Here is a 144,179-nt window from a genome sequence, read left to right as displayed (position 1 = left end):
TCTGTCCCTTCTGTCTGAGCTGGCAGTGTTTTTCCTGTGATGCAACATTCTCAAAAAGTTCATTGGTCTCTTGTGTATGTCAAGGCAACCCACACCTTTAGACAAAGGGCTCTTCACAGGTCCTTCCTGCAAAACCCCATCTCTCTCCCTGGCTTCTGCTGAGATGGCTGAGTGGATCCATGAGTCACCTATCTAATCTCTTCAGTAACAGGGTGTCCAGGTGCATCCTTGGCCCTCTCTCCCAAGCACACTTTCCAACAGTGAATTTCCTCATCTTTTCATCCTTTGTATCTGGATTGGCTTGGAACCTTTCAAATCATGAAGTGCTGGTCCCTTTTTGCCTGGCAGTTTCTTCCTCAATTTATTTCCTCATGCATTTTACTATAAGCAGAAAGGAGCTTTGCTTGGAAATCTCCTCAGCTAAACATCCAAGTTCATCACTTGTGAGTTCTGTTTTCAACGAACAAAAGACACAATTCAGCCAAGTTTTCTGCCCCTTTATAACAAAGATTACCTTCTCCAATTTCCAGTAATATGTTCCTCATTTCCTTTTAAGGCCTCACCAGAAGCACCTTTAACATTCATATTTCTGCTAAGGTTCTGTTTAGCAAGAACAGCATATTCATGATGAGAAATCTTCTCTGCATGCTTCTCACTTCTGAGTTCTCACCTGAATCACCTTTAACATCCATATTTCTACCTTCTCATGAAAGACAATCTAGGCCTTTCCTATTGCCAACCTCAAAACTCTTCCAGCCGTTCATTACTCAATTCTGAAGCCACCCCAACATTTTTAGGTATCTGTTATAGTGGCACCCCAATTCCCAGTACCAGAATCTGCATCAGTTTCCTGGAGCTGCCATAAGAAATTATCACAAGCTTGGTGGCTTAAAACAACAGAAATGTATTCTCTCCACAGTTTTGGATGCCAGAAGTCAAAACTCAAGGCTTTGGCAGGGTTAAGGCAGGGACAGTCCCTCTGGAAGCTCTGAGATAATCATCTGTTCCATCCTCTCTCCTAGTTTCTGGTGGTTGCCAGCAGGCCTTGGTGTTTCTTGGCTTGTAGATGCATCGCTCCAATCTCTGCCTCCATCTTCACCTGGCATTCTCCCTTGTGTCTCGGTGCGTGTCCCCTTCTGCTTCTTATAAGGACAGTCTCATTTGATTTAGAGCCCACACTAATCTAATGGGATCTCATCTGGATCCTTACCTTAATTACATCTGCAAAGACCCTGTTGCCAAATAAGGTCACATTCTGAGGTTCTGGGAGGGCATGAATTTTGGGGGGATACTACTCAACCCACTAGTTAATTATACTTCAAGAAAACTAGTACTAAAAACAAACAGAACTTGTCCCGAGCTTGCCCATAAAAGATAATATTAAGGCATTTTTCTCCCGCTGAAATTTTCTGAGTGAGCTCATCGAGCCTGTTGTGGCCTATTTTAAAGTCACGTTATCCACTCAGTGATTGAAACTAATCCTTCTTTTCTGTCAAGTAAATTAGAATTTTTGTCCCCTTATGCTCCCAGTATTGAATTTTCTTTTTGATTTGGCTGACTTCTAAAGTAACTTCACAATTTGTTTTGGTACTTTGAACATATAGATGCTGTTTTATACATCAGGGCTTATGGTTCCTGAGGGGTTTCTATGATTTTCCCAGGAATCTTAGCAGGAAGTTTCGTTCATATTTTACACCATATTTCCTGTTGTTTCCTAGACTCCAGCTCATTTGACCAGTCTGTTCCACTTTCATTGATGTATCCACTCTGATTTCTCCTCTGTCAGTCTCTCTGTGGAGACAGGATGACTGGTCACTGCTTCTCACTTTCACAGTGCTGGTGTGACTGGACCGCTCACCACAGCAGACTTTGGCTCTTCCTGCCTGTTTCTCCTCAGATTCGTCAGTTACGAAAATGTTCACCTTATGGTAGACTTTATTATGGAGTCTAACATAACAGGTGTAGCCTCAATAAAGGTGTTTAAACGAAAACTCTTCATGAAATAAGCAGCTGAATGGTTTTTAAAAATACTTTCAATATCATAGGTTGCATCTTACATTATTGCTACCTGACTGTTACCAATGTTAACATTGTTGTGGTGGTTGTTCTCTGATACAAGGTCAGTTTCAAGAGACTTTTTATGATGAAGAGTATATAAGCAACTTTGGGGACCAAGTTCTTTCACTCTCTCTTTAAAGTTATTTTATTTTATTTTTCATTTTTCCTTTTTTCTCCTCAAAGCCCCCTGGTACATAGTTGCATATCTTTAGTTGTGGGTCCTTCTAGTTGTGGCATGTGGGAGGCTGCCTCAGCATGGCCCAATGAGCAGTGCCATGTCCACGCTCAGGATCCGAACCAGAGAAACCCCAGGCCGCCAAAGTGGAGCGCATGAACTTAACCACTCAGCCACGGGGCCGGCCCCTTTCACTCTCTCTTTTAGCATTTTATCTGGCCATGTACATACACATAGCAAAATGTGGTCACAGATGTTATATAACGCACCGATCTGCTTCCAAATTCAGAGTTCTGTTCTTTTACTCCATAATAGGACTATTACCGTCTCGTCCAGAGCCAAGAGTTACCTGATAATATACATTACTATCAATGCAGCATCTACGTGGAAATCCCTGAAGATGAAGGTTTGAATAAAGTATCCTAATCCCATGAAAGCAGTATCGACGATGTCTGATTCATGAACAAAGAATGTGTGCAGTCGATTTTGATGGCAGTTGGGAGAAGACATGAAACAGAATGCAATTGATGGAGCAGCAAATGAAATAAAATATAGTAATGTAATATAACTACTAGTAGGATCCCGATCTATAATATTTGTAGATCAAATATATACATATATAGAATTATTTTAAAAAGTGAGTGGTTTTCGTTAAGTTTTGTTTTTGAGCTGGTAGAGGAGCTGTTAGGAAGACTCCTGTGATTCTGTCATGGAGGCGCCATCCCCACCATGGGGGGGGCCCACCTTCGTCTTTTCATGTGAGAGAAAAAATAAACCTCTCATAAAAAACACCTTAATTGTTTTGAGTCTACTGTTTCTTACAGTTGAATGCAGTTTTTAATTAATTCACTCTCATTCTTGCTTCCCTTCCAAGAATAATTCTTAAACTTAAATAATAGGTACTGAAAATCCCACTGTAATTTTGCTGTTATTCTTTATATAGATAAAACCAGTCAACATTACATTGTATAATTGTATGGCGATAAAATGCAATTTTATTTAAAGTAGTCATATGAAGTCACATATTGTATATTCTCATATAAAACATCAATAAAACAAGTTCCATGTAATTAAAAGTAAAAAATATACATAAAAAATTAATAATCATTGGGGGTGGAATAAATGGATAAACTGGGTTTTTTCTTAGTTTAAATAAATTGAATAAAAAAGGAAAGGGGAAAATTGCCTTAAAATTGTTTATTCCTGTAACTTTTAAATAGCTTTAGTTGTGCTAAATTAGAATATTTAAAAAACTTGGAAGTGTCTTGATTAAAGTGCTTTTTGTGTGATTGTAAATAAGTATCCATTTGCTTGTGATTTCCACATATTGGCAGGTGTGAATTCATTAAATGCAAAAACGCTACTGAATGGGCGCTGTCTGAAACGTTCAAGGAGGAGCCACAGTTCCCATGAAAAAGGACTTCCCCAAGCAATAGGCTTCATTTTGACCCTTCAAAGGACAATCACTGTGTTGGGTTTTTTCCCATTATGTGCAGTGATATAATTTCAGTTGGAAAGAAATTTTGCAATAATGGTGATGATATTCTTGAATATGCATGACTGAAACAGCAACACAGTGTGGAAATATGTTTCACAATTGAAAGACTACGCTGTTTGCTTTTTTTCTCTGTATTGTCACAGCATGGAGCAGAAGGACATTTTAGCGTGTTTGGCCAAATTCTTTACAGTGGAACCATGAATGAAATTCTTTTTAGAATAGTCAGATCACTTAAAATATGGACACATACCACAGCTTGCAGAAAGAATGTGCATCAGCTTGAACAACTGTACCAATTAGTGTAAGTGAAGGAGCACGGGGCAAAACTGTAGAGGATGAAAGCTCAGATTTCTTTTTTCTGCCTTTCTCAACCCCCCCAAATAGACTTTAATGCACAAAAAACCTTTCTGTGGATAAAGGGGACTACCACATAATGACAAAAGGTTCAGTTCACCAGGAGATCCAACAATGAACATGCATGCATCTAATATTGTCTCAAAATACGTAAGGCAAAAATGAACAGAACTATAGGACAAATAAGGATACCTAAAAAAATGGGGGTGCAGGGGGTAAACCCCAAATTCTGACAAGTCTAATTGAAATACAGCGGGAAAGAATTGCTCTCAGAAAAGAAAAGGTTTTGAAAGCCAAAAAGGAAAACTTATAAAAGGATGCAGAGAAGGTGGCACAGTAGAGGTGTAAGGCCAAGGGATGACAAGGAAGAATAGAAGAGTATTAGCAAGGGACACCTCTACCGAGAAGAGGATGGACTTTAGGACGTGCACAGTGCAAACATCTTTAAGGGACTGCAGGGAATTGATCCAGGATAGAGAGAGTGTCATGCAGGCTGTCTTACCTAAATGCGCTCAGTAAAGGTCAAGATCCAAATCCAGGGCAGGAGAGGCAGTCCTTCCCAAGAGAATGCCGCCAGCAGGAGGAAACTCAGCAACACACGCTCTCTGAGTGATTCAAACAAAAGAGCTGGAATTAGTTGACTAGGATTATGCAGGACAAAGAACAGACAGAGTTAAGTGAAGAGGCTTATGACCCTTAGAATTATAAGAATGAGGACGAGCAAAATTCTATCTTGGGAATTAAGACTTTCTGAAAGAAGGGAAACATGAAAGTGTACAAATATGTAAAGAAAAATAAAACACACAGCTGGAAAAAGATAAAATACACAGAAAATACAATGGTAAACTGAGTGAAGTAAGAACAATGACAATTTGAGTATTTATAAGAAATCGATGGTCAGTATTTGTGGAAATTTAGTTGGCATCAAATTCTTAAGAAATTCTGAAAATGTTAGGGGAAAAAACTCCCTAAAAAACTTATTTCATTCAAAAAACATTTATTAAGGTTCTACTGTATATGTCTAACTTAGTTTTGAGTACACACCAATGAGTAAGACTGCCTCTCTAAGACGCAAGTCAGATATGTCAACACTTCAAGACAAGAAAATATTTCACACTCTGTGGAAAAAACAAATTATGCCAGTGAGGAGAGGTAAGGTGATGCTGTGATATGAGAACTCCAAAAATCTTAGCAGTTAAACAGCAAAAGTTATTTCTTATTCACATCCTTTGTCAAATGCAGCTTGGCAAGGGTAGGGAGGGAAGACTTCATTCAACTAACAAAAAAAAAGAATTGATGTCTAGTGATTTTTTTATGTTATCTGTCACTGAGAAGGTGGTATTTGTCTAAAAATAATTCTCTGAGAGCTGTGTCCTCCGCTGTATGAAGCCCTGTAACATTCGATAGCAATAAAGAAAAGCGTATGCCTCAACATGAAATTGGCTTGAATATTGAAATGAAGGGAGCACAGCTGAAGTTTTAAACTGAAAGTGAACACCTTCTACCTACGAGAGGAGGGTGGGCACGACGGACATTTACTATAATTAGAATCTCGGTATTAGAAATATGTCAGGTAATGATCTTTCAAACAAAGTTACAGAAACCGAACTTGAATGTGCTAAAACAAACAAACAAAAAGAGATTGTTTTCTCTTTTCTCTGCTTCCCTCTGCGAGTGTGCCTTATCCTTATCCCTCTGGGTGGGGTGGCTCTCTTGTTCCTTCAGTGAAGGTGGCCTCCTAGGTTCATGTGTTCTGTTCGGGAGATGAAGCAGAGGGGAGTGGGGACGTGAGGCATTTGAGCCCCATTTCGAATTCCTAGGGAAGAACTGTGGTCATCCCCCCTTGTGTCAGACGCTCATCCCTGGGGATGTGTCTGCTCAGAAGGTGGCACCTTCCGTGGAGAGCAGGTGGATGGAAGGGGCTGCAGAGAGTGAACAGGAAACTCACAGATGAACCGGAGGTGGGGGGGGGGGGGGCGGGGAAGTTCCTCCCCAAACGAAGACACTGAGCAGATGGGACAATAAATGTCTAGGAAAAACAAAAAACAAAACACCAAGACAGTACCACCCCCGGAAGAGAGGGTGAGTTACGTGTATGTGTCCTTCCAGAGTTAGTCTGCAGGCCGGTTCCTTGGAAGGCTCCTTGCAACAGGCCTGTGGGCCGAGAGCAGCAGTTACAGAATGTCGTTAGATCCAGGGTCTCCTCTTCTCTCCCAGAAGAGCTTTAGACCTAAGCTCCCCAGTGCTTCTGACGTGAGCAGGAAGTGGACACCTCTCCATATCCATCTCCTCCTCTTGCTCCTAAATGCGCACATTGGCTGGAATTTTGCCTATCGCCACTGTGTAGTGTATGTTCTTGTTGCTTTAACTTTCTTAATTTTTTACATTTGGAGTATATTTTCTTGTCTCTTAAAATCATAGATGATCCCAGAGTTTATCTAAGTAAAACAGAAAGAAGATTTTCAGCAACTGGAGATTTTCTTGTCTGCATCCAACACCGTCATGGCTTATTCCGAAATCTGAGGGAAACGATGATTTCCAGCCTTTGTCTAAAAGCAACTAAGTAACTGCAATGAAACAGAATTCTAGCTATTTAGCATTACTTCTCTTGTTAAAATTGTTCTCAAAAATTTAGTTTTATTAGCGTTTTCTTACTGCTTTACTCCACTCTAGCAGAGAATTACCCACGAACAATGAAAAGAAGCAAGCAGAAAGCTTGGAAGAGGCACTTGGGAGTACATGAAGAAAAGCAAAATATTTGCATTATTGGAGGAGTTTTTCCCATTTTGGTTTTCACATTCACTATTTAAAGTATGCTTCTTACAGATAGAAGGGCAGCAAAATGCAATCGTTTTTAACAGCAAATTTGAAAACATTAAGTGTTAATCAAATTTGAGGCTCTCAAAGTTTATAATTAGCCTGTAAAATTCATTCTGCTACTGGGTTTCCAATTTTTATTCTCTTTTCCTGGTTGTATCCCTAATTATAGACTGTAAGCTAAAGGATTTTTTAACATATATATTACATGAGAGCATTATAAAAGAAAACAACCAAAGTTTTAAAAGTATAAAATAGCTTCCTAAGATTCAGTTGCTGCCAATACCGGTAAGTAATTTGGTTTCGCTGTGAAGTGAAAACTTCTAATAGAAATGACTGATCTTTTACCTTCTGGATTAGAATTTAGGGAGAATAACTTCAAATATTGATAAGGTCCAGCTAAAACATGGGCATAATTCCATCTATAGATGATTTCATATCTTTATATTCATTTTTTATCTAAATGGTACAAGAATATGGAAAAAAAGGAAGAGTTAGTGTTCTATTTTTGAGTATACATACAAGATTGGTCTCAGGATAATAATCTTGCATAGTAGTTAAGAAATTGAAATGATGACAAAGAAGAATCAGAAATCAAGCGAACAGCAATACTAATGGCTGCCATTCATTGATTAGCTCCCATAGATCAAGTTCAAACTCCGCTTCTTACAGCAACCCTGAAAGTTACTGTTTCACTTTATTTATATACAAATACTAATGTATATCAGTAAATCTGGTTTATTATATATATTTGTATAGTAAAGCCATACAGATTTGCCTTTTATGGGAGTTTCATATAAATGGGATTTAACGATCTGTGCTTTTTAAAAAATTACTTAGCACAGTATATTTGAGGTTCATCTATGTTGTAGCATGGATGGACATTTGGATTATTTCTATTTTTTGGCTACTATAAATCGTGCTACTACAAACTCTCATGTACAAGTCTTTGTACACACATATTTTCATTTCTCTTGGGTAGATACTTAAGAAAGTAATTAGTGGATCAAATAATAAATTTATGTTTTAATTTTCAAATAAGTGACAGACTACTTTGCACAGTGGTTGTATCATTTTGTATTCCCATGAGCAATAAACGAGGGTTCCAATTTTTCCACATCTTCTCCAGCACTTGTCATTGGCCATCTTTTTTATTACAATCATCCTAGTGATTGTGAAGTGGCACCTCATAGTGATTTTGATTTGCTTTTGTCTGATGGCTAATAATATTGAGAATCATGCCATCTGCTTATTGGCCATGTCTACATATATCATCTTTGACAAAACGTCTACTTGAAATTTTTGCTTATTTTTTATTGCATTTTTGTCTTCTGGTAATTGAGTTGTAAGCTTTTAAAACATATTTTAGATACAAATAATTTATCATATATATGCTCTGAAAATTTTTTATCCCAAGCTATGGCTTGTTTTTTCATTTATTAATGGTGTCTTTTGAAGTTCAAAATATTTGAATTTTGATGAAGACCAATTTATCTTTATTTACTCACTTGTGCTTTTGGTGTTGCATCTAAGACTTTGCCTTACCCAAGGTCACTATTTCACTTCATTTTGACTAAAGAGGAGATTGAGACTTGGAGAGGCCAAGGAGACACCAGCATTTGGTGGTGTCAGTATTCTAGATTTTGGCCATTCCAATAAGTGTGTAGTGGCATCTCATAGTTGTTTTAATTTGCATTTCTCTGATGACATTATGATGTTGAGTATCTTTTCTTCTATTTATTTGCCATCTGTCTATATTTTTTGGTAAGGTGTCTTTTCAGGTATTTCCCCCATTTTTTGATTAGGTTGTTCATTTTCTTATTGTTGAATTTTAGGAGTTCTTTGTATATTTTGCATAAAAATTCTTTATCAGATATATTTTTTGCAAATATTTTCTGCAAGTATGTGGTTTGTCTTCTGTCTTTCACAAAGACATGTCTAAGACTATGTCTTTCACAAAGCAGAAGTTTTTAATCTTAATCAAGTCCAGCTTACCAATTCTTTCTTTCATGGATCATATCATATCCGGTTTTCCCAACATCATTTATTGAAGAGACAGCTAATCTTCAACAAAGGAGCCAAGAACATACAATGGAGAAAGGAAAGTCTCTTCAATAAGTGGTATCCAGAAAACTGGACAGCCACATGCAAAAGAACGAAAGTAGACCATTATCTTACACCACACACAAAAATTAACTCAAAAGGCATCATAGATATTAATGTAAAACACGAAATTATAAAACTCCTAGAAGAAAATATAGGTAGTACATTCTTTGACATTGGTCGTAGCAGCATCTTTGTGAATACCATGTCTACTCAGGCAAGAGAAACAAAAGGAAAAATAAACAAATGGGACTACATCAGACTAAATAGCTTCTGCCAAGCAAAGGAAACCATGAACAAAACGAAAAGACAACCCACCAACTGGGAGAAGATATTTGCAAATCATACATCCAACATGGGGTTAATTTCCAAAATACATAAAGAAGTCATGCAACTCAACAACAAAAAACAAACAACCCAATCAAAAAAAGGGCAGAGGGGGCTGGCCCCATGATTAAAGTTCTGCATGTTCCACTTCAGTGGCCTGGGTTTGCTGGTTCAGATCCTGGGTGCAGACCTACTCCATTCATCAGCCATGCTGTGGTGGCGTCTCACATACAAAATAGAGGAAGACTGGCACAGATGTTAGCTCAAGGCTAATATTCCTCAAGCGAAAAAAGAGGATTGGCAGTGGATGTTAGCTCAGGGCAAATCTTCCTCACCAAAAATTTTTTAAAATTTTAAAAAGACAGAGGATATGAACAGACATTCTTCCAAAGAAGGTGTATAGATGGCCAACAGGCACATGAAAAGATGTTCAACATCACTAATTATTATGGAAATGCAATCAAAACTACAATGAGATATCACCTTATACCTGTCAGAATGGGTATAATTACTAAGACAAAAAATAACAAACGTTGGAGAGGATGTGGAGAAGGGAACTTTCATACACTGCTGGTGGGAATGCAAAGTGGTACAGCCACTATGGAAAATAGTATGGAGATTTCTCAAAAAATTAAAAGAAGAAATATCATATGACCCAGCTATCCCACTACTGGTTATTTATCCAAAGAACATGAAATTAATAATACAAAGAGACTTATGCACCCCTACGTTCACTGCAGCACTATTCACAATAGCTAAGATGTGGAAGCAACCCAAGTGCCCATCAACTGATGAATGGATAAGGAAGATGTGGAACATACATATAATGGAATACTACTCAGCCATTAAAAAAGTCAAAATCATTCCATTTGCAACAATATGGATGGACCTCAAGGGTATTATGTTAAATGAAATAAGCCAGACAGAGAAAGATAAATACCGTATGATTTCAGTCATATGTGGAAGATAAACAAACACATGGATGGAGAACAGACTAGTGGTTACCAGAAGGGAAGGGGGTGGGGTGGGGGCAAAAGGTGGTAAAGGGGCACACATGTATGGTGACTAATAAAAACTAGACTACTGGTGGTGAGCACAATGCAGTCTATACAGAAACTGATACATAATAATGTACACCTCAAATTAAACAATGTTATAAATCATTATGACCTCAATAAAATAATTTTTTTAAAAAGCAAAACAGATATTTGGTTCTTTGAGATCGAAATGATATAATTGTGATATTGGCAGGAAAGATATGTAAGACATGCCTCTCAGTTGTAATATCTTTTTGGACAAGAACAGTTTCTTTGTCGAATTTTATTATACTGAGAATGCTAAATACATTAGTGAATTTCTTATACAATGACAACAGAAACATCTGGTAGTGTTTTTAATTCAAAAGGTTAAACATACACAAAATTATTTCATGTTACAATAGAGTATGAAACTCAAGGCATGTGGTAAAATTATTAATTATCAGATCATTTCTATGAACAATAAAGGGGAAAGTATTAGACTCCTAGTTTTGGAAATAGACACCTAAACATATTTCAAGCCAAGAAAAGTCAAAGGTAAAAACAAGAACTAATAATAATACATAATTAAGAAAAAAACATTTCTTTTTTGCTCTTTCTCTTCATTGTATCTACATGAGATGATGGATGCTAAATAAACATTGCAGTAATTATTTCACAATATATGTCAGTCAAATCATAAAAAATTATAATAATAAATGAATAAATGTTTTCCCATGTGCCAAAAAAAAAAAGTTTCAACAAACTAGTAAGAGAAGAGAATTTCCTCAACCTGAAACAGGAACTATGAAAAGCCCACAACAAATGTCACACTTACGCAGACTCTATGAAATATTGAATGATTTACCCCTAAAATCAAGAGCAAGGCAATGATGTCTGCTCTCACCACTTCTATTCAACACTGTATGGGAGATTCTAGCCAGTGCAACTAGGAAAGAAGAAATAAAAGGCATCCATATTGGAAAGGAAGAAGAAAAACAATATTCGCAGATAACATGATCCTGTATGTAAAAACCTAAGGAATCAAAAAAAAAAAGTAGAACTAATGAATGAGTTCAGTAAGGTCACCAGTTTCAAGATCAATATACAAAAATCAATTGCATTTTTAAATACCAGCAACAAGTAAACCAAAAATCAAATTAAGAAAACAATTCTTGGAAATTTAACAAAAGAAATACAAGAAGTGTACACAGGAAACTACAAAACACTGCTGAGAGAAAGATCTAAATAAATGGAAAGACAATTCATGTCCACAGATTAGAAGATTAAACATTATTAGATAGCTATTCTCTCCAAATCTATGTATAGATTCAATGGAATCCCTATTAAATGACAGGCTGTCTTTGTTGAAAAATTGACAAGTTGATAGTAAATTTTATAGTAAATTCGAAGGACCCAGAATAGACAAAACAATATTGAAAAAGAACAAACTTACATTTTCTGATTTCAGAACTTAATACAAAGCTACAGTAAATAAGATAACATGATACTGGTATGAGGACAGCCGTATAGATCAATAAAACAGAATTGAGAGTCCAGGTATAAATCCTTACACATATGGCCAATTTACTTTTGACAAAGGTGCCAAGGCAATTCAATGAAGAATGGATAGTCTTTTCAACAAATGGTGCTGGAACAATTGGATAGTCACATGAAAAAGATGCATTAACACCCTTATCTCACATAATACACAAAAATTACCTCAGTTTGGACCACAGAACTAAATGTACATGCTAAAGCTATAAAATTTATAGGACAAAATCTTCATAACCAAGGTTCAAGCAAAAAGTGCTTAAAGTATAATCGTAATAATATAACATCACCAAAAATATAATTCATAAGAGAAAAATATTGCTCAAGTAGACTTCATCAAAGTTTAAAACTTTTGTAATTCAAAAGACACCATAAAAAATGCAGAGACAAGCCACAGTCTGGGAGAAAATATTTGCAAGTCAGCTATCTGATAAGCACTTGTATCCAGAATATGTAAAGAACTCTGACAACTCAATAAGAAGAAGACAATTACAATTTTTAAATGGGCAAAAGATTTTGTTAGCCATTTTATCAAAGAAGATATACAGATAGCCAAGAACTACATGAAAAGATTCTCAACATCTTTAGCCATTAGGAAAATGAAAATTTAAACCACAGTGAGACACCACTTCATATCCACTAAAATGGTTATAATCAAAAAGATAATGAAACGTGTTGGAGAAGATGTAGAGAACTGGAATCCTCATACACTGCTGGTGAGAATGGTTCAGCCACTTTAGAAAAGAGCTTGCAGTTTCCTAAAAAATTAAGCATAAATGTATCATAGAGCCCAGCAATTCCACTCCTAGGTATCCATCGGGAGAAATGAAAACATGTCCACACGAGACTGCATGTAAATGCTCATAGCAGCATTATTCCTAACAGTCAAAAACTTGAAATAATCCAAATGTCCATCTGCTAGTGAATGGATAAACAAAAAACATGGTAAATCCACACAATAGACTACTACTAGGCAATAAAAAGGAAAAAAGTGATACATGCTATAAAATGGATGGACCTCAAAAACATGATAAATTTAAAAAGCCAGGGGCAAAAGACCATATATTGTATAATTCTACTTATATAAAAGTCCAGAAAAGGTAAATCTATACAGACAGTAAATAGATTCATGGTTGATTGGGGTTACGGATGGGGAGTAACCCCAAAAGGGCAAGAGGCATCTTTCTGTGGTGGTAAAACTATTCTAAAATTAAATTGTGGTGATGGTTGCACAACTCTATAAATGTACTAAAAATCATTGCATTATACTTAAGTGAATTCTATGGTATGTAAATTAATTCTCAATAAAGGTATTAAAAACAACTGCTGAATGACTGAATAATGAACAGAAAGGAGAAGAAGAAACCTAAATCCATATAATGTTAAATGTAAGTAGTACAAACATGCCAATTAAACTATAGAAATTTTCAGATTGGATAAAAATAATAACCAACTATACACTATCTACAGAAATCCATGGTAAATAACAAGATACACATAAATAAAGGTTAAAAGATGGAAAAATAAATACTATAGAAGCTCTAATTGAAAGAAAGCTAGAGTGGCTATATTAATATCAGAAAGCAGACTTAAGAACAAGGACCATTACCAGGAACAAAGAGCCACAGTACATAATGATAAAAGGGTTAATTCACAAAGGTAGCATCACAAGCCTAAAGGCATATGTAACTAACAACAGATGCTCAAAATACATAAAGCAAAAATTAGTATTACTAAAACTCAAATTCACAAGTATACTTGAAGGCTTAAACACTACTCTCTCAGTAATCAGTAGAACAAGTAAATAGAAAATCAGTAAGGATATAGAAGACCCGAACAACATTATCAATCAATTTGACCTAATTGACATTTATAGAGCACTCCAGCTAACCAAATTGTTTTAGAGTGCACATGAAAGATTCACCAAGATAGACCATATTTACAGGCCATAAAATAAACCTTAATGAATTTAAAAGAATTGAAATCATACAGAATATGTTCTAGGACCATAATGAAATAAAATAGAAATCAATAACAAAAAGATATCTGGGGAAATCCTAAAATAATTGGAAACTAAACAAGACACTACAAATAACCCATGCATCACAATGTAAGTCTCAAGGGAAATGAGAAAATATTTTTGAAGTGAATAAAATAAAAATACAACATATCAAAATTTGGGGATACTTATTAAGAAGAATGTTCTAAAATTAGTAGTGACCACTGTACAACACTGTGAATATACTGAAAACCAGTGAATTGTACACCTTAAAAAGGTAGATTTTATGATATGTGAATTATATTTCAATTTAAAACAGAAAAGAAAGAAGAAAGGTCTCAGACCAAATATCTAAGCTTCTACCTTAAACTAAAAACAGAAGAGTGAACTAAAGTCAAAGCAAAAGGAAGAAAATAACAAAGAGCAGAGTTTAATAAAATCATAAACAAAAATAATAGAGAAAATAAATGAAAACAAAAGCTGATTCTTTGAAATCATCAATAATATTGACAAACCTCTAGCTAGACTAACAAAGGAGGGGGAAGACACAAATTACCAATATCTGGAATGAAATAAGGGACACCACCACAGACCCTATAGATGTTACAAGGATAATGAGGAAACACTAGGAACAACTATATGCCAACTGTATTAGTTTTCTACTGCTGCTTAACAAATTACCACAAACATAGTGGTTTAAAACACATTTATTCTCTCTCACTTTCCGTGGGTTAAGAGTTCACGCATGACTTAGCAGGATGCTATGTTTAGGGTCTCATAAGGCTGCAGTCAAGGTGTCGGCTGGGCTGTGTTCTCATACGGGGGTTTAACTGGCGTGGTATGTGGAATAATGGTCCTCTGAAGATGCTGATGTCCTAATCCCCAGAACCTATGAATATATTACCTTACGTGGCAAAGAGACTTTGCAGATGTGATTAAAGATTAAAATGGGGAGATTATTCTGGATTATCTGGGTGAACTCAATGTAATCACCAAGGGTCCTTATAAGAGAAAGAGGCAGGCAGGTGAATCAGAGAAGGAGATGTGACAACAGAAGAAGTCACAGTGATATGATGTGAGAAAGATTTGACCAGCCATTGCTGGCTTTGAAGACAGAGGAAGGGGCCACCAGCCAAAGAATACAGGTGAACTCTAGAAGCTGGAAAAGGCAAGGAATGGATTCTTCCCCAGAACCTCCAGAAGGAATACAGCCCTGCTGACACCTTGATGTTTACCCCATAAGACTCATTTTGGACTCTGGTCTTCAAAACTATGAGATAATAAATTTGTGTTGTTTTAAGCCACTAAGTTTGTGGAAATCTGTTACAGCAGCAATAGGAAACTAATATCACTGAGGAAGAATATACTTCCAAGCTCACAGGATTCATCCTGTGGCTGTAAGAGTGAAGACCCTGGATTCTTGCTGACTATTCGTTGGAGGGCATCCTCAGCTCCTAGAGGCTCCCTTAAACTGATAAAGAATTTCTACAAAAAAAAACCCTACAGCTAACATACTTAATGTTGGAAAACTGAATGCTTTCCCCCCAAGATTGGATGTCTGCTCTCATCACTCCTATTCAGCATCATCCTGGAAATCCTAGCCAGTGCAAGAAACGAAAACAAAATAAAAAGCATACAGATTTGAAAATAATAAATAAAACTGGTTCTATTCACTGACAACATGATTGTCTACATGAAAAATCCCAAGGAATCTACAAAAAAAAAGCTCCCAGAACTAATACGTGAGTTTAGCAAGGTCACAGGATATAGGGGCACTACAAAAACCAACTGAATGTCTCTATAATAGCAATAAATAATCAGCAATGAAATTATGAATAATGCATTAAAAAACATGAAATAGGTATTAATATAACAAAATATGTGCAGGATGTATATACTGAAAACTACAAAATACCAGTAAAAGAAATCAGAGGATGAGATATACCATGTTCATGGATTATAAGATTCAATGTTGTTAAGATAACAATTTCCTCAAATTGATCTACCTATTTTACGCAATTCCAACTAAAATGTCAATAGCACTATGTGTACAAATTGACAAGCTGATTCAAAAATGTAACTGGAAAGGCAAAAGAAGAAGAATACCCAAAACCATTCTGAAAAAGAACAAAGTTGGAGGACTCATACTACTTGATTTAAAGACTTACTATAAAGCTACACTAATGAGAGTAACAAGGCAGCATGGGCGAAAGGATGGAGACGTGGATCAATGGAGCAGAATAAAGAGTCCAGAAACTGACCCACACAAAAACGGCCAATTGATTTTTGACAAAGGTGAAAAGGCAATTCCATGAAGAAAGTCTTTCCAACAAAGAGAGCCAAATAATTAGACATCCACATACAAAATAATGAATCTCAATCCATACCTCATATCTTTTGTAAAAATTAATTTCAAATGGATTACAGACCTAAGTGTAAACAATAAAACTATAAAACTGCTTTTCCTATAAAACATAGGACAAAATCTTTTGTGATCTTGAGTTAGGCAAAGACTAAGATAGGACACCAAGAGCATAAAAGATAAAATTGATAAACTAGATTTCATCAAATTAAAAACTCTGCTCTGCAAAAGACACTGTCAAGAGAATGAAAGGACAAGCTACCAATTGGGAGAAAATTTTTGTAAGCCACATAACTAAAAAGGGACTTGTATCCAGGATATATAAAGAACACTCAAATCTCAATGATAAGAAGACAACCCAATTTTTCAAAACGGGCAAAAGATTTGAACACACCCTTCACCAAAACTGTTAAATGAATGGCAAATAAGCACAGGAAAAGAAGTTCAACATCATTAGTCACTATAAAATTCCAATGAAAATCAATGAGACACCAATACATACTCATGATAATGGCTAAAAACAAAACAAAAAACTGATAATACCAAGTCCTGGAGAGGATGTGGAGCAACTGGAACACTCATACATTGCTGATGGGAATCCAAAATGATCCACCCATTTCAGAAAACACTTCACAAGTTCCTTATAAAGTCAAACACACACTTACCATGCCACCCAGCAATCATAAGCCTAGGAATTGACCCAAGTGAAATGAAAACTTATCACACAAAAACCTGTACATAAATGCTTCTAGTGACTTTATTTATAATCACCAGAAACTGGAAACAGCCCCAATGCCCCTCAAATGGCTGGGTGAAGCGTAAGGAACAGGGATGGAAGAAAGATAAGAACCACCAAGATGCAGGAAGGGCAGGGACCCACACAGCTCCGGGTGAGAGCAGCAGCAGCAGGTGGATCTTCTCTTCAGTACACTCACTAACCCGGGTCCAGCAATTCCCAAGCTCGTGCTGCTTGGTTCCGAGTTTCAAATTCCTTGGAAAGACTACGATTGCACCAATTTACGTAGGATGTCTACTTCTGGATCAACTGGTGGCAGCGAGGGGATGAGTCACCTACATCTGAGAAGGCCACTGAGACCTTGTCCCTGTGCGCTGGAGCCACTCACAGCAAAGGGGAATTGTGTGCTAGGTAGTTGCCCCGAGGGATGCGCATTGTAAGCAAAAAGGGGGCACTGGTTCTCTTCCACTGGAGGTCACCATCAGCATATATTCTGATCCCCAGGCCCCAGGTCTCTTTAATATCCCAACAGGTTTTTGTCTAAGGCCAAAGAGAAATTACCCTCATACTCATGTTTATATTTTAAATTCTTGTTTAAACTAATGACAAAAAGACCGTATGCACTCTCATTCAGTCCTTTATCTAAAAGATAATACTTCTAAATGCTTCAGGTGGCGTTTAACATGCTACCAGCCTGCTCAAAAACTTGCAGGGGCTCCCTCTTACCTACCATGTTAACATCTAACTCTTTAGAGTTCTTTATCAAATAGCCCCTCTCCGCCTTTCCCAGCTCCCTACTTATTAAGAATTTGTTGAATATACAACGATCTCTGATTTCTGGACACTAACATCGACATGGCGATCACACTTGTCAATCTTTTTGACAAGGACGTATGGGCATAATGGAATCGAATATCTGAACTCAGACCATCCCAGACTATTTGTGGCATATGTTTGCCATAATTAAAGTATATGCCAACAAAAAAAAAGTTTAACACACGGTCTCTACCTTGCAAGAGCAGTTCTCTGTGGCACAAGCTACTGTCCTGCAACCTTTGACCCTGTCCAGTCAGAGTCCTGGCCACCCCCAGACCTACCTTGTTCACTCCCACCCTGCTTTTGCTTTTGCTCATCCTTTGACCTTGAAAATCTTCCTTTGTGCATCATCGTTCTACTCTGTGACCACAACTTGAAGAGATAAAGGGAACCGTCTTCAGAAAGTTTGCACTTACTAACCTCTCCACACCCCGAACAATCCTTCTAACACGGTAAAAAGCTGTCTTCTGAACATGAGAAGAACTTCGCAGGTAATTTTAAAAGAATGAAGGAATCTGATAAATTTTTACACTGTTTCTAATTCTTGATCACCAGCAGGAGTTAACGATCATTACGTGGTTTCCTTGACCCCAGCCCCTCCCTGCATGGAGTAACGTTTCCTCCTCGGAGCTCCCCTCGCCCTTCTCTCCCCTCTTGAGCGCGACCCGCGTTCCGTCTTGCGCTCAGGTCCCTGTCAGCGCTGCTCCTCCGAGACCGCGGCCCCGTGAGGGACGGCGCCCTTACTCTTTGCAGCCCTCGAGCGCTCACACGACGCCCGTTTCTGCAGGAAGGACGGAATTAACCAGCAGAGACTTCTGTGGCGATATTACCGCAGCCGCCCCTTCCTTGTAAACCTGTCGAAAGGCCTAGAAGTAAAACACCGAAAACGTCCCGAGAACGCGATCTGTGAAACACACGTGACTCCAAAGGTCAGGCGCCCGGGCTGCACAGAGGGCCGTCCGCTCTTCTGTGCTCCTTCCACAAGACAGAGGACAGCGGTTCCGAGAAATCAGGGCTCACGTAAGCCCTGACAACACACTGAGAGCGTTTGGAGGGGCAGCCGGCGCTGCGTTTACAAAGGACGGCAATGTGCGGCACTCCTCTTCCCTCATACTCCCCCCTGGCAAGTTCCACGACGTCCAGGTTAAGGAAGGCGTCCTCGCCTCCGTCCTCCACGGCACCTAGCACGGGGCGGACCAAACACAAACGCTCCAATAGCGACGGCGCGGACCGTGTTCGCGGCACGGCGACGGGACGCACCAGCAAACGAAGCCACGTCAAACCGGGAGCGCAATTCCCGCACAGAAAGGGCTCTGGGCGCGTGGCGGCCCCGCAGCGCCTCCCCCGCGCGGGTCGCCGGCAGCTCTGCCGCCTCTCCCGTCCAGCCCTCCGCAGAGCCCGCAGCGCGGCGCCCGGCCCTGGCTGCTCGACGGCCGAGGGCAGCGGCCGAGCACAGGGCTCCCGTCCAGGGCCGCCTCGCCGCGGGAGCCGCGAGGCCACAGCCGCAGGGAGCAGCGCCAGCCGCGCCAGGCCAGCCCAGGCCTCTGCGAGGCGCGTCCGCACAGCCCGCGGGGGGCAGCGCGAAGGGCAGCGCCCGGACGCCCGCTCGGGGGCCGGGGCCGGCGCGGGCAACGGGCTCGGGCAGAGGCAGAGCCGGCCGCGGCCCCGCGGGGCTCAGGCCCCCTCCCCGGGCACGCCGAACCCCACGCGTCGCCCGCCGCCAGCCGGGCCCCTCAGCGCCTCACTCCCGCGCCGTCGCGCCTGCGGCGCCAGGGCCCCGCCTCGAGGCGCCACAGGGCGGGCGCGGGCGCATGCGCGGAGCCGCGCGGCGGGGCGGGACGGTGGGAGCGCGCCGCCTCAGCCCGCGGCTCCGCCCGCGCCACCGCCTCCCTCAGCCCAGCGTGCTGGCTCCGGAGCGGACCCGAGAAGCGCGGGGCCCGCGGGGTAGAGGCCGCCAGCCCCGGAGCGCGTCCCGCAGCCTGACGGGCCCGGTAAGCGGGGGCGGGGCGGCGGGGCCCCGGCGGGCACCCCGGGGGGCCGGCCTGCGGGCATTGGACAGCGCTCCGGGGGCTCTCAGGCGTGGGGTGGCGCAGCCCCCAGGGGTCGGTGTGCGAGCGGAGGGACCCCGAGGGTCCCCGCCTCTGACCCGGAGAGTCCCGGAGGCGGGAGCGGCCGGCCCCGGCAGACCCCGTGTGAGCGGACACTCTCGGGGCGCCCGCTCCCCGCGCTGGCGGAGGCCGAGCGGGCAGCGCCCGGTCCCTGGAGAGGCCGTCGGAGCCCCTCCGGGAAGCGGCGCGTCTCGGGGCGGGCTGGGTGGACAGCCGCTCGGGAGCAGAGGGCAGCCGCGGGCGCCTGCGTGGGGGAGACCGTGCCCTGGGGCCGCCGGGAGGGAAGCTCTGCCCGGAGGAGAGGACCCTGCCCTGGGGTCCGGCCGGGAGTAGCTTCCCAGCGCCCGGAGGACTTGCTTGGCCTTGACCTCTCTCGGGGCTCAGCGCGCCCTGACCGCGTCCCTCCAGCGTGGTCGAGAGGCGGCGGCCCTGTGGGCTGCTGCCCTTGTGCGTCGCCCCCTCTGTTGGGATGCTGATCCTCCGTGGTGGCCCGTTGGCCCCAAGCTGGGTTTCAGCGGAGGCAGGAGCTGGCGTGAGAGCCCAGCGCACGGGGAGGCCCATGAGGCCTCTGAGGGAGGGAAGGAGGCTGAGCCCGGGCCTGACCTTCCGGAGGACGGCGGCGAGAGCAGGCGGAGTAGTGACGGGCAGGTCCTGTCGGGAAAGTCCTCGGGAGCAGGGAAGGGTAGGTAGGGTGACTGCGCGCGGTGGGCCGGGTCCCGTGCCGGGGTGTGGAACATCTCATGCCATCCTCACAGCAGCCTCAGGACTTTATCCCCTTTTGAACATCAGGCTTGAGACTCTGAGAGGTTTAGCAGCCTGGAGCCATGAAATCTGTGTTTGGAAGATTTTTGGGGAAAAAGTGTCAAGGAGAGGCAGAAGCAAGAGTGTACGTTTGTTAATAAGTCGCACTGAGATCCCAAGCACAGGGCTTTGCAATAGTATGTGCTCAGGAAATGTGGTGATTAAATAGGTGGATGAGGACGGTTTAGGGACGAAACTGCTGCAGGAACTGATTTCCACTGAATCCCCCGATTTCGGAGTGTGGCTTCCTCCACTGGCAGTCCCACTGTGACGATGCCTCTGGGTGGCTCTGGACTTAACTGGGCCTGGGAGAGGCTTCTGGGTGTGCTCTCTGACAGGACGTGCTCTGGAGAACTAAAGGGACCCTTGAGAGGATGGGGTGTTCTGAGACAGAATCCGTGAGAAAGAGGAACGAGACAGGGTCACTGAGGAAGCATGACACACAGTGTCTTTGTGGCGGTCTGACTGTGTGCACCAGCAGACACTGGTCCACAGACACCACCCAGGACGCTTTTGCCCAGCAGTGCTTCTGAACGAGGAGGAGGAGAGCGGGAAAGGTGCGGAGCCAAGGAAGGCTTATTGGGACTCTGTTGTCTGGGGAGCACAAAGGTCTGTGCCTGACACAGTAATGCACCCTCATCTCGTCCCCTCGGCTGTGGTAACCCTTCATTCCACCCCATTCCCACGGGCACAAATTGGGGCCCAAGGATAGACTCTGGTTTCTTGTCCAAAAATGGAGTGGTGAGAGAGCTAAGCGATGGAATTCACCACAGAGCCATTCTGGGAGAGCTTCCCTGTTCCCCTGCCTCCCTTCCACACTGCCAAACCTAGTGACATCCTCCGTTAGTAGAAGTGGCTTCCTTGGGCTCCTGGGCTTACATGGAAGAGAGATCAGGCTGGTGAGAAAACACAAGAACCTGCTTTACCAATTGCTAGCTTTTCTTTTTAACTCCATGGTGGCCTGAAGCATGTGTGTGGCACCTCATGCACAGCTCAGTGGAGTAAATTCCGAGGTGTAAATGGGTTAAGCACCTCCCCATTACAGAGCTGTTTATAGTCCCCTTTCAGTTCAAACCCCTCTCATCAGCCTAACACACTAACCTAAACAGGGATATATATATATTTTTTTAAAGAAAATCAGAAGGAGCAAGGCTGCAACTATGATCTTTGCTCCAATTCAGAGATTTGTCATTGGGATTTTATGCCCAAACTGGTCTTTTCACTGAGGGCTCTTGGTATCACACCCACTGATAACCCTGGAAAAATTGCTGGATGGCTCTAGGTGCTCCCCAAATATTAGACCTTGGATATCACCTCCTTGATGTCCAGCATTGGGTAAACATTAAGATTACAAAAATCCCAAGAATATTAACTCTCCCCTAATCACAATATAAGTGCAAATCAAATCACTCAGGATGGATGTGAAGGATGTCACCAGGTGGCCTTAATCTCCTCAAAACAACAACAACACTCCCTCCAAAGGGAGATAAAAGGGCAGAGATGGCTCACCCAGTTTCACTAGAGTATACAAAAATGTGTGTGGGTTTTTCAGCCTTTAATCTTCCACGTCTTCTCTGACCACGTTCCTAGGGTTTTCTTCCCCCTGCTTTTGCCGTGTTTTTGACAGTGGTTCTTTTTCCTGGAGCATGAATGGTAGGACCTTCCCTGGCCCATTTCCCACACTCCCTGTATTTTTTTCCAGTACACCTGTTCCTAAGAGGATCATATTTATACAAATAGTTTCCTTTCTCTTTAGCTACAGAATCTATTATCTTCCAGCCCCCCATGCTCTTTTCCAGCAGAGCTCTTGGTTTCTGCTATCTTCATTTCCCAAAGTGACTTACTCTTTTCTCATGGGGATATCATTATCCACTCCACCCCTCAATCTTAATGACCAACTTCTGACACGACTTGCTTACCAGCTTTGGACCAAGAAACCAAGACATCAGTGTACGGCTGGAGACGTGGTTATTTTTTCCATTATAACATCCCCCTCAATCCTTCCTCCCTTTTCAGCAGTCGCCTCAGGGACCCACATACGTTTACTAAGTGCTGCCTACTTGCCAGGTGCTGTGCTAGGTAAATATAAGGGCCCTTGCCCTTGAGGAGTTCACATAGAATCAGTCTGCATTTGTCTAATCATTTACTATAAAGAGTTAGAAAAGAAAGGGGAAAATTACAGCTTTACAGAGTATCTACAGGGATCAGTGTAGAGTGTGCCTCTTCCCAGGCATCACTGAAACGCAACTGCTGTCCTGTGCTGCTTCGGGCAGCCACATTCTCAGTCCCCCTGCCGTTGCCCTGCCAAAATTGCTTTTGCCCATATGCTTCGAGTGAACTGGCCACACTCCTGGCTTCCTATGATAGGGATGACAGTACCTTGTATTTGGATATCACGTGACAGTGTAGAAAGTCCTTTTACATAGGTGATCTCTATTTAGTTTTGAGAAATGTTTCATCTTACTGGGGTCTTCTCACTAAAACAACAGCGTGTAGGTTGGCTTGGCACTCTCACCACTGCAGCCCAGATTAGCTTCCGGTCAGGGAACCACACCTCTTGTCTGTAGGTTGTCATACTTGGGAGGCTGTGTGTTATTGTGATGCTGAAAGCTATGCCGCTGGGATTTCCGATGCCAGCAGGGTCACTCACTGTGGGCAGGTTTCAGCAGAGCTTCCAGATTAAGACAGACTAGAAAGAAGGACTGGGTCAGCCGCCTCCAAAAGACTTGGCCATGAAAACCCTGTGAATAGCAGCAGAGCATTGTCTGATGTAGCGGAAGGTGAGAGGATGGTGCACAAATCCAGGCAGGGTTCCGCTCTGCTGTCCACAGGGTTGCTAGGAGTCAGAATCCTCTGGAGGGCACTAAACAGAATCAGGTTTACGGGTCTCCCGGGGGAAAGCCCCGGGGATTCACTACAGTCACCACCTCCCAGCTCTTAGGCTGTGGAGGGGCGTTTCCTGTTGGTCCAAAGGCCAAGCAGTGTACTTGCTGGTCAGCCCTGGGACTTCTCAGGGCTGTCCTGCTACCTGGCCTCAGAAAATCCAATTCTCTGGGGGTGTTTTTCCCCCCTGAAATCCAAATACATATTCCCTTCTAAACAAATATTTTTAGCATCCATCTCACACTGATTCCTTGGGCTGATTCTTATGTGAAAACAGGTTTCCCTGCCTGTTTCTACCCAGCACCCAGCTGGCTTCATACTCTCTAAGCCACGACGGAGTCCCCAGAAGGCTCCATGCCTTGGCATGTGCTTTTACCTCTGCCTGGATACCCTTTTTATTTTCTTATCCACTGGGGTAACTCTCACTCATATTTCAAAATTTAGCTCAAGCAACACCTTTTTTTTTTAATCCTACACTTATGCCCCCTACGCATACACATACACTGCATTCTCACAGGCTGAGTGAGGTTCCGTTTGTTCATTCTACCAGCAGTTATTCAGTGCCTGATTTGTGCCTTTACACAGTAGCCTGCGTTCGGCAAATATTTGTAGAATCAACAAACAAGTCAAGTCGAGACGGTTACAGTATAATAGCTGCATCAAATGGGACTGAATCGGTGCTTCCGGGGCCCAGAGCAGAGAACAGGGGAGCCTCTCCATCTTGCTGAAAAGCTCTGCTTGCTCAGTGCGATCACACCTGCTGATCACTGATGGTGTGATGTTCCTTAACTGTCGCTCTGCTTCTGTGGGAAGTCGGCGCTGTAGCTTTTCATGAAGACTCATCCCAGGGCCTCTGAGGCTAAAGATCAGACCATAGTTTTGTCCTCATGTAGATTTGAGCTTCGTGAGCTTCCAGTAAATGTTAAACAACAGCAGCACCTTCCTCACGCCTCAGTCTCTTGAGCTGACTCCAGGAAGACGGTTTTCCTCAGTCTTTAGTAGCCCTTCTGCTCCTTAGAAACCCCAGAAGAGCTCTGTGCAGTTGGGGTGACTATGTCTTTCTGGGCTGACAGAAGCCGGTGCTGCTGTGCTGGATAAATGGGAGAATGGAGGAAGACAGGGAGGCACCAGGTAGACCCCTTCAGGGTCTGTAGACATAAAAGCGAAAAGGAGTCTGTAGGCTACGGCCAGACAGCGGAACTGACGGGGAACAGGCTCCACGAGCACTGCGGTGCAGAACTGGAGTCCTGAAGGACACCCAGGCCCTGGAGAACAGCTACACCATTTCCGGCTTGAATTTCTCAAAGACCAGCAGAGGGTAAGGAGTCTCTTTTTGAGGGTTTTTGTTTCAAGTCTCGAGATGGATGTTGATGGGCGCAGTGAGCTTAGGGTCTATGCTGTGCATTCTGCATTTTTTACACCCTGGTTCTGCTGGTTTTCCATACCCTTGTGGCCGGTCACCTTCATTAGGTATGTGGCTTCCCCTGAGGCTCTCAGACAGTCTTTCAGGCAGGTGCCTCATGGAGCCAATTGTCAACCACCTTGAAATTTTTCACCCTTATGTGCAGATGCTGCTTGTGCTAAATCTCTCCAGCCCAAACCCAGGAGGGAGGAGACATATTTTCAAGCTTCCTACACATGCCCTTGGGGCAGCCGCCCTCCTGTGGGCCAGGCCGCAGTGCCCCGGGACATATTGAAAAGGCACGGGACAAGGAGGGGACGTTGACTTTGGTAATGTTAGTCTCTCTTATCCTTGTGGTTGTGGAAACTGGCTAAATTCCAGAATTCTGTAGCTCTCCCCTATGGTCACAGAAATCACCCATAACCGCTGTGTGCTTACCTGTTCTCGCCCCTGCTGGCCCTGAATTACCACTCAGGGTCCACCTCAGGGAAGCAGAGTAGATGTGATGAGATGAGCTGGTGACTGTGTAGTTTCTAGAAATGAGTTCTGAAGATTTGGTCTGATCAGTCCCTGGCCAACTTTGAGGAAGAAAGAGTACTGAAACCACGGTCTCAAAAACCTTTTATGTTGCCCTGTCACTCTGCAACGTTCATTCAACAAAGGTTGATAGAACACATACTCTGTGGGAGGCAGTGGGAACCATCTAGATTTTTCTCCCTCTTGATCTCAGTGAAATGCTGGGATTCCTTTTTCCACCTGCCCAACCCACTCTCTGGTGGTTTTCCTCTGTCCCCCAACTCAGAGGTTTTCTTTGCCTTGTTCCTGCCTAGGGAAGCCCTCATAACCTCTAAGCAATCACTTTCAGTTGCTTTGGAACCTTTTAGAAACAGCTGCCATTCCCATATCAAGAATCAGATGAAAGCAAGTAAATGTACTTTACCTTTAGCATGCCGAATGAGGAGACTCCTGCCTATTAGGAGGGGTGCCCCGTGCTCGTCTCAGCTGTGAATCTTTATAGAGAGCTTGGGAAGAGGTTCCCTAGCTGCCTTCCCACTTCCTTATTTCTCCAGCAACTGCTGCTGTGGAGCAACCCCCCCCCCCCCTACTCCCACAGCTTTGCCCTTATAATAATCGCTCTGCGTTGTGAGCATGTTCTCTGCAGAGGATGGGTGTGTCTTGCACACACACATTCCAAGCTGCCCACATATGTCGTTCTGCCTGACAAACACATCTAGACAGGCTTCTCTTACCCGAAGAAAGATTCAGGTTGTCATCTTTTCATTTCCTCCAGATCATATAGTCACACGGCCCTATTCTACCTGCTTGTCCCTCTGTTATTCACCACCACCTGCTCCTGCCCTCTGAGGTTTTTTTCCAAGTTTTCCCTAGATGCCGCAAATTCTCTGACAGTCACATCATTCTTGGGACAATGTATTTTTATCCCTCCTTCATCCTTGTTAGGGAGGGAGAAAACCCCAATTCCACCCACCAGCCAAAGTAGTAGTCATTAGGTATCATTTGTGGGATCTTTGCATCTTGATTTCCTTTTAACTCACTCTTCTTCCTGGGAATTCTCCCAGCACAGGAGAGGCCAGGTTTTTCTCACCAGGCACTTGTTTTTAACCCATCGCTAAGCACTACCACCTGTTTCTCTAGAAATTAGAGCTGGTTTTGTTAATTTCTCAAACACCCCAGGTGCACATTATGAATATTTCAGCACACTTGCTTTTAATCAAGGTGTCTTTTGCATCCAGGTTTGATCCTCTCCATTAACCATTAAGGGTTTTAGCCTCACTCTTGAATCGACCACCATGGGGCCCTGTGAGCTCAGAGGAACCTGGTGGAAACCCTCATCCAAACAGCTTGCGTCTTTTCAGTTCTCAAAAAGGAATTTGTACTCACACTACTCCCATAATTCCCATATTTCCCCTTCTTTCCTTTCCCCTCCCCTCTGGAAGTGCTCCCAAAAATGTCAAAAGCTGTGCAGCAAAGACAACTCACTGAGCAGGGAGCTGCTCATCAAGGTAGAGTAGAGGCTGGAGGTCTGGAACGAGAGGAGGGGTGAGACAGGAAAGGGGAATAGGCAGGATATAGTTTTGTTTCTGATTAAGTGTCTTCGAAAATTTCCCATCTTGTCTAGATTAACAGGAAGTGGGATCTGTTTGACCCCAGGGCAGGTGGGGGCAGTTTGAGGGAGAGGAGGGCCTGGTAATGGGACATAGTGGTGGTAGCTGGGCTGTTCTAGGAAGGGTTGCTGAGCTGGCAGAATCAGGAGGGGTCTGGCTTCCATGCTGGTCCATCCTGCGGGCACTTAGCTTCCTCCAGGCTGTTGGGGTGGGTAGGGGTTCTTTTCCTCCCTAAAGCAGTCCAGCCTGTCCCCAGGAATCCAGGCCCCTGTTGCTCCTCCCATCTTCACTGCATCTCCAAGAGGAGGGTACCCTCCCTGCCCCAGGGATGGGCACTGCAGGGGAATCCCACAGGCCAGGTGGACAAACGGGCTGCCTAGCCTTGGTCCACATGACGGGACCAGGGACAGATATGGGTGCATTCTGCAATTTCCTACTCTGCCCCTGTAGCAGTCTCTGCTAATCAGTCACAGTCGGGATTCTCACTGGGATGTCTAGTTGGCAATGACATCATGCCCCACATGGCTTATAAGAGTCTGGGGAATGGATGGATTCTGAGTGGATCCTTCCTGAATGGAAGTCAGAAGCTTCATGTAGAAGAGGAAACAAAGTGTTACCAGCCTGTGCCCTGGTCATCCCCTACCCTGTCAGAGATGGCACTGGGGCTTCCACTTCCTGAGTCCATGAAGCAAGTGCTGTTCAGGGGAACATCCTGAGGGGTACCTTGGGGAGGTGAAGCCTTGGCATGGCCTCAGGCCCAGCCAGCGGGGCAGAGACTCCAGTGGGGCTGGGACAGCAGGAGCCACTCACCTCAGCTCCCAAGACACCCCATCCCTCTCCATCCATGGCTCAGCCAGACAGGGGCCTAGACACTCATTGAGATCCCAGAGGACAGGACTCTGGTTAGTGGTGGGGCTGGGGTGGGGTGAAGGCAGCTGGGACAGGGCCTCCAGCTGGAGGGGGGAGCGGCCTCTCTTCTGTGGGCCTCTGAGCAAGTCACTACCCCACTATGGGCCTCAGTCTCCTCATCTGGAAAATGAAGGATGATGATTCTGTGATGCAGGCCTCACAGGGTGGTATGAGGTACAAGGGAGGAAAGGAATGTGCTGGAGGTGTGAGGGGAGAACAATAATGATAGTAATATGGCATGGAGTCCTCAGGAGGCCCTGTGAGGTAGGTGGTATTCTCACACTTTCTGGACGAGGAAATAGGCTCAGGGAGGCCAGGCTGCAGGCCCAAGACCACACCCTGGTGGGTGTGGAAGCTGGGACTGTTCTAGAATCAGAGCACACTGAAGGATGGAGTAGTTGTTAGCAACTGACTCGGATCAGGTGTCCAGGGTCTGGGTTAGGGGTCTTGGGGGAAATGGGGTGATGGGAGTATGGCCTCACTGACCCTGTTCTTGACCCTGGCAGGAGGGGCCTTCCAAGTTTGCCATCCTGGAGATGCTCCCCCAGAGAGCCCACAAGAAGTGGCAGCAGAAGAAGGTGAGTGTGCCTGTGGGGGAGCGGCTCCAGGGTCAAAGGAGAGGGGGCTCCCCCCTCTCAGCTGGAGATCTCCAAACCGACAGAGGAGGGCCCTTCCTCCTCCAGCCCTGCCTCCTTGTTCCACGGTGCCTGAAATCTTCCATTAGAAGTGACCAGGAGGAGGGCCTGGAAGAGCTGGGTGCAGGATGGATTTGGGGGTGGGGAGAGGCCAGAGACCACATGCCCTGTGATTTGCCAAAAGCAGGCCCTGGGAGGTGATTAGGAGGAGTCTGGTGTTCTTAGAGGGTGAGGGGAGCGGGAATTGAGGGGAGGCTGCTCCACTTGGGAATCCTGGGGTGGGCTGGGAGGTCGAGGGTGAGGAGTTTTCAGGGCAGGGTGCATGGGGGCACCTGAGAGTGGGAGCTCGTTACCGCTCCCACCCTGATGGCACAGGGTGTTGTTCCTTTCCTTGGCACATTCCTTACTGACCTAGTGATGCTGGACCCTGTGATGCAGGATTATCTGGAGGTGGGTGAGCTAGGGCAGAGCAGCGGGGAGCAGGATCCTGAAGCTTGGGAGGAGAGCTCCCGCACTGAACCCTGAGCTCTCAGCACTTGGCAAACCTGTCCTGAGAGCCTCTCAGCCACCACTGTGCGTGAACCGAGGCTGTGCATAAGACACCCGTCCCAGTCCCCAGGCTGGCAAAGCAGCAGAGCCACCTGACTGCAAAGCTGCAGAAGGTTTTGTGGGAGCTGGAGTCAGCCTCTCCCCCAGATGGTACCCATGGAGAGGAGACAGACTTTGGCTTCCTCCAAGTCTGGCAGCACATAAGTGGCCGAGCAGTCTCTTCCTGCTTGAGGCCTGTCTCCCTGTCTGTCATCAGAGAGAGCTGGGCTAGAAGATCCCTGAGCCTCAGCATCCATGTCCCACCAACCTGGAGCCCAGAGCCTGGCCTAGGTCCAAGCCCGTTTTCTGTGTGTGCTGCCCCCTCGAGGGCGCTAGTGGTAGTGCAACATGAGAATGTGAGGATGGGGGCTAGTATGGGCTAGGGGGCTCTTTCTGAAGGACTTTGGCTGTCTGGCTCTCAGAATCAGATCCACCTCCAGAAGAGGAATAAGGTGAGTAGCTGTGGCACTCATTGCAGGGGAGGGGAGAGGAGTGGAAATCAGAAACCTGGGCAGGATGCTCCCTGCCCCATCCCCTACATCTCACATTTATTGGGAGAGTTTGATAACAGAGAAGTGGGAAATCCACTGAATTGGTGGGGAGGGAAAGGGGCTGGCATCAAGGACAATTTCCGGAGGAGGGGCTGTTTACACCCATCTCTGAGAACAGGTTGGACCAGGATGGAGTTGGAGAGGAGGAGGGTTCCCATGTGACCAAAGACCCAGGACGGAGCGCTTCCTCGCTCCTCACCCCCAACAAGGCCCCTGCAGCATCCCCCACCAAGGCCCTGTCTGCATTCTGTCCTTCCCTCTGGCCCCAGGAATACAAAGTAATGAGAGATTCTGCTGCTCCAGGTGGCTGCAGATCATTACAACAGAGCCTGAGGAGCGATTTAGGGCCTGGTTCCAGGACATGCAGCAGCTCAGCGAGAATGGGAGGTGAGGCCAGGCCGAACTTGGGTGAGGACACTTACAGACCCTGCCCTTGTGGCCAACTCTCCCTGGTGGCCGGCTCCACAGAGTCTGCGGCCATGGCCCTGGCCAGTCCCTGACCTTGTTGCATGGCGACTTCTGGTGCACCTGGACTCCAGCTGCTGGGCAGGCCCTGGGAGGGACACCTGAGGTATGGCTCCTGGTAGGCTCACAGGCGCCACTCTGTCCTGTAGCTACAGCCTGTCCTGCCAGCTGGAGCCATGGCTAGCTGGAGTCCTAGTTGGCCAGCAGAACTCTGAAAGCCAAGAAGAACTGGCCATCATTGAGCTCAGGTGCAAGGAAGTGTCCAGGCTGGCAGTGGCTGAATCCTAAGGGCTCAGTAAAGCTTTGGGCTAAGCGTGGTCTTGGGGAGTCAGATCCCAGCTCCACTATTGACCAGTCCTGTGCCTAGGGTGAGTCACTTCAGCTTTCTGGGACTCAGTTTCTTCCTCTGTGAAATGAGTGATGCTAAATCATCGCTCGCTTGGCAGGGACAAATGGGGTGCTGTTGACTGACCGAGCACTGAGCACCAGGCCTGGAGCTCAGAGTGCAGTGGGGACAGGCTGGGGAGGGTGGGCTGTCCCTGTCTTCTGTCTAGCCACCAGGCCTCCACCACAGAGCCCAGTACCAGTTGCACGTCAGTCTTCTAAGACCAGCTCAAGTGCGACCTCTCCCTCAGAAGTAGGGGCACAGCTGGGGCACTCGGGGTACACTGGGCCAGCTCCTCCTGCTCCAAGGTGAAGGAGAACATCGTGAGCCCTTCCCTGGGGTCTCCTGAAGGCCAGGAGAAGAGGGGATGACCCTGCATCACCTTGCTGCTGCTCTTCACCAGCACCTGTTTATCTTTTGAGGAGAGCAGTGTTTATTTACTGTAAGTAGTAAATGCTAGACTTGAGTAGTATTATATTAAAATCCTGTTTCTTTTACAGCCTGAGAGTTGAGGTTTTGTTCTTTCCCTTCCTATGCTAATTTAAATGAGATACAGACTCTCACATTCCTCCTTGAACCAAGAAATCTTGCAGGGTCATCAGCTTATTGTATGTGGGAGAAGGGAGAAGGGTCAGCTCTCCTCCCTGGCTATGGAAGGAGACCCCCAGAACCCCATTCCTCAGAGGACATGTTCATTTCAGTATCGTTAACCTGGGCCAGGAGCAGAGACAGTTCCCCAGAACTCCTGGGATTTAGAGGATGAAGGTACTTTCACAGGCAGAGCAACCACCACTGACATTTGGGTGTCTTTAAAAATAACACTTGCCAGGCCCATTTCTGCCCCAGGACAGTGGCTACCTTTCTACACTGTGGAGGAAGAGGGAACATTTTCTGCTTCTCCTGTTGAGGTTTCTTTTGGCAAAATATTAGAAACTTACGGTTTTCTAGTTCAGTCTCTGGAACTGCATCAGCAGTGAGCGGGGAAAAAATCTAAGGAGAGCAAACATTCCATGTGGAGAGGACGAGGCCAGAGGAAGATAATTTGCAGATGGACTAAGGGCTGGCAGGACTTTCTGTCCTCAGTCCCCTCTAGGGGCTCCATGATCACTCTTCACCTAGATTTGAATCCTCCTGGGATCCTTGTCCATGACCTTCCATTTCCTTTTCCTGCTTGTTTCATGTCGGGGGAAAGATTTGTGATGTACCTTTTAAGGCTGAAGCTGGGCCTCTTTTCGTAAACGTTTATGCTACCTATGAACTAGGACTTCCAGCATCCCTGCACATCCTTATACAATTCTTTTAGAACAGAAATTCCCTAGAGGCCCCCAGCCTCTCTGTCAGTACATCGTGGCCACTCCTCCCTGGCTGGGACCTGATAGATCACAGGTGAGTTTTGATTTGTCAGAATATGGGTCCATATACTTGGCCGTGGAAAAACCCCCACACTCTGCTTTGGTGGCCATGGTGACTTCTGGGGCTGAATCTACTAATAGGTCTAGAAGCAAATAGGGCTGGTGAGTGTAGGTCCTGAGGAGAATCCACAGTAATTTGCAAGGCAACTACCTCAGGGAAGACCATTGCAGGCCCCTTTCTTCATGGAGCTGAGAGCACAGCAAGAGCTGTGCACATATAAATCAGATCACCACAATGTGTAACATTACAAATGACAATAACTGATATTTATTGAGATTAGGATATGTCAGGTACAAGCTTAGAAGTATTTATATGTATTAACTCATTTTGTCCTCAAAATAATTTTGGATGTTACAGGTATTACTCCCTATTTATATATAAGGGGGAAAGGAAGCACAGAAAGACAGTAATTTAGCTGATGTCACACAGCTAGACGGCGGTGGTGTAGGGATCCCAATGCTGAGTCCCAATTTTCTCAGTTTCTAAAAGCAGAATGACAAAGCTTAGTTGCAGCGATTAAGTTAAAAGAGAAGTATGGCAGACACACTTAGCAACCAACACGACTGGGTTTACAGGAGGTGCTCAGTAATGATTATTGAATTTCAGTGGCTCTGGGACTTGGGAGGTGGACAGGGACTTCCCTCACCCTGTTGGTGGGTCCTCCTGGCACTTGCACAGGCTTCGTGAGTGACTTTGAATGGTCAGACTTTGTACAGGTTCCAGGCTATCAGAGATCTTAGGCTTGGGTGTGAAGAATTTGGGTAAGTACTGGGCCTTCTGCACAACAGGAAATGTCCAGGCCTCCCAGCCTGGCCTCTGGGCCTCCTTGGAATGGTCTAAGCAGCCCCCAGCACCCTGCACTGCATACACCAGGGGGCTCCCCCTCCTCAAACATGCGTGGGCCTTTCTGGTTCCCACACCCTTGCTCTTGTCCCCCATCCGGAATGCCTGCCCATCCTGTCTCTGCCTCCTCAGATAGGCAGCTTTCCCAGGTGATGCCCCCTTGCTAGAGAGAATCTGTGCGTCTTCTTTGTGACCAAGACCCAGATCAGTTCGGATCTGTCCCTCATCCCAGTGGCCCTGGCAGGGAGAGCTCAGTGTGTGCCAGCTCTCCCTCCCAGATTGGAGGCTGGTATCATGGATTTCCTTCTCTCCCACCACCATGAGGAAGGCCTGGAAAGGAGGAAGCGACGAGGACCCTGTTGCATTAAGGCCATACTTTCTTCCAGAGAAAAACTGCATCAAACAGTTAAACTCTCCTGATAGAGAAATTTTCCCACCTTCTTCAGTGACACAAAGTTCCATCCTGTGGTCAAACTAAGTGCTTCTCACCATGGAAGTGTCCGAGGCTGCCTCCTAACAGTGGATAGTGGAAATCATTATTGGGCAAAGTTTGTATAAGAGTAATTCTCTTTAGTTCTTGATCTTTTTGCCAAGGGAGTGAATTAGACCTGACACTTCATTCTTTAGCCCAGCTGCCATCCTGGTCAGTGCTGTGTGCCACGTGCATGGACAGGGGCTGTGCATCGCATCACATTGCAGGGGACAGCTGCTGGGTAGCCTGGGCCTTCTCGCAGGGGCAGTGATCCTGGAATGGCCTTGTAGCAAAGTTGGAGGTCAGTGTCAGTGTTCTGAGCACGTCAACAGAATCTGGGTAAACTCCTGGGAACCATAACCTGCTGTTGATTTTCTGAGCGTGACCAGTCTGGGGTTGTTGATCAGGGTCTGCAGCAGGAGCCACCTCGTCCTGGACCTGGCTGAGACACGGGGACCTAGGATAGAATCAGAGCTGATGGATTAGGACGAGGGGCAGCTTGTCTCTGTCCTTCTGTGAGGCTGTAGGGAAAGCTGCCTGGTAGATGTGAGGTGTGGGAGAAGGAGCTGGACCAGGACTCCTGGGGACATGAGGGCGGGTGGAGGGATGTGCATTTGTCCCACAGAGCCTGGTTTCTGCAGTGGTGGGAGCAGTGGTGAACACAGTCCAGATCGGTGCTGACAAGACGTGGCTAACTCGTGGGCTTCCCAGCAGAAGGCAGAGCAGAGTAACAGGGGTGGCAGTAGACGGTATAGAGCCTTGAGGGGGCAGGAGTTGGAGGCAGGGAGAACTTGTGGTGGGCAAACTGAGTGCCATCTTGGAGGGCATGCGGCCTGTAGCCTGGGATATGGGTGGGGTCTCAAACAAATGAGGAAAGGAGGACCCAGCCAGCAGAACTAGAGCTCATTTCCCAGAAAAAGGAAGAGCCCAGTCAGAAGGACAAGGACACAAGGCCTCAGGGGCCCAGAGCCAGGCTGACTGGGGACTAAGCCTCCTGGTCTTCCAGGTAGAAGGTTTCCCCGGGCAGGGAGTGTGGAGGAAGGGGGGCGGGGAAGGGTAACCTGGGACATCTCAGGGATCCCAGAGAAGCCTCAGGGTGCTTGTTTCCTGGTGTCCAACCCCAGTGTAGGTTCAAACAGGAGACTTACATGCTGACTGGTTTAGGTACCAGTATTTGATGGCCCGCTGCAGCCTCCTCTCCCTGTGGCCTGTGATCAGGATGTGGCAAAAGCTGACGAGCACAGGGTTGGTATGATAATGATCCACATAGAGCATGCCGATCCACGCACTGTAGCCTGAAATCCAGAAGATGAGTCAGGCCAGGCAGGACTGCCCAGGCTGGCCCCATTGTGCTTTTTATAGCGTAACTGCAGCATCACTTTGTTCCTAAATGGTGCCTGTGTCTTTGCTGAGAATCTAAAAAATGAGGTAGGAAGAGCTGGAAGAGTTCTTAGAGATGACATCCTAATCCATCCCTTTATCGGGAACTTGAAGCTCAGCGGGGCTCGGAGCCTCTGGCTAATATGGAGAAGGCATTGGTCACATAAGGAACGGTGAGTGAGTGAGTGAATGGACACGGCCTAGAAATAGAACAAAAACCATTTTTGCTCCACAGAAATGCCTTTGATTTTGGAGTATTTCAACTGAACAGACCGTTTTCTTAACTAAAGAAATTTCCAACTAATACCAGTAATTCTGAGATGTGTTCTTTCTCAAAATTTTGAGAGCCATGCATTCGTAAATTACCTGCTAACTGGACAGAATTCCACTACCTCTCACTGCCCGCCATGGTACCTCAGAGGTCTGTCACATGTGAGGGGTTTAATAGCCTGACCTCCCTTCTGAATGAGTGTGTTTTTCCTACTCAGCTTTGTAGCCTCCATGGGAAGATAAGCTCTGAATGTAAGTGAAGAGTGTGAACTGTGGGCCTCTGACCCCTGCCCTCCAGGCAGCTTGTACAGAGCTAAAGACCAGCCCTCCCCAGATGCTTGGCCATCAGGGGCTGGCCACTCACCCATGTCTGCTCCCTCATAGCCACTCTGCATGATGGTCCTGTCGATGCGGGCGATGAGCCACGCGCCCAGGATGCAGCTGATGAGCAGCCTGGAGAGGCAGGCGCCCAGGCCCAGCAGCACGTTGTAGAAGAACAGAAAATAGTTGAAGTTGTGGAACGCTTTCCTGCAAACGGAAGCAGGCAGAGGGCAGCACCCTTTCAGTATGGGAAGGTGGCTAGGCAGGTGGGCTCAGGGCGTGCCCAGACCTGTGGTCAAATCCTACATCTCCTGTCTACTAGCTGCGTGACCCCGTGCTGTAAGCAGGAGCCGACTGTCCCCACCTCACAGCACTGGGGAGAAGACCAGCTCAGAAGCAGTGTAGTGGGCACTGAGCGCAGTGCAGGACAGACGTTAGCGGGGACTGTAAAGTTGCATGGAATCCTTGGGTTTTGGGGTTTCCTGTACAATAAGAAATCTCATGTTACTACAGCTGGTTTTGTGGCTATAGCAGAGGCTATAACAGTGGAAAAGCACTGTTGTGACAGTGACATGCCCCTAGGAGGGACTGCTCCAGTTCCTCCAGATGAAACTTCCCAAATGACCACCTGATCCCATGGTTTCCTGTTGCCTATGGGATAAAGCCCAAGCTTTGCATACTGAATTTCTGGGCCCTCTCTGAGAGGGGCTTTCTGTCATTGTCACTTTGTGCTTCCTCCCTGAGGCTCACCACCTGAGGCCATTGCACAGCCACCATATTGGATTCTCACTCTGCTCCCAACATGTCCTGCCTTTCATGGCTTCCTGCCTGTATCCATGCAGCGGGAGCTGCCAGCCATGCCCTCTCCTCATCTCTACCTGTAGGAATCCTGCCAACCTACTCAGCTCAGCTCAGCTCAGTTGTCCACCAGCAGCTGAGTTAATACTCCTGCCTCTCCTCCATTACTCGCGTTTCTCTAGTATCCTCCCACACCCTCTGGAGTCTGCTCTCCCTATGGCTCTGTGTCTGTCAGCTCTAGTGGACTGTGAGGAGCTAACAGGCAGGTCACATGGGGATATCTCTTTATCGTCAGTGCCCATGTGTTTGCTCCATGAGTGATGAACTGGAAAGGATTACCATGGGCCAGGCACTGTTGTTCTAAGTTCATATCTTAACATTTCATCCTCTGAACACCTCTTGGGGTATGCCCAGTTATCTGTAAAATGAGGAAGATGAGGTTCACAGATGTTTAGTAAGGTCACCCGAGGTCACACAGCTCATAAAGGGTGGAGCCAGGATTTGAACCAGGCAGTTTGGCCCCAGAGCCCACTCCTGAACCACTGCCCCTCACCCCCTCAGAGAGTGCAGAGTCCGCCCAGGAACCTGCCACGGGTGGAGAGGAAGGAACGAGAGACTGCCGAAGCCAAAGCCCTACAGTGCCCGTTCCCTTCTCTGCCCGCACCTGTTGTTGAGAGCCAAGGGCTTCTGCGTGTCGGCTGTGCCCATCTTTGGTTGCAGGAAGAACCTGGTGGCGATCCATACCTGCAGCATCATGAGACCCAGGACGGTGGATATGGTGAGGCTGAAACACAGGGCGAGACCATCCTGAGGTGGCCTTGTCAGCTCTTCCCAAGCCGTTCTCGAATGCCGAGTGATACAGAGGGGACAGGTGCTGACGGCCCGCCACACTAACAGTAGCACAAGCTTTGTGCTTTCTGCTTACAGAGCATTCTCACACTCATTGTGCAGATGAGAAAATTGAGGCTCACAAAGGGGAGATGACTTTCCTGAAGCTGCAGAGTCAGGTCTTCTGGCTCTAGAGCACAACTCCAGGGTTTAATTGATGTCCTTTTGTCCAGAGTGCGGGCAGCTGGGATGAGTGGTTTAAAAGCATGGGACTCCATGAAAGGGGCTTTTAGAAGAGCTCATGAAGGCCATGAGAGAGTGGACAGGGCAGGCTCTGCCCCAGGCTCATAGGGGGCTCTAAAGGAGGAGGGAACCAAGGAGCTCAGAGCAGGGAGGTCCCCAGACAGTACCACATCCCGTGTGTGCATCCTCTGAGCATCAGTGTGGGGTAGGGCTTAAGTGAGGCTTTGATGTCGATTGCCCAGCTCCAGTGCTGTCTCTTCCCCCTCCTTGGACAAACTGCTTAGCCTCTCTGTGCCTGTTTCCTCGTCTGACAAAAGGGGGCTAATGTAAGCCCTAACCCTAAAGGGTTCTTAAGAGAAAAGATGCATAGTAAATTCTCAATAATGGCAGCATTCACCTTCCTATTCCATATGGGTAGCCTGAGGCTCAGAGAAGCAACTTACCCAAATTCAGAGCTGATCTAAAACCAAAGCTCAGATTCCTTCTTTCCTTCCACTATACTGTCCTCTCTCTCACTTCGCCTCCCTGAACCTCAATCTTCCCAGCTATAAAATGGACATACATATATCTTCCCACACACAATTGTGAGGACCCTGCTGGACAGTGAGAGTGGAACCATCCTGTAGGCTCTAAGGCTCCCGTTCTGTGAGTTGCTATGATGGCTCATCCCTGCATCAGAGCTGAGAGCATGGTGTCACAGGTTGGTGAGAGCCCAGAGGGAAGGGGCATTTTGGAGAGGGGCTGCGACAGCCCACCAGCCCCAGGCCCTGGGTAATGACAGAAATCCCCAACACTTACGTCCCGATGCCCAGTCCTCGGAGCATCTCCAGGCCCTGGTTGTGGATGATGGGCAACACTAGGCCATACATGATTGCCAGGCCACACAGGCTCTGCACCACGTGGATGATGAGGTAGCCTGTAGGCCAAGGGAGCCCACAGTCACTCAAGGCCCCTCATGATCCAGTCCTGCATGTCCCTCCTTGCAGTCCCCCTCTATCCTCCTCTCACCGAAGCCCTGGCACTTATGATTATGCTGCTTCTCCTGCCTGGCATGACTTCCCTTTTCTTCCTGCTTGTCACCTGCTCATCCTGCCAGGTGCAGTTCAAATGTCAACTCCACTAGAAAGCATTTGTGCCCTACCCTGGGCGTGAACTGTCACTTCCCCCTCTGGGTCACCACCACCCTTAGTGTATACGCCCTGTGGGCTCAGGACAGATGGTGATGATGATCTATATGAGTGTTGCTTCTCCCTCCTTCCTGCAGGTCCCTCGAGGAAGGGCTAGGGCTGCTTCTGCCTCACCTCTCTCCTCCCTGCCCACACCAGGAGTCTACAGGTGCCCGCGGAATGTGGGTTGACCGAATGGGTCACGTAATGGCACTTACCCCACAGAATGTAGGCTATTTGCCAGCCAGAATACCTTGCAATGGCCACCTGAGATTTAAAAGAAAGGGTGGTCTCTCAGAGGGGAGAGAACCTTGATTGCCTCTGACACATGCATCCAGCATCCCTGTCTCATTTGAGGTTCCCCGGCCAACCCACTGAGGCAGGTGTTGTGATCATCCTCGTTTTACAGATGAGGAAAGCGAGGGCCGGATGGGCACAGTGACTCATCCCAAGTCAGTCAGCAGGAGAGCGTACTAGAATGGAGGACTCTGGACTCCAGTCCAGGGCTCTTCCTCCCCCAGCTCCTGCCCCCATCTGAGAGGCAGAAGAGCAGGTTTTGGCAAATTGCTTAGTCTCAGCAGAGAGAGGCCTCTGCAGTCTTACCACACTCTCCGACGAGGAAGGATGGTGGAACTTCAAAGGCAGAAAGTGTTTATCTCCTGCCCACAACCTCCTCATGTGCTTTCTAGAGAAAGAGTGGGAAATTAGTAATGTCCATAACTACGGCTCTTTATGCACCTAGAGCTCAATAGATATAAACCAGAAGGCTTGTGGAAGGAGATGGCAGGCAGCTCAGCCCCCCTGTATTGACCACAGCTCATGGGACGGTTCTGATTAGCCTGAAAACCTTTAATATATTTTCTAAAAATACCATACACTTTCCTGGTCTTAATGGAGGCTGAATGTGATAGTTGACACTGTGTGAGTCTTTGATCTTCTTCATTTCACTCTATTATTTTTTCTACCATGAATATGTATTACTTAACTAATAATAATTAAAACAGAAAGCCATTTTTAGCGCTAGACCCACCTTATAACAACATAAAGGGAAAGGAAAAGGGCCACAACCCCTCACAACCCCACACCCCAAGAAATCCCGTGCGCTGGTCTGGCCCTTTGCATAAAGATTAGGTCGGCATAGTTATGATCACAGTCCACATCCACAGCTGTGTCCTGCTTTTTCTTAACCTCTGGTCTCCAGCGTTTCCCAAGTTGTTTTGCAATTTCGTGACCACTGAATTGAGAAGACTTAGTATGAAATAAAGGATGTAAATATCTCATTAATAGTTTGTATTTTATTACATGTTGAAATGATGGTGTCTGGCTTATGTTGGGTAAATTATTAAATAATTTTCACCACCCCTTTTACCTTTTTAATAGTGTCTACTAGAAAACTAAAATTGCATCTGTGGCTTTCGTTGTGTTTCTGTTTGGCAGCACTGGAGCAGAGTGCGCTACCAGGAACACGAACACACACAGATATATTTGACTAGAAAATTCCTGGAAGGAAACTCAGAAAATGAATGCCAATGTTTAGCTCCGGGGCAAAAAACTTGGGTCTGAATAGCAGGAAGACTTAGTTCACGCTACATATTTTTTGTAACATTAAAAAAAAGAGCCCGGGGGCCGGCCCAGTGGTGCAGCAAAGTTCGCACGTTCCACTTCTCGGCAGCCCAGGGTTCGCCAGTTCAGATCCCAGGTGTGGACATGGCACCACTTGGCAAAAGCCATGCTGTGGTGGGGCTCCCACGTATAAAGTAGAGGAAGATGGGCATGGATGTTAGCTCAGGGCCAGTCTTCCTCAGCAAAAAGAGGAGGATTGGCAGTAGTTAGCTCAGGGATAAACTTCCTCAAAAAAAAAAAAAAAAAAAACAGCCCATAAGTAGGTTGGAATAATGCTAAGGAAAATAAAAATACTGCCACAGTGGTAGTGCTTCCCACTTTGTAGGGTGCTTTCCCATCCAATATTTCCTTTGCCCCATGGTCCTGGAAAGGAGACAGGGCAAGGATCATCACTCCTGGGTGACAGGTGTGGGGACGAGGGGCCAGCCTGGACAGGAAAGAGGCCTCCCCAGCACAGGTGCCCTCTCTTCCCTGTGCTGCCTCCACCCACGTCCATGCAGCCAGCTCTGCACAGTAGTTGTCCCTGGTTGTGGTCAAATGCCTCAGTGAAAATCTCCCAGCCATTTGCAGCCTAATGAAGGAGCAGACATCCCTACGTCAGATCGGGCAGGGAGAGCAGCAGAGTGCGATCCACCCACCGGGTCCAGGGAGAAGAAAGCAGAGAGAGGGAGCAAGCCAGAGTGGGGATGGAGAAGTGGGCCCTCTTCGTGCCAGGAGAGTCTTCTCTTGGATGCCATCTGCAAGAGACCCCACCCTTTGAGCAGCCAGATGGGGAGCATGTGAAGGCAGGATGCTCTGGAGCAGTGGGAATTGGCCCTGGGCTTCCTGTGAGTGAGTATGAGTTACAGACTGAGCCAGAAAGACAAAGGGGCAGAGACATAGGCAGAGGCAGAGAGACAGAGACAAGGGAGCAGTAGATACCTAAAATTCATCTGCTATCTGCATGCAAATGCTGGCTACAGATTGAAGACCATCGCCTCCTCCTGCGCTGCTGTTCTTGAACCTGCTACACCTGGGCCCCTGGACCCAGTGTCCTGTGAGGTCCCCTTGAGCCAGATTCACCTGCCGGGAGCCCAGTGTGATTGGTTCTGAAGAGCAGGGTAGGTCTGACATCCAATAGAGATGCCAGAGTGGACAAGAAATGACGGACTCTGGGGTCAGAAGACATGATTGGCTGCTAATTGCTTGGGTAAGTTATTTTGTTGAGTCTCAGATGTAAAAAGGGAGTTGAAAGTACCCCTCAGGGTTATCGTGACAATCTAGAGACGATTCTAGCACAACGTCTAGATGATAGTAGAAGCTCAAATCAATAGTTTTCTTTTTCTTACTACCAATAGATGTGGTTGTCCCTGGATCTTGCATAAACTCCTGGTTCCAGGGCTGCCACTGCTGCACTGCTCAGGAATTCTTAGGGAAGTCTGTCAGATGCTTTCCTGGCGGAAGACACAAATGACTCCCAGAGCCCTCTTACCTGTAACAGGCCAAAATGTGGAACAGATAGCTCACACACGTAAGGAAGGCAGGCAAAATGGTCACCACCCAGACTCCTAAAATAGAAAAAGCGGTATGAGAGGCCTCAGAAGATGAACCAGAAACAATATTCTCTGCAGAAACTCACATCAGACAGGTCTGGGCAAAATACATTATGCTTCCTTTAACATGTTCCTTGTGTAAATAAAGGTTTGCTTATATTTCTGTTTCATTTTAGGCACACAAACCCTTGATATACTTTATTTCCTATACAATCCTCTCCTTCGGTATGAATATTTTCAATCTACAGTGAGTAATGGGAAGAGAAAATTATGGAGTATACACATCACAGGTCGCCTCCATCCTTGTCAAGCCATTAATAGTTGAACTTGTAGCTGCCACTTTTCGGGTGGTGGTGACCCACACCCAGTTAACCATTAACCACGTGCAAGGATAACTGGAATCGAGAGGGCTGGAGTATCCATTCACCCATCTTCCAGCAAGTTTTGAATACTACATATCTAATTTGCTTTCAAAGGGATTCTGTGTATTTCTGAGAGAGTGATGGAGAAACAAGGAAGGGCGATGATTTGTGGGTGTAAAAGCTTCCATACGAGCTGGTTCTCAATAGGTGCAGAGAAAGCTTTGAAAGAACCCAACACCTCTTTATAATTAAAAGCACTCTATAAACTATAAATAGAAGGCAACTTCTTCAACCTGATAAAAAGCATCTGCAAAAATCCCACAGCAAATCATACTTAAGGGCAAAAGAGTGTTTTCCCCCTAAGTTCAGGAATAAGAAAATCAATATCCATTCTTGCCACTTCTACCCAGCGTTGTACTGGAGGGTCTAGCCAGGGCAATCAGGCAAGAAAATGCATCCTGACTGCAAAGAAAGAAAGAAAGCCATCACTATATATATATATATATATATGACTATATATATATATGACTATATATATATATGACTATATATATATATGACTATATATATATGACTATATATATATGAATATATAGAAAATCATAGGGAATAAATTTTTAGAAAATTAATGAGTTCAGCAAGCTTGCAGAACACAAGACCAATATATAAAAATCACTTGTATTTCTGCACACTAGCAATGAATGATCTGAAAATGAAGTAAGAAAACATTGCATTTGCAATAGTATCAAAAAGAATAAAATACTTCAGAATAAATTTAGCAAAAGAAGTATACAACTTGTACACTGAAAACTACAAAAATTGCTGAAAGAAATTAATGAAGACTTAAATTAATGGAAAGACAACCCATTTTCTTATTGGATTTTCTCTGTTTACAGGGCAATACTCCTAATACAATTGATCTACAGATTCAACCCAATCCCTATGAAGTTCCAATGCCATTTTTGCATAAATTGATAAACTAATCCTAAAATTCATATTAAAATGAAGGGACTCAGAGTAGGCAACACATTCTTGAAAAAGAAGAACAAAATTACAGGACTCACATTTCTTGATTTCATTCTTACTACAAATCTACCCTAAGGAAGACAGTGTGGTACTGCCATAAGGATAGACAAATAGATCAATGGAATAAATTGTGAATCCAGAAGTAAGACCTCATTGTCAGTGTATTTTCAGCAATGATGACAAGACAATTGAATGGGGAAAGAATATGCTTTTCAACAAATGGTACTGGGGCAACTGATATTCATGTGCAAACATTGAAGTTAGACCCCTACCTCACACCATATACAAAAAGTAACTCAAAATGGATCATAGGCTTAAATGTAACAGCTAAAATTATAAAAATCTCAGAAGAAAATATGAGAGTAAATATTTGTGACCTTAGGTTAGGCCATGCTTGCTTAAATATGCACAAGTGATAAAAGAAAAATAGATATTTTGGACTTCATCAAAATTAAAGACATTTGTGTTTCAAAAGACACTATCAAAAAAGTGAAAAAGTGGGGCTGGCCCTGTGGAGTAGTGGTTAAGTTTGTGTGCTCAGCTTTGACAGCCCGGGGTTCATAGGTTTGGACCTAGTACTGCTTGTCAAACCACGCTGTGGTGGCATCCCACATAAAATAGAGGAAGATTGGCACAGATGTTAGCTCAGTGACAATCTTCCTCAAGCAAAAAGAGGAAGGTTGGCCACAGCTGTTAGCTCAGGACCAATCTTCCTCACAAAAACAAAAAAGTGAAAAAGTAACTCACAGAATGGGAGAAAATATTTGCAAATTATATCTCTCAAAGGAATTTGTGGATTGAATATATAAAGAACTCTTACAGCTCAATAATAAATCAACAAATAACTCAATTTTAAAATGGGCAAAGAATTTCAATAGACATTACTCGAGGAAGATGTACAAATGGCCAATAAGTACATGAGAAGATGCTCAACATCATTAGCCATCAGGGAAATGCAAATCAAAACCACAATGAGATGCCAGGTCACACTTACTAGATGGCTATAATGTTTAAAAAGGCAGATGTCGACAAGTGTTGGTGAAAATATGGAGAAATTGGACCCCTCATACATTGCTGGTAGAAATACACAGTGATGCATCTGCTTTTGAAAACAGTCTGGCAATTCCCTGAAAGGTCAAACATAGTTACCTTATGATCCAGAATTCCACTCCTAGGTATATACCCAAGATATATGAAAACATGAAAAACTTGTAGATGAATTTTCGTAGCAGTATTGCTCATAAAAGCCAAAAAGTTGAAACAATCAACTGATGAGTGGATAAATACAATGTGGTATATTCATACAACAGAATAAAATTCATCAATAAAAAAGAATGAACGTCGGACACATGCTATGACATAGATGAACCTTGCAAACATTTTGCTATGTGAAAGAAACCAAGCAGAACAGACTACATATTGTATGATTCCATTTATATAAAATGTCCAGAATAGGCAAATCCGTGAAGCCAGAAATTAATGGTTATCTAGGGCTGGGAGAGTGAAGGATAAATGAGGAGTCATTGCACATGGTTGTGATTTCTTTCTAGGGTGATGAAAATGTTCTAGATTTGATTGTGGTGATAGCTGCACAGCCTTGAGAATGTAATAAAACCCAATGAATAGTACACTTTAAATGGGTGAATTGTATGGTATGTGAATTATGTTTTCATAAAGGTGTTTCAAAAAGAAGGAAAAAGATGCTGATTTCCATTCCTTTCAAGTTTCAGTTGTGTCTTTGTCTCAGCATCACCAGGATAATTGCTTTATCCCAAACCTCAACCAACACAAAGGATGCTGGTAGACAGCCATGAATCTCCTGCCTGGGGATGCAAGGGAGACATCCTTAGAAGGGAAGGATGGGAGGAGTCTGGCCACAGAAGAGTGAGTGAGGACTTGCTCCAGCAAGCAGCAAGAACATGACTGCACACCTTTAATTTAATGCCTTCATCTTCCCCAGGGGGAAGCATCTTCAGCATAAAAGTCTTTCTTGGCAAAAGGGTAGCTTTTTAAAGCTGGAAGAGATCGACATAGGGTGAAAATTTTATGTTTTGATCCTCAAAGGGCTGAAACATATGAGAAATATATCAAAGAGGGAATAAAACATGAGTGAATATGGTGATATATTCACTACAATTCAAGACCAAGAAATCCAGACCAAGAAACTGAGGTTTGTGTTAAACTTGCCCAGAACAGGGATGGAAATGTGAATTTTAAAAGTATGACTTGGAATAGTGGTATTGAAATCGTAGAATATGCTTGCTGAGTATTATACTCAAGGACTCATCAGGCTGAACATAAATCTACATTAAAGATGAATAAAAATGCTTAATGGCAACAAAGTATGGTAACACAGGAGAAGCAGTACCTGCCTGTGTGCATGTAAAAGGTATTCCATGTCACATATATGTAAGAGAATTTTCCTCACATCCTTCATAGAAGATCTATTCCCCTCTGGTTTTGATGTTCTACTAGCTTATGAATCTTAAGTAAAAATACCATTTGCATCACTTGTTTCATGGCTTAAGGAACATTTGGTAATTCACAGCCATCAAATATTAGACCTCAAAGGCTTTTGGAAACCATCTAGCACCCCTATCCAAACCCCGTTTTAAATATGAGGAAACTGAGGCCAAGAGAGGGGACCTGACTTGTCCAATGACACAGAGTGAGTTTATCCTGACATCTTGTCCAGGGTCCTTTTTCATCAGGGAATAGTGAAGAACTCTCCCTCCTCCATGGGCAAGGGACATATAAGTAGAATATGTCATCTTCAAAGAAAGGTGAAGTGGCTGCTATGGATGGGATGTTTGTGTCCCCCTGATGTTCATATGTTGAAACCCTAATCCCCAACGTGGTGGTGCTTGGAGATGGGGCCTTCGGGAGGTAATTAGGTCATGAGGATGGAGCCCTCATGAGGGGATTAGTGCCTTATAGGAAGAGACACGAGAGAGCTTGCTTCCTCTCCTTGTTCTCCAGCATGTGAGGATACGAAGAGAAGATGGTCAAAGCAGGAAGCAGGCCCTCTCCACACACCAGATCTGCCGGCACCTGGATCCTGAACTCTGAGAAATACATGTTTGTTCTTTACACCACTCAGCCTATGGTAATTTGTTACAGCAGCCTTAACTTAAAATTTGAAAGACATAAATAAACTTTTCACATAATCTTAAAGAAAACTCAAGAATTGGTGTTTTATTTTTTTCCAAAGTGAAAGATATATGATGATTTTAGTTGTTCCCACTGGCATTGAAACAAAATAAGCTATTTAGGTGAGAAAATTCTCAGGGCTTATTCAATTCAGCCCCAAATGGGTTTTAACAACATGGCCTGTGTCCTGACCCCACTCACCTTCTGGTCAACGCAGGCAGGCATTTGTCAGTCGTAACACATTTTTCTCCCAGACCAGTCACCTCATGCAGGTAATATCAATACTAGCAGCAATAATCATACAGGTGTGCACCTGCCAGCAGTTACAAGTCCCTCTGTTTCCCACACAGGTGGCAGGAACAAAGGTGGCGGGATGGTTTTACCTTTGGTGACGTTCATCAGCTCTTTCACCTGCAGGATGACTGGGGTCAGGGTCCCCGTCTGGTTCACGGAGGTGATGTAACTCTCCAACTCTCCCTCAAACAGGTCTAGCTCATCTCTCACATACACGAACACGCAGAACTCAATGGCAGTGAACTGGGGACACAGAGTAAATGTTTCAAGGTCTCACCTGAGTCCAGCTCAGTACATGAATAACATGGGTCTCTCTGGTTTTAAGGCCAAAGCTCACTGAAGTTCGAAACTCATCTTGAAAGAGACTTCAGATTGGCTATACCGAGATGAACGGGATTGTGACTTCTTTGGAGACAGGAGTTACCCCACGCTCTGTTCTTCACCCTATAGCATACAAGGTCAGGCCCCACAAGGGCTCAAGGACTTTTCAAACATTAATGAAATCAGAGTGAAATGAATGGCTGACTTTGAATAAGGGGTGACCTTGGGGACAGTTCCAGCCATCTCTCTCACGGCTCCCCTTCTTGCATCTTGGTGGTAACCAAGTTGGAGAAGGTTCTGCTTCCTGTACACATATCATGCTTGCTCACTCCCACCATCCTGTCACCATGCCATCATGCCTCCTATCATCATGCCACTGCTTCTAGAGTTGCTGCTGCCATTTTACTTCACCAACTGAATCTTGTTTATGTCTGAGTGTGGAGCTCAAATGCTATCATCTTCAGGCGGCTTCTCAATCTGGAATAATCACTAAACTTCTGGAGCACTTTCACTTTTCCTTTTTCTCTCTTTAGGTGGCAGGTACTTTATACCATATCTGAGCTCCTTCTCTTAGACCATGGGCTCTTCCCAGGCCAGGACTCTCTCTTCCAGGTCTTGGCATAGTGCTTGCCACAGAGTAGAGAACCAATAAAAATTTAAGGGGCTGGCCTGGAGGCACAGCAGTTAAGTTCGCATGTTCCTCTTCAGCGGCCCAGAGTTCACCAGTTCAGATTCTGGGTGTGGACATGGCACCGCTTGGCAAGCCGTGCTGTGGCAGGTGTCCCACATATAAAGTAGAGGAAGATGGGCACGGATGTTAGCTCAGGGCCAGTGTTCCTCAGCAAAAAGAGGAGGATTGGCAGCAGATGTTAGCTCAGGACTAATCTTCCTCCAAAAGAAAAAATTTAAGAAAACACAAGAACTCCAAGTGAGTCGCTTAGTGTTGCAAAGAACTCTAGTTGTCCATTAAAATCCATTCTCCCTTCTTTGGGCACAAAGCTGGACCACATTTCCCAGCCTCCCTTGAGTTAGATGTGGCCACCTGACAGGTTCTTGCCAATGGACGAGGAGTGAGTGGGAGGAATGTGTGCTGCTTCCACATGGCCTTTGAAAACCTCCCACATGCATTTCTCCACGCACTTTCCCCTTCTGCTGACTGGTTGCAGATGGTGAGGGTTCTCAGGGATAATGAAGGCACATGATGGAAGAATCTGGGTTATGGAATAACACGGAGAACTGCTGCTTCCCAAACCTGAACACCACTCAACATTGCTATGTGGGCAAAAATATATATAGTGTTAAGTCATTGAAATTTGGGCGTTTATGTGGTACTCCAGGATAACCTAACTAATACATTCACTTAAAACTTAATCACCGGATTAATTTATACAAACATCATCCTAGAACATTTAAAACGAGCAGATTACAATTTGGCCTTGCTATTTTTATCCCTCCATTTTGACTCAATCATTTTAGCTCAGATAACTTGGACCACATGAAATGTTTTGATTCTGTGCTTAATAAAATAATCAAGTCAGAATTATGCCAACATTTAAAATATCTTGTTGAGAAAGCACACTTAAATAAGAGCAAAATGAAATAAAGCATTTTAACTTTTGAGCCATTTTTTTAAATATAGTACAGTAAACCAATTCTAATTTATCCACTTTTATTTTTAATTCAGTGAAATTATTCATCAGGATCAATTATTTTATATTTAAATGAAGTGATTCTTGTTCACAGCATAGTTTGCTGACTACGGATTCTGCTATTGTAAGTCTTCTTTAGGTATCATTATTTCTACCAAGTCAACTTTCTGGGGCCAAATTTTGCATATCAAAATGTTTTCAAATATATTTCTCTCCCATCAATTTTTAGTCAGTGATAAATTTTACCATGAGCAGGTTTAACCGTTATCAGTTTGATTTTCTGTGGATTACTTTTCTTATTAAAGATTTTATTTTTTAAGAGGGGTTTAGATTCAAAGCAAAACTCAGAGGAAGGTACAGAGACATTCCATAGTCCTAATTGCCCCCACACTTGTATAGCATCCTGCATTATCAACATCCCCCACTAGAGAGGTACATATGTTGCAATTAATCCACCTATAATGAAACATCATTATCACCCGAAGTCCATTACTCACCATCAGGGTTCACTCTTGGTGTTGTACATTCTATGGATTTGGGCAAACATCTAATGACATGTATTCACTATAATAGTATCATACAAAGTATTTCCACTGCCCTAAAAATCCTCTGTGCTCCGCCTCTTCATCCCTCCCTCTCCCTAACCCTTGGCAACCACTGATCTTTTACTATTTCCATAATTTTGCCTTTTTCAAAATGTCATGTAGTTGGAATCATATCATATGTAGCCTTTTCAGATTCGCATTTTTCACTTAGTAATATGCATTTAAGTTTCCTCCATGTCTTTTCATGACTTGATAGGTCATTTCTTTTTAGCACTGAATTGTATTACATTGTCTGGATGTACCACAATTTATTTATCCATTCACCTACTGAAGGTCACTTCCACATTTTGGCAGTTATGTATAAAGCTGCTATAAACATCTATATGTAGGTTTTTATGTGGACAGAAATTTTCAATGCATTTTGGTAAATACCAAAAGGGATGATTGTTGGATCATATGGTAAGAATATGTTTAGTTTTGTAAGAACCCACCAAACTGTCCAAATGCATTCCATTTGGCTGTACCATTTTGTACCTCCACCAGCAATGAATGAGAGTTCTTGTTGCTCCACAACCTTGTCAGCATTTGGTGTTGTCAGTGTTCTGAATTTTGGCCTTTCTAATAGATATGTAGTAGTATCTCATTGTTGTTTTAATTTGCACTTCCCTGATGAAATATGCTGTAGAGCATCTTTTAATATGCTTATTTGCCATCTGTATATCTTCTTTTTGAAGTATCTATTAAGGTCTATGGTCCATTTTTCAATCAGGTTGTTTGTTTCCTTATTGTTGAATTTTAAGATTTCTTTGTATATTTTGAGTAGCAGTCTTTATTAGATGTTTCTTTTGCAAATATTTTCTCCCAAGGTGTGGCTTGTCTTTTCGTTCCCCTGACAGTGTCTTTCACAGGCAGAAATTTTTTATTTTAATGAAGCCCAGCTTGTCGATTCTTTCTTTCATGTATTGTGTCTTTTGTGTCGTATCTAAAAAGTCATTACCAAACCCAAGGTCATCTAGATTTTCTCTTATGGTATCTTCCAGGAGTTTTATAGTTTTTCATTTGACATTTAGGTCTGTGATCGATTTTAAGTTAATATTTATAAAAGGTTCAAGGTCTGTGTCTAGATTCATTTTTTTTTTGAATGTGGATGTATAGTTCCAGCACCATTTGTTAAAAAGAAAATCTTTGCTCCACTGTATTGCCTTTGCTCCTTTGTCAAAACTAAATTGATTATGTTTATGTTGGTGTATTTCTTGGCTCACTGTTCTGTTCCATGGACTCATTTGTCAATTTTTTTGTCAACACGACACTGTCTTGATTAGTGTAGCTTTATAGTAAATCTTGAAATCAAGTAGTGTCAGTCCTGCAATTTCTCCTTCCCCTTTAATATTGTGTTGGCTATTATGAATCTTTTGCCTCTCTATACAAACGTTAGAACCAGTTTGCCAATATCCACAAAATAACTTCCTGGGATTTTGATTGGAATTGCACTGTATCCAAATATAGATCAATCCCAATATATGTAATCAAGTTGGGAAGAACTGATATCTTGACAATATTGACTCTTCCTATCCATGAATATAGTATATCTCTCCATTTATTTAGTGCTTCTTTGATTTCTTTCAGTAGAGTTTTGTAGTTTTCTTCACATATATCTTGTACATATTTTGTTAGATTTACACCTAATTATTTCTTTTGGGGTAGTGCTAATGTAAATGGTATTGTGTTTTTAATTCCAAATTCCACTTGTTCATTGCTGATATACAGAAAACCAATTGACTTTTGTATGTTAACCTTGTACCCTACAAACTTGCTATAATTGCTTATTAGTTCCAGGAGTTTCTTTTGTTGATTTTTTTTATTTTCTACATACACAATCATGTCATCTGTGAACAAAGACATTTTTACTTCCCAATCAGCATACCTTTTATTTCCTTTCCTTGTCTTATTTCATTAGCTAGGATTTCCAGTAACTGTTGAAAAAGAGTGGTGAGAGGGAGCATCTTTGCCTTATTCCTGGTGTTAGTGGCAAAGATTCTTATTTCTTACTATAAAGTATGATGTTAGCTGCATATTTTTATCAGATTGAGGAAGTTCTCCTTTATTTCTAGGTTACCGAAAATTTTTATGATAAATTGGTGTTGGATTTTGTTAAATGTTCTTTCTGCATCTATTGATATAATCTTGTGATTTCTCTTCTTTAGCCCATTGCTGTGGTTAATTACATTAACTGATTTTTTTTAATATTGTGCCAGCTTTGCATATTGGGGATAAATCCCACTTGGCTGTGGTGTATAATTCTTTTTATACATTGTTGGATTTGATTTGCTAATATTTTGTTTAGGACTTTTGCATCTATGCTCATGAGAGATACTGGGATGTAATTTCCTTTTCTTGTAATGTCTTTGTCTGGTTTTGGTATTAGGATGATGCTGGCCTCATAGAATGAGTTAGGAAATATTCTCTCTGCACTTATCTCCTGAAAGAGATTGTAGATAATTAGTACAATTTCTTCCATAAATGTTTCATAGAACTCACTAGTGAACCCATCTGGGCCTGGTGCTTTCTGTTTTAAGGTCATTACTTACTAATTTATTTAATAGATAGGCCCATTCAGATTGTCTAGTTCTTCTTGTGTGATTTGTGGCAGATTGTGTCTTTCAAGGAATTGGTCTATTTCATCTAGGTCATCAAATTTGTGGGCACAGAGATGTTAATATTATTCCTTTATTATTCTTTTAATGCTCATGGAATCTGTAGTGATGTTCCCTCCTTCTTTTCTGACATGAGTAATTTGTGTCCCCTCTCCTTTTTTCTTACTTATTCTGGCAAAAGCTTATTGACTTTATTGATTCTTTTTAAAGAACCAGCTTGTGGTTTCATTGATTTTCCCTATTGATTTCCTCTTTTAAATTTCATAGGTTTCTGCTCTAATTTTTATTATATCTATTTTTCTGGTTGCTTTGCATTTAAATTGCTGTTCTCTTTTTAGTTTCCTAAAGGTTTCCTAAGGTGGAAGCTTAGATGATTGATTTCACATATTTCTCCATTTCTAATACATAAATTCAATGCTGTAAATTTCCCTCTAAGCACTGCTTTTGCTGCCTCCCACAAATTTGATAAGATGTTTTCAATTTCATTTATTTTTAATTTTTCTTGAGATTTTTCCTTTGACCTACATTTTACTTAAAAGTGTGTTGTTTAATTTCCACTATTTTGGGATTCTCCAGTTATCTTTTTGTTATTGATTTCTAGTTTAATTCCATTGTGGTCTGAGAGGAGACAATGGATGATTTCTATTCTTTTAAATTTGTTAAGGGGTGTTTTATGGTCTAGGATGTGGTCTATCTTGGTGAATTTTCCTTGTAATCTTGAGAAGAATGTGTATTCTGCTGTTGTTGATGAAGTAGTCTATAGATGTCCAAAATATCCAATTGATTGATGGTATCGATTACAGTTCAGATTTTCCTACCTCAGCACTAGTTTCGATGGGGTTTCTACTCCATTCTGTTGTGACTCTCTATATCCACCTGTCTCTCCAATTTTAGGGGAAATGGTTTGTCCCATGACCTCATTTCTCTGACAGATCTAGGAAGAGTTGTTGATTTTTCAGCTCAGAGTTTTACCTGTTGTTAGGATGGAGTGGTGTCTTGAAAGCTCTTTATGTGTGTAATTGGCAACTGGAAGTCTCCATAAATAATTCAATTATATTTATTAGTTACCTTTGCCACATGAGTTAAAGTGTACTTGGAGTCAAAGAATTGTACTTCTTTGATTTACATGGATGCAATTTTGACCCAGCTTTTTAAGGACAATGCCTGCCCTAGCCCCACCCCATTTGTAAAACAGAAAAGGATTTACTCAGATCTACTTACAAGGTACAGGCAGATAAAAGCCAACACAGTGGTTCCAATCATTCGGCTTGGGAAATGAAAGCAGGGGTCCCACTCATATATCCTGGTTTGGAACCAAGACTTTTTTTTCTCCCTGTGAATGAATAAACGCCAAGAAAAAACAGGTAAACAAACACCTGATTTTTCTGAAAATAACCTCTTCTCCTCCTCTTCATCTTACAGTTTAGTGAAGAGAAAGAACACTGGGAGATTCCACAGTTTTCCTTCTCCCCTTATTCTTAAGGACAGAGACTCAGGTTTATTCAGTACAGCAATTTACCAAACTAAAAGGCTGTAGTTCCTGACCTCTCTTACAGCTAAGAGTGACCAAGACTAAGAAGTACAGGCCAATTAGCTGTGACCAGAGGTGTGGTGTGAGACTTCGGGGAGGGTGCTTAGATGGAAGTGACACAGCTGCAAGGGACACCATTGCCGGTCCTTTTCTCCTGCCTGTCCTCTGAAATGCAGACATGGTGGCTGGTCCAGGCTGGAGCCCCAGCATCTATCCATCTGTGACCATGGACTGCCTTCATAAATGGAGACCAATAAGATACTGGAGCAGAAAGACAGATGATTGGTAAACTGCCATGGGGAGCAGTCCAGGGTCAGTACACACTGCTCACCTCCGGAATTCTTTTACATGAGAAAGAAATAAATCTCTCTCTTGTTTGTGCCACTATTTTACATTTTCTGCTATGTGTAGCCAAATGTAGTTCTAACCAAAGCACGCGCTTTGGCACTGTGTGACCTTGGACTAGACACGTCCCTTCTCTGGGGCACATCCCCTTGCACATAGTGCCAGTGGCAGGGGTGGGGTGACCTGTATGATCACTGAAGACCAGGTGCCTTTGCCTGGCCATGAGCTATGTCCTCTTTTACTGGTAATGACATATGGGTTTTTCTCTGGGAATCTACTTCTCCCCACCAGCAGTCCTGTGGTTCAGTGAGGCTGAACCACTTCCTGGTTCCAGTGGTGAACATGTGACCCACGCTTAACAATCAGTTTTCTCCAATCACCCAGCCACAGGAATTGGTTCTGGGATGGCATGTAGTCCAATTTGATCCAGTGAAACACACTCATGGGACTTTTGTTTGAATTCTTAGAAAGGAAAATTTCTCTTTCCTGTGAGCTTAAACCAGGAGGGTATAAATTGAGATTGTGGGGGACACCACGGGAAGGAAGCCCCACTAACTACGAGGCTAGCACAGATAAAAGCAGAGCCGAGAAGAGGTGAGGCCAAGAGATCTAGTTCTGATGATGGCAATTAAGCCCCTGGATCCACCTGTGTCCGAAACTGACTACATCTACACTTTTAGGTTCTGTAAGGCCCTAAATTTCCTTTTCCTCTTTCATCCAGTTTGAGCTGAGTTTCTGTTATGAGCAAACAAGCGCCCTTCTCGTCATCCCAGGGTCTCTCCCGCCGTCAGGGCCCATCAGTATTGCCGCACACACTGAGGGGCGAATGGACCATCCGTGGCTTACTGCCTGGGGGACTTTCTCAGGAGCTTCTTGACATGCTTTGCCTGGTGAACTTCCAGGAAAGGCTTTTCTTCCTGTGAGAAAAGAGAGAGGTTTATGCTTCGGCTCACAAATTCTTGTTAGGGTTTTGGTCTCTTTGAGGGGCTTTTACCACAGAGGGCAGGAATTTGGGTAACACTGAGCCACTCCCAGACATCTGTCATTTCTTCAAGAGAGGGGCAGGGCCCAGCCTCCTGTTTAGCAAGCACTTGCTTTCATGAAACGCCAGGGGTCTGGCCTTCCATGACTCTTCTGCTTACTGACCGCACCAGCCATTGTTCTGTGAAGTCTTTTTCCCTTTGAGATTTGGTGATTTCCCATCATAGTTCAAAACATTCTTTTAGGAATGAAACACCCCAAATCCCACTGTTTTTACCTCTTATGAATAGGAGTTTCTTTTGCTCATTTCTTATTTTGCAGTATTTAAAGAAATAAATGTCAATGGTATGTTTTGAAATGTTTTATCCAAGTGTAATAAGCTTTCTAGTCATCTATTTTGCTATGTATATTAAATATGTAAATTTTATATGCTATGAGATGAAATCTTACACGTCGCCAATATGTAAGAGGGAAGTTTATAGCAGTAAATACCTACATTAGAAAAAAGAAAGATCTCAAATAAACAACCTAACTTTATACCTGACGGAATTAGCAAAAGAACACTGAGTGTTGAGAGAGCCTCAACAGCCACTGTCTGGGTTCCTATTCTGGCTCTACTACAGACTAGCAGGGTGACCCTGGGCAATGCAACTCACCTCTCTGGGTCCAAGTTTCCTAATGCTGAATGGAAGATGTAATAATAGCAGCTACTTCACAGCACTGTTGTGAAGACCACAACTGTCAGGACACACACAGTGCTTGTATGTAGTACTCACCGTCGGGAGCTCCCAGCCCAGGTAGACCCTCAGAGACTTGACAAACATGTGTAGGAAGCGGCCCAGCAGGAAGGCCAGGCACAGCAGTGACGGCCAGTAGAACATGATGGTCTCGTACCTCCCCACAAACTGCAACAGAAGCAGACCATGGGCGTGGGCTCTAGGCAGGGTAGGGCCAGAACCCTGGTGAAGCTGTGGACAAGAATCTGCCTGCCCCAGCCTACTCTCACCAAGGCCCGGAGCTTGGATCTCCCAGAGCGTGGATCCCTGCCCCCAGCCCCCCATCACTGAAGGAGCAGTGGGCTTGAGTCTGGCAGCCCTGGATTTGAGTCTCAGCACACCCATTTTATTTTATACAAAGGGCTTCCATGGCTTTTTTTCTCATTAGGCATTAAATACTTCTTTTGGAAAATACACATGAGAGACAGAGGGAGGCTGAAAGAGTGAGAGAAAGGTGAGGCAGGAGAAGAAAGGGGAAAAAGGGAGAGAGAAATAGAGGGAGAATCAGAGATAAAAGAAAGGAGAGAGGAAGTAAGGAGGGAGAGAGGAAGGGAGGAAAGGAAGGGCCTGTAACTGCCATCATGTTGAGAGCAGCACAAGCTCCCACATGTAACAGGTCTCTCAAGATGATGCTCATAGTTTTTCTGTGTTTTCAGTTTCATTTTGAAGAAAAAAAGTTTTTTCACTATTTTAAGGCTAATAACATTGTGGTTTATCTTTCACAATTTACTAGTTGGTTTCATGTTTTATTATGTTTCCAAAGTATTTCCCCCCATGGGAAATCAGGGTTTGATGTTGGGATGTCAGGGTGCAGGATGGAGACATGCTGAGAATTGGGGGGCTCATGTCTTCCTTTCATCCTCCTCTCCAACATATACTTATAGACATAACCACTGTCAATACTTCAGTGTCTTTCATCTTTACCTATATCCATATTCATATGTTATAAACTGAGATTGTACCAAATATATTGGTCTGTAGATAACATAATCATTTCCCCACATGGTTAAAAATTATTTGCAAATATCACTTTTAATGCTCCATAATAATGCATTATTTAGATGAATCACACTCTACTTAAACTTCCTTCTAATATATGACACTTTAGATTCTTTCCAATGTCTCTTTTTATAAATAGTTTCCTTGAAAACATGAGGCCAAATCTTTATTATTTCCTTAGTCTGGATTCTGGTTCCCTGATTTTTAACTGGTAAGTCATGTTAGCCCCTGAGCCTCTCTTTCTTCTCAGTGAACGAGGGATGGCACTGACACACTTTCTTCAATGTGTCTTGAGGACTCAACAGTTAACTTTTGGGACTGAGCCTAGAACAATGCCTAGCACACAGCAGTTCTTAGTGTTAGTGATTCTGAACATAGAAGTAAGACCCTGCCCTCTCCCCCAATTAACCATGAATATTTCAAAAGAGCCTCTGGAAGACTGAAGCTTTCTGAGACTCTGAAGAAAATCCCTGTGGTGTGGAATCCTGGGCGCTGTGAGCAGTGTGAAGGAGGGCATCTTTCTGGGCAGATGTCTGCCAAAACGCTCTCCATCCCAGTGCAGAGGTGCGGAGGGAAGGCCCGCCTCTCAGCTGCATTTTCAACCCGGCTCCCCACACTCTTCCTCACCCGCTTTGATGTTCCTCAGTTACCACAGGGTGGGAGAGGCTCCAGCAAGGCTCCGCGGGCTCCTGGCGCAGGCAGCCTCCCTGCTCTCCCAGCTGCCTGGTAACCTTTCTAGGCGCAGTGTGACACCATCTTTCTCCTTTCTCCTTTTCCTGGGGTACTGGGCTAAATAGATGAACTAGTTTCCCCCAGTTCTGAGAAGAACAATGCATGGCAAAGCTGTAAAGGGTTCATCTAGTCCGAGTCTCCAGAGAAACTAAGGCTACATGGAGGAGTAGAAAGAAATGAGCTTGGGAGTCAGCCAAACCTGCTTTCAACTCCCAAATCTGCTGCTTCTGAAGAGTTACTTAACATACTTGGGCCTCAGTTTCCTCACCTATAAATAGGTTTGCTGAGAGCTTCTCCACAGTGAGGGGCTGCTGTGAGCATCAAATGAGAGAACATCCATCTGTGAATGAGCACCTTGATAAACATAAGATGCTGTACAGTGGAAGCAGCATGAATAGCTCCAACTCTCCTTTTGTACACATGGGGAAGCTGAGGCCCAGAGAGTGGTAGAGGCTTGTGCAAGGTGACACAGCAAGTTGGCCATGGTGATAGGACTGAATACCCTAAACATAGCTCAACGAGGACTCACCTGCCCGTGGGGACACTGTGTGATGTGATGGACAGTGACGGCAAACCTGCACGACAGAAACAGGACTTGGGGCACTGGGGTCCCTCCCGGCACAGTCCTTGTGAAAGCAGCCCAGATCCCATCAGCCTGGAGCTACCTCCCATCCCCATCCTCCTTGGGAGGGATGGTTCCCAGGCCTGCGCATACATCCCACCCACATCAGGCACCCTGCTTGTGCCAAAGTAGGTGCACACTGAATTCATTTAACATGCCCTCACTTAGGATACAATCCCAGAATCCACACGGCAGAGCGGACAGACCCTGAGAGATCTCTCCTCCCCCACAACCCATCACTCGGATGGAGAGACTGAAGCCCAGGGAGGGGAAGGGACTTGTCCAGAGTCACACCCAGAGCCAGGACCAAGACCCAGGTCTCCTGACTCTGGGGCCGAGGCTCTTTCTGCCTGGACATGGCCTTGTGTGAAAACACTGCCCTGAGGAATGGGCCTCAAGGCTTGACCCCCGCTGGACACACTTTCCTGGCCATGTTCAAGCTTGGGTCACACTCTCAAGGTGCCCAAACTGGTGAACGATTCCCACCTCCCTTTCCTCTCCTGGTCAGAATGTCTGTCAGAGGCTGATAAGATGATACTACTCCACATCTAACCCTGAATACCCTCTTTTATTTTTAAAAAGCGAACCACTTACAAACTTTGGAAATGTAGCCATTGGTGTGTCAGGTGCTTGTGAGCCCCGTGCAGTGGCCCACACGCTGGGCCTGGGACCCTGCCCCACAGAAAATGCTGTGGGAGAAGCCGGCCCAGTGAGGGGAATGTGGACAGGGAAATGAGCCTTGGGGCTGGAGAGCAGAATTGTTGGTGGGATTATGCAGTCAGCAAATATGCCCTGGGGCCAGCTCTGTGCTGGGTCTGGTGCCAGCACTGAGGGCAGAGCTCAACAGGAGGATCAGCCCTCCCACCTGTGGGGACGATGATCCACCAAGGATGAGCAAGTATCCGTCACTGGGCACATGGGGGAAGATGATCCACACAGGGAGCAGCAACATACAGACAAAGAGGCCAGAATGCATCATCTACGAGGGCCTGTCTTATTTTCCAGTTTATCCCCTGGCTTATAGTGGGTATGGCATAGCACGTTTACTGAATGAATACTGAATGAGTACACGGATGGATGAAGGAATGTAAGAGTTCCGTATGACCTGTATGTGTGCTACAGACTGTTAGAGAGAGACAGGGAGAGGCCAGACTGCGGTGGCCCTGAACGCCAAGCTGAGGCACTCACAGTTTCTCCTGGGCTCCCAGGGAAGCCATGGTAGCACAGAGAAGAAGCATCTAAATGGGACTCTTCCTTCCCCCAAAAGACCCCAGCAGTTTACAGAAATGAATTTTTCTATGTTCCTGACTTCTGGGTATATTCTAATCATGAGTAGCTTCCTGTGAACCTGACAGAATGCTGGCCTGACCTTCTGAAGCCTCAAGTGCATCCCAAGGAGGGACCGCAGTGGGACCTTGTACCAGTCACTCTGCCCACCTACCCTGGGCCTCAGTTCTAGGCAAAAGTACCCTCAAAGAAGAGCTCTCAGGTCACCCGCAGCCCTTTGTCCAGAGTTCAGCCATGGCCAAGGAGTCACAGGAGGGCAGGCAGGATGAGTCCATCTTACCAGATCAGAGAGTAGCTGAAGCCGAGGATGGAGCTGACCAGCTGGAACTCCGAAGAAAGGCAGGCAAAGAAGGGGAAGTGGGACAGGCCGACTTCGATGCCTCCGATCAGAAGCACAAAGGCTGGGAGAGAGAGGGCTGGAGATGCTGTGAGGTCCTCTTCTCACGGGCTCTGGGGAGTCCCAGGGAAGCTATGGGGCTTCATGCTGACTCGTAGTCATGAACCTTAGGACCCACTCAAGGAGATGAGTGGATGAGTCCCAGTTTAGCACAAGGAGGAACGCAGGAATGTCTTTGATGTAAAAGACCCTGCCCAGTACCTCCTCCATGCCAGCACTGGCTAACTACTGAGATGAAGAAGCCTTGGTCCTTACACTTGATTGGCTCACAGCATGATGGGTGGAGACAGACCACAAAAACCAGCAAACAAATGAACAAACAGAAATCCATGAGTGTGAAGCCCTGCACATGCACCACAGCAACACAAAGAGCGGCTATGTGCTGTGTGCAAGACCTCTTGTAAACTATCGTGTACCTTATACATAAGGCAATGATAATAATTCCACCACTGATGAGCACTGAGATGGCCAAGCAGCATCCAGGAAAATCTAATCATGCAAGGTGACCTTTACTAAGTGTCTGCTTTGAGCTGGGTTCCGGGCCAGGCACTAAGGACACAGGGGAAATGAACAAGGTTCTCACTTTGAGATGCTTACAGTCCCATAGAGAAGTTCGGGAGGAAAGTAAGTGTGTGATATGTACTGTATGAGAGGCATATTCAACCGGCTGTGGGGACAAGAGGAAGCCACTGACCTCACCTGGGGTCTGGGTATCAGGGAAGTCTTCCTGGAGGTGGGGACATTTAGCAAGGCCATGAAACATAAGCAGGAGTTTGTAAGATGGAGATAAGGAGGGAAAGAAGGACATTCCTCACTCAAAGGATGGGAGATGGCTGGCTGGGGCTGGTCAGTATTGCTGTGAATCTGAGTGGTGAAAGACTGGCAGGAAAGGACAATATAAAAGGAATAATTGCTGTAAAGATAGAAGTTTCAGCAGCATAACTTTTTAATTTACCTGTATTCCCCCTGCCATGGAAGCAGAGAGACCAACTAACATGGCAAAACCAAAAACCCACAGACAACACCTACAACAAATGTAGGTGAGAAGACCCACTTGATATCAATATCTGAGTGAGAGGAAGCAGAAGGAAGGCAATAGGATGTGAAGGCCCAAGAACAGAAGAACCCAAAATTGCCAGCAGATGTGGGAAATCGAAGCTGAAATGACAGCTGAATCTGAGCAAGGTGCCGAAGGCCTTGATTCACAGGTGAGAATAACCAGACATTAGTGAGGTCAGAAATGTGGGCGTTGTCAGGGCCCATGAACTCACTGTATTAAATATCTAAGTACCCGCCCAGGATAGAGCCCCACATGAAGGTGGACTGCCCGCAGAAAGACTCCAGTGAGAAGGACAGAAGCATCAGGAGCTAGGAAATAGTGGCTACAGACAAAAGTGGAGGGAAGAAGCCAAGTTAGAAAGAATGAGGATGTACTGAGGGTACATATATTTAATCACTTTGTGAAAATAGAAGAGGGAACCCTGATGTAAGACACAATGTTCTGGCCCAGCCAGATACTCAACGTCATTAGACTTTAGGGAAATGCAAATCAAGACAACAATTACAGACTACTTCATACCTACTAAGATGGCTATAATAATTAACCAAAAAACAGAAAATAACAAGTGTTGGCCAGGATGTGGAGAAATTGGAAACTTTGCACATTGTAGATCAATGGAACAGAATACAGAGTCCAAAAATAGACCCAGACCAATGTAGCCAATTGATTTTTGACAAAAGTGCAAAAGCAATTTAGGGCAAAGGACAGGTTTTTGTGACAAATAGTGCTGGAATAAATGGATATCCAAAAGCAAAAAAAAAAAAGAACTTAAATCCACACCTCACATGATATGCAAAAACATTAACTCAAAATGTATCATAGACTTAAGTGGAAAACATCCTAAGACTATAAAACTTCTAGAAAAAACATAGGAGAAAATCTAAGTAACTTTAGATCAGGCAAAGATTTCTTATATGACATCATAAGCATGATCCATAAAAGAAAAAAATGAATAAATTGGATTTCATCAAATTTTAAATGTCAGCTCTTCAAAATAAACCACTGATAGAATGAAAATACAAGCTACAGACTGGGAGAAACTATTTGCAATTCACACATCTGATAAAGGACTTATATCTAGATTATATAAAGAACTCTCAACACTCAATAAGAAGAAAACAAAGAAACCAATTTTTTAAAATAAGCAAATGATTTGAACAGACCAAAGAAGGCATAGGGATAGCAAATAAGCACATGAAAATATGCTCAGTATGGTTAGTCATTAAGATACCATAATAAGATACCACTACACACCTCTTAGTGTGGCCAAAATTAAAACGACTAACCATGTGTTGTCAAGGGTATAGAGAAACTAGAATTCTCATATGCTGATGGTGGTAATCTAAAATGGAACAATCACTTTGGAAAACAGTTTGACAGTTTCTTAAAAAGTATGACTTACTACATGACCTATATGATCTAGTCATTCCACTCATAGCTATTTACCCAAGAAAAACGGAAACACAATATATTCGAAGACTTGTAATGTTCATAGAAGCTTTATTTGTAATAGCCAAAAACTGGGAATAAATCAAATGCCAATCCACAAGTGAATGGATAAACACGCTGTGGTATCTCCATATAGTGGAATACTACTCAGCAATGAAAAGGGAATGAATTTCTGATACGTGCTAAACATGTATGAATATCAAAATAACTTTGCTATGTGAAAGAAATCAGTCCCTCATCTCCCCCCAGAATGAGTATATTCTGTATGATTCCATTTATATAATTGCCTTGGGATGATGGTAGTCACAAGACAGGGGTGGGAACGAGAGATTACAAATGGAATAAGTTAACTTCTGGGGTTCATCATCTTGATTGCGGTAATGATTTCATAGATGTCAACATTTGTCAAAACTTATCAAATTGTATACTTCTAAGAGGTATACAGTGGTATATTATATTGGTTTTAATTTGCATTTCCCTGAAAACTAATAAGATGTTGGTAGGCACTTGCTCATATAGGCTTGGAGTCCATGAGAAAGATAAGGACTGAACAGAGAGGTTTGGGAGTCATTGTATTAGGGATGTTTGAACCTGTAGATTAGAGTTGTTCCCTCAGGGAGAGCATGAAGCATGGGGAAAGAAGAGGCCTCAGACCAATGGCCAAAGAAGTAGGCATTGTTCTTTGAGGAGGTATCTGAGGGCTTATTGATAGCAAGAAGGTGGCCATGGCTCTGACTCAGGAGAGATTTTTGGGGTGGGTGATGGTGAACGTACTTTCTGAGTCTTTGTTCTACTATGTCTAAAGGACCTCTGAATCTAACTGGGAGCAAGTCCCCACAAACAAGCTTTGAGACTTGGTGGCTAGATATTGATCTTGGGCAAGTAACAGGCCAGGAAGAACATTGACAGTTCATAATGCTTATCGCCTCATCCCAGAGAACCCTGCCATGTAATATCTAAGCAAGAATTTCCCTGGCGAAATTCCCAGCAGGTGTGAGGCAGCCCTTGTACCTTGGGCCCACTGCGGGACCTGCAGGGGCTGGTAGCCTTCTGAGAACAAGAACATGACCTTATTGGCTGTGGCCCCAAAGGCCATTCCATAGGACCATCGGTTCCTAAAAGTACCCATGAAGTCCAGAGGTCTGTGAAGAAGATAAACAGTTTGTGAGGCTAGGAGGTGGCTCATTCTGACAGCTCATCTCCAAATTATCCAGCCTACCCTGAGGAGAGATTACTGGGTAGTAAACTATTCATTTCAACTGACATTTCCTGAGGCCCTCTCTGCCAATTCTGGGACTAGGCATGGATTCAGGGTAATGAAGTGAGAAAGACAAAATTCTTGCCCTTGGGGAGCTCCAAGTCTAGGAGGATTCAAGCAAGGACTCCAGTAGCTATGATGACAGGCAAAATGGGATGAGATTCATCTATGAGAGACCAAAACAAGTAGCATACCCCAGACAGGTTTGGGGGTGCCTGCCCTGAACCTGGCACAGCTTGTGAGAGTTGTTCTTGCCAAAATGCAGGTCTGGGTATCACTGGCTGTGCTGGTTCCATGCAATTGCCCCTGCTTGACCACAGCTGATTGGACTATGGGTGACTACCTGACTTAGGATTGGTCAATCAGATACTTGGTCTTGTATTTTGGACTTGTGACCCTGAGGACATGAGCCAGTTAGATTACGGTTCTGTTCTGGAAAGTCATGCCAGTCCCCCCAACCCTGGGCCCCCCATGGACAGCCCTGCCCCTCCCTGCCCCAACTCAACCAAAGCTCAGAAAGTTCAGAATTGGCTGGCAAGCCCTTGTAGCCTCAGCACCCAGGGCTGCCCAAATGTGCTCAAAACATCTCAAGGAGGCTCAGCTCACTATGGGAAAGGCCTTGCCATGCTCAGCACTGTGGCTACCTCAGGGAGCAGGAGGGAGAGAGTGCCCCATCACAGGATAACTGGAAGTTATTCTGGCCTTACAATTGGTGTTGGCCCCAAACACAGGGTACCCCAAACAGTAGTGATCAACCCTAGCTCAACTCACATGATGATTCCAAAGTGGTTCCCCAGCAGGTAGCAAGTGTCACCTCTCTGTCTATGCTGCTCTCGTCTTTGGAGAAAGGACAAGACTAAAATGATGAAAAGCTATAGGAAGAGAAGATGAAAGTGTCAGTGGGAATATTCATCCTCGGCGTGGCCTTGATGCCCTCTCTGAGAGAGTGTGTGGGTGAGGAGAGCACTCAGGATGCCCATGAATCCCCAAACGCCAAACTCAGGGAGCTGACTGCATGCGCCCTTAAGCTGCCAGAACGTTTTATACTGGGCTTTCCATGGTGTTGCCCTGCACAGACACGGGTTCAAATCTAGTCTCTCCCACACACTGGCTGGGAGGGAGACTTCACTTCTCTGAACCTAAGTTTTCTTATCTGTAAAAAGGGGATAATACCTGTCAGGTTGAAAATCCTTCTTTGCTTTTTTTCCTGTGGATTCAGTCATATTCTTACATACTTGGTACCCCTTGTCTCTCTCCCTTCACTAGAAACTTCTTGAGAATTGTCTACACTTGCCGTCTCCATTTCCTCACCTCTCACTTGTTCTTCAGCCCACTAACCTGGCTCTTTAACCCTCATCACTCCACAGAAACGGTTCTGGCCAACATCTCTAATAACCCTCTTGTTGCTCAGTCCAATGTAAACTTTAAGCCCAAATCTGGCTTGACCTCTCAGCTGCATTCCACAGGGTTGACAACTTTCTCCTCTTAGAAATACTCTCTGTTCCCTAGGCTTACATCAACCATGCTTTTCTGGTTTGTCTCCATTACTTCTCAGTCCCCTTTGCTGGATCATTCTTTACCCAACCACTAGATTTGGAGTTCAGTCCAAGGACCTCTCCTCTTATTCCCCACTCCTCTCTTCCTCAGCGATCTCATCCAGGTCTGTGCTGTCAATGGCCACCAATACACAGCAGACTCACAGACATGAATCTCCAGCCCAGACTGCCCCTGAGCTCCATAACTGTTCATCCAGCTACACAGTCAGCATTTCTTTTTGACGTGTTGAAAGCTTCTCAAATTTAGTATGTCTTAAACCAGACGCATGATTTTCCTCCCTGCCCTGTCCCTTCATTCATTCCAAACCTGGATCTCTTCTAATTTTCCTTAACTAGTGAATAGCAGATGGCACCATCCTTCAAGCTATGCAAGTTAGAAACCTGAGTCATCCACAACCTCTCCCTCTCCCTAACTTCTCTATACGACACATTACCAAGTCCTATTGTTTTTATCTCCCAAACATCTCCAGTTGACCACCATCATCTAGGATAAGCTAAAATCACCTCTCACCTGGACCCCTGCAACCATTCCTAATTGGTCTTCCTGCCCCTTCTCTTGCCCACCTCCGACCTATCTCCACATTGCAACCAGAGTGATCATTTCAAGACATAAATCTGACTACACCACTCTCATGCTGGAAACACTCCAAGTACTTCCCATTTTACTTTCAATAAAGCCCCACCAGGCTCTACTGGCCTGGCCCTGCCCATCTGCCCAGACAACTCCACCTCCATTCTCCATTCCAGACATGGCAGCCCTCTCGGTTCCTCATACTCTCCATTCTCCACCCCTACACAGAGCCTTTGCACATGCTCTCCCCTCTGCCTGAGATGCTCTTTACTATGTCTTCAACAGACCTCAGCACCATCACTGCTTCCTCAGAAAAGCCTTTTTTGACTCCCCTAAAAGCCAGTGTCCCTGACTCTTGAGCCCTTAAAAGCCTTCTTCTGCCTGTGTTCTTGGTGCATAATGTAAGAGAGCGAGATGAGGTTTAGAAGGAAACTCAGCTGATATCTCTCCCCTGACCTATTCAGGCCCCTTTGGGAGCCTGTGTAGGGGAGTAGCCCAGCTCCCCTTCCCTCCCCCCTCAGCCCTCCCCTGCCTTTACTTACTGATGGGATGAGGGAGTAATGGAGGAAGAGCTCCATGTCCACTGAGCTGGCACAGGTGCCATTTAGCTGCCTGGTCCTGAAAAGCAGACAAAAAACACATTCACATCATCGGTCACTGCTGCAGTCCTGGACCTTTCAGCCTTGAGCATCACTGTCAGGAGTTTGGCTTGTAGCCCATTAAGATCATCTGATCTTTTTAAATTTCACTTTCTCAGGGCCAGTGCTGCTCACCTGTGATGTGTCTCCCATAAGTGGATTAATCTTCCTTCATATTCCTTTCTCCAGCTTGATTATCTATCCAACTGCCCTGCTAACTGGCTCTACCTTCTTCCTGTCTTTAATGACACATCGAGGGCAGATTTAGATTCTGTGGGGCCCAAAGCCTATATAATTTGGATGTCTTTTTTAAATAAAACTACAAAAATAACTCACTTTTTCCTATTTCAGGGAAAATATATTACCATGCAAACAGTTAACTAAGGTGCATCCCGCCCTCCCAGAGCCACGGTCGTGTCCTGTGCAAGTGAGGGGCCTGGGACTTCAGCTTCAATAACTTCACAGGAAATCAGCCTTTAGACTTGGTTTTCCACAACCAGAGGTCAAGAAGCATCAGCCCACTTCTGATACACTGCTGGCTGTTGGGACAGGACAGGGGTTATCTGGACTACAGACTGGACTTTGTCCTCTCCAGGCTCCACAGTCTGCAGGACAGGGCTTCTAGGGTCTCATGTCTGAAACATGTGACAGCAATTTCATGGCTTCTCTTTGAAGAGGACCTCCTCCTTTCTGGGGCTCCCACCACACTTTGTCCTCACTGCTCTGGCTTCCACTACACCACCACAGCATGCTCTCACACACCTCCCGATCTTTGCTTACTCCTGATCTTTGCTTAGATGCAGCAGCCATCTAGCCTTCTCCTGGGCATCCCTCCCTGGCAAGCTCCAACTTTCAGAAGTCTCAGGGAAGAGCACTCCCCTGGGGAGCCCATGAACATGGCGTATTCCTCCATAATTCTTTAAGACCCCAGTACTTCACAGTTATGTCTAACCCTGGGGCTGAAACATCCTAGCAGTGGTGGGGGGAGGTAGGGGGACTCAAGCTGTCAGAAATGTGATGGAACGGTAAAAGTCAGATTTCTGCTTTTAGGAAGGTAAACTGAGCACATACATCAGTCTCCTCATCCCATACAAAACCCTCAAAATGATAAGAAAGATGTTATTTTTTAAAAAAGAAAGAAAACATAGCTATATTTGAAAGCAAGAAAGGAAGCTAATGCGGACAAAGAAACTACTAGAAGACCTGGAATGATGGAGAGCAATTGGAACTAGATCAAAGAGAAAAAGCATCAGCCAACATGGCTACAGACTGTGGGGCCACAGAAGAAATGCTCTACACCCACAGTGCGAAAGGCTGGAGCCAGATAGAGCTGCCAACAGACCACAGAACAGCAAACTGGAGTCCCACAGAGACCCAAGTGTTCTACCTCAGCTGTTTGGCCGGGGCAGTGAGGTTTATGTCTCCGGGAGTAGCATATATGGATCAAGGAGAGGCAAGTGGCACCCCAGGCCATAGGTGGCACCTGCAAGAAACCAGGAGATTTGGTTCCTGAGGTACCCCATCTAGCACTACATCCCATCTGCACCCTGCTGCGTGGAGAGCAGGCCTTCATGCGAGCCATGGGGGAGCTCCCCTCCTCTGCAAAGCAAGCATCCCAGTGCATGGAGAGCAGGCCTTTGTGTGAGCCATGGGGCAGCTATCCCCCGTCTGCAAAGAAAGCATCCCAGTGGAAAGCTCCATCACAATGACAAGCACACAATCAAGGGCCATCAAACATCTGAGGAAAGATCACACCACAAAAGGGAGCCCGAGACTCAACAGATAGAGGAACCTATTCCTGAGGAAATGAAGTTAATACAGAACTTCTCTGAGATAATTACCAAAGGAAATGCTCTACACAAAGGATAAATCTAGGAGGAAGTACGATGTGCAAGAAGCAGCAGTAAGCAAAGAAATTAGCAAAAGTTGCTGTGAATCCTGAGCACAGGATTTTAACTAGATATATTTAAGTTTATATACATTTTTAGAAAGATAAGGACTCAAAAAAGACCCTCTCTGAAAGAAATATTGAAGGAAATTCTCAAGTAATAGGAAAAATGAATCTAGGAGGACAAGGATTTAAAAGCAACAATAATCAGAGAAATTAGTAAAACATTGCTAAATATCTAGATAAGAAATTACTGTAAACCAAAATGCTTGAAATGCCGCTTAGGAGCTGAAATACCAGATGATATCCCACATGGGATGAGGGAGCAGTGGGAAGGAACAGGTGTGGACACAGAGAGAAGTAAAATGATGGCCAAGTTCTCAGCATGATTGGGAGGATGATGTAGAAACTTGTTCTCTCTTTCAGGGATTTACAGAAAAAATATAATTCTAAATAAGTATGTTAAAAATCCATAGTTAGCTACTAGAAGAATATAAACAGAATGTAAACCAGTATATTAAAAATATATATGAAAGAAAGACAAAACTCATGGTAACCACTAAACATATAATCAGAACAGAGACACAAATGATAAACAAAGAGAAAACTTAGAAAACTACCAAACCAAATTGGTAGTCCAAAATACACAGGACAAGAAACAAGGGAAAAGCAAAAGAACCAGAAAACAAGTGATGAAATGGCAGCATTAAGCCCTCATATATCAATAATCACTCTAAATGTAAATGGCTTGAATTCTCCAATCAAAAGACACAGAGAGAGGGCCAGCCCTGCAGCCAAGTTGTTGAGTTTGCGCACTCCACTTTGGCAGCCCAGGGTTTCACCTGTTTGGATCCTGGGTGCGGACATGACACCACTCATCAGACCATGCTGAGGAAGTGTCCCACATAGCACAACCAGAGGCACTAACAATTGGAATATACAGCTGTGTACTGAGGGGATTTAAGAAGAAGAAAAAAAAAAATGGAAGGTTGGCAACGGATGTTAGCTCAGGTGCCAATCTTTAAAAGAAAAAAAAAAAGACACAGAGTGGCCGGATGGATTAAAAAACAAGACCCAACAATATGCTGCCTCCAGGAAACACAACTCAGCTCTAAAAGCAAACACAGGCTCAGAGTGAAGAGATGGAAGATGATACTCCAAGCCAATGGAAAACAAAAGAAAGCAGGTATTGCCATACTTATATCAGACAAAGTAGACTTCAAGACAAAGAGGTAATGAGAGACAAAGAGGGGCAGTACATAAGGATAAAAAGGACACTCCACCAAGAAGACGTAACACTTATAAATATATATGCACCCAACACAGGAGCACCAAAGTACATAAAGCAACTATTAACAAACCTAAAAGGAGATATTAACAACAACACAATAATAGTAGGAGACCTTAACATCCCACTTACATCAATGAATAGATCATCCAGACAGAAAGCCAACAAGAAAACAGTGGAATTAAATGAAAAACTAGACCAGATGGATTTAATATATATATATATAGAACACTTGATCCAAAAACAGCAGAATAGACATTCTTCTCAAGTGCACATGGAACATTCTCAAGGATAGACCATATGTTGAGAAACAAGGCAAGCCTCAATAAATTTAAGAAGATTGAAATCATAACAAGCACCTTTTCTGACAATAATGCTATGAAACTAGAAATCAACTATAAGAAAAAAGCTGAGAAAGTGACAAATATGTGGAGACTAAACAACATGCTACTGAACAACCAATGGATCATTGAAGAAATTAATGGAGAGATCAAAAAATGTCTGGAGACAAATGAGAATGAAAATACACCATACCAACTCATATGTGATGCAGCAAAAGCAGTCCTAAGAGGGAAATTCACAGCAATACAGGCCCACCTTAACAAACAAGAAAAATCATGGGGCCAGACCTATGGCTGAGTGGTTAAGTTTGCATGCTCCACTTCAGTGGACCAGGGTTTTGCCGGTTAGGATCCTGGGCATGGACATGGCACCACTTATCAGGCCATGCTGAGGCGGAGTCCCACATAGCACAACCAGAAGGACCTACAACCAGAACATACAACTATGTACCGGGGCGATTTGGGGAGGAGAAGAAGAAGAAAAAAGATTGGCAACAGATGTTAGCTCAGGTGCCAATCTTTAAAAAAAAGGAAAGAAAGAAAAATCTCAAATAAGCAATCTTAAACTACACTTAACAGAATTAGAAAATGAAGAACAAACACAGTTCAAAGTCAGCAGAAGGAGGGAAACAATAAAAATTAGAGCAGAAATAAATGACATTGAAACCAAAAAAAACAGTAGAAAGGATCAATGAAACAAAGAGCTGGTTCTTTGAGAAGATAAACAAAATTGAAAAACCCTTAGCCAGACTCACTAAGAAAAAAAGAGAGAAGGCTCAAATAAACAAAATTCAAACTGAAAGAGGAGAAATTACAATGGATACCACAGAAATACAAAGGATTATAAGAGAATGCTATGAAAAACTATATGCCAACAAACAATCTAGAACAAATGGATAAATTCTTAGACTCAAACAACCTCCCAAAACTGAACCAAGAAGAAATAGAGAATCTGAATAGACCAATCACAAGTAAAGAGGTTGAAACAGTAATCAAAAACCCCCCCAAAAATAAAAGTCCAGGATCAGATGGTTTCTCTGGAGAATTCTACCAAACATGCAAAGAAGATTTAATACCTATCCTTCTCAAACTGTTTCAAAAAATTGAGGAAGACAGAACACTTCCTAACACATTCTATGAGGCCAATGTCACCTTGATACAAAAGCCAGACAAGGACAATACAAAGAAGCAAAATTAAAGGCCAATATCACTGAGGAACGTAGATGCAAAAATCCTTAACAAAATATTGGCAAACTGAATACAGCAACACATTAAAAAGATCATACACCATGATCAAGTGGGATTTATACCAGGGATGGTTGAACATCCACAAATCAATCAATGAGATACACCACATTAACAAGACAAGGAATAAAAATGACATGATCATCTCAGTAAATGCAGAGAAAGCATTTGACAAGATCCAACAACCAGTTATGATATAAATTCTCAATACAATGGGTATAGAAGGAAACTACCTCAACATAATAAAGGGCATACATGACAAACCCACAGCCAAAATCATACTCAATGGGGAAAAACTGAAAGCCATCCTGCTGAGAACAGGAACAAGACAAGTGTGCCCACTCTCACCTCTTTTATTCAACATAGTACAGGAGGTTTTGGCCACAGCAATTAGGGAAGAAAAAGAAATAAAAGGAGTCCAAATAGGCAATGAAGAAGTGAAACTCTCACTGTTTGCAGGTGACATGATTTTATATATATCCCTAAAGAATCTATCAGACAACTATTAGAAATAATCAACAACTACAGCAAAGTTACAGGGTACAAAATCAATTGACAAAAATCAGTTGCATTTCTGTACTCCAATAATGAACTAACAGAAAGAGAACTCAAGAATACAATCCCATTTACAATCACAACAAAAAGAATAAAATATCTAGGAATAAATTTAACCAAGGAGATGAAAGCCCTATACAATGAAAACTATAAGACATTATTGAAAGAAATCGATGATGACATAAAGAAATGGAAAGATATTCCATGCACATGGATTGCAAGAATAAATATAGTTAAAATGTCCATACTACGTAAAGCAATCTACAGATTCAATGCAATCCCAATCAGAATGCCAATGACTTTCTGCACAGAACTAGAAAAAAGAATCCTAAAATTCATATGGTGCAACAAAAGACCCCGAATAGTTAACGCAATACTGAGAAAAAAGAGCAAAGCTGGAGGCATCACAATCCCTGACACCAAAATATACTACAAAGCTATAGTAATCAAACAGCATGGTACTGGCACAAAAACAGGTGCACAGATCAGTGGAACAGAATTGAAAGTGCAGAAGTAAAACCACACGTCTACAGACAGCTAATCTTGACAAAGGAGCTAAGAACATACAAAGGAGAAGGGAAAGTGTCCTCAATAAATGGTGTTGGGAAAACTGGACAGCCACAGGCAAAAGAATGAAGGTAGACCATTATTTTACACCATACACAAAAATTAACTCAAAATGGATCAAAGACTTGAAGGTAAGACCTGAAATCATAAAACTTCTAGAAGAAATAGGCAGTACACTCTTTGACATCAGACGTAAAAGCATCTTTTCAAATACCATGTCTACTCAGACAAAGGAAACAAAGGAAAAAATAAACAAGTGGGACTATATTAGACTAAAGAGCTTATGCAAGGCAAAGGAAACCAGGATCAAAACAAAAAGACAACCCACCAACTGGGAGAAAATATTGGCAAATCATATATCTGACAAGGGGTTAATCTCCATAATACATAAAGAACTCACACAACTGAACAACAAAAAAAGAACAACCTGATCAAAAAACGGGTAGACAATATGAACAGATATTTTTCCAAAGAAGATATATAGGTGGCAAATAGGCACATGAGAAGATGTTGAACATCACTAATCATCAGGGAAATGCAAATCAAAACTACAATGAGATATCACCTTATGCTCATTAGAATGGCTATAATCACCAAGACAAAAAATAAATGTTGGAGAAGATGTGTAAAAAGGGAAGCATCATACACTGCTGGTGCAAATGCAAACTGGTGCAGCTACTATGGGAAACAGTATGGAGACTTCTCAAAAAATTAAAAATAGAAATATCATATGACCCAGCTATCCCACTACTGGGTATTTATCCAAAGAACATGAAATCAACAATACAAAGAGACTTATGCACCCCTATGTTGATTGCAGCCTTATACACAATAGCCAAGATGTGGAAGCAACCCAAGTGCCCATGGACTGATGATTGGATAATGAAGATGTGGTATATATATATACACAATGGAATACTACTCAGCAATAAATAAAGACAAAATTGTCCCATTTGCAACAACATGATGGACCTATTATGTTAAGTGAAACAAGCCAGACAGAGAAAGACAAATACCATATGATTTCACTCATATGTGGAAGATGAACTAAAACACGGACAAAGAGAACATAATTAGTGGTTACCAGAGGGGAAGGGGTGTGTGGGGTGGGCATAAGGAGTGAAGGGGCACGTTTATATGGTGACTGACAATAATGTACAACTGAAATTTCACAATGTTATAAACTATTATGACTTCAATAAAAATTATATATATATATATATCTCATGTGAGCCACAAAAAAAATGTATATGAAAGAAAGAAAACTCAATAACTCCAAAAAATGACCAGGAGAAAAAATGAAATAAAGATTAAAAGAGAAACACCACAAGAACAAATATGTCCAAAGAATACTAAGCCACCAACAAAGAAGAAATACAAATATTCAACAAATTCTAAAAACTTCAACTAGTAATAGAAGTAGAAATTTAGATGAAATGCTGTCTTACTGGGAACAATTGAAAATACTACCAAGCATTATTGAAGGTTAACACAGGTTAGTATTCATTGACTGGTGATCAGAGTGTAAACTGGTATAACCATTCTCAGGGTTAATTTAGCAATATATACCAAGAAGCTTTAAAATGCAGCAATTCCATTTCTAGGAGTTCTACTTCTAAAAAATATAAGCTAAGGAGGGGATAATCCATGGCCAGGTGCCGGCCTCCTGCTCTCCTGTGCCTCCTAGCCATGCCTCAAAAAATTAAGGAAATCAAGGACTTTCTGCTCATTGCCAGGCGAAGGATGCCAACTCTGTCAAGACCAAGAAAAATAAAATTGAAGTTTCAAGTTTAATGTAGCAGAGACCGTTATAACTTTCTCATCACAGACAAAGAGAAGGCAGAGAAACTGAGGTAGTCCCTGCCCCGGGTGTGGTGGTCAAGGAGCTGAAATGAACCAAGCATGCTGATTAAAACTGAATCAAAATTTTTTAAACTCTTAAAAATATATATATGCTGGGGCCAGCCCTGTGGCCAAGTGGTTAAGTTCACGTGCTCCCCTTAGGCAGCCCAGGGTTTCACCAGTTCGGATCCTGCGTGTGGACCTAGCACTGCTTGTCAGGCCATGCTGAGGTGGCGTCCCACACAGCAGAGCCAGAAGGACCTACGACTAAAATATACAACTATGTACTGAGGGGCTTTGGGGAGAAGAAGAAGAAGAAAGAAAAAGGACTGGCAACAGATGTTAGCTCAGGTGCCAATCTTTAATAAGAAATATATATGTGTATGTATATATACACACACATACACATGCTAAGAAAATAATTGGAGAGGTGCCTGAAGATATGTACTAGAGTGCAAAGGCATCTCTCTCTCTCTCTGTTCCTCATAGGTATGTATAACATTTACATGTAATATCTGCTATTGTAGAACATTCAAAATATGTAAAAATGTATAAAGTAGTCCTTTCTCCTTCCATAATTATGTTTATAACCTATATTGTTTTAAGCAAAAATGGGATCAGACTAAACTTGATTTCTTCATTTTATCAGTAAAAGAAAGAAAATTCATTTAATAAAGAAAGAAATTTCTCAAGTCAGTATACACAGACCCATCAGACTCCTTTGGATGGGTGACCTTGCCTACACAGACTCGCAGCTGGGCCTGTCTCCTGCTTGGAGGGGCTGAGCCGAGAGTTAGTCTGGCAACAGCTCCCAGCAGGTGAACTCAAGGAGGGTTGATAGTGTAGCTTTCTAAATAAGGGGCCCATCCTATGGAGTCTGGGACCCCTGGGCTACACTTCCGTGCCAGCAGCCACTGCAGGAACAGATGAAGTGTGCACAGAGTCACCCCAAGTTAGAAGGCCACTGAGACCCATTTCTTGGTCTCTGAGACTCATACTGCTTCCCTCTGGGTCCAGGCTGGTGCGGCTGATCTGTTGGATGGTGAACAGTATCTACAGGCCAGCAGCAAAACAGCACCCCTAAATGGAGAAGTTCATTCTCCAAAGATGGTGGCTTGGAAACGTGTTTATGATCTACTGTTAAGTGGGGGGGGGGGGGGGGGGGGGGGGGCGGCGGGGAATATAAAACAATACGATCCCAAGTTGTGAATAGTGGTTCTCTGGGTGGTGGGATTAGAGATCATTCTACTACCTTTTTCTTTATGATGTTTCTAGATTTTCCAAGTGCAGTACATAGAGACATACTGCTCCACAACTGTGTGTCTATCCCCAGTGCTTAGAACAATGCTTGACACAAGGGAGACAGCAATACACATGTGGTGAACGAATGAATGAATGGGCTGCTTTTGTAATCAGGGAAAAGACAGAACATTGTCCCAAAGCAACGAAACACCATTCTGAAGGGAGGATGTCCATGAAATCAGCAAAAAGTGAAAACACGCAAGGTTTGCTCTGTGATCAGGTAAAAGTTACAAGTCGTTCATTAATGTAAAAAGTTGAGGGGCCGGCCCTGTGGCCGAGTGGTAAAGTTCGTGCGCTCCGTTTTGGCAGCCCAGGGTTTCACTGGTTCAAGTCCTGAGCACGGACATGGCACTGCTCATCAGGCCATGCTGAGGTGGCATCTCACATAACACAACTAGAAAGACTCACAACTAAAATATATACAACTATGTACTGGGGAGCTTTGGGGAGAAAAAGGAAAAATAAAATCTTTAAAAAATAAATAAATAAAAACTTGAAAATAAACAGCTATGAGGGCCGATCTGAGGAGTGCTATATCACAGGTACGTCTGGAACACGGATTGTCTGTATTCCCCACTCCTTTCTCCAACACCCCATGTGGATCACCTGCCAGGGCGGGAGGTGTCTCAGTGCTCCCACAATCATTTGGCTTCCCTTGGTCCTGACATTATTGCTCTACAGTAATAAAAGCTTTCACCAATTGATGTTACTTTACTGTGGGTCACTATGTCCTAGGCACTCTGCTATTTTATATTATCTAATTTAATCTTTATAAGAATCTTGTGATGTGGATTGTATTATCTCCTTTTCAAAATGAGGAACTGAAGCCAGGAGAGGTTTTGTAACTTTCCCAGGAGGAGGTGAGGCTGGGAGCCAGGCTCTCCTGTCTGTCACCATCCTCCCAGCCCCAGCTGTTGGCTCACATGGCTCCTCCCAGCTCCTGGAAGTCCCTGACCTTCCGGGCTGTGACTGACTCATCTCTGATCCCCAAGTCTAGCTTAGTGCCTGGCACAGAGAGGCTCAGGGAATGTCTGTTAAATCCCACGGGAACCTCCCTCAGGAAGTTGAGGCCCACCAGGTCTCCTACTTCCAGCATTACCTCCCCAATCCGCTCTCCACCCTGCGACCAGAGGGACCTTCCTAAAAGTCCACATCACTCCCTGCTCCCTCTTAACAGTTCCCTCCCAGCCCAAGGAGCCCAGCTGGAGAGAGGGGAGAAAGAGACCCACTCTCTCATGTTCCCCCACCCACCCAGCTGGCTCCCCTCTCTGTCCACCTGTCCTTCAAGCCACCCTCTGGTCTATTTCCTGTCACGTGTCCTTTTCCATCCACTGCTCTCAGGCTTTCTCCCTCTTGCCCCGAGCCTGGGACTCCAGGGAGCTCCTTTTCCAAGTGACTCTCATTACACCCATCTGTGTTCCCCTAAGTCCTTTTCTCTCTTTAATCCTCTGTAGCATCCCTGACAAGCTAAACAGATACACTAGGACACCAGAAAGTGATGGTTCTATTTGTTGTATATTTTTTAGTAGACTTTTCAGTTCTTAGATCTTAAACATTTAGAGTGAGAACGCTTTTTTTTTAAAGATTGGCACCTGAGCTAACAACTGTTGCCAATCTTTTTTTTCTTCTTCTCCCCAAAGCCCCCCAGTACATAGTTGTGCGTCCTTCTAGTTCCTCTATGTGGGACACCGCCTCAGCACAGCCTTGATGAGCGGTGCCATGTCTGCATCCAGGATCCGAACTAGCAAAACCCTGGGCTGCTGAAGTGGAGCGCGTGGACTTAACAACTCGGCCACGGGGCTGACTGCTGAGTGAGAATTCTTACTTTCTGACATCTGGGCAGCATCTCAAAGTCCTTTCACATTCTTGCTTCATCTGATCTTCACAAACTTGTGGGTTAGGTAGGACAGGGGTTATTATACTTGATTTGTAAATGAGGAAACTAAGGCTTTAAGATTTGTCAGAAATTACAGAGCCAGGTGTCAAACCCAGGTCCTCTAACACCACATCTGGGCTCTTCCCACTCCACTCTGTGGCTCCAAACTGAAGATGAATGGAAATCTGTTCACTGACCCAGGAACCCATCTGTGGCTCCTTCCTCAGTGCATGCCTGCCTACTAATTAGCTAAACCATGCCTTTCTCCCAGTTTCTTTAATCACCAACCTCAGAGAGGACAGCTGCCAGGAAGCCGTGGTTGTCCAGCTCGTCTTGTCTTAAACCTGATTCTTATAACTCACCTTCCGTTTGTGGAAAGCATCTCAGTGGAAAAGCACCGCCTCAGCCCCAGTGAGCAATCTGCTTCTCTGGATTGTTCTTCGGGCTTCTCTGGCGTCTTGGTTATGACTGCTTCTGATATTCTGGTATTCTGCCCAGTTCTCTTCACAGCACCAAAAAACTTAGAGAAAAGGCAAACATTCAGTCAAATATTTACCAGAGATACGAAAGCAAGTGGGTGGACTTCTTCCTCGTTTTAGAACACTGCTGGCTATTCTTCTGTTCTTCCTCCCCTTCTCATGCTGCAGATACAGGCACTTCCTTTCGATTTCCTCTCTCCCAGGCTCTTGCTGTCTCTTTTTGGCCCCTGCTGTGGGCACTGGCCCCCTGAGCTGTCTGAGCTTTGCCCGGCAGCTGAGGCCTCTTTGAGTGGCTGTAAAAAGCGTTACAGGCAATAAACTAGGACTCTGCCTCAAGGCAATAAACTAGGAAACTAGGACCACTGACTTCAAGATTCCCCTTGGAAACAAGGTCGCCCATTTGCAGGGAGAAGAGGCAGGAAACAAGTTCAAAACTGAACACTGCCCATGTGATGGAGAATGTGATAAGATTTCCCAGTTACCAGAATGTCCCTTGGAGTCTAAATCCATCCCTTCACCTTTGTGCCTGAGGGCTCAGGACGTGGTTATGTCTTCTTCACTTCCTCTGTTCCCTTCTGCCTGCATGGGTTGGTGTTTAGAAAGGTGGAGCCACAACATGGAAGGAGCCTGGGTCCCTGATCAACCCTTCAGACTAGGAATAGCTGTTTGAGGCTTTACATGAATAAGAAACAAACTTCTACTATGTTAGAGCCATTATATACTTTGGAGTTTGTTACAGCAGCTAGTCCTTAATCAATACACCTTCTCCATTCACGCTGCTATAGCCACAGATCCAGCCCTCTTCACCTCCTGCCTGGACTATCCCAAGAGCTCTCTAACAGCCTGCAGCCTCCAGTCTCCATGCTCAGTGCATACACACATCTCCCCAAAGCTCACCTCAGACTTGTCATGCCCTTGCCAAGCATCCTCCCATGGTCCGCACTCCTGACAAGCCTCCCAAGAGATTGCTTCAACCCTTTCTTCCAGCCTAATCCCCCACTGGCTTCCTGCACACATCTATAGGTATTTTAAAGTTGCTTATTCATCCCTAAACATAGCCTTTCATGCTACTCTGGATCTTTAGGGAACAAGAAACAGAGATCCACTCAAATTGCCTAAGTTAACAGGGTTTCCTATCACTGCTCTGCAAGGGCTGGGACCCAACCTGGGAAAGTGTTGGAAACTGGAGCTGCTCTTGGGAATGCCTCCTCCCTCTTGTGGCCAAGGGGTCTCTCTTTCTCGTCTCTCTCCCTCTGGGCACTTTTTCTTTAAGCTGTTCTCTCTGTGGCTCAGCCCCTTTGTTTCCGTATGGTTTCTGCTCTCTTGTGGCTTCAACTCACCACTGTCCTGACTCTAGTTCATGGTATCCTTTCAACTTCTATATCCATTGATCACTGGCCCCTTCCCAGGGTTTCCTCCAGCTCTAATTGCTAAGAGAAAAGATCTGTCCCAGTTTATCTTTTACCCCAGGTAGGTCACAGGCCAGTCTATGCCTTTGTGTTTTTGGCTCAATCACACACCCCTTGTTTTCTTGGACTTCCATAACAAAATACCACACACTGGGGGTCTTAAACAGCAGACATTTATTTCCTCACAATTCTGGAAGCTGAAAGTCCAAGATCAAGGTGTCAGCAGATTTGATTCTCCTAAAGCCTCTCTCCTTGGTTTGCAGAGGGCTGCCTTCTCGCTGTGTCCACATGTGGCCTTTCCTTTGTGCACGTGCATCCCTGGTGTCTCTCTCTGTGTCCTAATCACCTCTTCCTAGAAGAACACCAGTCAGATTTGATTAGGGCCCACCCTAGAGGCCTCATTTTAACTGAATTACCTCTTTAAAGGCCCGGCCTCCAAATACAGTCACATTCTAAGGTACTGGGGGTGGGGCTTCAACATATGGATTTTGATGGGACACAGTTCAGCCCATTATACCCTTGATGTAATGAGCTGTGGTGGAGCAGGAGGGGGTCATGGAGGCAGCGAACAGGTACCATAACTGACAGATTCAGGCCATTTGTGCTTGTCCACTTGGATCCCTTTCCTCCTCCCTACAACACCTCCTCCTACTTCTGCTCATCTCCCTTGTTTTTGGTCATTAAGTCCTACCTCAAGCATAACATCTGGTATAAAGTGTCTTCTGATTGTCATGGTATAGTCTTATTTCTCTTGGCTTGGTCTACATCTCTTTTATGGTACATATGTAGGTCTTCTTTATTTGTTCATTCAAGAATGAACAATGATGGAGAGGTAGTCTGGGGCAGTGGTTCAGAGTGTGGACTTTGGGGCCAATTCCACCATTTACTAGTTGAGTAATTTTGGGCAAGTTACATTGTTAACCTCTCTGATCCTCAGTTTTACCTGAGATAAGTGACACCGACTTCATGGACATGTGAGGTTGAAATTACCTGATATGCATACAATGCTTAGGAGGCCGCCTGACATACAGTAAGCACTCAATGAATGTTAGCTATTGTTGGGCACCTGCTGTCCAGCATGTGCTGACTGGGATGTGAAGTACACAGTCATGCCACAGTTAACTGTGTCCGAGCCTTAGCTCCCTGCTGGATCACAGGGGCTTGGAAGCCATGACTAGATCTGATTCAGCACATCATATGGGAGACAAGGAGGCCCCACAAATGCTTGTTCTCAAAAGTGAAAATAATGAAAGAGGAATGAAAAAGACAGAGAAATATGAAGATGGGGTACAACATAAGTCTCTTCCTGTATGCCTAAAAACAAAGAAATACTGTAAACATGTTTTTTCTAAACCAGGCCCTCACTTTCCTTGGAATAAGCAGTTCTTGGTGCATCCATGCCACATTGTGCCAAGAAAAGGACTGCAAATCTCTTCTTCCAGGCACAAGGAGATGCAATCTCTTCCAGGAGTGCCCATCTGCCAGGTGCTTCCTGGCTCCGTTGCCCAGGCTTCAAAGGGATATTTTTAATTCTTGGATTATCACAGTGGTCTCCCTCACAATTCTACAACTGCTCTCTTCACACCACTCAGGAAGAGCCATTATTGAATTTCTCCTGACTGCCCTGGGGAGGACTGGGAGGGCAGCCACCTTAAAGTGGAAGAAAAGCTAAGACATTTGTTCTAAAATGCTTAACTTCTGGGAAATTTCATCCACAGTAGTAAGGACCCATTTCTAAGTGGCTACCATGCTCCAGACACAGCCTCTCGGAACCTGGAGGCCACACTCTTTGATAGATTTCACTTCCCCTCTCTCATGCTTCCTCATTTTAGTGTTGAATCTAAATGGAGAACTTGACATGTATCTGTGGAACATTTCAACATTTGATTTCTCTCTACCATTTGAATCTATGCAAACCTTTTTGAATATTGCTTCTTCAATCCAATGTCCAGTAATTCCTGTCTGAAGATTTGGGGCATCCAGGTTATTGATAAAAATACTGCATATAGAGTGACATCAGCATCATGGCAGAGTGAGCTTTCCCAGTAATCTGTCCTCTCCACCATACAACAAAAAAAATTCATACTCCAACAGAGGACATCTACACACAACACAGATAACGTCAGACAGATCCACGCAGCCATACAACAGAAGGTGGAGAGGCTGGAGCCGCCCTTGGAGGAGGCAGAATGGGGTAAGAGAAAACTTGGCTTCTTCCCCTAAAGACTGAGATCTGGGACCACGAGAGGTTCCATGAGAGAAGGAACGAGGGAGGGGATGTTCACTCGCAGGAACATCAAGGATCCCAGAGGGCTCAGGCAGCCTAGAGGGAAGCCCTCTACCAGGATGAGAGCTTGTGCAGGGGGTGACCTCATCAAGCCAACACCCCAGGAGAGCAGATAGCGAGAGCAGAGTGAGAAAACCTCAAGAGCACAGAGGAGAAAGTGCCCCTCCACCCACCCGCTCAGCGCAGCTCTAGCGCCTGGGATCTGGGCTGACGCAGAGGGCTCAGAATACACAGCTCTCAACCCCCACCCAGTGGCGATAGGAGGTAACTGCAACCAAATAATACCAGGATGCTAGAAAACAAGAGCCATGCCCTCTAGCAATATCAAACATTATATTAGATCTCCAGACCAGAGAGAAAATGACAAGTACCCAGAAATCAGCCCTGAGGACACAGAAATATAATCTTGAATTCAAAATAGCTATCATCAAAAAACTCAATGGGGTAAAAGAGAAAGTAAACAAACAATTCAACAAGTTCTAGAAGTACTTCAAAAAAGAGATTGAAACTATAAAGAAGAATCAATCAGAAATATTAGAGATGAAATACACAATGGAAGAAATAAAACAAAATACAGATTCCATGAACACTCAAGTGGATATCATAGAGGAGCATATCAGTATAATCAAAGATAGACATGTTGAAATGCTTCAGACAGAGGAGGAGAGATAACTAATACTAAAAAGAAATGAAGAAAGTCTCCAAGAAATATCCGACTCAATGAGGAAATGCAACATAAGAATTATAGGTATTCAAGAAGGAGAAGAGAAGTAGAATGGAGCAGAAAGCGTGTTCAAAGAAATAATAGCGGAGAACTTCCCAAACCTGGGGAAAGAGAGGCAAATCTGTGTGGAAGAGGATTCCAGATCTCCTGGATATGTCAATGTAAAAAGACCTACTGCAAGGCATATAGTAGTAGAACTGGCAATAATGAATGACAAAGAAAGAATACTCAGGGCAGCAAGGCAGAAGAAAATAACCTATAAAGGAACCCCTATCAGGCTTTCAGTGGATTTCTCTGCAGAAACCTTACAGGCTAGGAGAGAATGGAATGACATATTCAAATCTTTTAAAGACAAATGTTTTCAGCCAAGAATACTCTATCCAGCAAAAATATCCTTCAGATGTGATGGAGAAATAAAAACTTTCCCAGACAAACAAAAGCTAAGGGAGTTTGTAGCCATGAGACAATCAAGAAATCCTCAAGAAGGCCTTCATACCTGAAAAAAAAAAGGAGTTACAAAGCATGGAGTAGGGAGATAAATAGGTAGACAGAATCAGAATACGATAGCAAATACTCAAGTATGGCATTAAATAAATATAAAGGGCAGGAAAACACCAAAAACAAAGATAGTCTTGACCTTTTAACCACAAACTCACAACACAAGATGGAATAAGATGTGAGAAAAACAACTTAGGAGGGGAAGAGGAAAGGGACTGAATCAGTTTAGACTTAGGAAATAAGACAGAAAATGGACTAACTTATACATGAGATTCTGAATACAAATCTCATGATAACCACTAAACAAAAAATCAGAACAGAGTCACAAATAATAAGGATGAAACAAAGAAACACAATATAAAAAACTACATACTTCAATCAAAAGACACAGAGTGGCAAGATGCATTAAAGAACAAGATGCAACAGGATGCTGCCTCCAGGAAACACATCTCAGCTCCAATGACAAATACAGGCTCCGAGTGAAGGGGTGGAAGATGATACTCCAAGCTAATGGCAAACAAAAGAAAGCAGGTGTCGCAATACTTATATCAGACAAAAGAGACTTCAAGATAAGACAGGTAAAGAGAGACAAAGAGGGGCAGTATATAATGATCACAGGGACATTCCATCAAAAAGAAATAACACTTATAAATATCTATGCACCCAACAGAGGAGGACCAAATTTCATAAAGCAACTATTAACAAACCTAGAAGAAGATATTAATAATGACACAATAATAGTAGGGGACCTCAACACTCCACTCACATCAATGGATAGATCATCCAGACAGAAAATCAACAAGGAAACAGTAGAATTAAATGAAAAGGTAAACCAGTTGGACTTAATAGACATATACAGAACACTCCATCCAAAAACAGCAGAATACACATTCTTCTCAAGTGCGCACGGAGCATTCTCAAGGATAGACCATACCTGATCACAATGCTATAAAGCTAGAAATTAATTACAAGAAAAAAGCTGAGAAAGGGACAAAGATATGGAGACTAAACAACACGCTATTGAACAAGCAATGGATCGTTGAAGAAATCAAAGGAGAAATAAAAAAATATCTGGAGACAAATGAAAATGATAACATATCATACCAACTCATACAGGATGCAGCAAAAACCATATTAAGAGGGAAATTCATTGCAATACAGGCTCACCTTATCAAACAAGAAAAAATCCACATAAGCAACCTAAAATAACACCTAACTGAATTAGAAAAAGAACAAACAAAGCCCCAAGTCAGCATAAAGAGAGAAATAGTAAAAAATCAGAGCAGAAATAAATGCTATTGAAACAAAAAAGGCAGTGGAAAGGATCAAACAAAGAGCTGGTTCTTTGAGAAGATAAATAAAATTGACAAACCCCTAGCCAGACTTACAAAGAAAAAAAGAGAGAAAGCTCAGATAAATAAAATTAGACATGAAAGAGGAGAAATATCAACAAATACCACAGAAATACAACGGATTATAAGAGAATACTATGAAAAACTATATGCCAACAAAATGGACAATCTAGAGGAAATGGGTAAATTCTTAGACTCTTACTACCTCCCAAAGCTAATCAAGAATAAACAGATAATCTGAATATACCAATCACAAGGAAAGAGATTGAAACAGTAATCAAAAGCATCCCAAAGAATAAAAGCCCAGGACCAGACAGCTTTCCTGGGGAATTCTACCAAACCTTCAGAGAGGATTTAATACCTATCCTTCTCAAGCTATTCCAAAAAATTAGGGAAGATGGAACACTTACTAACACATTTTACGAGGCCAACATCACTCTGATACCAAAGCCTGATAAGGACAACACAAAAAAGGAAAACTACAGGCCAATATTGCTGACGAACATAGAAGCAAAAATCCTCAACAAAATATTGGCAACCCAAATACAGAAATACATCAAAAGGATCATTCATCATGATCAAGTGGGATTTATACCAGGGACACAGGGATGGTTTAACATCCACAAATCAATCAATGTGATACACCACATCAACAAACTGAGGAATAAAAACCACATGATCATCTCAATAGATTCAGAGAAAGCATTTGACAAGATCCAACAGCCATTTATGATAAAAATCCTTAAATTGGTGATAGAAGGAAATTACCTCAACATAATAAAGGCCATATATAACAAACCCACAGCCAACATCATACTCAAAGGGCAAAAACTGAATGCCATTCCCCTAAGAACAGGAACAAGAAAAGGATGCCCACTATCACCACTCTTACTCAACATCGTACTAGGGGTTTTGGCCAGAGCAATTAGGCAACAGAAAGGAATAAAATGAATCCAAATAGGGAGTGAAGAAGTGAAACTCTTGCTGCTTGCAGATGACATGATCTTATATATAGAAAACCCTAAAGAATCCATTGGAAAACTATTAGAAATAATTAACAACTACAGTAAAGTTACGGGGTACAAAATGAACCTACAGAAATCAGTTGCATTTCTATACTCTAATAACGAACTTACAGAAAGAGAACTCAAGAATACAATTTCATTTACAATCAGAACTAAAAGAATAAAGTACCTAGGAATAAATTTAACCAAGGAGATGAGGGACGTATACAATGAAAAGTATAAGACATTACTGAAAGAAATAGACAATGATGTAAAGAGATTCCATGCACATGGATTGAAAGACTAAACATAGTTAAAATGTCCATACTACCCAAAGCAATCTACAGATTCAATGCAATCCCAATCAGAATCCCAATGATTCTTCACGGAAATAGAACAAAGAATCCTAAAATTCATATGGGGCAACCAAAGAGCCCAAATTGCAAAAGAAATACTGAGAAAAAAGAACAAAGCTGGAGGCATCACAATCCCTGACTTCAAAATGTACTACAAAGCCATAGTGATCAAAACAGTATGGTACTGGTACAAAAACAGGCACACAGATCAATGGAACAAAATCAGAAGCCCGGAAATAAAACCACACATCTACAGACAGTTAATCTTTGACAGAGGTGCCAAGAACATACAAAGGAGAAAAGATAGTCTCTTCAATAAATGGTGTTGGGAAAACTGGACAGCCACATGCAAAAGAATGAAAGTAGACCGTTATCTCGTGCCATACACAAAAATTAACTCAAAATGGATCAAAGACTTGAAGATAAGTCCTGAAACCATAAAACTCCTGGAAGATAATACAGGTAGTAAACTCTTTGACACTGAACTTAAAAGGATCTTTTTGAATACCATGTCTTATCAGTCAAGGAAAACAAAAGAAAAAATAAACAAGTAGGACTTCATCAGACTAAAGAGCTTCCGCAAGACAAAAGAAAGTAGGATCAAAACAAAGAGACAACCCAAGAATTGGGAGAAAATATTTGCAAATCATATATCTGACAAGGGGTTAATCTTCATAATGTATAAGGAACTCACACAACTGAACAACAAAAAAAACAAACAACCCAATCAAAAAAATGGGCAGAGAATATGAACAGACATTTTTCCAAAGAATATATACAGATGGCCAATAAACACATGAAAAGATGTTCAACATCACTAATCATCAGGGAAATGCAAATCAAGGATACCAACTTACACCTGTTAAAATGGCTATAATCACTAAGACTAAAAATAACAAATGTTGGAGAGGGTATGGAGAAAAGGGAGTATGGGTAGTATGGACATTTTAACTATGTTTATTCTTCCAATCCATGTGCATGGAATCTCTTTCCATCTCTTTACATCATTATCTAATTCTTTCAGTAATGTCTTATACACTGCTGGTGGGAATGCAAAATGGTGCAGCTACTATGGAAAACAGTATGGACATTCCTCAAAAAACTAAAATAGAACTGCCATATGACCCAGCTATCGCACTACCGGGTATCTACCCAAACAATTTGAAATCAACAATCCAAAGTAATATATGCACCCCTATGTTCATTGCAGCACTATTCACAATAGCCAAGACATGGAAGCAACCCAAGTGCCCATTGACCAATGATTGCATAAAGAAGATGTGGTATATATATATATATATATATATATATATACACAATGGAATACTACTCAGCCATAAAAAAGACAAAAATCATCCCATTTGCAACAACATGGATGGACCTGGAGGGAATTATCCTAAGTGAAATAAACCAGACTGAGAAAAGACAAACACCAGATGATTTCACTCATATGTGGAATACGAACAAACACATGGACAAAGAGAACAGTCCAGTGGTTACCAGGGGAAGGGAGGTGGGGGGTGATCACAGGGGGTGAAGGGGAGCACTTATGTGGTAACAGTCAAGAAATAATGTACAACTGAAATTTCACATTGATGTAAACTATTATGAACTCAATTTAAAAAAATACTGACTAGAACAGAGCCCTATAGCACTTTACTGGAGACCTCTTTCCAAGAGCTAAGTCCACAGGAGATCTGGACTGACTGTCATGTGCCATCCACCTCTCCTGCCCTCACCCATCCATTCATGTCACAAATATTCACAAAGTACCTGTGCACCAAGAAGGAGGCTAGTCCCTGAGGATGACGCTCTAGGGACACAGCTTGTGCCCTCTTCCCAGGTTGGCCACGATCCTGGCTTAAGCATGATATCCTCCTTGGGGCGGGTTCCGGTGCTTTTCAAATGATCACAGATGGAATGCAGAGTGAGGGAAGAGAGTACTGCACCAGAAGGCAAGCTGGGACAAATTGCTGGGATGCGGCTGCTCAGGCACCAAGAGGAGCAGCAGATCAGACTCTGCAAAGGCCATTTCCAGAGCGCCAGGAGGGGAACCCATTTAAACTGAAGGCCAACCATGCAGAGAAAAAGGAATCCCTAGCTAGGACACCCAGACACCTAGTCCTCACCCCAGCTCTTCCCTGAAGGGCTCTGTGACTTTGAGCAAGTCCCGTCCTATCCTGTGCTACAGTCACCCCTCTAGAAAGTGAGGATGTCATGGGTGGTCTCAAAAGACCCTTTCTCCCCACCTGACCCAGCTCAGGTGTCACCTCTGTGAAACCTTCCCTGATCTCTCTCACTGACCCCAGTGCTTCAGGCAGACTCACAGCTCTGAGCATTTGGTGACTATCTGCATGCATTTCCATTCTCTCCTCCCGACCCAGAGCGCCTTACCCCAGCACTTTGGCTCATTTGAATTACTAGGAAATATATATTGAACTAACGCATGAGGACAATGTCATTGCTAGATCTGTAATCCCTACATTGTTCACAAGGTGGCAATGTGCACAGGTGGCCACAACGCAAACCTTGCATTTTGGTGGATGCCCTGGGAAAGGATGCTGGAGGGACAAACTAAGAACCTAGAAGGACTTTCCTCAAAGACGTGTCCTCTGGATCCCCAGTGGGTCTGTGCTGTCCCCTTCCCCTCCACCGTTACAGTGTCAGCCTGTCAGACAGCAATACAGGCCTGAGCTCCCAGGGCCAAGTCTGGATTCCACATTTCCAAGCTTTTCAGCTGGCTGGGCCAGGCCAGTGGTCTAGCCCTCACTGACCTCTTGGGCCTCTCCTCGCATCCTTCCACATCTGCACGCAGCACTGCAACTGGGCTGTGCTTTCTGCTCGCTCCTGACTGTGCCATGTTCTCTCTGGTCTTCATGCCTTCGGATACACAGTTCCCTCTCTTTGCCTTCCTTCCAGAGATCACCTACGGGCTCTCCAAGATTCAGTTTAGGGCATACCTTTTCCAGAAAGCCTCCTTGACAGTTTTCCCCCAGCACTTTTCTATAGCAGAGTTTACGGAACTGAAATTTCTCCTTACCTGTCTCACTGAGGCCGCTGTATTGAGCTCACCATGCCTGGCTTACTCATCTGTGTCCCACCCCCACCCCCACCCCCTGCACAGCCTGACATGCAGTCATAGGCCCTCTGGGAGCTTCTGAATGAGGAATGAATCAATGAATCCACCAATTAGGGATGTGATGTAGCAAGATGAACAGAGAACCATCTCTCCCCAACAGAGGAGACATTTGAGATAAGAGAAAACTACTATATTTTCACGTGGACACTGGCCCTGGAAGGGAACAAATGCTCCTTAGCACAATAAAGACACTTTATTACTTTGAAAGGAGAATGGCCAAAGGCATGTTGAAAGGAGGCAAATGCTTTCCTCACGTGAGACTAGGACACGCTGTCTTCTAAGAAAATGAATCCTGCCTTTGGCAAGGTGACTTCTCTTTCAATTATTTATGAGGAAACTGATGGCAGCTGTTTAACTCTCCTGATAGGAAAGGAAGTTCCAGGGTCTCCCACTTGGCTCTGCTCCTTACTCCATGGGTCACAGAATGGACACCGGGGTTCTGCCATTGCCAAATGTGTCTGTTGTATTCGGGGCCTGAGGAAATAACCAGGGGGTTCACTGTGATTTGAATGTGAGCCATGATTGCTGTAAGCCCCTCTGACTGTGGGCTACAGTGGACCACTCTAGTCAATGGCTGGAGGTCCCTCTAGGGAGCCTTACAGGAGGATTAAAGAATTTGTACAGAGTCCTTCTTCAAGGGTACCCGGGCTCCTCTTCTAGACTAGGTCTGAAAACTGGATAAGAGACCTTGGCTCTCCACTGTGGGGATTCAAATCAGCTTTTGGACACCAGACCTGGAGTTTGTCCCACTGTACAGAGCCAGTAACATTTTAGTAGGATGCTATTTCATTCCTAGGAATGTTGTTGACAACTAGCTAATGCCAAAGGTCCCTGTGGGTCAAAACATTGTCATGTGCACTTCACCCTACTGCCCATCATGGTACCTGTGCCCTACTATGTGTTTGGTGGTTACATGCTGCCACTTAGCCTCTGCTGTTCTGGGATCCCATCATCCCCAGTGGACTTGGGGAGTCCATCTCAATGATGGCAACTCTCATCGTCATATGTGGCAAACCAGAGACCTCTTCAAAGATACTTGTGCTCTGTCACAGACAAATTTCCTAATGTCATAGGGAAGGGAATGTGCTCTGGGCCTCCGTGCGGAAAGTAGTGGGTGGGTGGGTGTGCAGATTGTCCATAATAAATCTATTCCAACATCTCCCCTAAGCCTTTTGATTCCTCCCTTCACAACACACTTGGGAGGTACTGGCCTCTCGACATGACTAACTGTAGGTCATCACTGAGTCTCAGTTTCACTTAAACAGCTAAGTAAAATGTAGAGTCACTTCCAGCTGCACAAACCAACACATTAAACCCAGAATCTCAGGTAAATGCACCTGTATCAATAAATTCAACTCAATACAGAGTTGTATTGTATTCTGTCCTCCTTGGTCTCACACCTTAGAATCCACTCTTGCACATATCCCCCAATTTACTGCAATGTGATTTAGCAAAATCTTGCCATTCTTTTGGTACAGCAGTTATATCTTCCAAGATCAGGCTTTGTACTTGTCCTGCTCAAGCATGTGGAGCTCTGATGCCAATTGTGAGTGGCCACAAGAGGTGGGTGGCTTAGGTCTTGAGGAGAAAAAGATATCTTGCAAGGTAACTTCCTATATATATGCTGCAGATAAGAGACACACTTCAGACCTAAAGACACTCACAAACTGAAAGTGAAAGGATGGAAAAAGATACTCCATGTAAATGGCAAAGAAAAGAAAGTGGTGGGTAGCAATACTTATATCAGACAAAATAGACTTTAAAACAAAAACTGTAACAAGAAACAAAGAAGGGCACTACATAATGATAAAGGGAACAATCCAAGAAGAAATATATCTATGTACCCAACACAGGAGCACCTAAATACATAAAGCAATTATTAACAGACATAAAAGGAGAAATAAACAGTAACACAATAATAGTAGGGGACTTCCACACTCCACTGACACCAAAGGATAGATTATCCAAACAGAAGATCAATGAGGAAACATTGGCCTTAAATGACACATTAGACCAGATGGACTTAGTAGATATATACAGAACATTCCATCCAAAACCCACAGAATACACATTCTTTTCAAATGCACATGGAACATTCTCCAGGACTGCTCACATATTAGGACACAAAGCAAGTCTCAATAAATTTAAGAAGATCAAAATAATGCCAAGCATCTTTTCTGACCACAAACGTATGAAACTAGAAATCAACTATAGGAATAAAATCAGAAAAGCCACAAAAATGTGGAGATTAAACAAAATGCTACAGAACAACAACTGGGTCAATGAAGAAATCAAAGGAGAAATAAAAAAATACCTAGAGACAAATGAAAATGAAAATACGACATGCCCAAATCTATGCGATATAGCAAAACTGGTTCTCAGAGGGAAGTTTCTAGCAATTCAGGCCTACCTCGACAAACAAGAAAAATCCCAAATAAACAATCTAACAATGAAACTAAATGAACTGGAAAAAGAAGAACAAACAAAGCCCCAAATCAGTAGAAGAAAGGAAATAATACAAATCAGAGCAGAAATTTTAAAAATAGAGACTAAAAAAACAATATAAAAGATTAATGAAACCAAGAGCTAGTTCTTTGAAAAACTAAACAAAACTGACAAACCTTTAGCTAGACTCACCAAGAATAAAAGAGAGAAGGCTCAAATACATAAAATCAGAAATGAAAGAGGAGAAATTACAATGGATACCTCAGAAATACAAAAGATTATAAGAGAATCTATGGAAAGCTATACACCAACAAATTGAATAATCTAGAAGAAATGGATAAATTCTTAGAATCATATAACCTTCCAAAACTGAAGCAAGAAGTAGAGAATTTGATAGACCAATCACCAGTAAGGAGATCAAAAGAGTAATCAAAAACCTCCCAAAAAATAAAAGTCCAGGACCAGATGGCTTCACTGGTGAATTCTACAAAACATTCAAAGAAGACTTAATATCTATCCTTCTCAAACTCTTCCAAAAATTGAAGAGGAGGGGAGGCTTCCTAACTCATTCTATGAGGCCAACATTACCCTGATACCAAAACCAGACAAGGAGAACACAAAAAAAGAAAATTACAGGCCAATATCACTGATGAACATCGATGCAAAAATCCTCAACAAAATACTAGCAAACTGAATGCAATAATACATTTTAAAAATCACACATCATGATTAAATGAGTTTTATTCCAGGGGTGCAAGGATGGTTCAACATCCACAAATCAATCAATGTGATACACCACATTAACAAAATGAAGAATGAAAACCACATGATCATCTCAATAGATGCAGAGAAAGCATTTGACAAGATACAGCATCCATTTATGATAAAAACTCTAAATAAAATGGATATAGAAGGAATATACCTCAACACAATAAAGGCCATATATGACAAACCCACAGTCAACATCATACTCAATGGGGAAAACCTGAAAGCTATCCCTCTAAGAACAGGAACCAGACAAGGATGCCCACTGTCACCACTCTTATTTAACATAGAATTGGAAGTCCTGCCCAGAGCAATCAGGCAAGAAAAAGAAATAAAAGGGATCCAAATAGGAAAAGAAGAAGTGAAACTGTCACTATTTGTAGACAACATATTTTATATACAGAAAACCTCAAAGAATCCACTAAAAAACTTTTAGAAATAATAAATGAATACAGTCAATTCACAGGATACAAAATCAACATCCAAAAATCAGTTGTGTTTCTACACACTAACAATGAAGTAGCAGAAGGAGAAGTGAAGAATACAATCCCATTTACAATTGCAACAAAAAGAATAAAATACCTAGGAATAAACTTAACTGAAGAGGTGAAAGATCTGTACACTGAAAACTATAAAACATTGTTGAAAGAAATTGAAGAAGACACAAAGAAAGGGAAAGATATTGTGTGCTCTCGGATTGGAAGAATTAACATAGTTGAAATGACCGTACTTCCTAAAGCAATGTATAGATTCAATGCAATCCCTATCAAAGTTCCAGCAACATTTTTCACAGAAAAAGAACAAAGAATCCTAAAATTTATATGGAACAACAAAAGACCCCGAATAGCCAAACGAATCCTGAGGAACAAGAATAAAACTGGAGCTATCACACGCTCTGATTTCAAAATATACTACAAACATATAATAACAAAAACAGCATGGTACTGGCACAAAAACAGACACACAGATCAATGGAACAGACTCGAGAGCCCAGAAATAAACCCATACATCTATGGACAGCTAATTTTCGACAAGGGAGCCAAGAGCATACAACGGAGAAAGGAGAGTCTCTTCAATAAGTGGTGTTGGGAAAATTAGACAGCCACATGCAAAAGAATGAAAGTAGACCATTATCTTACACCACGCACAAAAATTAACTCAAAATGGATTAAAGACTTGAATGTAAGACCTGAAACCATGAAAGTTCTAGAAGAAAACATAGGCAGTATGCTCTTTGACATGGGTCTTAGCAGCATTTTTTCAAATACCTTGTCTGATGGGGCAAAGGAAACAGCAGAAAAAATAAACAAATGGGACTACATCAAACTAAAAAGCTTCTGCACAGCAAAGGAAACCATCAACAAAACAAAAAGACAACTTAACAATTGAGAGAACATATTTGCAAACCATATGTCAGATAAGGGGTTAATATCCAAAATATACAAAGAACTCATATGTCTCAAAGAACTAAAAAACCAACAACTCAATTAAAAAATGGGCAAAAGATCTGAACAGAGATTTCTCCAAAGAAGATATATGGATGGCCAACAGCATATGAAAAGATGCTCAACATCATTAGCTATCAGGGAAATACAAATCAAGACTACAATGAGGTATCACCTCACTCTGGTCAGAATGGCTATAATTAACAAGACAGGAGACAACAAGTGTTGGAGAGGGTGTAGAGAGAAGGGAACCCTTGTACGCTGGTGGTGGGAGTGCAAACTGGTGCAGCCATTATGGAAAACAGTATGGAGTTTCCTCAGAAAATTACGAATAGGTCTACCATATGACCCAGCTATTCCACTGCTGGGCATTTATCCAAAGAACTTGAAAACAGAAAAGCATAAAGATACATGCACCCCTACATTCATTGCAGCATAATTCACAATAGCCAGACTTGGAAGCAACCTAGGTGCCCATCAAGGGATGAATGGATCAAGAAGATGTGGTATATATACACAACGGAATACTACTCAGCCATAAGGAACGATGAAAATCCGGCCATTTGTGACATGGGTGGACCTTGAGGGTACTATACTAAGTGAAATAAGTCAGAGGGAGAAAGTCAAATACCATATGATCTCACTCATAAGTACAAGACACAAACAATGACAAACAAACACATAGAAACAGAGATTGGATTGGTGGTTACCAGAGGGGAAGGAGGCGGGGGAAGAGGGCAAAAGCGGTGATTAGGCACATGTGTGGTGATGGATTGTAATTAGTCTTTGGGTGGTGAACATGATGTAATCTACACAGAATTCGAAATATATTATGATGTGCACCTGAAAGTTATGTAATGTTATAATCCAATGTTACTGCAATAAAGTAAAATAATAATAATAAATACTTTTAATATCAACCCAATTAAAAAAAAAGCTATAGGCCAAAGGTGGAGTCACTTGCTCCCAGGACAGCAAACCAAGACTGAATTGCCATTTCAAGCCCTCCAGGAACATGACTGTAAATGGGAATTCCTGATCAACACCACTGAGCTAATCTGATTGATAAGCCCTGCTGCTCTTCACCCAGAAATAGATGACTCTTCCTAAAACAATCTTTTTTTCTTTTTAATAACTTTCATGTCCCACAAAATTTCTGCCTATAAATACCTTTTATTTTGTGTAGCTCCTCAGAGACCCCTCCCACCTACTAGATGGGATGCTGCCTGATTCATGAATTATTGAATAAAGTCAACTTTATTCAAACCCACTTAGTCAAACTTCTGTTCATCAACACTACCTATGTATCTACCTTCATATCTATTTGCGTATCTCCCAATGCTGTGAAAAGAAATGGAACGTATATTATCAAAGAAAAACCGATGACAGTTATCAAGGGACCCAAAATTTAGTTACTGTCAACCAACTTGGGTAAGTCAATCTCATTTCTCTAGGCTTCAGTCTACTTATTCGTACAACAGAGGATTATATTAGAGCATTTGAAAAGAACTTTCCAGTCCTAAAATTCGTCATTTACAGTAGATTCCCCCAATTAAAATCGCTAATATTTCTTTAAATGAACTTTTTTATAAGCTGAGCACAATGAGAGAAATATCAAGCAGTCAGTTATGGGCTTCCTGTCCATTTGTTGATTATTTTTTCTTAATTACTCCTTTTTGATGCCTCATCTTGAGTCCTTTCCATCTCCCACTCCAGAGTGGGGAAAAATAATGAAACTATTTCATAAAATTATCTTGAATTATGCAGTCACTCTTCCCTTAGAAAATAAATGTATTTAGGGGCCAGCCCACTGGTGTAGTGGCTAAGTTTGCACACTCCGCTTTGGCAGCCTGGGGTTCACCGGTTCAGCTCCTGGGCATGGACCTACATGCCTCTCATCAAGCCATGCTGTGGCAGTGTCCCACATAGAAGAACTAGAAGGACTTACATCAAGGATTTACAACTATGCCCTGGGGCTTTGGGGAGGAAAAAAAAAAAAGAGGAGGATTGGGAACAGATGTTAGCCAAGGGCCAATCTTCCTCACAGGAGAAAAAAAGCATACCTAAAAAAAAAGAAAAGAAATATATTTCCAACAATGTATGTATGCCAAAAACTTAAAATAATCCAGGAGTACTAAGAAGAATTGGTTATTACACATAGACTTACAGAACATGTGTTATTATTGTTTTCCAAATAACATACACAATACAGAATTTGTTGTACTTTCTGTTAAAACGAAATCTAAGACTTTCTCATGAGAAAAATATATCCCCTACGACCACCAGTGGAAAACAAATTTTTAGGTATATACTGTAATATAAAAATAATAATAAGTAAAAAGATAGAAATGGGTAAAGACAAACAAGCTAGAAAAACACAGGGCTAACTCTTAAAATTAACACAATAGTGATTCTTTTATAATTGCAATTCAAATGAAACAATGATGAAGTTTAAAGGTATTGATTGTAAAAAATCAAAATCATACAATAAAATTATGGGAAACAGGATTAGAAGATGCAGGAAGCAGAATTAGTTTGAAGTGAAGAAAATGCAGGCAGCAAGATAAGAAAAAAGGTTCTACTTCATAAAATGCAACGAGAAGAGGTCGTTTAGAGCTCAGGAAAAATAATCATGGAACTACTTCAATGTTCAGTAGGTGTACTCAAAACAGCATGCATGAGAAAATACTAATTTAAAATACTTCATTTAAGAAAACCTACAAAAATAAATTCTGCAGCAAGCTTAAATTAGTTGACTACTATCTTAACATGGCAATAACATTGCATCGTGAAACAAAATCAGGAAAGGTTACACAATAAGCTACGTGAAATCACAGGCTGTGTTACCCTGGAAGATAAAACATCACAACCCTGGTAATGATATGAATGGTGTAAATAAACACAATGTAAATAAACAAGTGGATCTGTAGTTCATTAAGTGCATCCTCCATTTTATTATTTCTATTTTTTCACACCTGTAGCCTGTCACTGATTTATTTTTACTAGACGGAAAATGAAGAAATTAAACATTATACAAGCACATTAGCTTAATTTAGATTGAGTTTCCGTCCACCTGTAAGTTTATTATTTGATAATAACTAAGATATCAATGACAATAGTTGTCAAAAAAACACATTTGTTTCCAAAGGATCAGCAAAAGTAAATGCTTTTTGGTTCATTGAAAGCCATTCCAATAGCAAATCTGATAGAAATAAGCACACTTTACTCAACACCAAACCAGCTATATACCTAACATGTGACTGACTGCTGGCGGAGCGGATGGAGTGTGCAGAGTTGTCCCCTGAGGTCTCTCTGGACTGCCCAAGCCCACGTCTAAGTTGGAGGAGAGACATACGCTTTACACCCTTCGCACTTCACCCTTGATCCCCATCTCAGGCATTTACAGGCTGGTATACATTCATTTCTTACAGAAAGCAAGATTTTGAGGCCAAAATGTAAACCTCTAAAACTTTAAAATTATACATGAAATGAGCAATACATTATTGTTTAGAATGAAAAGGGGGGTAATGTTTTGATTATGTAGTATGCATCAGGCAAGAATGGGATGCTTTTCTGAGGAGATCTTATTTAAACTCCACACTGAACTTGAAAGAAACAACTGTGAAACTGTCTTCCCCACAGAAGTCCTACGAAAATTACTAAAGGAAAATAGAATGTAGAGCCCTCATTAATACGACTGCGTTCAACAAGCAGGTAAGACTATAGCATGAGGCCACCTCTGCAAGAACAAAGTCAATGTTCTCTCAAAACGTTCTTTCCCAGCAAAACCTAAGTCTCACATCCACATTAATAGTAAATGTGGGGGACATGGGAAAACTATCAACCACCGACCATAATGCACAGAACAGAGTCCTGTGGTGGGAGCCAGCTCAAAAGCCTTCAAAGAGATCTTCTCAGCTTCATCCTAACCAGCTGTGAAAAACAGAGAAAATGGATGATTCAGCAATGAATCGTGAGGGATTCTTCACCTCTGCGCCCAAATGAAGGAGAATAATGTCTACTTGGTAATCATAATTTAAAAAGTGTTTTGTTTTTATCTAAACAGAAAATCAAGAGAATACGTTGAGAGAGAAGACTGAAGTCAGAATCCTGGGAAACACCAAGATTAGAATAGACAGGGAGAGTGAGTTCTTCAAAGAGACCAGAGAGACAAGGTCAAGGGAGCAAGAGAAAAAAGCGAAACAGTTGGTTTCACAGAAACCAAAAGGATCAGATTGTTTAAAGAAATGGTGGGAAACATCATTATAATTTCCTATTTTATTTTCTCCCTTCAAGTTGTTTCCTCTTCATTCCTTCTCCTTCTTTGTAAAGAATTATGACCATTTTACCTTTTGAGAGGATTTTGTCCTAATGATTCACTTTATACATGAAGAAACTGTGTCACAATTTACAAAATCTCAAACAACTACTGCTTGTCCTTGCTGCTGTCATTCAGGATGAAAATAGTCCTAATCCAGTATTTAAGCTAAAGCTGGGTCATCTTCCCAGCTATAGTTTTAAGTAAACATTGCAATCATCCTCAGAAGAAAATAAGCAAAAAGTGGAGGGAAACTATCATATGCAATAAACTGATTTTTCATGAAAAAATATCATAATCCAGGTAGATACGAAAACTATACGTTCTTCACGTGGTTATTACTATTGATCCAAAATTGCCTGCAGAGGAACACAAGGGGGCAGGCTGAGGTAGAAAAATAGTCCCAAGAACTTCCTTGGAGCAGTTCTGTCTTGACTGGCATGGTTAGAAGGAAGATCTACGCCGACTGCAAGTAGCAGCAGGGCACTGGGAGGTGACCACAAGCCGTGGTCCATGGGAAAGAAAACAATACATCTGCTTGTGTCTTCCAATTTATACACTATCTACCACATGAAGTGGGGTTTTTCTTTCTCCACACATATTTTTAAAACCACTCTTATGAAGATAAATCTTCCAAAGGTAGAGGTGTAGAATTAAGCTATATTCTACAGCCCATGTGTTAAAAAACGAAATTTAACCAAGTGCATTGGAAGATCCAGTTGGCTTTGTTAAGCGACTCATGGATGGGGCAGCATTCCATCCAGCAAGGAGAAGGGCGCTCCCTATCTCTTTTGTTTTCAAGTCCTGTTTTGCTCATTTACATTATGTTTCCTTCACATTATTAGACTATCTGGAATTTCTGCATGTATACTCAATCACATATTTACAAATACACCGTCACACTAGACATGTATTTTGTAATTGCTATTTCACAAAACGATATATTACAAACAGCTTCTCATTTCAGCTAACTACATCTCCTTCCTCATTTAATGCCCACAGAATCCTCCATTGTTGGATGCATCATGATTTACTGAATCATTGACCATCAGAGGGCAGTTAGGTTGTTTCCAATTGTTGCCGTAGTGAGCAACTCCAGATGCGACCTGCACACATAGTGATCCTTTCCTTAGGAGAGATTCAGGGAAGAGCACAGAAGGCCAAGGGCGTGAGCACTTTACAAGGCCATTCCAGGTAAAGACAGCACCCTCCTGATTGAAAGTAATTATTAATAAGTACTGGGAGCCGTGTTGAGGGCTATACCGACGTTATATTTAGTTCTCATCACGACCTACCTCCACCCCATGATGCTTGACCACACCCATTCGACATGTCTGCTAGTAAGCGGGGAGCAGGAGCAGGCCAGGCAGCCAGCCCTGCTCTGACCACCACACAAAATGGCTTTTGTAGGGGCTGCTGTTGGGGATAAGGACATTCTCTGAAAGACAGCAAATTGGGAAGGAACTGGGCTTGAAAAACAAAATGGACACCCCCCAAGAGTGCTATAGCTGGTCTTCCCAGACTCCAAGAGGCTTTCTCCATCTCTAGGAGGACAGAAAAGAAAGAAAACAGCACTGGGCAAATGCGGGCTAGGGGGTGAAGGCAGGAGAAGCCACCCATAAAGCCTGGTCAGCAAGTCCCTCTTCTGTCCAACTTCTTCGCTTGGCCACACATGAAACTCCAGCCATCAGGACTCCCTTGGGTTTCACGTCTGGGTTCCCTGCCAGGACTGGCCAGGGACTGCCTCAGGGCAGACACAGAGTCTGCATGAATAAATAACTGACTCCAAGGACCTGTTCCACCGTCTCTTTCCAACATGCGCTCCCCACTAAGCCACAGACACGCTGACACTTGTGCACCAGGGCATCCATCAGAGCATTATTTGCAGTAACAAAAGTACCAAAAATAACTGGTTAAATAACCACAGTTTTTGTGCCATTAAACACTGTACAAAGTTAAAAAGCCCAAGTCCAATCCAAAACATGTCACCATCTCATCACAACCAAAGTCACCTGACTGTGAGATGCACCACGACTTCATGTTGCACTAGGGGGAAAAAAGCCAACTCAGCTATGCTCCATTGATGGTACAAGAAATCGGATCTCAGAGATGGTCAGAGGTGGGGAAACCACGGGAAATACCATAGGTGGAAAAACCAAGTGCAAGTAATGTGTAGGGCATGCTACTGTGTGTGTGCTGTGTGTGTGTGTGTGTAAAGGAAGGGGTTATACAATCAGTCGTGCTTCTACCGTCATACAAAATTCCTAGAAATATACACAAGAACCCGTTAACAAGAGCGGCCTCTTAAGGCTAGGTTGGGGCATCGGGACACAACAGTGGAAAGGAAAAGCTCCTTTCATCATTACTTCTATTTGTAAACTCTGAAATTTTAAACCATATATTCCCTTTTTAAAATAAAACTTTGAAAACTACTAAAAGCAAAAGAAAAGAGTGCACCCTTCTCGATTAAGGTGCCTGGTATTCGGAGCCAGCCTTGGATCTGGAAACCGTTACATCCAGTTCTAGATCTACTAGCGCGACCTCAGGCAAGTTCCCGCCCCAACTGGGTCTCCAAGGGCCCTGGGTGTCAGAGAGCTAGCCTCGGGACATCCCTCGGGCTCGGAGCCCCAGGCCGGCCGGGAGCCCACCCCGCCGCTCTGTCGCCGGGCCCGGCAGCCGTCTGCGGGCGCCCCGCAGTGCAGGCCCGGCCAATCAGCGGCCGCGGGGCGGGCGGGGTGGCTGCGCCGCGCGCGCGGAGCAGAGCGCGAAGCAGAGGCTCCGCTGCCGTCCCGGGGCAGGCCATGCCGCGCTCACCCCGGCTCTTCCCGCTGCTGCTTCTGCTGCTGCCGCCGCTGGCCGCGGGCCTCGGGACCCGCGGCGCCGGCGGCCGGCGCCCCGAGTGCGGTCCGTGCAGTCCCGAGCGCTGTCCGGCGCCCGGGCGCTGCGCGGCGCCCGGGATCGCGGCGCGCGACGAGTGCGGCTGCTGCGCGCGCTGCCTGGGCCCCGAGGGCGCGCGCTGCGGGGGGCGGGCGGGCGCGCGCTGTGGCCCCGGGCTGGTGTGCGCGAGCCGCGCCGCGGGGACGGCGCCCGAGGGCACCGGGCTCTGCGTGTGCGCGCAGCGCGGCGCCGTCTGCGGTTCCGACGGCCGCTCCTACCCCAGCGTCTGCGCGCTGCGTCTGCGCGCCCAGCACGCGCCCCGCGCGCACCCGGGCCACCTGCACAAGGCGCGCGACGGCCCCTGCGAATTTGGTGAGTAGGGCCTCAGGCCCGCGCTGCTGGGGCGGGTGGAGAAAGAGGGACCTCAGTTCTTTGGGATGTGAGGCGAAGGATCCCCTGTGCACTGCGACGGACAGCGCGGCCTGAGCCTCAGTTTTCCCTTCGGGAGCGGTGTTTCTTATCTGGCCGGGTGCTTAAGGAGACTGGGGCAGGAATCCACATCCTCCTGTACCCTCCTGTACCAAGCACTGGAGACACCAGCCACCGTGCTGGTCGGAGTTTTGGTGAGCCTGCTGTCCCTTTTGGTACTTACATACTTGCTGATGCAGTTACTTGCAGGCCTGGCATGTTTGTCTCACGAGGCTAGGAGTTTGGGGCGGGGGGCGGATTCCTACTGGGTCTGAGTCCCTGGGTTGGGGCACCCTGGGGGTAAGTTGTCTGAATGGAGAGGGAGGGAAGATGAAGATGCCAGAGGAGGAGGAGCTCCAGACCCGGACTCAGGAGTCTCAGGTCACTGGGCCAGAACACCAGGGCTGGGGCCCTGCTGGGGGGCCTGAAGGAGCTCCCACCCAGGACAGGTAAGACCTTTGGAAACCTAGGCTCTGAAAAGATGATGGTGCCATCGGGGCAGACCTGGGTTTTGTGGGGCTGAGGGCTATATAATTTGGAGGGTCCCGCTTTAAGTAAAGAAATCGAAAATTAATCATTGCTGGGGACCTACTAAGCTTCGGTAACATCACAGTAAAGTCACCTGTGTACTGATAGCATTGTTGTCCAGCCTCTATATGTAATTTTTAAAAATCAAACAAAAATAACCAGAACATTAGTACAGGGATTTCTAGCTGAGCACCCCGCAGGCCAATTAGATTTTGGAGAACTGCTCTGTCTGTGGGGCCTGGAGGAGGCAGTGGACAGTTTAGAGCCAGGGAGCTTGTGGCCCACGAGTCCCAAGGAGACCAAGTTAGGGCTCTAGCCTGGACCTGAGACCAAGTCCAGGCCTAATGCCTAAGTCGGTGTAGTGACTTCAGCTCTGACAAGGAAGGCTTGGGGTGGGGGAGGCCTTTTCCAGGCCTTGGGAAATTTCTAGTCTTCTTTTCCCCCAAGCATTCCAGGCAGATGCACTGAAGCCCAGGAGTCCCAACAGATTGTTGGAGGTGGGGCAGAAAGGCTCCTGTCCCCAGAAACATGAAAACAATGTGTGGCCCATTGAGGGGCCGAGGCAGTCCCGGTGCCTGGGAAAGTCACTGTTGGCTGTTCCTGCTTGGGGCTCCCCGTGGAGGAGAGAGTTGGCCAGTGCTTCCCATGCTGCTGCTGGTTCTCTGAGCAGCCTTGGGCTGGTCCCTTCCTGCTCTGGGCAGTGTCACCCCCTGTGGAGTCACCACTGAGGTCCTTTCCACTTCGAACCTTTGTTTCTGCCCTAAGGCATTTAAACAGTCCTGTCTCCTTCCATCTTCTAGTTCCTGTCATTTGTTCTTACAGTCTGCTTTCCTCAGCAGTTAATTCACAGGCGGTTCTCTTTGTTTGCAGACAAGTAACACTCTTACTCCACATGCAGGAGACATAAGAAGTGCTGACCAGGTCCCCAGAAGCTAGGCAGTGCTGAGGGTCTCATGATTTCTCCCTGGAGTGGTATTCTGTTCCTGAGAGAGGGCCACCTTGAAGGCATTTAGACCAAATCTGCTATGATGCAGAGGAGACTGAGACCAGGGGCGCAGGGCCTGGTGCAGGCCGACCAGTGCAGCCTGACCAGCTCCCAGGTCCCCACACCCTGTTCGGTGCTCTTTCAGGACAGGATAGTGTTAAGTCAGGCAGGTGGTGGTTGCCATGGTTACCAGAGTGCCGCCAGATGGCAGGCGAAAACTCCATGCCCCTAATTCATTGAAAATTACCAAATGACAAGTGTGACAGCCCCTCCACTCTGATCTGTGGGCTCTGAGCCTCCCCCATCCCTAGGCATAGGCCCCGAGAGTAAAGATGCTCATGGGGTCAAACGGAGGCAATTCAGACGCTGCTTTTAATGATCCCATAGTGACAGGCATCAGGCCTCCCCTGAATTTAGCTCTTGTTCCCCACCAGCAATTGTGTCATCCGCCACAGACCTGGGCATTTTCCTGTCGCTTTTTGTCCTGAAAGGTCTGTGGCCCTGCCCTCGCGTCCTGGTGAAGCACGAAGGAGCAGACAGGGGGATATTTCCTAGCTGGCACATCGTTCTGTGCTGCCCTAAAGCCATCCTTTATTCAGAGGGTACAGCAGGAGCACTTTTTAACAATGCCCCTAGGGACCCTGGTTGAAGGAAAACAGGCTGAGTCAGACAGCAGCTGTTCAGCTTCCGTGTTGGTGATAAAATTGCCGCCCCTCAGCTCCTCACGTACTCCTTCAGTGAGCGGGCACCCGCCCCTGACGGAATGAGGCCTCGGTAAATACTCTTAGGTTCCTTGCAGTGTGGCAAGTGTTCCTACACCTGCCTCTGGGGGCGTTGGGAAACAGTTTTCAGGCTTAAATTCTGACCTTTCCTCCTATGCTCTGAAATGCCCCAAAATGCCTAATAATGAGAGTAATCTTTTGATCAACACACATTTATTGAAGGCCCTCTATATTCCCACATATGAATAATTCTTTACTGTTGGAAATCGCTTTTGCATCCCATCTTCTTACTTGATTTTTACAACCACCAAGGCCAGCTCTCACTCCCATTTAATAGAAGGGAAAACAGGCGCGCAGAGGGGCATTCCCTGGAGTCACACAGCTAGTGCCCAGCAGAGGGGGCACTCCAGCCTGGGTCTTCCTGGCTCTTTTCAGATGGGGCTGGGCATCTCTAGGCCGCTGGGAGCCTGACCAGGAACGTGCCACAAACTGGCTACCCTTGAATCTTGAGGCTTTCTTGGTCTGGATCCACCTTCCTGTTTTTCCCCCCAAGGCCTGTTGCTGGTTCCTCTGTTGATCACTGGGTAATGGCTCCTGAGAGGAACAGGGACAGCTTCACAGGAAGGGAAGCATCTGAGAGGAGCCTGGAAGAATGAGTAGAAAATTCCTGGGCTGAGAAGAGGGGGATGAGGAGGCACAGCATGAACCAAGGCAGGGAGGTGGGGGGGTCCTGTGAACAGTGGGCCCGCTGGGCAGGTACCCAGTGGGATGGTGGGCAGAGGAGGTGAGGCCCAGAGTAATTTGGGGCAGGGTCATTGCAAGTCTTGAGTTCCAGGCTAAGAGATGAAGCTTCATCCTGTACTAAATCATAGGTTCCATTTCTCAACTGTTAAGGTGGCATGGCATTATTATTATTACCGTTATTGTTGTTGCTGTTGTTGATGTTGTTGTTGCTATCATTACTTTGAAAGACTGTGTTGTTCCATGTATGCAATTTGCTAACATTGGGAGGGGGCTGGGATCCTGCAGACAGCAGCTCGATGTCGTGTTTTGAATGCTAAATTAGATAGGAACAGGGTCCTGTGCCAATGCCCACCAGGGCACTGAGCCCCCAAAGATTCAGCGAGCTCTTGAGATCCTGAATCTTAGAAAATTCACGTCGGTTGAAATTCCAGCTCCACTTAGAAATCTCAGTCTGTGGGAAGCACGTGTTACCAGGTAACCAGGAGAGGCAGCAAGTGCCACTTTGTGAGAGGGACAAAGAAGGGGGCCTTGTGCTCAAAAGCCTTTCATGCCAAGGGAGGGGTGTGAGGCACAGGCTGCAAGCAGCAGGATTAAGCTGTTCCTCGTTCCACAGCTTAACGTGACTATTAGCATAAATTATCAGGGCTGTTCTGCGCGTTGATTATTAAACTCTGTGTGCTTTTTCATACAAGCAGATGGAGTCCTGGGGGGTGTTTTGTTAATCTTTCTTTCTCCAGCACCAGAAACTTTAAAGAAATCTCAGAGACAGATCTTCTATCCAGCCATCAAGGACATAGCCGGTGGGGTGGGGAGACAGATCGCCACACGCTGCAACATAACATCAGTTCCTTTCATTTGTACAGATCCACGTGGTTAATGACGCAGTCACACACCTTCTCTCCCCTTCACCCCGGGGGTGGGGTGGGGCCTCAGTCATTATCTTCACGAGCAGATAAGGAGGAAAGGGTTGGCCACCGGCCTCCCTGGCACTTGAGTTTCCCTTGTTAGATTTCACTCACCCACAGTGCTGCCTCTGTGGGTGCACACCTGGGTGATGATTCTGTTACCTGATGGCTGGATTTGTGCCGTCCCAGCATTTCCAGGGCCATTGCTGGCACCAGCAGAAGGAAACAGTACTTAGCAAGGACAAGCTAGAGAGGCAAAGCTGGGACATTCACAGACTGGGCCAACCAGGCACCATCCTCACTCATGAACGCCCGTTGCTCTTGTTGAAGGCAGGAGAAGGAAAGCCCCAGCTCCTCCCGGAGTGTGGTGGCTCTGTGCCCGGGCTCGCCAGCGTGAGGGTGGGCCTCCAGAGCCTCCGGGCAGGGCCCACCAATAGGCAGCTCCCCAGAGGCCCTGGAGGGTCTTGAGCAGGCAAGATGCCTTCCAGGAGACTGCCCTGGGGCAGCACAATCTGCTGAGTCCTCAGGTCCCTCCGTGGGAGCCGTTTACAGTTTGCAGTGGGTCTTATAACTAACTGTTCCTCACAACAGCCTGTGGGGAGGGAGGAGAGGGAGCCTGGGTTCCTGTGCCCATTTAAATGAGGGAGAAACTGAGGCCGAGTCACAGCACTGGGGTATGGCAGAGACAGGATTTGAACCTGGGTTTCTCCTGCCTATGGTCATCATGACGTTGGATACCCAGTGCCTGCCTTGAATGAGCCCTTGGAGACCGTAGGACTAGGAATGTTCTGCTAGTGTTAAGGACACATGGTCCATTTAATGGTGTCTTCACAAGAGCTGTTTCCTGGGGGTGGTGTTTAGAGGGTTTCGTTCCTGCACAGGAAAGAGCTAACAGAGCGGGCCTGAGACAGTATCCTTAGGAAGGCCCGCAGCAAGGTTGGCCCTCGGCTGGTGTCTGCGAACTTGGGTTTCCGGAGGGTTCTCGCCATTCCCAGGACCGGTGAGGGTGGCCCGCTTGCCTAAACTGCGCTGACATCGTGGCTCATGCCACACGCCTGCTCTCCTGCCCGGAGCCTGGGGTTCTGGCACGAGGAGGCAGAGGCTGCCGGGGGCCCGGCCCCAGAGAAAGCCCTCAGGCACGAGTGTCTGGGGGGCTGCCCTGGCAGACGGCGTTCCACACGTGTTGTCGCAGCTCATTGCTAGGGAACTGAGCACGCACGTCCTGTGTGACTGCACCCGGAGAGGCTCTTGACGCTGCACCCGGTGTGCCCAGCCTTCACCCCAGGAGCCTTTCCCTTTGCTGCTGTGCTTGTCTCCCTTCCACGTGGTAAACGGTGGCTGTGAGCACAACTCCGCTGAGTCCTCTGAGTCCTCCTAGTGAGTCATTGAACCTGGGGTCATCTTGGGGACCCCAGCACGATCCCTAAGCGACTCTTCCTTATTCTGGAGCGGAGTCCACACAGATAACAGATGCTTCACTTTAAGAATCAGTGTGGAGTTAATGGGATGAGGGTGCCTGGGTTTGAGTACCTGCTCCTCCAGGCACTTCGCCTTTCTGAGCCTTGGTTTTCTCATCTGTAAAATGGGGATAAAAGCACCTACTTTCCAGGGCTGGTGTGAGGATGAAAGGAGTCATGTACATGGAACTGTCATGTGGAGAGAAGGCAAGATGGTGTAGGACAGAGCTCAGAGCCAGACCTCTGGGCTCAGGGCTTCACCCCCCAGTTAAGGCTGGGGACCCTGGCTGGCTTCCCCAGCTGGTAGCTGGTGAGATTGCTGGAAAGACCAGACGGGTTAGTCCCTGTGGGCAGGAGCAGCGTGCCCAGTACCCAGCGAGCTCTCAGGTCAGCTGGGGCGTGATGACTGTCAGGATGATGATCGCTGCTTGTAAAGAGCTAATACGGATGAGACTATTTTAAGTTTAAAATCCGATATGTTAAAAATAAAAACAGATTACTATGACAGAGAGCAGCATGAGGAAGTTTTTCCAGATGGCTGAACTGTTCTATATCTTGGTTGTGGTGGTGACGTGACTGTCTGCGTTTGTCAAACCTTGCAGCTGTACACCAGAAGGAGTGAATGTACATTTAAAAATAAATAAAAATTTCAATGTCACTTTATCATCAAAAGCAGGGGCGTCTTTTGTAAAAGACATGGTATTTTCTGCCACAAAATCAGTGGCAAAGACAGTATTTCCAAGACAGCCTTTCTTAATTGTAGTTATTGAAGCAGAGGGAGAGGGAAATGCCAGGAGAGAGAAGGATGAAATGTGGTTTACTGGTTTGTTCATTTGGGCCTGAAAGGGACTGATGAAATCTCATTTAAAATGTGTGAATTTGCGTGAACGGAAGTAAAGCCCGTTGACCGCGTGTCCCTGTGGAATCGGTTGAGGCTTTGGTGTAAGATGTGGTTCTGATTGTTCCCACAGCGAGCCATTTGAGGACCGATCTGGGCTCCGGGGGAGGCAGTGCTGCCAGGAGGATGAGAATAAATTAGATTCTCTTTGTTGTCTGTCGCCGATGGGGCTCCTGCCAGGGAGCAGGGTGTTGTGGTTCTTTGTGGCAGCCGGGCAGGTGGCTGGGGCGTGGCCTGGGACCTTGGTTCACTGGGGGGACTTTGGTTACACTCAGGACGTGGGTGGTGCTTGGAGGGAGTCAGAATGGCACAATTGAAGGAGTGGGCTGCTCAGGCTGATGGGGAAGAAAGCAGCTGCGGGGATGGGGAGCAGTGTCTGGATTCAACTCTGCCGGAGGCTATGGGGCACCAGGGGCCGGTGGGTCTCTGTGGGCAGCCCTGGAGTCAACAGGCGTTACAGGGAGGTGAGTTTTAGCTCCAGATGAGGACAAGCTTTCTTACCAGCAGAGCCCTCCGAGGATGGAAGGGCTTGGCTCCATAGGTAGTGAGCTCTCCATCACTGGAGTTGTGCAGGTGGAGGCTGGATGAGCGCATCACGGACTTTCAGGCACAGGATCTTGTGCAGTTGGGCCCCTCCAGTTTGAGACTCTGTGGCTCTAAGACAATTTCCCGGAGATTTTTTGGCGCCATCTGGACAGGGTCTGCTTCCTAGATTGCCTGGAGGGACCAGACCATTCTCATTTCTGCGCCTTTTCACTCCTGTCCCTCCCCCCTCCTCCTCGGGCCTTCTGTCTCCCTCCCTTGTTCTCCTTTTTCATTGCAGCCTCACCCAGCTGGGCGAGGGCCCTGTCCCTCTCCAGGACTGTCCTTGAGTCCCCAGGCAAAGTCCCAGGAGTTGTAGACACCGCAGTTTGGTGGCCTGAGAATGAATGTGTTTGCTCTTCTGTTTGTCGTGTGTTTCTTCATCCAGTCACCTGTTTACCAGACCTGCTCCTGAGCCCCCTTGTGCATCGTGTTCTCTTAAACCATCATTTTCACACTTATCACGGGGTAAGTTCAGCTCAACAGCCCTGTGAAGCAGGGGTATTGCCCCATCTTGCAGACGAGCAGACAGAGCAGAGAGCATTTCCCTCACCAGGCCTCTGCACTGCACCTTGCCCAAGACACTGTGGGGCCAGAGGCAAGTGTGGGCTCAGCTTACCGTCTAGTGCAGGTGAGACCAGATGGAAATACCTGGACTGCAAGGCGGGCTAAGATTCAGCAGGTCAAAGCGGTGCAGACCCCCTGACACATACCCTCTAGGCCCTGCAGGCTGGGGAGCCTGCATGCATGGAGCTGGGGGTGCATTCCATGCAGAGGGGAGGCAGGGCAGTGCAGGCAGGTACATTGAGGAGCTGGATGGACAAGGTGGTTAGACTTGCTTCTTTTAGTGCCAGTTTGAGCAGAGCAGATGCCAGGCACAGGGAGGAGGGCAGACTGTGGAGTATCAGCTGAGAATTTCTAATTCGCATGCCCGCCTGCTCCAGTCCCATCCAGCGAGCCCACACCGTCCCTCTCTTTTCTGTAGTGTTCGGCAGTGTAGAGCCACGTTTCTCATTCTCTCTCTGGGAGGGCAGCCAGGCCTGGCTTCCTGAGTCCCTACACTGGCTGCCCCGCCTGCCATTCTGCCCTGGGGTTGCAGAGGGGTGTGCAGGGTGGGAGGCCCTGGGTGGAGTCTGCGTTACGCAAATGAGCATCTTGAAGGGCCCGCAGCGGGTCTCAGGTGGCGCGGGCAGTGCAGCTGTCCCTGGCCCTGCTCTTTGAAGCGCCCTCCAGGGAAGCAGAGCAGCCGTCTGTTAGAAGACTCTGCCACTCCCGGAGCCCGCCCAGTCTGCCGTGTGTCTGAGCTGTGAGCAGATGGCAGGGGGGCCTGGAGGGGCCCTGGGAGGAGTGTGAGGGGACCCGAGCTCCGCCACAGCCGCACTGGGTGACTTTGGGAAGTCTCCTTCCTCTCTGGACCCTGTTTTCCTGTTTCTGGAACCAAGGTGTTGGGTGAGAAACTGCAGGCCTCCCCTCAGCTCCAAGGAGAACTCTCCTGGGGTGTGTGTGAGTTCCTCACCTGCGCCGGGCGCCCGTCCGCCGCCACCCTCGCGTCAGGCTGGCCGCGGGCTCTCTGCAGGCCAGCAGCTTTCCTGTGGCTGCTTGGAACTGGCAGGGCAAATCTTGTGCTCCCCATCTTCTCCTCCCAGCTCCTGTGGTCGTCCTTCCACCTCGGAGTGTGCACAATGTCACCGGGACACAGGCACACCTGTCCTGTAAGGTGAGGGCTGTGCCTGCGCCAGTCATCACCTGGAGGAAGGTATTTATATCCAAGAGCACGCATGTGCGTGTATGTGTGTGTGTGTGTGAGAGAGAGGTGTAAATGTTTTTTTCTTTTAAGTGTGTTTGAGTGTATATGTTTGTATGTGATCAAGGGTTTAAAAAAGAGATCTTATATACCACTCCTCTACCTCCATGTTTATGCCTCAAAACCTTTACCCCAGAGCTCTCTCCAGAGAAGGGGAGTTGCCATCCTTCCCGTGTCATTTGCTTCCTCAGCCACTAGTTGTCCATGAAGTTCTGCTGTTGATCTGGCCTAGATCAGCGGAGTGAAGTCAGAGCCTCCTTCCCTGGGTCTGGGGTTTGGGAAGCCTGGGCTGGTGGCTGAAGACCCAATCTTGTTCCCAAACTACATCTTCCTGCAGGTCTTTTCTTGGCCCTGAGCTAACATCTGTTGCCAATCTTCCTCTTTTTGTTTGAGGAAGATTGTCCCTGAGTTAAGATCTGTGCCAGTCTTCCTCTATTTTTTTTTATACGTGGGACACTGCCACAGCATGTGGTGTGTGGTGTGTGGTGTGTGGGTCCACACCCAGAATCCGAACCCGCGAACCCCAGGCCACCAAAGGAGCGCACGAACCTGACCACTACACTAGCGGCTGGCCCCTGCAGATCAGTTTTGAGAGACTGGCTTTGATCTCAGCATATGTTGTCCCCTTATCCATCTCAACGGCCCTGAGAAGGGCCATGACATTCTGAACTGCTTCTGCAAGATGGTGATGGTGTCCACAGCTTCACTGTCCAGCAGGGGGTGCTGTCTGTACTTACATTTAGGTTTGAAAAGCGACTGACATTTTAATAGGAATAAGAGGTACTAGCGTGTCAGCCTTCCAGTCAATGGGAAGATGAAGTCAGTGAGGATGTCTGTGGGGTGGTCCTTATGCAAAAATTCTTTTTCTAAACCATACCTGGCTTTTCTGTCCTCTGTAGGTCACACAGTCTCCTGAGGGCACCCAGGTGCTGGAGGACCTGCCTGGGGACCACGTCAATATAGCTGTCCAGGTACAAGGGGGCCCTTCTGACCACGAGGCCAGGGCCTGGATTTTGGTGAGCATCTCATTTGTTTAGTGTTGCTGGCTATTATTGACTGGCCCTCATAAAGCACCCTTTATATTTCTATAACACGTGACACATTTCAAAGCTGTTGTTACCCATTTCTCTTGGACCCTAAAATTACCATGAGGAAAGTGGAGCAGGCAGTGTGACCCCTGAGAGCATAGTGATCTTCTGTGGTAGGATAGTCGGGGCCCCAGAAAGGCGTCTGCGTCCTAGTCCCTGGGACCCATGGACATGTTATTTTATACGGCAAGAGGAGATTAAGGTTGCAGATGGAAGTGAGCCTGCTCATCAGCTGGCTTTAATAAGGAAGTCAACCTGGATTATCTGAGTGGGCCCAGTGTAATCACAAGAGTCCTTGAAATGTGGAAGAGGGAGGCAGGAGAGAGGGCCAGAGAGATGGCAGTATCTGAAAGACATGCCCTGTCATTGCTGGCATTGAAGCGGCCACAAGCCAAGGAATGCAGGCAGCCTCTAGAATGGAAAGGCAAGAAACAGGTTTTCCCCTAGGGACTCTAGAAAGAAGACAGCCCTGCCACCACCTTGACTTTAGCACACTGAGACTGTTCGGACTTCTGACTTCAAGAACTGTAGTTTGTGTTGTTTTAAGCCATTAGTGGTGGTTCGTTACAGCAGCCCCAGGAAAATAATACACTTGCCCAAGACCCTACGGCAGATAAAGAGGGGCCAGGGCTCCTCTACGCCACTGCAGCAGTTTTGCTAAAACAAGGGAATGCCATGTGTTTGAAAGAGTGAGGGACTGATGACACAGGCTTCCATATTGGGCTGGTCACTCTGCCTCTCTGAGCTTCAGTGACCACAATGGTAAAAAGAGGGCTTTGGAATGGACAGCGTCCAAGGGCCCTGGGACAGACCTGCGAGTCTCCTGTAACATGAGGATAACGATGCTCCTCCTTCCCGTGTGACAGGCGTGAGTTCAAAATGAGAAGGTGTGCATAAACCCTCCCCAGTCTGCAGAGTGACTCACAGGTTGTTACCATAGAGAAAGCAAGAGACGAGAGAGCTGGATGTGGGTCTGCTCTGCAGGGCCGTGTGAGCAGGCTGCCCTCTGAGGCTGTGCTCCCCATCTGCTCCCATCCCTGCGAGGTTTGCTGACTTCACCCAGCTCAGAGACTCAGGATGCAGTTGGGTCCGAGGCTTTTTCAGCTTAAGCACATTCCCCCACTTATTTACAGGAAAAGGTAGCGAAAGCGTGATGTCTGGTGCTACTCTGTAAAGGCTGCCTCCCTCCAGGGCACTTGTGGTCCGTTCCTTGGTTGGTAGATTTTTGTTCTTTTAATTTGCGGTATTTTCCTTATAATCTATACCTATCACCTTCAATAAAAGGACCAGGTTGCTCACAGTAAAAGGCAGGAATGCAGGGGCCTGGCCCCGTGGCCGAGTGGTTAAATGGACCGAGGGGCTCCACTTTGGCAGCCCAAGATTTGCCAGTTCGGATCCTGGGCATGGACCTGCACACCACTCATCAGGCCATGCTGAGGCGGTGTCCCACATAGAGGAACTAGAAGGACCTACAAGTAGGATATACAACTATGTACTGGGGCTTTAGGGAGAAGAAGAAAAAAAGAGGAAGATTGGCAACAGATGTTAGCTCAGGGCCAATCTTCCTCACCAGAAAAGAAAGCATACTTAGAAAAAAAAAAGGCAGGAATGCAGAGTAAAGATTAAAATGAGAGGCCCGGTAGAGAGGGTGTTAAGAAGGGAATTTAACTCTTTCTTGGCAGGCAAGGCAAGAAGAGAAATACAGTGAGCTCTGTCTCATTTTGAAAAGGAGTGAGTGTTCAGATGTAGCTTAAGAACTAAATCAAGAAGTGAGTTTTTTGTGCCATGTATGACTGCATAAACTGCCTGTGTTATTTCTAGATCCACCCTCTGAGAAAGGAAGATGAGGGAGTGTACCAGTGCCATTCAGCCAACGTGGTTGGGGAGGCCCAGTCCCACGGCACGGTCACAGTCACCGATCTGAGTAAATACCAAGCCCCTCGCTTCCCAGCTCCAGGTGACCACTTGTGATGGAGTCATGTACATGTTCTAAGTCACTTTCAGTATTTACACACCTGTGTCACAAGAGACTGAGATGATATGTAATGAAAAGAAAAATACATAAATCGAGGAAACTAGAGGAATGCAAAACGGGAGTGGGCACATATTGTGACTAGCAGGTAGATTCTCTAGTGTGTTCTGCACACGTCGCTCTGGGCTTCCCACCTCACATGCAGAGTCAAGAGATGAGAACGTTATGGGTGTCCATAAGGTGAAAAAAACCAGTCATTTTTTCCGTTTCTGAGGCTGAACGGAGTGTTTCCTACACGTCCTCGCAGAGAGGCTCCGAGAGCAGACGTGGTCCCTGCAGCGCGCCCCTGTGAGCACGCACCTGCTGAGCACACAGTCTGAGCTTCATCTGTCTGTGCCCGGCTTCCTCCTTATCGGCAGCTCTGCTGTCTCCAGGCCTTGCCTCCCTGTCCCCAACACTGTGCCTGTTGAGAATCAACACATCTCCAGGAGAACCTGCATCTCCCCTGGCCTCATAGTCACCTGCCTAAGGGGTTGCACCTGTCCCCACCGCCAGGTGGGCTGTGACCTTGGGAGACGAGTCCCTTTATTAGCCAGCTTTTGCTGCTTAACAACCTCCAAACCTCGCTGGTCACAGCCACCAACTTTTATCTCTTGCTAGCATTGCGCGTCATGGCTGTGGGTTGGCTGTGCCCCCGCTCCAGGTGTCTTTTCATAGTGGGGCCAGCTGGAGGAGCAGCCCAGTGTGGAGCGCATCCATTCTGGCGGCAGAGGGGTGAGTGAGAGGCTGGGCCGAGCACAGGCTCATTTAAAGGTTTTGCTCCGATGCAGCCTGTGTCACATCTGCTAAGTCCATCAGCCAAAGCAAGTCCCACAGCCGCGCGCAGCGTCAGTGGCGTTGGGGGAGGTCTGCTCCTCTCACCAGAGGCCCAGGATGGGTATGCGTGATCTTCTTATAGGGTCGGAGGAAGGAACAGTCTTGAACAGGCACTATCACCAAGGCCAACTGACAAGTTTTTAATAGAGCAGGAAAAACTAGAAACAAGTTTGGTGTTTGTGAAAAGCGGCAGGATTTGCTGTGGTTGTAATCCATATGATTCCACATTTAGCGCTATTGTCGTGCATCTTCTGAATACAAGGCCTCACGTCAGGTCTGCGGAGGACACACAGAAAACCCAACATTGAGCGTCACTGCACTACAAGCATACGAGATTTAGGAAATAGGGTGTGTGTGAGTTTGAGGAGAGAGAAGTGGCTTAGAACTGGGGAAAACACAGGAAGGCTTCACTGAGGGCGTAGCATTGGGTTTGGAGGATGGGTGGGTGCACGTTGTTAGAGCTCCTGGAAACGGGGAGAAAAATAGAAGGTATAAAACCCTCAAATAGGAATTCAACAAAGAGTTAGGAGGTGGCTCTTAAAGTTGCCCCCCTGATACTTGACTTTTTGTTTTACACACACACACACATAATATGTTTCATCTTTTAAATATATATATATAATTTTTAAGTATATATACATTTTTTTAATGGAGATGATCTGGGCTATGAATACGGTCTATTATAGACGAGTTTTCAAAAGGGAGCCACAAAGAACCATGGAGTTTAAGACCATTGCCACCACCCAGTTCTTGAGTCCCCTCTACAACATGCAGTATTGGCCAGCTCTTGCTTGCATACCTCCAGAGATGTGGAGCTCATTACCACCAGACAACCATCTTTGCATTTTCCAGTGGTTAAAAGTTCTTCCTCATGTTAAGCTGGAATCTGCCTCCCTGAAAAGCGCCCCCCATTGGTCTTAGATGTAATTCTTGGACCCCCCAGGGGGCTCTCCGCTCCCCACCAGCACCACTCCTTGCCGGGGAGAGATGCACGGTTATTTACGTCACCTTCCATTTAGCACACAGTTGATTGTGACAGAGCAGGCTTCTTTTCTCTAACTCTTTTCCCTCTTTTCTTCCAGGGTCTTAGGAACATTGATCACAGGATGACGGAAATGAATTATTTTGCTTTGTGAAGAGCTGGAAAAACTGTGTTTGTGGATGACCCCTTTTGTGTGTTTTTAAAAATTAGATGCAAACTAGATTTGTATGCAGATGTAGTTTTTAGCAGGGCAAACATTAGAAAAATGGGCTACATGTAGCTTTTTTATACTTTTGAAATGAATTGCTCTGTGAGAGTTCTTTTTGTAACTCCTCCCTCCCAGGGAAGTCGTGTCATGGTCTATTTGTAATTCTGAAGGGCTGGAGCGTGGCATGTGTCAGCTGGGACTGTTTACCTCGTTTGTCCGTGGCTCACTAGTGGAGCTCTGTGATGTAGACAGTGTGTATTGTAGGACGGGGAGGGTCCCGATGTCCTCTGCCTGCTATGGTCTCTGACTGCTGTGTGACCTGGACAGGGCCCTCCCCTCTCTGGGCCTTGGTCTCTTCACCTGCGAATGTGACTGTAGACTGGATGTTACCCGTGTCCCTTCAAGCCCTGCCATCCTAGAGTAAGATGGCCATAAAAGATGGGAAAAGTACAGGGCATGTGGTCTTAGCAGTCTTTTATAAAGGGCTGTCCCCTCCAGTGCATACCACTGCTTCATCCTAGGGGGTGGCAGCTGGCTGCGGCTCTTCTATTCATGCTATTTCCTCATTTGAAAGAGGTTTAGTCCTGTGTGGACATTTCCTAGGCTCAGGGGCCCCTTGGCTGGGTGTTTGGGGACCGAGATGTCCACTTGTTAACATTCCAAGCATTCTCTAACCAGGTGGACAGTGGAGAGCTGGCTTCTGGACATCAAACTGTGAAACTGGGTCGGATGCTGTCTCTGGGCTGTGGAGTTAGAGTGTGGTAGAGAACATTTTACTTAGAGACGTCTCAACCTCACCCAAGAATAAGGTTTTCTTTCTTTCTTTTTTTAATGAAGAAAGAAAGAAGGAGAATATTTTGTATCTGGGCTAAAAGGAAATAGATCTTCTAGGTGACTGACTTGGGCTCTCACAAGTGGTGAGTCCCTTAGGTTCATGAAGCACGCCTCCATCTGTGGTCACCTCCTAACTCCAGACGGCAGGTAGGGCAAGCACTACTGTCCCTCAGCCTTTATAGGTGAAGACCCAGGCTCCGAGAGTAAAGCGCTTGGCTGAGGTCTGAAGGCCTCTGAGAAGGACCAGAACTCCGGGCGCCTGGCCCCCCTCAGCATCCATTCCTCGCTGTGTGCTGCTTCTCAGCATGGTCTCGTAACGCCGTAAAGGAAGGCGCTGCCAGTTCCCCAGGGTCAGGGTTCCTTCGTCAGGGCTCACCTCAGCTTTTACAGCACACTGTCATGCTGCTCACATTCCGCGCGTTACCTTTTGGAGTCCTTTTTGGAATTGCATTTTATGCCTTTAAGCCTGGCCGCTCCATATCTGAAGTACTGGGGTGATGTCACCCTGAGAAGCTGGCCCCGGCGGTCCAGAAACAGGCGGCCCATTGGGGTTCATCCCATGTTTGCTACGTGACCCTGAGCAAGTCCCCTTCACTTTCTGGACCTCAGTTCCCTCATTTGAGTAAGAAGGGAATGAAACTAGAGGGAGAGGGGGGGTTTTCAAACTTTAAAACATTGGAACGCTTCTTTGAATAACGTTAGAATTGAAACTGATCATTCTAGAAGCTGTGGTTGTCTCTTACGGGTTGGAGCTGCTGCGGACCTGCTCTTACCGCCCCCCACTCGGCACCTCCCACCCCTCTGCCCGCTCCCCACACTGCAGTGTTTCCGTATCTGAGGTTTGCAGTTAATTCTTCCGTGAGTTGAGTGGTTGGGAGATGACTTGGTAAGACGCTTAGTGAAACTCTCAGGAGGAAGAGGAGACTCCGGCCCTGCAGAAGGCGGTGAGGAGCGTGCGTCTGCTCATGAGCACAATCAGGGAGATCAGCGGATCACCTCAGATTTGCCCACGCAGAACTGGAGAGTTGGAGCCAGACCCAGAGAGCAGGTTGGACAGATCCCTGTGGTGACAGAGCTGAGCATCAAGACTGCGTGAGGCTGGGTTTAGCATCATAACTATGTACAAAAATAGTAAATGTTAGACTGCCTGAGATTTTCACCAAAACTGGAAGGGTAGAGGAACTTGATTGTTCCGACCTAGTGAACGATTAGTTTCCGACTGCGAGTGCCCAAGACTCTTCAGAGCCAAAGCTGTGTGCTGTGGCTCTTACCTTTTGGAAACGTGAGCCCCCAGAGCCCCTGTTTTCTACCCTGTTTTTGTAGATCTGATGGTGTCACATGACCCTGCACCTGAAGAATGTTTTAAGGGCAGGCTGTGTGGTCTCTCTGTCCTTGGAAGGCTTCTGTAGGTGGGTCCAGGTCCCACTGATGCTTCCCCATCCTCCCGTGCGCATCTTGGCTTTTCTTCTCCTTGCCTGCATCGGCTGCTGCGGTCCAAATCCTCCTCACCTCACACGCCTGCGCTGTGGGCACAGCCCCACTTCATCACCTTGCTTGCGATTTTAACCAGCCCTGATCACCTACTGCTGGCCTGATCCTTCTAACCATCCCCCACTCCCCCGAACTTGTGTCTCTTACTCTGTAAGCATTCTAGTATTAAATTCACTTGGCTACATCTGCCCTCTGTCACCTTCCGCACGCACATGGAGAGGCTGGGAGGGTGCAGACGCTGGCAATGTGAAGGCAGCTGGGGCCTGGGCCCTGCCCTCCGGTGAGACTTGAGTGGGGCTGAGTGGGATGAAGTCCCATCCTGCCAGGCAGCACAAGGCACCAGCTTTGTGATCAGAGCACAGGGAGATCAGGGAAGACTTCGTGGAAGAGAAGATGTCCGAGCTGGGGATTGGAGTGAGTGGAGATTCCTGCGTAGGGAAGCAGCATGCCAAAAGAGCAGGGGCGGCTGGTGGGAGCTGGATGAGGGGGGCGGGGTGGGGGGCTGAGGTTAGACTTGACGCCGTAAGCATTGGGCAGCCCCAGTCTCGGTCTCAGTCTTCTGTTGTCAACTGGGTTTCAGGAAGATAATTCGAAAGCCAGTGTTCAATCCCAAATGTATTTCCCACCTTAAACAAAAAGGTCTTATTTTTATCAAAATGGATTTTTGTCTTCAAGTTTTATGGTCAAGTTAATCCTATGTCTTTAAAAAACATTGCCCTCCCCTCGCCCCGGGGGTGGACGAGGCAGGAAAAATTAACAAGAGCGAGAAAATCAGTCGACCGTGAGCTGTCTCCTCTGCTGAGCTTCCTCATTCCCAGCCTTCGCCAGGGCCTCTCGAACATTCAGTCAGAGAAAGGTTATTATGTGATATTTTAATTAACTAAGGAAAACTAAAAGGCCCCGGGGTCTGCAGCTGAATAATGAATTCCGAACACAGGAGCCCATCACCAGGGCAGAACCGGAGAGCAGCACCTGCCCATGCTTGTCTGTGAGGCCGATTCTCTTTCCCGCAGTCTGAACTCCTAACAGTCAGTCAGGGCTGCCTCCGAGTTCAGCCTCGACTGCATGGGGGCTGAGAAGGGTGTGCCACCAGGAGGCAGGTACCTGCGTCTCCTTCCGCCAGGGCTGCGTCTTCCTCTTGATATTAGGGAGGGGCTTCTTGTCCCGGGAAGAGTGAAAATCAGTGATAGGTGTGTGTGTTGGGGGCACAGAAGCCTCTCTTTTCTCCGTGTGTAAATCCACCCACCACACACATCTGCAGGGCACCTACTGTGCACCAGGCATGGCCAGGTGCTGAGGGGTTTACTGTCACTCACAGCCCCCAGGGTCGCAGCCCTGGCACTGAGAGCTGCTGGAGGTAACCAGATCTGGACCCGTCTCTCTGTGCTGCTGAAAGTGCTGCCGTCATCCCTAGGGTAGAATGGGCCTTAGCTTTGGGGAAGGAAGACCTGGAACCAAAGTCCAGCCCCGCCACAGTCTGTGTGTCTGGGTCAATTCCCTCTACTCTCCAAGCCTCCATTTCCTCTTCAGTCCAGGAGGTCAGCATCACTGCCCTGTCCTGCTGCTCTGAGAATCCCGGGAACCAATGGACATGTGCGGTCCACTCTGTAGAGAATGCTGAGGGCTGTCTGCCAGGTGGGCTCCCTAGTTATGAATCCAAGTTTTTGTTTTAAGCCTTTTTTACTAATATGTGTAGAGAAGACACTCCAGATGCCAGGTTTTTGGCAAGGGTGCTCTTCTGGCTGTATTTTGGCCTTTTTCCTTTTTTTCTTCAGTCTTAGGAATTAGTGATGGGCTAGATAGTCCCCAGAGGATTTGCAGGCTCTTTGAGATGAGGGAAATGGGTGGAATCTGAACTGCCTCTAGAGATGCATTTCCAGTCTTGCAAGGATTTTCCAAGGACAATTGCTCTTGATTTCTCAGAAACTGGGTTGTAACTCAGATGACATTATAGGTTGATCTACCTGTCCAACTACATCACAAAGGCACAGAGAAACCACTCAAGTTTTCTCCCAGATGGAGTTTCTGGGACATAACCCATCCAATTGAAAGTGTTTCCAATTAATTAGAATGCACCCGAGGGGTGGCTCTCCAGGGATGCTTGGGGCCTTCCCCATGGCAGTAAAGCTGGTGTCTGACTGACAGCAGCTGGAGAAAGGGTGCAGAGCCCGACTGCAGGTGTCAACATAGCTATAAGATTTAGTCAAGTCCCATGCAGCCCGGGCCCTTAGTCACTGAGCCAGCACAAGGCGAGCCAGGGAGGCAGGAGGCAAAGGCCTGGAGCTGGCTGGGGGCTGGGGCTCCCAGGGCCAGGGTTGAGAGTTAAGTCCCCTGGCAAAAGGTTTGCAAGTTTTCGATTTTACAGAAGGTCCAGGTTCTGCTCAGGTCCAGCCTGAACTTAACCCCGACTTGGTGACGACGGAAGAGGTCATGAACAAGACAGACACAGAAGGCAAAGAGGTGATCAGGCCTTGACCTCCTGGCCTCTTCCCAAGAGTTATCAAGATAAAGGTCACACAAACAACATTTCCCGGGCAAGACAGTTTACACAATAAATTACAGATGTCCTGTCCCCATAACTGACTTAGTAGGCACCTAAAATACTCAACAGGCTCTTGACAGGAGAGAAAACAGGGTTCCAGATTGTCAGTCAAAGGACTGACCAAGGGGCCAACCTGGAATCACTCCAGGTGCCCAAAAACCGGAGAGCTGCAGGGGGTGGAATGAGGACTCTCTGAAACCAGGCAGAGGAGAGCTCCCAGGGGTGGGGGTGGGGTGTGGAGCTCTCCTTAGTGTAAGACCAGGGGAGGAAGCTGAGATTCCAAATTTGATGAAGTTCTTAAGACTAGTCATTGTAAGAGCTCTCTGATTGTGGCCACTTGGTATTACAGAAAAACACCATCATTTTCTTTTTCATGGACTCATAACTGAAAGTTGCCCAGTTTTGAAGAATGCAGCCAAGGGGCCTGCAGGTGGGAATCGAATTAGCGTTAGCCATTGTTTCAGAATTGAAACACGGTCGGTCAAAGTATACTTACGCTGCAGCTAGAACTAGATCTCAAAACCAAGCCAAGCCAAGCCAAGAGCACTTCTGTGAGTGGATCCCCTAATTCTTACTTTTTATCCAGCGTCCTCGAAACCAAGACCCTCATAATGAAGGCCAGACCAAGGCTTCCTTTTTCAGAAGTCACTGAGGGTGTCCCCTGCCAAACCAAGGCTTCCTTTCAGAAGTCAGACTTAAAGGAAGAAGAAATAAGAATACGGTCACTTGTACCAAAGTTACTCACCAAAAAGGCGTCTTTCAAACCAAGAAACCGTCTCTCTACTGCAAAGTGAAAATATGCGCCAAGGCGTCAGCAGCGCCAAGCCAGGAAAGAATCCCGGAACAGTCCCGGAGAAATGCCCCCAGCAGCTGCTGAACTCGTCCACAGGTTCTCCACACTGGCAGGGGGCTGACACATCTCAGGCAAAAAGGTCCATCTGGACTTAGCTCCTGGCTGGCTTGCCATTTGTTACCAAACCAAGTTCGTTTTTGCCCACCGCCCAGAAAGCCAAACACCAAGACGACAAGATTGCAGCAGAGAGAGGGTTTAATCACAAGGCAGCCACGTGAGGAAGTGAGAGCATGAGCCTCAGATTCACTTCCTCGAAAATAGGGACTCGAGGATATTTATGGGGTAGGAGGCAAGGTGGTCTGAAACGTGGAGAGAGGTGGTTGGAGGTGAGGAGAGGTGAGGTAACTGATGGTCTGCACAAGCATAGTCAGCTTCATGCCTCTTCACAGGACTCATGTTCACAAAATGGCGGCATTAGCATGATCTGAGGGTGGAGTTTTTAGCCTCTTGATGTCATAAGGTCGCCTATTGGACATCTATGGGGCCCAGTTGATGACTTGGTGGTCTCAACTGGCCTGAAGTGGACAAGGAGTTCTAATTCCTGTAGAACAGCTCACACACTCATTACCATGGTGACCCAGGCTCTGATACCAACCCTGATATGGGTTCCCCCACATTAAGCCAGCATATGTGGAGTTAAAACCAAAACACTCTTTCACTGCTTACTCCCTGGCTTCCTGGCTCCAGAATCCATTATCCTCCTTGGAGACAGACACCACCAAGGACAAGCACCTGGATTCATTATCTCCTCCCCACAAAGAGGTACAGGCTGGTGGGAAAGCTGCTGACCAGCGAGGTCTCTGGCTCCCTCCTTTCCACAAGTGTCTCAAGGCCAAACACAGGCTGGTGGGAAAGCTCCGACCAGCAAGGCCATATGCTCCCCTCCCCTACCTAAAACCCCAAATGAAAACCCTTCCTTTTAGCTTTTTGGGGAGTTTTGGATTTCAGCGTTAGCTGCCCTCTCTCCTTGCTCAGCACTGTGCAAAAATAAAATTCCTACTTTCTTCCACTACAACCGGTGTCAGAGATCAGCTTGCTGCACAACGGGTGAGCGAACTCACTTCAGGTTTGCTATCAGCTCTAGGGAGATGTTCTCTATAGGAGCCTAGTGGGAGTCAGAGAGCATATGGCCCAAGCAGCACAGTTAACAATGGGTGGGTTAAACAGCTGAAAGCTATAATCAGTAATTGCAAAAAGGAAAAAACGTTAGTACCCAGAGACTTAATCATTGATGGCTCCTTGCCAGTTTCAAAAGCTCCCTCCCTTTGGAAACTCCCACCTCCCTTGGCTTCCTGGCTCCTCTCTCCCGGTTCTTCCTCCTGTTCCTTGGGCTGTTTCTCCTTAGAGTCCTTTAGGGAATTCTCATCCTCCACGTACCCCCTCGATGAGGCATGATCAAGATCAAGCTACCCCTGCCATTCCCTACAATCTGTTATCAACACAGCAGCCCCAGTGATCCTTTGAAAACATAAGTCAGACCATCTCACTGCTCTGTTCAAAACCCTCTTGAGCCTCCCCCATTCAGAGAAAAGGCCCCAGTGGGCACAGTAACCTTCAAAGCTCTATCTGCCCTACCCCAGCCCCACTACTTCTCTGTCCTCATCTTTCCCATTTGCTTGCTCCATTCCAGGTCCCTGGCCTCCTTGTGTTTCCTGAGCCCCCCAGCTGTGCTCCAGCCTCAGCGCCTTTGCACCTGCCATTTCCACACCTCTTTCAGTCATTTGTCGTCCCTTCAGTGAGACCATCTCTGAGCACCTTATTGAAAATTACAAACCCCCCCCCCATTCCCTATTCCTCTTCTCAGCAGGACCTTTCTCCATGACAACCTTAACCATCTGATGGACTAAATGTTCTACTGATTTTGCTTATGGTCAGGGAGGTTATCCTCAGGGAGGATGCACAGGACTTCTGTTTAGTTCCCTGCTGTATCACTAGAACCTAGAATAGTTCCCAGCACAGAGTCAGCACTCAATAAAATGTGTTGAATAAATAAACAAACTCACCACCTTGAACCCATTTCTCCAGTTGAGTCCCCTTTCACAATGCTGGCACCATACCCACTTGGTTCCCCCAGCCATGAACCCGGGGTCACTGTAACTTCTACTTTCCTCTTGCAGCAATCTGTCTCCACACCCAGAGACCCACCTCCTGGCTCCCAGCATTGCCCACCCATCAGCACACCTGGCTCAGGTCAGCATCACTGGCACAGGCAGCAGTGTCCTGAGTGGCCTCTGACTCCAGGTCAACCCTAACCCATCCTCCCATTGAAGCAGAGCCAGCTTTGGAAACCACAGTATGATCCTGTCAGTGTCCTTTGGAAACCCTCAGGGCTTCACACTGCTGGACTTCCTCGCAGGGCAAACACCATTCAGCCCCAGCTCCTCCCAGGTCTCTCCCTTCCTCACACCATTCCTCGCATCCTCCATGCTTTCTTACTCCATGCCCTTCCCTCTCCCTGGAACACCCTTCCTGCATCTTTCTGCCTGGGTACCTCCTTCTCATGCAGCAGGACCCTGTGCCCCTTCCCTGGGCCTTTCCCTTGGTGCAGAGAGTCAGAAGACATGAGTTGGAGTCCTGTCTCCACTTACTAGCTGAACATCTCTAGACCTCTATGTTTATTTGTCAAGTGTGGAATGATAATAAGTGCCTTGAGGGTAATTAGAAGCATTAAATGAGATGATAAATACTATTGTAGGAGCCCCATCAATGTTGTAGGTGCTTAATATTTCTTCCTGTGACCTCATGACCTCAGTACTTCTACTTATTACAGCAGTTTTCACCGTGTTCTGACTGCCTCCCTGCCGGGCCGTGAGCTCCTGCAGGGCAGGGGCTGTCTGGTCAACTCTCTTTCCCCACCGCCTGCCTAGAGCCAGCACCTTCACCTTTTTTTTTTTTAACCGATGAATGATCTAAGCAAATGAATTAACAAGGTGGCCACAGAGGTCAGCCTCACACACAGGATAGAGCCAACCTAAAGGAACTCTGAGACGGCCTGGGCTCTGGGACTGATGGAGAGAAGCAGGCGGTGGAGCGGCAGCCCAGACGGTGCAGAGGCCGCCGCCGTGGGCTCGCTCAGTACAGCCGCGGGCTCCCCGGCCTTCGGGTTTCATCGGATGCTCTCTCAGTGCTCCCCCTTTCTGGCCTGGAGCGTGTGCACACGGGAAACTGAGTCCAAACGAGCTGCATACTAAACTTCTCAGCTTCCACTTCCTTATCTGAAAGAAGGGTAACCCCGCTGCCCACTTTATAGGATCGCTGTGAGGCTTCAGTCCCTGTAATAGCAACTGGCATAGACGGTGCTTGAGAGAGTGAATGCTTGGTGCAAGTTTGTGGAGTAAGTGGTGGCCCAGAATTGCAACATCCATGAACAGGCAAAATCCTGCGGGCAGTGTCTGCACTTAATGACGCCCACTTCAACCTCCGTGTTCACGCTCCCTGCATTCAGAGCAACGGTAGTGAGCACAGAGGGGCTACGAGGGCTGAGCCAATTAGGACTCTGACCCAACTCCTCAGTCTCAGAACTTCAGGGATCAAAATATTGAATCTAGAAGATTGTCCTTTCCCAGTGCCACCTCATACCGGGATACCCTCTACCCAGCTCCTCTTCAGTTTAGAAGTGCAGAGAAGCAAATGAAGAATGGATTTGTTAAAATATTGGGATGTCGCTAGTTGTTAGACACACCCACCCACCCACCCGTTCCCTCCCTCCCATTTCCCTGTTTCATGAGAAACTCACTACTGTGCAAAGTGCCAACAGGCTCCAAGAGAAATAGATAAAAGGTGCATTTTGGAGACAGTCAGGGTCACTCCGGTCTTAGAAAAATGGCGTAGAAAGGAGGTCTAGGAAGGCGAGAAGAGGGGACCACCCACACCCTGAATCTCCAGGAAGCAGTTTCAGGCCAACACCAAGGTGAGAGACGGAAGAAAATCATCTCCATGCCCAGTAAGATAATGGGATGTTACGGAGAGGGCTGGGGTGTGCATTCTCAAGGCTGAGCAGACCTAAAAGCAGGATGATTCCTGAGTAACCTGGTCTGGAAAGATGAAAGGCAGGGGAGAGAGGACGAGCATTGTTTCCGTACGGTGGCCTGGCTGGCTTGGATTTACTCCCATCAGTCGGGGAATGAAATGGTAAGGGTAACAATAAACACACTGAACTCTGAAGCGTGACACTCCGGAAATCCCAGCAGGTCAGGATGGTTCTCGTGCCAGGCTTGGCCTGAGGGCTGGTATGTTCCGGTAGGGTTGGGGAATCCGCGCCAGCAGAAGCCTTGAAATGAGATCTAAAATGGACTTGCTCTAGGCAGGAATCAGAGCTTTTTCTCTGTGGGTCTTTAAGTTGTGCTTGTCACCCAGCCAAGAGAAAACAAAAACAAAGCTAGAAAAGTTGTGGTGGGACTTTTGCACCTGGCTGGGGGTTGACTAGATGACTATCATGGTCCCTTCCAGCCCCAAGACTGTAAAAAGTTCAGCAGCAAGAGAATATTGACACTAAGTTGATTTGCAAACAGAATGTGAGTTTATTTTGATTTTTAATTGAATTTAATTCACATATCATAAAATTCACCTTTTTAAAGTGTGCGGTTCAGTGCTTTTTAGTATATTTGCAAAGTTGTGCAACCATCACCACTATCTAATTCCCGAACATTTCAAAACCTCCCAAAAAGAATTCCCATACCCGTTAGCATTTACCCCTCATTCCCTCCTCCCCCAGCCCATCAACCACTAATTTATTTTCTGTCCTTATGGATTTGCCTGTTCTGTACATTCATATAAATGGAATCATACGACATGTGGCCTCATATGTCTGACTTCTTTCACTTAGCATAATGGCTTCAACATTCACCCATGGTGAAGCATGTGTCAATACTTCATTCCTTTTTATGGCTGAATAATAGAAGAAGTATTCCATGGAAACATTATGTTTATTCACTCATTAGTTGGTGGACATTTGGGCTGTTGGAACTTATTTTAAAGGAACAGTTATGTAAGTGCATTCTTTGCCCACCCCCGCTTCCCTCAAATTAACAAAATCAGTAGCAAAATGGAGGGCAAGAAAGCAAACCAGCCAGTAACTGGTACTTGGAAAAGGAAAAGCACCCTTGATATTTTAGGGTAAGTCAATGAAGAATGGGGCCAAGATTATGGGGCCTAGTTCGAAACTCCTAATGCCTTCCAATCCCATGGTCCATGGGGAGTCCATCCACTAAGCCATCAGTTAATCCATTGGGAAGTGCTTGGGTTGGCAGGAAAAACTAAAAGCCATTGTCCAGATCAGTGGTTTTTAATCTGTCTTTCAGAGACTCCTAAGGTTTCATGGAAATAACTCAGGGCCACCAAGGGGGCTAGGGTTAGGCATAGGTGGATAGGACCCTGAGCCCAGCCCCATCCCTGCTGTAACTAGAGCAGCTCTCATTTTAATTGCTTTATTTGTTGAGGTTCCAAGAGCTCATTTGGAACAAATAAAAGGGGTCCATGGCTGAAAATATGTTTGACAACCACTGGCAGATGGTTGTGGAATCTTTGGACTGGAGTTGGGTCTCCATGGTGGCCGTTCTTACGAGTTCTTCTGAGGGACCTTGATGGTGACTGTCTTCGCCTCCATGTAGGCCTTAAGCCCAACCTCCCCCAGCTCCCTCCCATTGCCAGATTCCTTAAACCCTCCGAACGGCGTGTGGCAGGTGACAATGGTGTAGGTGTTTACCCACACTGTCCCAGCCTGGAGTGCCTGCGTAAAGTACATGGCCTTGTCCAGGTCCTGGGTGAACACAGCAGCAGCCAAGCCATACCTTGTGCTGTGGGCCCCTCTCAGTTACCTCCTCAATCTTCTTGAACTTGAACAGGGGCTGCACAGCTCCGAAGATCTCCTCCTTGGCAATTTTCATGTCATCTTGCACACCATCAAAAACCGTGGGCTTGACAAAGAAACCCCACTCCCCCAAACACTCCCCACCACAGAGAAGCTTTGCCCCCTCCTTCTGGCCAATCTGGCTGTAGCCCAGGAGTCATTCAGACTGTTCCTTATCCACCTGGGGCCTCTGCTGGGTGTCTACCTCAAAGGGGTTCCCAACTTTCCTATGCTTAGCTTTCTCCACGGTTCTCTCAGGAAACTCATCATAGATGGATTCTTCAACAAAGATTCAGGAACCCGCACAGCAGCACTGGCCCATGTTGAAGAAGAGGGCTTCATGGCACTGCTCCACAGCGTGGTCCATGTCAGCATCAGCCAACACGATGCTGGGGCTCTTCCCACCTAGCTCTAGGGTGACTCTTTTGAGGGTGGAATCACCGGCTGCCTTATGGATTAGGTTGCCCACCTCAGTGGAGCTGGGGAAGGCAACTTTGTCAATATCCATGTGCTGGGCGATGGCCGCTCCTGCTGTTGGACCATAGCCAGTGTTGATGTTCACCACCCCAGGGGGAAAGCCTGACTCTTTGATTAGGGAGGCCAAATACAGGGCAGAAAGCAGGGTCTGCTCTGCGACCTTCACGACCACAGTCTTGGCCATGGCAAGTGCTGGGGCCAGCTTCCAGCCCTGCATGACCAAGGGGAAGTTCCACGGGATGATCTGGCCACAGATGCCAACAGGCTCATGCGGGGTGAAGCAGAAGTGCTCACCCTCCATAGGGATGCTCTTGCTGTGCCACTTGTCAGCCCAGCCAGCAAAGTACTGGTACACCTTGATGATGTCATCCAGGTCCAAGATATAAGACTCTTGGAAAGGCTTTCCATTGTCCAAGGTCTCCTGCGAAGCCAAGTAGACATGACCCCGCTCTACCAGGTCCGCTAGGCGGTTCAGCAGCCAGCCCTGCTCTGAGGCATCCAGCTGGCACCATGGAGACCCCAGGCGAAGGCCTTGTGGGCTGCTCTCATGGCCGGATCCACGTCAGCCCGGTCCCCCTCAGCCACGTGGCCAATGACCTCTCCCGTGGTGGGGTTGACTGTTGGGAAGGTCTTCTTGCTGACTGCATCTTGCCGCTCACTGTTGATGAAGAGCTGTTTATGGTGGATGGCTGGGTGCAGGACGGGGCTTGGGAGGGCTGCTGCCAAGGAGTACGGGGAGGCTGTGCTGCCAAGGGGCAGAGCAGCCAGGGCACCAGGAAGCGCAGCATGCTGACCACTCTGGAGAGCGACGGGGCAAGGGGGTCCCCCAAAGCCCACCGGCTCAGAGGTCCCAAGATTCTGTCATAAAGGGGGGTTACCTCTAAAACATGGATTGTAAGGGCTGCAAAGGCCCTGAAGAAGTCTCTGGTCCAACTGGGCCGTGTCCTGTCTGTCCGCGGCTCACTCCCTCGCCTCTTCTGGGTCGTCCCTCAGATGGCACCTGCTCAGCAAGGCCTTCCCTGACCACCCTTAATAATTGCAACTTTCCTCACCCCCAGCACTCTGGCCCCTGTACCATGCTTTATTTTCCCCCATCTGACATACCAAATAGTATATTTACACACTTACATGTTTATTGTCTGACTCTCCCAGTACAATGTCAGCGGCGTGAGGGCAGCCATTTTTCCCCCTTTCATTCATCACCATGTTCCTGATGACTGGCATTATGCCTGCCACAGGGCAGCTGCTCAATAGCTACTAAATGATATACTGAGCAAACATCAAAATCCCCACAAAGGCTGTTTAATTGACCTACGAATGAAGTAGAAACCAAAGACACTCAGAGACCGAGTTGTTCTCAGAGAGGGGCTTGCCTCACTTCACCTCTGTGCCTTGGTTTCCTCAAGTGAAACGCCTCATGGGGCTATGTGGAATGGGGCCGTGCATATAGAAGGCCTGGACCCTCCACCCAGGACATCAGAGCTGGCAGCACCCTCAGAAAGCAGCCTGGCCCAGCCGCCCAGGTGCAGGCCTCGGCTTCCCATAAGAGCAGCAAATCCAGCAGCAGCTGGAAAGAAGGGCCCGTTTATCCTTGCCTACAACTCTGAAAACAGTGTGGACTTTATTAAAACAACAACTATAATTTAAACAGTATATAGAATTTATTCAATGAAATTGAAATGGTATATAAGGTTCCCAGATGCATTGAAGCAGTTACTCTCCAGCCAGGACATCAATGCCTCCACCTTTGCTGTCTCACTTGAGTCTTGCTCCACCCAGAGCAAAGACGAACTTCACGTGCCCCGCCCCCACCGACCTCCCAGCACTCCCCACCCTCCGCCACTGGGCAGGGAAAGCAGCAAAGAACTCACCCAGGAAGCCGGGCCCAACCGGGCCCCCAGCGCTGTATAAATCAATGCTGCAGAAGAGCCGTCCCTTGAGGGGAAGGTGAGCCAGCAGGCCTGTCAGGTGTGCACTCAGGCTCCACTCTGCTCAGGGCTCTGCCCTATGCTGGCACAGAAGCAGCCTCGGGTCTGACAGGTCTGGGTCCGAGGAGGGAGAGGTCCAAGGGGAGGTGGCAGCAAGGGGGTTACCAATCCATAGGGTGGGGGTGGAAGGGCTAATCAGGCGGGGGGAGGGGACTGGTCACAGGCCAAGGCTGGTAAATCTTTCATGCCAAGCCAAGGCTGTTCCTACTCTGGGGGCCCGTATGGGGTCTGCACTGGAGCCTCTACTGGCACGTAGGAAGATCACTCGCACAGCGCGCCACGCTTTACATTTTGTAGGCCATCTTCTCAGCAGTTGACTCACCTTCCACAATGCTCGACATTTATGACTTGGAGAGAAGGATGGATGTACCAAGGCTCAGGGTAAAATGCACAAATTATTCTTGCAGAGGGTTGACTATTTTTCAGAAATGTTTTGGATTCAGCTTTTTAATTGGCATAAAAGATCCAGGCATTTATAATGCATGTTGGGCCTGGAGCCACTGTGTTTAAACTAGAAGGATTGAAGAGGAAATGGTGGGACATCCAAAGCCATAGTCAGGTCGTTGTCAAAAAGGGATATCACCCAGGATGTGTTTACACTGGCTGGTGCAGGAAGAGAAGCTATTTCTAGCCTTCAGTGTTTTGGAGCCTTATATGTCTAGGAAGTTACTGTGGCTATTCAGGCTCTGAGATAATGAACAGAACAGACGATTGCCAAAAAAAAGAATGTGAGCTGCACTGGGCGTTTATTCCACACTAAGCATAACAAAGGCCTCCATTTTCTACGCTTGAACTGAAGATGGGAGACTGGGTCAAGACAGTGAGGAAGTTGCAGAGAATAGAAAATTCAAAATAAAGATGCATGTAAAAACCAAACCAAAATCCACCTTTTCTTCTTGTTTTTTCCTATGTGAACCTTACCCTCTGTGAATTTTACACTCTGTGGACATGACCAAAGTCTGAAAGTTGTCAAACCAAACCAGCCCTAAGTATTTGCCACAAACTCAGTTTCCCCTGCTGCCTGCTTGGCTTCCTTCCTCTTTCCCTCCCTCTGCACCTGTTTATAGTCGAGGAAACTGAGACCCAGAAAGGGAAAGGGACTTGCCCAAGGTCACACAGAGGGTGAGTGTCCAAGTTCAGACTACAATCAAGGCTCTCACACAACCCACCGATAACACGAATGGAAGCAGAGCATGTGGCAGGGCGTGCGCATCCGCAGTGAGGCATCTCGAGGGAGGGAGATTATCCTGGATTATGTAGGTGACCCAAAGTAATCGCATGGTCCTTATCAAAGGCAGACAGAACACCAACTTCAGAGAAGGAGGTGTGATGACAAGCGGAGGTTGGAGCGATGCAGCCACAGCCAAAGAATGCAAACAGCTGCAAAAGGCAAGGGAGAGATTTTCCCCTAGCATCTCCAGAAAGAAACCAGCTCCGCTGACCCCTTGATTTTAGCCCAGTGAGACCCATTTCAGACTTCTGTGCCCTAGAACTGTAAGATAATAAATTTGTGTCAAGCCACCAAGTTTGTGATAATTTGTTACAGCTAACAAGTGGGAAACTAACACAATGACGCACTGGTTTGTAGCCCTTACAGGCTATGATTGAGTTTATGGCCTCTGGCCTATCTGGAGCTAGCCAGGCAGTCACCAGCATTCCATCGTGCAGACACACCATCATTACGGTGGACATCGTTTCTTCTGTTTGCCCAGCATTCCTTTCTTCTGAAAATGGCACAAGGTTGCTCCCGCCTCCATCCCAATCATATTTTTGGGTCAAAACTGCCCATGAGAGCATCCTACGTATTCTAGGGACCTTGTTAAGCGTTGTTACCTATAAATGCGTTCTATTCTATATTTCTAACAAGTTCCCTGGTGATGTCAGCGCTGCTAGTGCCAAGACCACGCTTTGAGTAGCAAGGGTAGGGGATGAGATCTGAAGGACAAGTAGGGGCCTAAATGAAGAGGCAGGTTAAAATCGCAGTTCAAAGGGACAGGCATATGCACAGGCCTCGGGGTGGGAGGGGTCGAGATGCATTCAAAGAACTGGGCGAAGACAGTGGGGCAGAAGCAGGAAGAGCCAAGGGGAGCCTGGCTCTGGAAGAGGCTGGGGCATGGGCAGAATCAGCCCGTGCAGGGTTTTGGAGCCCAGGTAAGAGCTCCGACTCCTGGGCCAGGCACCCTGGGTAGATCTAACTCGGTCCCACCCTGGAGCAGCTCAGAAGACAGTGGGGACACTGACCCAACAAATTGAATGTTTTAACAGACATCAGCACGAGTTCTGAGCAAACACCAATGAGGGAGCCCTGGTTCCTCCCATCTGGGACTTCCGGGGAGAAGATGCCATTTCAGCTGAGCCGCGCATCAGCTAGAATTAGTTCAGACGCATGTAATTAATTGGTAGTTCTCAACTGTGACTGCACGTTAGCATCACCTGACAGCTTCTGGAAACGCCAATGCCGGAACGATGCTCCAGACTCAGCGAATAAGAGTCGCTCGTGGGAGAGCCGGTTGTCGGGTTTTGTTCTTCTTGTAGTTTTGTTTTTAAGCTCCTCTGTTGATTCCAGTATGTAGCCAGGTTTGTGAACTGCTGATGTCAGAGAAAACCCAAAATAAAAGTAAGAGAGAAGTGTATTTCTCTCTCACTTAAAACAAGTCCAGAAGTTGGTTGTCCGGGGCTGGGAGGGCTGGCCTCTGCTGTCTTCCTTCCTTCAGCAGAGGATCCCGCAAGAGTTTGGAGGAAGCAGGAGGCAAGGTCGACACAATCCAGTTTGCAATTTGAAAAGACCGTTGCGATTATAGTGTGTGTCTCCTCCAGCTTCCTAGGAAGAAATACAAATGCAAGTTGTGTTCCCAAGGACAGCATGTGTTGCTATGTACGGAAGCTGACTCCTGATGGATACAGGGGGGTTGTTAGATTCTATTTTTGTGTATATTTAAGCTTGCTCATAATGAAAAGTTAAAAAAATAAGAAAAGATTACGTTACCAAGTCAATAGAATATGTCCTCCTGGCTCAAAGTCTCTGTAATGATCTGTCCCTTCACGACCCTCATGACTCATCTAAATTCAGTTAATTATTGGACAGCAGGGGTCATGCAAAGGGCATGGGCTGGGTGGCAGAGCCTGGGCCCCATCGCTGCTCCAGCCTCTCTGTGACCTTGGGCCACTTCCTCCCTCTCGGCCTCAGTCTTCCCCACTGTAAAAGGAGGGAATCTGAGATGGAGAAAAGGGCTATTAGGAGCTCAGGGCCCCAGAAAACTGTATTAAAGCTGGTAAATAACGTTCAGTATTAGCAGAGTCCTTGGGCTGTGAACTTTGGACCCTGAGTCATGCTATCTGTGAAACCCAGCCAGTCGACTTTCCCAGCCTGTTATCATCACTGGCTGTGGGCCATCATGAGGAATGGTTGAAGTATAGAGTGTTGGCAAGGCCAAGTGCATCTGCACACATTTGCTGACTGAACAAGCCTGAGTGCCGCCCCGCCGTTGATCGTGCACAGTGCCGAGTCGTGAGGGAGTGCATGAGGGCCTCTTGGATCCAGTAGGAGCCGACTCCTAGGCGACCGGAGAAGGGGAGCGGGATGAGCAGCCGCTCACGACGCCCTTGCTGTTCACCTCTGTCTCCAGTCAGTTCTTTTTGGTTGCAAGACCATTTCCTCAGCACACCCTTTACCAAGGCCCACAGTGTCCACATCGGCAAGCACCTGCCTTCCATCATGCCTCCCTTTGCTCCGCTCCTGTTGCTGATGACCCTGTTGCAAGGCCCTGGCAGTGCAGAGATGACTCAGACACCATCCCTGTCCTCAGGCCGCTCAGACTGGGGAGGCAGACAGATGTGGAAACTGGTGTGTTTCTCTCACACAGCATGGGAAAGCCCCGTGGTGCCAAGAGAACCAAGAAAAATAAAAAAGCGGAATAAAAGAAAGCCTGGGAAGGCCAGGGGAGCTTCCTAGAGGAGGTGATACTTCAGCTGAATCTTGAAAGGAGAGAAGGGCTGGGGCAGAGGTGGCATTTCTGGAAGACAGAGTTGAATGTGCAAAAGGCCAGAGGTAAGAGAGAGCTTGGTGGCCTGGGGAGCTGTGAGTAGCTCCTGCTCGCTGGAGCCTGGGGTATGGTGGGCAGGGTGGGAGCAGTGAGAGAGCCAAGGCTGGAGCGGTCAGAGGGGGACAGGTCATGAAGGGCCGTAAGTGTCGCATTAAGGAGTTTCAGTGTTATCCTGAGGAGGCACAGAAGGACTTTAAGGCAGGAGGGTGACTTGGTTAGATGAGGACCATCTAATTTCATCAGATCGCATGGCAGTGAGTGAGGATTAGGGTTAACTCTGAGTGCCAGAGACCCCAATAACTGTGGCTTACGCAAAACTGGAGTTGATTTGGGGTCAGCCAGGTGGTGCAGTGGTTAAGATCACATGCTCCGCTTCGGTGGCCTAGGTTTGCTGGTTCAAATCCTGGGCACGGACATATGTACTGCTTATGAAGCCATGCTGTGGCAGCGTCCCACATATAAAGTAGAGGAAAATGGGCACTGATGTTAGCTCAGGGCCAATCTTCTCAAACAAAACAAAACAAAACAAAACAAAAAACTGGAGTGGATTTCTCTAAATAAGTAAAAGAAACCTGGAGGTAAGCAGTCCAGGGAGGTGATAAATGGCACTCAAGGATACACATTCCTTCCAATTCACCATTTGGTCACCCATGGCAGTGGGCATTGTCTTTGTGGTCCAAAATGGCAGCTACCACATCATATTTCAGGCAGCAGGATGGAGGGAGGGATGAGACAAACAAGTAAAGTGTTCATGCCAGCTGCTTTTAAAGAAGGTCCCCGAAGCTCCCCCCAAACACTTCCACATGCCTCCCACTGGCCAGAACTTGGGCACGTGGTACAACTAGCTGGGATATGTAGTCTTTATTTTGGGGGCTTCCATTTCTGTGCCTCAGTGGGAAGATAGAGACTGGAGGATAACTAGGAGGCTCTGCCACAGACCCTTCCAACTCTGCTGTCAGGACAAATGTCATCAGCTTCAGTTGACAGATAAGGACACTGAGGCTAAGAGAGAGAAATGATTTCCTCGTAAGTGGTACATCTGGAATTGCTAAGCTTGGGTTTGAACTCCACACTCTTAAGCACCAGGTGGACTACTGGAGGTGACTGACAGGAGCTCACCCTCGCCTCTCCAGGGTGGCTCCAAAGAGCTTGCTATGTGTCTGCCTCGGTGGGTCATTTGGGGGAGCAGCCCCTACCTGAGAGGATTCCCAGGATGGCTGGTTCCGCCCCTGGCCTTACAGACTCAAGGACAGATCAGGGAGCTGGGGGTCCTTAGAGCTTCTGGTCCAACACCGCCATTGTACAGATGAGGAGACTGAGGGCCAGAGAGGCAAAAGACTTCCTCGATCCTTCAGGGAGTTACTGAGAGAGCACAGACTAGCACCCATAAGGAGAACCCACACGTGGCACCATCTTATTTATTGTCAGCTGGGGTTGGGTGTGGTGTTTAAACAACCTTTTCAGATAGTCTGCATCCTGGTTAAGGTGTCAGCCGCAGGTTGGTGGCATTGCCTGGGGTTAGAATAAGAAAGGTGCTTCCCTTTGCACATCAGTTCCCATAGATTATGGATCACGGAATATTCCTTCCCAGAGTAGAGTGAGGCGCCTGCATGACAGGGAGGATGGACCCACAGAGGAGAGAGGACATGAGGTATAATGGGCAGAGCCCCAGCCTGGGGGGCCAGGGCCTGGATCCCAGGCTGCCTGCTTCGCTATGTGTCCTCTGGCCTAACTGTCTGCACAGTGAGAGGACTGGGCTAGCTCACAGACCCAGATGAAATCTTACACAGAAGGCCAGTGTGGAGCCAGGTGAAAGAGACCTGCCTGCTGGTCCCCCACCCACTGGTGACCCCTGAGGCAGCTCCAGGGGTCTCTCGGGCTCAGTGGTACTCCTAGCTCTGCCCCTGGGCTGAGATGTCAGGAATGGACCAGGAAGGCAGTGTAAAGTGACCCAGCGGCAGGAACCGGGGAGTGTGGCCTCCACCTGGTCCAGTGAGAATCCTTCCCGGGGTCAGGTCTGTCTTCCTAGGGCCAACTTCTGGGCCAGATGACCTGCTAGAAAGGAGGGTGGGTGGACAGATCAGGGGTCCCTCCTGGGCAATGGCTTCATTCCCAGCTGCTCTCCTGGTTCTTCCACAAGCAGGGCCCCAGTTGGGTGTGTAGAGGGTGGGGAGGCTCCTTAGGGAGCTGGTATCAACACTGGGAAGTGCTCGAGCCCATGGAGGGGCCCAGACCCAGGCCCGGGCATGCTGTTCAAAGCACTGAACAACAGAACAGCCAGCACTGACTATGAGTGTGGAGCCGGCTGACATCCTGCGTCCAGTCTGGTCTGTGTCCCCCTTGCTGAGCTAGGTGGTACTCCTTTGGAAGCTGAATCATGGGGAGGTGTTAGGGGTCCTAGGGCAGGTGCTGGGAGGCCAGAGTGGAGGTGGACCCTTGGGGGCTCGGATGTCAGCTGCTTACAAACCGATAGGTAAGCATTTCAGGTTAAAGTGACCTGATGGCGGTACTCAGCTGAAAATGAATCCGGCACGGTCATTTATGAGCTGAGCCAAAGGGGTCATCACTGTGATGGGAAAAATATGAATTAATGGTGTTGTTACCCTAATGGTACAGAATAGGAGACTGAACCCCAGAGAGGGCCAGGAACGTTCCCAGGCCAGGGTGAGAGACCCCAGCTGGGCAGGGCAGGGTGGGGCTGGACCCAAGACTCTGCCTTGAGCATGATCAGCAGTCCCTCCATCTGTGGCCTTGGAGGTGCACGCACTGCCTGCTGGGGACAGGCCAGCACCGTTAATAGGCGCGCTTACTTAACAGGCTTCCGCCTCTCAACACCCAGGGGAAAGAAAAGATAATTCAATCTTGTTTTCAAGCAAAAAGAAAACCGAAGAGGCGGGTAATGAGGGGCAGAACAATCTTCTAGCTGCCTGAGCCCAGACTCTCAGATGGCATCTGACAAAGGAACTGTTGTACCGAGTGGGGCTGTTTATCTGCCAAACAACATTTGCAAGACCTGTCTCATCGTTATCGTCTTAGAATCATTATCACCATTCTCTGCTTCACAGAGCAGCCAAGTGTGGAAGAGCCTCACCATCCACCAGATGCATAGGCTTCAGGCCCCCCAAATCTGGGTCTGCCCCCGCCTGTTCTCTTGGTTCTGCTCCCCAGGCTCGCAGCCCCCTGCTTTCCATTCCCAAAGCTCTCCTGAGCTAGGAAACTCTTCCTCCCTCAGGCTGGAGAGCAGCGAGGAGCACAGCAGAGGAAAAACAACGATTTTCGAAAATTCGAGGCCATCCCTTCATCCACAGTCCACAGAAACCAAGTTCCTGGTCTTAAAACCTGAAGAGGGATTTTTAAAATTCCAGTCTGCCTGCCAGACAGGCTCTTCCTTTCCCGAATATGAGCAAATGGGTAATTTCTTGCAACCTTAAGGAGGACTGGAAGCAAGACACTCAGCTGGGTGGCTTTGCCAGGCACCTGCCCTGTGCTTCGAGTGTGGCAGTGGAGTCCCACGAAGCAGAGAGACATCTGATCGGAGCCTGTGTTGTGTCTCCCTGGAGTTGGAAGGGCTTGGTTTACGCGCACTTGAAACGTCACCAGCTTAGTGGTCTTCTGAACCTTCTTATGTATCCTGAAAACTTTGAATGGGGATAGAGTAGGGCACGCTGAAAGATGACCCAGCTGTCTGGGCTGAAGTAGAATAATAATTAGTATTAATGGGGGCTGAGCACTGTCCATGTGTTACCTCCTTTAAGGCTTCCGGCCCCGATGTGATTGGTGATCTAGCTCTGATCTCTGTTTTGCTGAAGGAACGGATTTAGAGAGGTGTTGCTCAGCCTGGCTGCACGGTAGAATCACCAGGGGGCTTATAAAAACACTGATGCCCAAGCCCCGCCCCAGACCACCTGAACCAGGGAGGGGGCTTGGCTAGGGGCCTGATTTGAAGCAGTCAGGGTGCTACTAATGTGTAGTCAGAGTGGAGGAGATAGGGTTGTTTAATTTGCTCAAGTCACACAGGTAATGAGTGACGGATTCTAACACAAGAGGTCTAGCTCGTTCGAACTTGCCAGAAGTCAGTGTCATTCATTAACTTCCCAAAGGACCTGGGGCTTTGGTGTGAAGTTCTTTCTCCCCTTAACAACGGAGGCGTATGAAGCCTGAAGCCCGAAGCCTCCAGCACGTACAGCTCTGGGACAAGAGGTGCTCTTTCCTGCTCTAAACTTTCCAGATTGTACCAAATGGACAGGACACAGTGCATTAGTTTGCTATCGCCACTGTAACAAATTACCACAAGTTTGTGGTTTGAAATAACAACATTTATTCTCTTACAGTTCTGGAAGTCAGAAATCTGAAATCAGTTTCACTGACCAGCTCAAGGTGTCCCCAGGTCCCCCTCCCCCAGGCTCCAGGCGAGAATCCATTTCCTTGCCTATATCAGTTTCTAGAGCCGCTTTTCTTACATTTCTTGGCTCATGGCCCCTTGCCCCATCTTCAAAGCCAAGAGCGCAGCTCCGCCTCCCTTTTATAAGGACGCTCACGGTTGCATTTAGGGCCCACCCGGACAATCCAGCATACTCTCCCCATTTTAAGAGCTTTAACTTAACCAATCTGCAAAGACCCTTTCTCCCTCCGAGATGATACTCAGGGGTTCCAGGCATTCGGACAGGAATGTCTCTGGGAACCATTATTCAGTTTACCTCACACAGGAAGTGGGGAGACCCCGTCATTCATGTTTCCTTTCCAGTTCCAAAGCCGTCTGTGACCTGGCTGAAGGCGACTGGGCTGAAGACGGATTAGTTGATATTAGTTTGGTCCAAATGACAATTTGGTTAAGAAAAAAAAAGAATGTTGTAGCCAGCCTCCAAGATGGTCCCAATGCCCCCACCTCCTGCTCTTCACAGCCACCCCGCCCCAACACTGCATAGTCCCCTCCCACACGGTACTAGGCGTGTTGATCTGTGTGACTGACAGCATGTGGCAGAAGTGATGGTGGTCTGTCACATCCAAGATTAGGCTGTGGAAGACTCAGGCTTCCATCTTGGGCTTTCTCCCTGATCTCTTGCTCTGGGGCCCAAGCTGCCATGTGCGCTTTGGAGAGGCCTGCCCGGGAGGACTGGAGGCCTCCTTCCAGGCGACCAGCATCCCCGGATCACACTTGGAAGTGGATCCGCCAGCCCCAGGCAAGACTTCAGGGGCTGCAGCCCTGGCCAAGAGACACTGAGCCAGAGCCACCCAGCTGGACCCTTCCTGGATTCCAAGCCTCGCACACCTGTTTAAAGGTGCTCAGCTGGGGCGATCTGTTCTGCTGTGACCGAGAGCCAGCGCCACGAAGAGTCTCGGGATCTGCTGCTCCTAGCATTGGTGGTTTTTAGTTCTTCCAACAGGGCGTTTTGCAAACTTTCAGTTCACTTGAAGCACTTTTATCCGTTTTCCAGAAGTGTGCAGGAATTCGTTTTTCTCTTTTCTAAATTTTCAAGCCATTGACCTCTGTGTTCTCATGTTTTAATATGGAAAAAAAAGGCAAAAGAGTATGACTTAGAAGGAACTTGTGTCTAAAAATGGGGATTTGCCAGGACAAGGCAGGCGGCTCCTCTCTGGGAGCACCGGGGCTTCGCTGACACACGGCAGGCGGCGGGGGACGATGACTGTGTGTTCCTCTGGCCAGAGATTCTCAAAGGGCCGTAAGGGATCTCCTCTCTCAAGTCATCAGGGCCTTGGTAAAAGGCAGTCTTGAGAATCATCCTCAGACATGCCCACCTGGAATGGGGGTGGATTGGGAGTCTGCCTCTCCCAGAGCACCCCTGGGGACCCTCCTGAGGACCTAACCCTAACCTAACCCCGGCTTCAGGCCACTCCATGTGTCTTAGTGTGGGCGCGTGGGCTGTCATAACAAAATACCACACGTGGATGGCTCCAAAATTTATCTTCTCACATTTCTGGAGGTTAGGAGTCCAAGATCAAGGTCCGGCAGAGTGGTTTCTCATGAAAACTCTCTTCCTGGCCCGTAGATGGCCACTTTCTGTGTTGTCACATGGTTAGAGAGAATGAGAGAGAGAGAGAGAGAGAGAGGGAGGGAGGGAGGGAGGGAGAGAGAGAGAAGGAGAGAGAGACCGCCAGCGCACGCAGGGAGGGTTGGGGAGAAGGAGGGAGGGAGAGAGAGAAAGCCAGAGCTCTTCAGGATGAGATCAGGGCCCCGCCATTATGACCTCATTTAACCTTAATTGCCTTCTAGGTCCATCTTGAAATACAGCGCCCTGGGAGTTAGGGCTGCACCAGAGGAGTGTGAGGGGGACACGATCCAGTCATTAGCGGGGGGAGTGCAGAACCCAACAACCGAGCTTCAGGATGGGGCTGCGCCCCCCAGGGAGCTCTCCTTCTAAGAGGGAGACAGCTGGAGCAGGGCTTCCAGTGCCAGAAGGATTTCACTTCCAACGTTTATTCTTCTTTTTCTAGTTATAGTAATAATTTGTGCTCATTGTAGAAATATTGAGGTGAAGAAGAAAATAAAAATTATCCAGTGATAACCACTGTTCTGGTTTTGGAGTATTTCCACCCAGTTTTGTTTTCTGTGCATAAACGCAGGATGCAATGGTTTGGAATGTTTTTCACATGAAAAGCAAAGGTGGTGAGGTGTATTTGAAAGAATGCTGAATTGAAACCTGAAGACCTGGGCTCCTAGTCTCATTTCTCTACTTAATATTTTGTGATCCTAAAATTTAAAAATCTACTTTTTCTGAGCCTCAGTTTTTGTGTCTGTAAATCAGGAATAACTGTACTCAACTTGCAGGGCCACCATAAGGACTAAGAGAGCCACAGCTGTGGTGTTTGACCAGCACATCGCAGGGCACAACCAGCCACGGCTGTGGTGGGCAGTGATCTGCCTGAGCGGCAGAGAGAGGAGGGTGCAGCTCAAGGGCTGTGGAGCAAAGGCTGGAGGTGGGAAGGGCATGGGGGAGAGGAGGCTGGGAGTAGGCAGGGGTGGGTGGCGAGAACTCACCGTGAGGGAGCACGAGGTTTGGGTCAGTAAGCTGTGGCACATCTGCAGGTGTTTGTGACCGAGAGATGGGAGCCAGCCCCTATATGCGTGCTCACTTGGCTCCCATCCAGCCTCTGCCCCAGGCCCCTGCCCTGTGCCCAGGGTACTTGGCCTCGCTCCTCCTGGTACTCTTTCCAAGAGGTGCTGACTGCCCTGGATGCCCTTCATCTCTCCTCTTCTCTCCCTCAGAGTCTACCCCTCCCTCATCCTCTTCCCCTGTGCTCTGTGCTCTCTGCTAAGGTCAGGCTGGATGCAACAATCCCAAAGACCAGTTAGGATGTGGGGTCTGGTCAGAGAGTTGCCGTCTGCTAAGGCTTCCTCACCTAGCGTCCTTGGACAAGTGTTTCTCCTCTCTGGGTATCAGCTGTTCATTTGCAAAGCTAGCAGGTTAGAGTAGCCCAGCAGTTTCCAGTCAAAGTTCTTTCAGAGTTAGAACTTTCCAGAAGATGTTGTCTCTGGTGAGTACTTAATAAATGTCTCTTGAGGGGCAGACATGATAGATCCCAGCAAGCAGCTGGAGGGGATGGGCGATGACAGGGTCTCTGGGGGTAAAAGGCTCAGGGCTGCCACCTGGGAAAGCGCCAAGGTCCCCTCCAGGTGTGCCAGCTGTGGGTCGCTCAAATGTCAGGTCAGCTGGAGAAAGCACTTTCTAATGAGCAACCTGTCCCATGATGGAAGGCACCGCCTTAGGAGGGAATGAGTTCCCTGTCATCAGGTGTGCAAACAGTGCCAGACAAGCCCTTGGCAGGGATCTTATGGACAAGGGTTGCAAACTGAAATGACGTCCAGGGCCGGGCAGATGACTTGACACAGTGAAGTGGATTTGCACATTAAGTACATGGCGGCTACTCTGCTCTCCCACAAATGAGAATCGGCTCCCATTTTTCCTGGGAGCATGTGGCCCTCTTGACCGTTCTTTTTCTTGTTTTTCCCATTTTTGTTAGACTCAGCTGGAGTTCAGAAGGAAAGCAAATGGCTTGGAGTCATTCACACTAGGGAGTAAGTGGCTGCTGGCTTCATAACGCCCCCACCGTTACTTATATTAGCCTGAAAACGAAAACGAATAAACAGGAGAGAGGATCATCCTGGTGGATTTTGTGTGGACTGAAGAAGATAAAAACTGCTGCGGCAGAGGAAGATAAGAGAGTTTGGGACCAGAAACCTATTCTCCACACCCTGAGACAAGATCTCAGGTTCTGGGAGCAGAAAGACGAGCTCTGCAGCCTTGACAAGTTAGTAACCTCTCTGAGCCTCAGTTTCCACATCTGTAAAAGGGTGTAACCACCCCTACCTCTGATTTGTAATGAGCTGCAAGCAAGCCAGCACAGGTGAGGCGCCCCGCACCTAGCAGAGCTCCCAGGGGCTCCTTTCTTCTTTCTGTCTTTCCACTGCTGAGTACAGACCTCCTCCCACCTCCACCCCCAGGATCCGGGTGTGCTGGCCATGAGTGGGGTGGACGGGGGGAAGAAGAACCAGGTCCGCCTTGGCCATCCAGGATGGAGGGACGGACGATCTCTCTCCCAGAAGCCCCTGGCCCTGTGTTCCCCGACTGGTGCAGATTTTGGAAGCTGAGGGCTGGCTGCTGGCTGCGGGTGCCAGGTGGGGTGGTGCGGGAAGCAGCTTGCCTCCAGGCGAGTTGGCTCAACCCATTGCTTCGTTTTAGCTTCAAACATTCAACTTCTCGCTTCTATTTGAAAACCTGCGTCTGACGTGACCACCTGGCAGCTGCTGAGAAATGTGGGGAGCTGCATCTGCACCTCGAGCAGGTTTAGCTGTGTGTGTGTGACAACCCAGTCCTCTCTCCGCCTGGGATCGCCTGCATTCGTCCATCCACTCACTCACTCATTCGTCTAACGCGCGTCTGCTAGATGTTTACTATCTCCCAGGCTCTGTGCTAAATGCTGGGCTCCAATTGGTGAGCAAGACTGACGCGGTCCCAGCCCTCAGAGTGTGGGTTCTGGTGGGGCGGGGCCATTAGCAGGGCACACACGCCAGGGTAAATGTCAAGGCTGGCCAGCATTCTCAAGGACTGGAATATGCTACCATCAAGGTGGGTAACGAGCCTTAACCAGCGGGAAGAGACGGTGGAGTTAAGTATTTCTGAGAGTCCATTCACCCAACAAGCATTTACATCTGCTTGTGCTGGGCATGTACTGAGCCCTCAATGGAACTGTCACCCTGCCTACCAGGAGCTCCCTGAGGCCTGGGCAGAGGTGTGGTTATTCTCCTCTGGACCCTCCATGCTAGACCTGGGCTTGGTTATGCAGTAGGGACTCAGACACTGGGACTGGAAGGGAAAGTCATGCAGAAAAGCAAAGAATACTTCTTGGCTGAATAGGGATTTCAGGAGGGAGGGTCCCACATTATCACTAGCATTACTCTGAATGCTGGGGAAGGCAACTCAAGTGCCAGCTCTGCTTCTGCTACTCATGGGCTGTGTGACCTCAGGCAACTCCTCTCCCTCTCAGCTCTTCAGTTTCCCCCACTGTATGAGAAATGGGTTGTGGAGCTGGCCCTGTGGCATAGTGATTAATTCCAGTGCACTCTACTTTGGTGGCCCGGGTTTGTGGGTTTGGATCCTGGGCATGGACCTACACCACTCATCAGCCATGCTGTGGCAGTGACCCACATACAAAATAGAGGAAGATTGGCAACAGATGTTAGCTCAAAGCAAATCTTCCTCACCAAAAAAGAAAGAAAGAAGGAATGAAGGAAGAAGGAGGAAGGAAGGAAGAAGGAGGAAGGAAGAAAGGAAGGAAGGAAGGAAGGAAGGAAAAAAGAAAGAGAAAGGAAGGAAGGAAGAAAGAGAAAGAAAGGAAGGAAGGAAAAAAGGAGGGAGGGAGGGAGGGAGGGAAGAAAGGAAGGGGATGGAGCAGGTTAATTCCAGGATCCAAGCCACAGATCCCACCACAACATCTTGGACAGAGCAGGGGCCTGGGAATGACTATGCCATTTGTCACAGGGGCAGATGCAGCTACGGAGGGAGACACGAACAGGACTTATGACAAACGGCACTAATCGGTGCCACTAACACTCTCAGCTACCTGCTCATATTCAGGGTTGTTCTGTAATCTGAGGAACACAGCAGAGTACATTTATAGTAATTCTTGGATCATTGGGTCTGACAGGTACTTTTCCTTTTAAAGCTTGATGTTAAAAGTATTTTACAGTGATCATTGTTCATTGAATTTTTTTTAAGGACAATTACAATATGGTGATAGGTTCTGGGACACATGAGACAGGATTCTAGATCCTGTCTTTGTTTTTAAAGAGTAGAGCATGGAAAGAAAAAAACAGTAACTTTCCAGCAGAGACTGGGAAAACCTCACCTTAACCAAGTGATCAGGGAGGAACACGTGAGCAATGTCACATGTCACCTGGTATGATGTGGCGAACAGGGCACTTCACCTCCATGATATTCTTTCCATAAGCCTATAATCCCAGTCTACAAACATTAGCCAAACCCCGACTGGAGGACATTCCGCAGGACATCCAGCCAGGACTGAGTGCGTCTGTGAGCGTCATGCCAAGGGGGAAAGACCGAGAAACTGTCACAGACGGAGGAGAACGTGGGGAGACGTGACAGCTGGCAGAGGGAGGGCGTGCATCGGGCCGTGGGGCAGGACGAAGACGCTGGTGAGGCACTGGTGCCATCCAAGCCCGAGGGTCTGGACTGTGCGTGATAGGAAGGTACCTGTGTCACAGCTCTTGGTTGTGACATGCGCCATGTTACCATTGGGAAACTGGGTGAGGGGCACTTATGAACTCTCTGTGCTATCTATGCAAACTTCCTGTAAGTCTAGATTTATTCTAAAATGAAAAGTTAATTTTTTTTAAAAAGAAACAAACATTTTAGTACTAAAATAAAAGCATTTGGCAAAAAAGGAGGGAAGGGTGATTAATAGACAAAATACCTTTCTTAGAAAATGCCATGGAAACATTTGTTTGTCCCAGTTGATGGGGTTAGGATTTTTGATAGTTAGAAAATTCCTAAGGAAGAAATTTGAAACTTAGCCAAACTCTGAGGATTTGTGTCAGGTGCTGGCTTATAACCTCATACTTCAGCTTGGTTCTAAAATACAGGGCTGCACAAGGTGCAGTCCAGCATAGGAGGCATCACTGACTCGGAAGAGTTGCAGAAGGCTTCCTAGAGGAGGGGGCATTTTGAAGAGGATCTTGAAGGATGTATAGGAGTTATCAAGTTAATGAGAAAGAGTAAGGATAGGAATCTCTATAATTATATTTAATAAATATTTACTGGTTACCTACTGAGTGCCAGCCACTAGGCTAGGCTCTGTGGTTACAGCTATAAACAAACCAAGAGATGTTCTCTGTCCTTGTGGTGTTTGTTTCCTGTTATTTCCAAAACATAGATGATTGCATGGGTGTAATTATGGAGTGTAGGTGTATATTTAGGTGTGTGTATTCTAGAAACATGAACTACTGGGCCTGCCCTGTCACCCACCCTGACTTCTAAGGGACACTACCCCACGTTCAGTCTGCCGCCCAGGCCGCCATGCTGTCATCAGGCTGGTTACAGGTGTGTGACCTGGGCAGTTGCACAAGGCATTTGGCTTTATGTTCTGCTGTCACCATCTTGAAATGCTTAATGATTTTACCTTCACACTTATGGTTTTAAAGTGAAATCTGAGGAGACAATCAGCAGGGGAGGCACAGCAGGTGCAGGGTATGCACACGGGGGCTCGGCCACGGGGGCAGTGTGCACACCAAGCAGGTGGCCTGGCCACATAATGTGCACACACACTCCACCTGGGGCCGTCTGGGGCGCTGTGGGACCCCAGGGGGCAGGCAGGGCTGGGACCTGGGCCAAGAGTAGTGGCCATGCTGGTGGCAGCAGCAGCCAAGGCCCCAAGAGAGAGGGGGCCTCCACATCACAGGTCCTGGTCCTTCTCCGCATTTGTCAAGGGGCTACTGTGTGTCAGATCCTGTGTTTGATGAGGTCCCTCATCGTGCCCACTAGAGGCGGGAGGAAATGCTGTTTTTGCTTAAGTTGTTGCCCCGTTAAGAAATATTATGTAGCAAATTTGGAAAAGGAGAAAAAAGGACTCCATAAACTCAAAACCTC

At 46.0% G+C, this 144,179-nt stretch overlaps 3 protein-coding genes and 2 long non-coding RNA genes across 8 annotated transcripts; 2 read left to right on the top strand and 3 right to left on the bottom strand.

Moving 5' to 3' along the window:
- Nucleotides 1–32,320: 32,320 nt before the first annotated feature.
- On the bottom strand, nt 32,321–99,829 carry LOC100630401 (stimulated by retinoic acid gene 6 protein-like). Its single transcript, XM_014735917.3, has 19 exons — nt 99,700–99,829; nt 77,027–77,184; nt 65,665–65,740; nt 63,767–63,867; nt 62,749–62,879; nt 59,112–59,232; nt 57,452–57,497; nt 55,192–55,320; nt 54,281–54,351; nt 52,780–52,891; nt 46,479–46,632; nt 41,497–41,572; nt 39,006–39,087; nt 38,621–38,669; nt 38,035–38,152; nt 36,830–36,949; nt 35,411–35,574; nt 34,545–34,691; nt 32,321–33,853 (listed from the first exon to the last, which is right to left on the bottom strand). Exons 2-19 carry the CDS (start codon nt 77,044–77,046, stop codon nt 33,705–33,707), a joined length of 1,866 nt encoding a protein of 621 aa, XP_014591403.1. The 5' UTR covers nt 77,047–77,184; nt 99,700–99,829; the 3' UTR covers nt 32,321–33,704.
- On the top strand, nt 36,806–46,124 carry LOC138920755 (uncharacterized). 2 transcript variants are annotated; one of them, XR_011432507.1, is made up of 2 exons: nt 36,806–36,943; nt 45,925–46,124. It is a non-coding gene; the product is annotated as an uncharacterized lncRNA (long non-coding RNA). The 2 variants fall into 2 exon arrangements; XR_011432508.1 differs by lacking the exon at nt 36,806–36,943 and adding an exon at nt 40,988–41,214.
- Nucleotides 99,632–116,490, top strand: IGFBPL1 (insulin like growth factor binding protein like 1). 3 transcript variants are annotated; one of them, XM_023629699.2, is made up of 5 exons: nt 99,632–100,134; nt 108,698–108,807; nt 109,755–109,871; nt 111,765–111,867; nt 113,874–116,490. In XM_023629699.2, exons 1-5 carry the CDS (start codon nt 99,687–99,689, stop codon nt 113,879–113,881), a joined length of 786 nt encoding a protein of 261 aa, XP_023485467.1. In that variant the 5' UTR covers nt 99,632–99,686; the 3' UTR covers nt 113,882–116,490. The 3 variants fall into 3 exon arrangements, with proteins under 3 accessions (XP_023485467.1, XP_023485465.1, XP_023485466.1); XM_023629698.2 differs by having other exon boundaries at nt 99,639–100,134; nt 111,765–111,900; XM_023629697.2 differs by lacking the exon at nt 113,874–116,490 and having other exon boundaries at nt 99,633–100,134; nt 111,765–112,047.
- Nucleotides 116,491–125,151: 8,661 nt separating this feature from the next.
- Nucleotides 125,152–126,814, bottom strand: ALDH1B1 (aldehyde dehydrogenase 1 family member B1). Its single transcript, XM_001915177.3, is given in 4 exon segments — nt 125,152–125,504; nt 125,506–126,551; nt 126,554–126,781; nt 126,784–126,814. Coding segments are annotated over 4 exon segments (1,551 nt in total). The 3' UTR covers nt 125,152–125,258.
- Nucleotides 126,815–136,726: 9,912 nt separating this feature from the next.
- LOC111770673 (uncharacterized) lies at nt 136,727–137,551 on the bottom strand. The gene is made up of 2 exons (XR_002804043.2): nt 137,327–137,551; nt 136,727–136,839 (listed from the first exon to the last, which is right to left on the bottom strand). It is a non-coding gene; the product is annotated as an uncharacterized lncRNA (long non-coding RNA).
- Between the last annotated feature and the right edge of the window lie 6,628 nt (nt 137,552–144,179).

The sequence above is a fragment of the Equus caballus genome, chromosome 25 (genome assembly GCF_041296265.1).
Source record: "Equus caballus isolate H_3958 breed thoroughbred chromosome 25, TB-T2T, whole genome shotgun sequence".
Classification (NCBI taxonomy): Eukaryota; Metazoa; Chordata; class Mammalia; order Perissodactyla; family Equidae; genus Equus; species Equus caballus.
Note: the sequence above shows the minus strand (reverse complement) of the source record. Positions and strands in the feature narration are given on the sequence as shown.

Coding starts and splice junctions, on each gene's coding strand:
- LOC100630401 (XM_014735917.3), bottom strand. CDS start 77,046: ATGCTTTCCACAAACGGAAG. Junction 62,880..63,766: donor AACCACTTTGGAATCATCAT/GTGAGTTGAGCT, acceptor TCTTCTTCACAG/ACCTCTGGACTTCATGGGTA. Junction 55,321..57,451: donor CACAGTGTCCCCACGGGCAG/GTGAGTCCTCGT, acceptor CTTCTGTTGCAG/TTTGTGGGGAGGTACGAGAC.
- IGFBPL1 (XM_023629697.2), top strand. CDS start 99,687: ATGCCGCGCTCACCCCGGCTCTTCCCGCTGCTGCTTCTGCTGCTGCCG. Junction 108,808..109,754: donor CAGTCATCACCTGGAGGAAG/GTATTTATATCC, acceptor TGTCCTCTGTAG/GTCACACAGTCTCCTGAGGG. Junction 109,872..111,764: donor AGGCCAGGGCCTGGATTTTG/GTGAGCATCTCA, acceptor TGTTATTTCTAG/ATCCACCCTCTGAGAAAGGA.